This window comes from Aythya ferina (assembly GCF_964211825.1).
Source record: "Aythya ferina genome assembly, chromosome: 1".
Taxonomy (NCBI): Eukaryota; Metazoa; Chordata; class Aves; order Anseriformes; family Anatidae; genus Aythya; species Aythya ferina.
In genome coordinates this window covers 160111647-160254488 of record NC_140296.1, presented here as the reverse complement: position 1 = coordinate 160254488, position 142842 = coordinate 160111647, and the positions used below count along the sequence as shown (strand labels likewise).

The window sequence follows — 142842 nt, the reverse complement described above, 5'->3', positions numbered from 1 at the left end:
TTGCTATCTGCATATCAATTACCAAGAAAAGTAGGGAACAAGGAGGGGCAAAGGTTACGTGGGAGCTAAGTAAACAGCGGTGGCAATAATCCAGCAAGTGCAGGTTCCATTGCAGAAATTATGCTGACTGCCTACCAACAGTTTTCTTTCTTCAGCCAGTCCTTCCCACCTCTTTCTCTCCTGTGCTTTGCTTTTTTGCTTTTTTATTTTTTGCTTTTTTTTTTTTTTTTTGCTTTTTTTTTCTTTTTCTCCTGAATCCCCTGTAAAAGGAACATGTGCAGATTAGCTGGTTCCCCTTCATTCCTGCTTGTTCAAAATGTACAGTAAGAAGAGAGGGAGAGAGAGGGGAGAAAAAAACTCAAAATGCCTGGAGCCATAGCTTGTGGATAAAAAACAGCTGCACGTGAGAAATAATTGATGTGGTTTTCAAACTACTGCAGTTTGGAGAATAAAATGCCAACTCAGCCCTTGCTTCCAGAAAGATGACAGAGCCTAAAAGACACCTTCCTAAAGCAAAGCCCTATCAGAGGCGTTTTGGTGCTGTTAGTCAGAGGTGTAGCAGCTACTGGACCTTCAGGACACCAGGACAAGCCCAGGCCCTCTCTTCCATCCCATGAACCTGAAGAGAGGACAGCATGGCGAAGCGATGCCCTATTTTGTGACAAGGTGAGGAACCCTTGCTGGAGCACGGGATCACTTTGACTTGCACAGGGGGACCCTTCTCCTCACTAAGGATTTATGCTATAATCAGAAGGAAAAGGGTTCAAATCTTCAGCAGACCACACGGTAAGTAGATTTGCGTGTGTTCGATCAAGGGAGTTCCTGTGACAAGCAACATGCAGGAGTCTACCCAAGTGACTGTGGATGTCTCAGCTTTGCTCCCACCTAGACTGGGCTGCAGTGAGTACCTCCAGGATTTCTTCTTCCTCCCTTTTCCAGGTTCCCTACTGATCCTTTGAATTCTTCCCTGTGGTAGGGAAGAAATGGGGTGATTTCTATCCTTATTACAGGCTTCTGAAGAATGGTGCTATCACTGCCATGATGCTTCTGTGACTTGACTTCCAATTACACTAAATCCCGTGCAAGTGCTCTCATTCCTGCATGCACACTGGTGCAGCATGCAAAACACTTGGCTCAAAGAAGTCGATCCCTGGGTACAGTGAAAAGTAATGGCACTTTGGTTCCTTCATTCTCCTGTAAAGTGCTGCACTGTAGCAGAACTCAGATTTAACAGTAACTTAAGCAAGGGAATGTGAAGCTTTAATCAGTATTTATCACTCCAGATTATCCTTTGGTTTATTTTCATGCAGAAAATTTAGGAATCAAACTGCTTCAAAATATGAAGGGTCAGTAAAATGTTTTCCTTACTCATTAAAGAAAAAAAAAAAAGTGCAAGACTTATTAGTGGGTTTTAATAGAACAGATTAATGATGTAGTACCAAAACAGATGAGAGGAAGGTGGCTTCAGCCCCCATCCAAAATCTCCTGATCAGATGTCAGCTTCCATTGACTTCAGTGGACTTTGAATGAAGACCAATTTTTTTCTTGAAACAAATCAATTTTGATTCCTTTCACCGAACTCTTCTGACATGTTTAAATCATGTATGTGGTACAGGTACACCTCTTCTGGAAGGGAGGAGTGGATCATGTCCTGCAAACAGCAGCCACCAGGCCTGGATGAGCCACATTCTCTCTGGAGCCAAAAGGACACTTTGTGCTGATCCAGCGGGCCACTCATCGAGACAGACCATCACCATCTCACGTGGTGGAGCAAAGGGACAGAACCACATCACCTCTGCCACCCTGGTACCTTATGTTGAACACCATGAACACTGGTAAAAGACAAAACAGATCAGCAAAAAGCATATGGAGCAAGCTGCAGCTGCCGTGGGGAAGGACCCTGTACAGGTCTGTGGTGGCTCTGTGCACAGCACAGCACAACACACTTCACACCAGTGTGCGTGGGGATCCAGAGCTCTCTGACCACATTTCTTGGACCCAGTCCCTCATCTTCCTCGCTGCAGGGTGATGCTCTGTGGGGTAACCCCTCTGCTCCTGGCACACGGTGAAGGGGCCATGCCCGGCCCCTGGGGGAGCCGTGCGTGCAGGCAGACACATCTGGCACATGTGACACCACTTAAAATAGCCAGACATACCCGAAGGGCTGCATCGGCCCCGAGGGCCTCCTGTTAAACTGTAACAGGAGTCCTGCATACTTACACAGGTGCCAATATACAAAATGGTGATCTTTGAACAAGCCTCTAGTTAAAAGTAAATCTGATCTTTTGAATTTTTGACGTTTTTATGACAAAAGCATAGGCCAGCCTGGTCTGGCCAGGCAGGGGGTGAGGTATTCCATCCATGTTTTGCTTCTAAAATTAGCTTTGCATCTTCATTTTAAAATGCCAGTCCCAGCTCATCCCTACCCTGGGCAGGGGGCTTGGGGGAAGAAATTTTTTGGTGGCTTCTTTCACATCACCTGATTCAGGGCCCAGGATTTCGCCTTGATGGAAAAGGCTGAAGGGCTTCCTTTAGGGCTGGGACACTGAAGGACCTCTGAGGGAACCCCTGTCAGTTTTGAGCCATCACCCCTTCTTCCTGGGACATGTACATTCAGGGAAAATCATTCAAGCACCAAGCTTGAATGTTTCAAGCAGTTCAAGCAGTTGGTTAGTGCAGTCAGGAGACACAAACACCAAAGACAACTGATCTTCATATTTGCTTGTGTTTTTTTTGTTGTTGTTGTTTGTTTGTTTTTTTTTGTTGTTGTTGTTTGTTTGTTTCATCTGCCTGTCTACCTACAACCACCTTGCAGACGAAAGAGAGCTGGAAAAATCTCATTTTTACTGACCCAGCAGAACAGGATGGAAAACCTATACACCTCTGATCCTGAAGAAGTTTTGGAGAGAGGTGAATGCTCTGGTCCTCATGATTTTGTGATTTCCTCTTCTAGTACCTGAAGAGACAATGCTGATGGATAGAGAAAACAAAACCATGCTGAAACATCCGTGTGGGTTTCCTACCCTCTGCTGAACCCCCAACCAGATCTGTGAAGCCGCAGTCACCCACACCTGCCCTGGGGAGGTGCCAGCAGCTCGATGTCTTGCACAGCTCCGTGGTGGGCATTTACAGAGCCACCACCAGGGCTGTGTTTGTCCAGCTGCCATGGGACCTGCCCTGCTCCTGCGACAAAGGGCCAGGAGGACCAGAGCTGCCAAGGGGAAGCACAAACTCAGCCAGCATTTTCTCCCCCCCAGCATCTCCCACTCCCCCTGCCCAGACAGCTGCTCCCCCATGCTGGCAGCCCCCAGCTGCTGCTGGTGCCGAACGTGTGGGTGCAACAGCGATCGCTCGGGCTCCGAGCACCGCCAGGAGGCTGCGGGGTCCCAGCATGTGCCGGGGGCTGGAGGTCGCTGTCTGCATGCGCACGGGGCAGATGCCAGCGAAATGCCTTTGTGGTGTGCAAGGAAGCGCTGAAACATCAGAAAGGTGACTGAGATCAGCCAACATGCACGGGATGGGATGGGATGGGATGGGATGGGATGGGATGGGATGGGATGGGATGGGATGGGATGGGATGGGATGGGATGGGATGGGATGGGATGGAGTGGGGTGGAGTGGAGTGGGGTGGAGTGGGATGGGACGGGACGGGACGGGACGGGATGGGACAGGACGGGATGGGACAGGACGGGATGGGATGGGATGGGATGGGATGGGATGGGATGGGATGGGATGGGATGGGATGGGGTGGGATGGGATGGGATGGAGTGGGATGGGATGGGATGGGATGGGATGGGATGGGATGGGATGGGATGGGATGGGATGGGATGGGATGGGATGGGATGGGGTGGGATGGGATGGAGTGGGGTGGAGTGGGATGGAATGGGATGGGATGGAGTGGGATGGGGTGGGATGGAGTGGGGTGGGATGTGGTGGGGTGGGGTGGGGCGGAGCGGCGCGGGGCGGAGCGGGGCGGTGGCGGCGGGGCGCGGGGCGGCGGCGGGCGGCGGAGCGCGGCGGGCGGCGGCGGGGCCGCGCGGGGCCCCCGCTGATGCCGCGCAGGGCCCGGAGCGCCGCGGGGCGGCGGGGCGGGCGGCGCCGCGGCCGGGGGCTCGGACATGGGGCTCGGGACGCGGCGGCTGCTGCTGCTGCTGGCCGTGCTGCCGGTGCCGGTGCTGGTCCTGCTGGCGCTGCTGGTGCCGGGCGCCGCTGCTGCAGGTGGGTCGCGACCCCCCGGGAAAGCCCCGTGGGAAAAGGGGGGAGTGGGGAGAGGGGAGAGGGACCCCGGGGGAAAGGGGTCTCCGCCTGACAGGATCCCCCGCTGCTCGGGGGGGTGATCGGGCTCAGGTTTGTGCTGCGATCCCCGGGGTGTCGGCGAGCCGAGCGCCAGGACTCCGTAGCCAGAAGGAGAAACCCGGCTGGGAAGCGGGAGCTTGGTCGGGCACGGGGTGCAAGTGGAACATCACAAGGCAAGGGTTGCTAAAATGCTTTAGGAGGAAGCATATGATTTTCCGTGGATGTTTTACAGGTGAGTCATGGTATTCGCTGCGTGCTCTTGCTCATTACGGAAGGTCCCAGTGCAGCAGCACGCGCGGGACGGAGAACGGGGTATTTAGCTGGGCAGATGCTTTTAGTGCAAGTAAGGAAAAGCACCGCTCCGGGGCTGTGGCAGAGCAGTCATGAGCTCGTGGCTCACGACGTGGAAACCTTTACGCTCTCATCTGTCTTTCTGCCGAATTCCTCTTGCATGCGGCACTAAACTGGAAAGCTGTCACTTTGCATAGCATGCGGTGCTGTGCGTCCGTCACGCGACTCTAACTCAAGTGAAAACAAACACCCTTTAGAGGGGGTTTCCTTTCCCCCCTTCCTGCCCCGGTGATGAGCAGCAGGGTCTGCATGCTGGCAGCTTTCCCCAAATCCTGCTGAAGCCGAGGTCCCTGGCCCCAAGTCTGGCCGCAGGTTAGGAAGGGACCATCCCTCCGTGGCGGCTGCGGTCAGTGACCGGGGCCGGAGGGTACGAGGAGCTGAATGCTGCTGGGGGCAGTCGAGTACCTTCAGCTCCCAGTGTCTTGCATGGGAATTCAGTAGCCAGCCCCCCTGGCACAGCATTGCCCCTGCCCCAGGGACAGCCGCCCCAGGGACAGCCACCCCTGGGACAGCCACCCCGAGCCCTGGCACCACTGGGGACCCCAGGGACCCTCCCACCAGCCAGGTCCTCCCTACTGCCTCCCTGGGACAGCAATTGTTGCTGTGCAAAGAAACCAAAAGGTTTGAAACACAAAAAATAACCTGGTCCCGGCTCAGGGTGCTGGCTGAGCCCCGCTGTGTTTGCCTCTTCCCGAGCCCACCTTACGGTCCCGCTGCTCGGGGAACTGCAGCAAAAGCTCACCTAGTTGTTTAGCGGCTAGCTGCGCTGTGCTACGTGTAGCCAAAGAATCTAGGAAAGCAGCCAAACACATAAATTAGGCCAACTTGCGGCAAGCCTGATAACATGATAATAGCACACACTTGCCTCTCCCTCCGGAGAGCCGTGTAGGTTAGTTAGTGTTTACACGAGGCTTTGAAAAGTGTCTTCAGGAGATGTAAGGGACATTGTGTGAATTTTACAGTTAGGTTTGTGTACTTTTCTAGAGTAGATGTGTGCTGCACAGTTAATACAGATCATCTCGGATACACTTCTACACGTAGTGCTTCTGTCTCTGTAGGAAGCTAACTTCACTGAACCTGTTCAGCTCACTAAAAACTTCCCAAAACTTTTTACCTGCGGAAGTCCAGAGACTGGAATGAGAAGTGCTTTGTGATGGGTGCATAACAAGCAGCGGTCCACATCTGTTCTGAATAACCAGCACAGAAAACCTGTATAGATTGATGGTGGTAAAAATGTGTTGTTTCCAGGGCGTTTCTCCTTAAAGAGCAGGAGTGGGGAAATTTGTCAGGCTCTGAAGGCTTAGTCTCTGCTAGTGGATAATATAGCTTAATTGCAACTATGACACTGTAGACAAAGGCTGAATAAAGCCCAAATAAAGGATTTATTGGATGCTAAACTGAAATGACCTTTGGACATAACAAAAATGCCAAGAAGAAGCCATAGTAATTGGTGCACAAAGCTGATTATGTACGATTGGCCCAGTGATAAAGAAGACATTATGCACTTCAGATGTTTTGGCCTGCCTGCATCCAAGTCATCAGAGCTTCTTCTTTTTTATTATGATATTAAATAGTTGTGGTTCATAAAATACAGCCTTGGCCTCCTGCTACATTTATTAATGAAGAGGAGAGAGCCCCTCATCACGTGTTCCCGAACCAGGAGGGTTGCTGTGCGGAGGGTTTCACTCCGAACCCCACAGTGATTTTGTTTTCCTTCAACACTCTGACTGTGATCTTTAAACCGACAAGAGAAACCTGAACACAGCCCGCAGAGACTCAGCTGCGAGGCAGCTTGCCAGCGTCATTTCAGCCAAGGATTTATTCCTCCCCCCCCCCCCAGCCCTGCTTTACACACATTGGTGACAGGCTTCCCAAACTTCAGCAGCGTGTCGATTCAACCTGTGCAGCAGATTGGGACTGTGGGGAGATCTGGGGTTGGAAAGGAGGGGAGGGAAATGGGGGTGAGGGTTTGGGGTCACTGTTTGAAGGAGATGCTCGCAGCAGCTCCCGTGCCCCCACACCCGATGTGCCATGGCGAGATGGGGGCAGAAGCATGTCACCTTTCTTCTGCCTTGCTCCCATCCCCATCAATGCCTGGGTCCCCTCCAGGGCCTTGGGGACGGGTGGCCGCAGTCCCTGGGTGCCTCCTCCCTGCCCTGCCCAGCTGCCTGAGACAGGAGGGCGAGGTGCAGGCGTCCCTCCTCCCGCCCTCTCTCCCTTCTCATCCCTTTACAACTTTTGCTTGGGATTTTCCCAAGCACAGGGAAGCCCTGAGGGTGGGGTTGCATTTTTTTATTTTTTTATTTTTTTGCTTTGTTTTTCTGTTTTAGACGTGCTAAGCTGCAAGGAGAGTGCCATGTGGCGGTGCACCTCCTTGATGGGTTGATGGACACCAGGGACGTAGCTGTGCCCGGGTGGCGGGTGGTTGAGTGCGGCACAGCCTCGGGGTGTGTGGCAGGGCCCCAAAACACATCCCGCAGTCACTTCATTTTCCTTCCAGGCCTGGGCAGTGCAGCCGGGACGGGCAGCCCATGCGAGAAGGCCTGCAACCCCCGGATGGGCAACCTGGCCCACGGGCGAGCGCTGCGGACGGAGACGGCCTGCGGGCGCCACGCCGCCGAGTCCTTCTGCGCCTACGCCGAGGATGCCGCGCGCCGCTGCCAGCCCCCCGCCTGCGGCCGCTGCAGTGGGGCCCACGCAGGGCTGGCGCATCCCCCCGCCGCCATGGCCGACTCCCCCTTCCGCCGGCCCCGCACGTGGTGGCAGGCGGCCGGGGACGCCCCGCAGGAGACCATCCGGCTGGACCTGGAGGCCGCCTTCTACTTCACGCACCTGATCCTGGTCTTCAAGTCGCCCCGGCCAGCGGCCATGGTGCTGGAGCGCTCGCAGGACTTCGGCAAGACCTGGAAGCCCTACAAGTATTTTGCTGCCAACTGCTCCGCAGCCTTTGGGCTGGAGGACGACGTGGCAAGGAAGGGAGCCCTGTGCACCTCCAGATACTCCAGCCCCTTCCCCTGCACCGGAGGAGAGGTGAGTCTGCCGGGACAGCCCTCTGCTCTGCTTGGGGCTTGTGTTGCTCGTTTTGCTGCACTGGGCTCCCCTTTAACCCCATTTATTTCACAAGGTGTGTTCCAGGTAATGTAGGCATCCTCCTGCCCCTTGCCTCTCTGGGCTCCTAGTCCCACTGTTTTTCCCCCAAAGCTGCTCATCCCTCACCTGGTGAATGAGCATGGACACGGTGGGGGCTTGGGGACTGAGAAGGTCCAAAGACGTGGGAATTTACCAGCTTCACGCTTACTCCCAAGTGGAAATAATGTGGGAAAAAAATATAAGAGAAAAAATACACATGAAAAACAAGATATTTTCAGTAGCAGAGACTACAGGTAGTAAATGGTGCATCTGGAGGTGCTACAAGCAGAACCCTTCCCCATCCTGCCAGGAATTACTGGCAATGTCACACTGGACACCCAGCCTGGCCACTGCTCCATGGGGTCCCCACCTGGGCAGGGGTCCCCTGGGACCATCGCTGGCCGCCAGGCTGCTCCCTCTAGTGGCCTCATCCCACGGGCTGGGCTGAACGGCGAAGGAAAACCTCGCTCTGATGCATGCAGAGAGGAGCAAACCTAATTCATGAATCAGGGTGCCGGTTTTCCACTGATAAATGCTGTCATTGCATTTTTCCACTGATAACATGTTTTGAGGCGAAGGTCCTGTCCTTGCAGACCAGCATCCACATCTCAGAAGAATCCCCCATTCATGGCTTCCCACCCTACCCCCATCTTTTAGGGTCACCTTCGCCATGCTCAGAGCCCCTCTCTGCAGAAACACAGGGAGCTGCTCACCAAGTTGCATCTCAGCTGCATCTCAGGATGCAGCCGACATCCTGCTCTAGGAGAAGCTCAGTAATGCCCTTGTCAGCTCAGAAAAAAAAGATCTCTGGACATGCCAGACTGGCCCACTGTTGTTCCATTCGACTAGCAAAGGGCAGTAGCACACACTCATTTGGTGTGCAAGAGAAACATAAAATCGTAGAATATGCTGAGTTGGAAGGGATCCACAAGAGAAAGTGATCTCTTCTCTTCTCCCTCCATCTTCCCATAGAAGTAATGTGTCAGCACCCAGAATGAGGGCTGTGTCTGGCAACAACCTGTGCAAATCCTGGCCTTGCAAATCCCTCTGCAGGTCGGTGCAGTGTGAGGGTACAGCAGGATTGGGGCTCTTGTATGTCGAAACCAGTGCCTATTTCAAGAAAGACAGAAATCTGGTATTGTTTGATGCGTCTGCGGTAGCCTGCTGCAAAACAGGCTGTGTACCGAGCTTGCTTCTGCAGGATCCCTTCTTCTGGCATTGCCTTAGTTTGTGTTATTGCAGAGAAGCTGTAAAAGTCAAGATCATTTAATTATTCCAGGGCTTAAACAAAAGTTGAGTCCAAGAGGCTGGAGCTTATAAGATTTTATTTACATGGCACACTTCAGTTCCCTGCACTTAAAAACCACTTCTGTTTACCTGCAAAGTAATAACAGCAACTTTCTGGTGACCAGATGGCAAGCGTGCATGCTTAGCAAATATCGCATTTAATTTATTACAGTGTGCTACATTCCAGCAATTACTCCTAACTGCCAATAGCAACATGTATCTCACCTAAAGAAACATCGGAGTTTTGTGTTCTGTTCGGAGTTATGCAGTGCTTTACTCCCACTTCTGGCTGTACCTAATTCCAGACATATGGAAACAGTAATTTCACTTGAAACAGTGGTTTTAAAGATGCAGTCATCTGAAATGTCCAAGGGTATTATTTAATTGCAGCTCAGTTTCCACAGTTTTCTTTAAAGCACAAACATAAATTCCATAAGTGCTACTGGATTTCTTTTTAAACTTTCGATAGCTTTTTAGTGCCATGTAACAGCTACAACCCATGATCCAGACTGCGTATCACACCATCTATATACCACTTTCTCCCACTTCAAACATATCAACACCACATGTGCATTTCCAGGCACGGAGTCAGGGCCTGCAGGATCTGGCAGCGTTTTGCGGGACGGAGGGGTTTCTGCTTGCTGCTGGCAGCTCAGGAACTGCTGCCCATCCCTTGGGATGAGTAATTTGCAAAGCTCGGGGTGGTCTCAGGAGGTGGCTGCTCACCCCTAAAGATCATCAGAGTTCAGCAGACCTGGGCTGGTGGTCCCTGCTTTTCACTGTCTGCAAGGTGCAGGCAGCCCAGGGAGGTGGCGGTGTCACTGTCCCTGGGGGAGTCCAAGGAAAGGTTGGACGTGGTGCTTAGGGACATGGTTTGGTGGGTGACACTGGTGGTAGGGTGACCAGATGATCTTGGAGGTCTCTTCCAACCTTTATGGTTCTATGATCCACATTTCTGATGCCTGCAAGCCCCATTTCAGGGCAGCAGAGGCAGAAGCTCATTGTACTCAGTGGGTCGTGGCTGCTTTTTAGCAAGTCCTATGTGTTAATTTGGAGCAAAGGTGTGTCTGCTTTATTTTTTACTGTGTGCTTCTTTAAGAAAAGAAAACTCAGACCTTTTGCATTTCTTCTGCCCTCCAAGGACTTGGCAGTTCCTCTCAGGAACCCGATGCCCTGGTTTTGGGTCTTAAAGGTTTTGTCAGTGGAATTAAGCACGTGCTTCCAGGTAAGCGTGTACTCAGAGCTCCTGTGGTTCCGCACGTACGGCCAGGCTGTCCCCTTCCCGCGTGGGCAGGAAGGAGGAGGAAACTCCACCACAGCCAGCCTGGCTTTCCAGCAAGCCTCAGGCACCTGCCAGGCAGAGGGGCCAGGCTTGCACAACTGTGAAAGGGAAAACAAACCCCTTCCCTGTCAGGGAATAATTTTGGATCAGCTGCATGCAAAGAGGTCACTGAAGACTCTCCCCATGCTCAATTTAGTGAATTGTTTCACAGCAGGGGTTCGTTTAACCTAGGCAGGAACCTCTGAGTGCCAGCCTTACATTATCAGTGTTTTAAGAGAAAGGCTAAGACCAAGTTTTAGCCTGAATCTTACAAATGTGCCACAAACCCAGGGTATTTTTGTGGTTTTCCAGGGTGTAACTCTTCAGCCACATTACTGCAAGGGAAATCAAAACTGATTCACTAGCCAAATATAATCTGATCTAAGTAAACAAGATGCAGAAATAAACTCTTTCAGTGTTGTGCTCAGACAGGAATGCCATTTTTATTAGCACGTGTAAAAGGCCATCTTCCCTCCCGTATTTTGGCTCATATTAATGTTTCTTCCTGTACAGGCTAATCTTAAAACTCTCCTGGACTAGGGATCCATGTTAAAGGCTCATCTAGAAGGGGCTCTTAGCAGATGTTGGTTCTGTAACTGTGCATGAGGGTGACTGTCCACTCTGCAATGCAATTATCTCATTCACTTTAAATTCCCATCTGTGGTCAATTCAGATTAGCTCGCCTGAGTGTCCCCATTTAGACAAGCTCTGGGATAAAAGGACCTACTGAAGCAGAGTCTCCTTGACAAGATTTTAGTAAATTAGTAACTTATTTGAGTGTTCATCTATTCAGAATACTGCTAATAAATCACTTTGAGACTTCAGCCATTGTTGCTATTTGCTATTAATAGGAGAGGCGTATTTGCAGTTTGACTGTTTTCCAGCAACAAACTCTAACACGCTGCTGACGTTTGAAACATCTCATACCACTCTTTTACTGTGGGGCGTGCATGTGTGTGTCTTACTGAGCATTTTATTGATCTCATGTGCTTTCTGTAGCAGAGAAACCTTGCAGTGCCTCGCCTTGCACTGTTACTGCATGCAGCCTGCCTCTGTTCCCTAACGATTTGCACACCAGCCCTACTGGTTCTACCTGAAATTAACTCTGCACAGCAAAACTTAAGTTTTGTCCCGCTCCTCACAAGTTTGGCCCTGACAGACAGCAAGCAGTGTTAACACTTGGTGACACAAACAGGAGTTAAAGGTACTCGGTGGCTTGTATTTTGGTACCCTGATTTTGGGGTTGTAGGAACAATCTGCTGCAACCCAGGAGCTTTTGCCCATTTTTTGCCTTTTAGGCCTAAATAAGCTTGTTTTCAAACTTATGATTGGCATTATTAACTGAAGGTAAATATACATTGCTCTGGTCCTGGCTGGTCCTGTTCAGTAGTGCATGGGACAGGTGAGGGCATAGTTGCAGAATTACATTTTCATACCTTGTCCCATCTCTACAAGTTGTAGAAGTACATTTTGAAGAAAAAGAAAAAAAAAAAAAAAAAAGAAGAAGAAGAAAAAACCTTTTTAACAGCATCTTCCTGATCATTTTGTCCTTTGGAAAATGCTCCTTACTGGGCTTTGTACAGAAGTGCTGCATGTGAAGGAGCGCCTGTTTACCCGGGGAGTGATGGGGGTGATGGCCAGATGCAGCACAGCTCTTTGCATTGTGTCCATGAATTTTGTGAAATACGGGGGTCCTTATTTCATAAGTACAAAAATGAGGATTTCTAGGGAAAATATAAATGACACAAAGTAAATGAAGTCAGGGCAGAGTCAATGATATGATGTGGGAACCTAAAAATCCCAGGCTTTGGTGGCTGATAGTTCAGTGCAGGGCGGATTCAGGTAAAAATGGGAAACCTGAGCTTCGTTTTCACTTGTGCCCGAGAGAACACAGTACAAGGACAGCTCCAAGCACATGCAGAGATGAACCTTTGTTACCCTTGGAATTTTACCATGAAAGGCACCTGCCCTCCAGGGTTTGGGCACCACCAGGAGTGAGTGACAGAACAGTTTTCTGGGCACCGACACCTACTTGTAAAGTTTTCCACATGTGGAGGACCAGGGATGATCCTGCCGGGTCTCTGGGCCAGGCTGGGACTATTGTGGACTGCAGCTGTCCCGAAGCAGAGATGTGTCCCCTTGCTGGGCCTCCTGGAGAGCTCAGCACTGCTGGTGGACCAGGGCAAGAAGCTTGTCCTACCTGCCCAGTGATCCTCCACTCGATTCCCCCTTTGCAGCCCACCCGCAGGAAGGCCTCATTGTCTCCTTTTCTCCCTGGCTGTCCCAGGGTTTTTGGCACTTGGAGTTTGGCCCTCGGCTTGGCCAGCTATTGAAATGCAGCCACCTCTGGGATGGAGCATAGCCAGTGTTTAATAGTGCGTGCCGGCAGTCCCCTGTTTAAAACAGCAAGTTTCTAACTACTGCAGATCCAGGCTTCAAGATCAGCCTGCAGTTATGGCAAAAACATATTCCTAGGAGGGAGCTTGACCAGTCTGTGAAAAGGGATATATATTATATATTGTCAGCTGCCAGCAAGAGGAGGAGTGGGCTCCAGGGCTCCAGGAGACCCTTTCCAAACTTAGGTTCTCATGTAGGAAGTAAAGAGCACCATACCCATGTGAAAACAGAGGAATTTGGGTAGGGAGAATTTAATTCTCTAAATTGGCATCTGGCCTTGTTAGCAGGGTTATTGCTTCCCTTGAGAAAAGGGCCGCAGGATTTTAGCCATGAAGCTGGAGCCTCTCTTCCAGCACTGCAGCCCACTGCTTCGCTTCACTGCTCCTTGCTGGCATGAAGGGAAGACTGGATCACTTGTTCAGCTCCCAGCTAGCTGGCTGTAAAGTGCGGCTGACATATTTCTCTTTGGGCTTCCTGGACACAAATGGCCACATGAGAGGTGTGTAACCTGAAGCAGTGAATCGCCACATCCCACAAGTCTTGGATCAAAACCTGATGGGGACTTAATCTGAGATGAATCGACGTGCACAACAGGTACTGGCATGAGGTTTCCAGCATTTACCGGCATTCAACATCTCACAGAAATGTCAAAGACCTCAAATTCTGCCTGGGCAACATTTCCAGGAAGAAAATAAGTTTACATCCAAAGCAAACTTACCAGAGACGCAAGCCATGGCTCTCCTCTCTATAACCAGTCTCTGCGCTGCATCCCCCATGTCCCATTGCCATTGTCCAAATCTGTAGTGTAGGTTGAAAGGGGGATGCTGTTTCTCACGGCCTTTCTGACTGTGCATATTTGCATACAATTCAGACAGATGTTCTTCTTCCCCAAATTAACTATAGCTCCTGGGTGCTGAATGGCTTCCACTGCAATAATAAGCAGCCAGCTCTGCAGACACAAAGCCTGTTCTTTATAGACAAAAGGAACTGAAAAATATTCATGAAATTGAGTTACACTTAGGCTGGAAGCAATCCTCTGGATCCCCAGCACTGTTGCAGGCATTCATTTCTCCAGGCTAACCTGCTGCCTTGCAGGCTTTTGCAGCAGAAGCTGTGAGGGGCTGTCCTGCGGCCCCGGGGAGCCAGTCAGCTGGACGAGCACATCCAGTTCTTTCTCTGCCTCCTCGGATGTAGCTCCAGGTTTTCTTGGTCTTCCATACCCAAACATTACCTCTGTGATCATCACTTGAAAGAAGACAGGCGTGACCTCACAGGGTTTGCTTTTCATCTGATAAAACTGTGCAGCAGGACGTTGAGCAGAAGCTGAGAAGATGGCCCTTGCCTGACTGATGGTTGCCAGAGATGTAAAGGATGCTGGAGGAACACTGGGGCTCTTGCCCGGTTCTCCCTGTGCATTTTTCAGCCCCTCACCGTGTAGGTTGCCACATAGGAGTAGGAGCTTTTCCCGCACAGCTTCTCACTTTTGAGAATGACAGAGCAATGCCTTCAGTTTCCCAAAAGACAAACATTGCACTGGTATAAAGTAACTTGTCAAGGCTCTCACAGGGGACAGTTATTTGAAATAGCTGGGTTTTCTTTTAGAAGTCTCTGTAAGACTGTGTAACTCTTGGATGGTGAGACAAGGGGTTATTTGCCTCGTTTTATGTGCTGTAAAAGATTGCAGAAGGGCTGTAGGCACAGGCCACATGTTCCTCTTTGTCAACATGTATGAAATGTCCATAACTGCAGGAGTGCTGTTTCTCCAGCATCTCTAGGAGCTCAGTGGACTGCTGTTGGTGGCACGTGGTAGGGTGGTGCGGCCATCTCTCGGGGATGTGGACAGAGTGCTTCTCGCTGTGGCAGGTCCCCCAGTTTCTCTGACTGTTTGGTCTCACCCAGGTGATGCTGTGCTTGTGCAGGGAGTGGCCAGACCTTTCCCCAAGGTACAGAGAGGCTCCTTCTCCCTGCAGTCCACATGCTCCCACAGGCAGAAAAGCAAAGCTGTATGCTGGAGGAGCTGGTGGGTGCCACCGGCCTGGTTTAGGCTGATGAACTTCCCACATCATGTGAATTATTTACAGCACCTGCAAAGAGTCTTTTTTTAGCCTCAGGTCATTGCAATGAGCACAGTACAGCACAGATATGTGTGGGTTTCTTTTCTACTAGCTCTTTTGCTTGTTGTGGGGGTAATACACCAAATAATTGAGGGTACCAGCATTGGGGTCGTAATGGCCTTCCCAGGGAGAGGAGTCCACCAGGTCTGATTCCGTGAAGGACCAAGACTGTTTCTGTAAACCTTTTAAGAACTTACTGCTTTTAAGATAGCTGTCAAATATGATTGAAGTTAGCTGGTAGTTTCAACATTTTTTAGAGGGCACTGATCAGCAGCTGCATAGCTACACACACAGAGTAACGGCACAAAGCCTATTTCAGTAGGAGGCTAACCTAAAAGATACGAGAAGGCTTCAACTGCTCTGCAGACACAGCCCTCGCCTCTGGGAACAGCCATGGAAGGAACGTGGCAGATGTCTCAGGTTGTGGCAAGGGAGGTTTAGACTGGACATTAAGGCAAATTTCTTCAGCCATGAAGGAAAAAGTTGGAAAGGAACCACAGACCACTTCAGGCGGTGTCACTGCTTTGGCTTTTACAACCAAATAACAGTGTGGTGATGTTTTTAATGTTTGTTAATTACTTTTATTTCTGCTGTTTTACTTGTTTGTTGGCTTGTTTCCATGCTCGTTGACTCCCCCATCCACTTACCCGTTCTGCGTTATTTGCTGCTGCTGTTTATTGCTGTTTGCAAACCATCTCCTGATGCCTTCCAGGCTCGGGGTGATGAGTTTGGGTCGAGGCCTTTGGGAAGCGCAGAGCACAGGGACAGGGCGTGCACACAGAGCTGTGTGTCCCTGCACCCTGCCTCCACAGGTGCCTGTTTCTCCTGTAGGTGTCTCTTAAACCTCAGGGGTGTTTCTGACCCGAAGAGCCCCCTTTATTGCTGCAGCCACGTGCATCTCAACAAAGGCCGGTGGCGGGTGGAGGCTCTGGTGGCCTGGGATGTGCCCGTGACTCATGTGGATGGCTTTGCCCTGGTTTTGTTGACTTCCTTGGGTCTCTGTGACTTCAGAGCCTATTTTGTTGTTCTCAGCATCATTCATTAGCATTTTCCTTCCCACTGTGGATATATATATAAAGATGCCCTTTCATTGCCTTTCGAGTGTAAACATAGTAGGGTACTTCTTGCAAAGGGACTTTTATGTATTTATAAATCAAGGTCATTGTGGTGCAAGCGGTTACTTGAGTGCAGCATGCTCGCAGCCACCGTTTTATTTATATTCAGGGCTACATTTTTGCATCTGGGGAATGGAAAGTAGCTAAGCCTTCTTGCGCCACTCGAGCAAAAAAACGTGAAATAATCAGCAGATCAAGAGCTGCTCATGACAGAGCTTCCCCGTGAGGAAATTGAAATGCTGTGAAAATTAATTAGGGGGAGTCAGTGTTTCTGTGTGCCCAAACCGCAGGCAGCCTGGCTGAAGAGCAGCACATTTCCATCCCACAGCATGCATGGGGTGCTCCCAGCCATCCCATACAGCCCTGGCCATCCCACTGGGAGCCAAGCACCGCTGTGGGGCTGGCTGGGGTGCGACCCCCAGGACGTGGGGAGAGGGGCAGCGCCTGGCCGGGGCTGGCAGCAGGCTCCAGGCACCACGCTGTGGTGGCTGGCATCGGGACACATCACAGGGTCATGGCCTAATGCAGGGATTTCAGTCTGCATTTCCATTTTTTATTGAAAGCATTGCCTTTTCCTTGGACATTTTTCCTGGGGATGAGGATTCCTCAGCACCCTATCTGGCTGTGCAGAGACACTTCTCCCCCCACACAGATATCCTTGTGCAAGTCTTAAATCACACCTCTATTGACATTGCTTCATGCAAACATCACATTTATGGACATGGGAGACAGCAGCACAATTCCACATGGCTTCAAAGGAACATTACCCTGAAAATCACTTGGTATTTTGTTTCGAAGACAGATATTCATTTTGTTTCCCTCCTAGCTAGTGACATTTGCTTCTCAGATACAAGCTATTGCTAGATACTTATTTTTAAATGGAAGCTGAGGCAAAGATTTGATTCCTGGGAATGTGCTTAAGAAGAATCCCAAACGTCAAAAGATTTACAGTGAGCTCACAGCAATGGGGATGAAAATGCCTTTCTGATAGGATGTATAATGGCATGTGCAGCATAGAAGTGCTGTGAGTTTTCGATTTATCACTTCCTACTTGTTCTACAAAATAGAAATTTGTCGTAATGCACACACCAAACAGCTGCTGATGTAGAGATCCAATCCTCCCACCTTTCACTATCATGTGCGGTGCTGACTGTCATGTGGGAGGAATCACACCATCTACCTAACATCATAACACTAATTTTTGGCATATTGTCAGTAAAGCACTTACATGGAGGCCAGCAAGCCAGAGCTCTGCTCACCGCGGGGTGCTTCCTGGTGAGGCTCATTGTGTGCAGAAAGCTAGATTTTGGTGCCATCGCTCCCTTTGCTGAGCAGGTGCATTTCCCTGTGCATGGTGGAGCACTCTCCATCCCTCCAAGGCAGGGGCCTTGCACTGTGAGAACAGAAATGGCTTCATTTATCAAAAAGGATGTTGTTCTGCACCTTGCTGAGCTATGCATCTTTGTGTAATCACGACAAAGCTCTCTTTGGCAGGAGCCTCGGGCATGACTCCTTACAGTGTTTTTGTGTTACAAAGAGTAGCAGGCATGGTGGCTTTGAAGGCAGAGACACCCCGGCCAGGCAGCAGCCAAACCCCATGTGCAGGTGTACGTGGGGTTGGGGTGCTGGGCAGCGCAGGGGTGCGGACCCTCCACAGCGGCATGAGGGTGGTGTCACCCCAGTGATGTGCTGGGATTGCTCCAGAGACGGGCTGGGGTGAATCCACAGGGTGAACAGCTGACCAGGGAAATCCTGCTGGGAAACACGTCCTTGACCTTATTGTGCAGCCTCTAGGGGCTGCAACTCAATCGGCTGGGACAGAGCAGAGAATCGCGATTTGTGTGGTGACTTACATGTTAGAATGACCGTTCTGTATCTTATTAAAACAGACCCACTGGCATTGGGTGGGGGAAGTGGGGGTGTTTACTGCGGTGGCAGGGCTGAGGCCAGGCGCCCCTTTTGCTCTGTGCTGCTCGCTGGAGCCCGGCTGGAGCGGTGCGGGGCAGCAGCTGGGAGACCGCTCTTTGCAGCCCCTGGGGACTGCAGATAGGGCTCATGTTTAGCATCACTGTTTTCAAGCAGCCATAAAAAGACATGTTTGTAACAATTTAGGGCCTGAGCTGAAATACTGGCTTCATGGAGATCAGTGGTGTGACTCCCCCTGAATTCCTCACCAGCATGATTTAACTTCCTCAGTGCGAAGGCACTCAGGATTATTGATTTCTATCCGCATTGCCTTTACTGGGGTTACAAGCATCAGTCACATGCATTAAAATGGGACTGATAAACAAGTCAAACTGAAAATAATCAGAAGAAAGTCTGTAGCTGCATATAGCATAAATTGTTCCCGTTTTTGTATTTCCTTCACCACTCCCATCTGAGTCAGGACAAACAAAGACTTCTCTGAGATGCATTTTATGCTAGGAACCCAAAATGCTAGATTTTACAGAAAATTCTCAGCCAGGCATTTTCCATCGTCTCCACTAAAAAGGCATCAATGTCTCCAGTGTGGATGTTTTCCAGGGAATTTTCTTTCCATGCCTGAAAACATCTTGTGTTCACAAAGCCACTAGTGAGTAAGTGCAATCAGAAAGACACTGATGTAGTTTGGGTAAATAACTTGCCCTGGGGAGAGGCACAGAGCCTGATCGCTTGGTTCATCTGGGTTTCTGTTCATACTGGCTCCATATATATTTTAGGAAAGCAGGAAAAATGCCTATGCTCCTGAAAGAGAGGAAAGAAGACAGCTTTTGAAATGTGTTGCTATTCAGTAATGCCCCTCATCAGACTCACTGCTGCCGCACAAGGGGCACCGCTACCCAGCCTTTCAGGTGGATTCAAGCCACTGCTGGAAGCAGAGCCTCAGCCCACGAGGCTGTGTCACACTCAAACCATTGCCAAGAGCCTCATTTAACTGGTGCTGGCAAATATTGTGATTCATCACGCCTTCAGGAGCTAGTTAGCGGAGGGGTATTTAACCATTTAAAAAGTGCAAGCCATAAATTAGAAGTTCTGGTGACTAATACATGTGTCATAAATGTGTCATTTCGTGTGAACGGCAGCTGCGCGGGTCCCACGCTGGTTCTGTGTCACACTGCAGGCAGCCGGCCCAACAAGTTTAAAATAAACCTCTTAACGAAAATTAGTTATTTTTATCTAGTGCTCTTGATTTTCAGTTTGAGACAATATTTACCTATTCAATCAGACCGAAGTTAAACTAAAGACTGACTGATAAGTATTTGTTTAAGCCTCTGGAGCTCCCAACTTTTCATTCTTTCTTATCTCGGTTTCCTCGACTATCAGCTCGCTGTCACTAATTGCCACACCGAGTCACTTCTCCACTAGGAAGTGGCCCGGGACTGACAGGAGCCAAATATTTGGAAATCCAAGCTTTGTTTGTTAAAAAATAAGCGTGGAGGGAAGGAGAGATGTCAGTGAGGACTCCCCCGCCCGATGACCACCCACAGGGCTGCCGGTCAGCCGCGGTGTGTTAATGGCCAAATTTAAGTTGGTGACACCACAGGGACCAGACTGGGTGCACCTAGAGACACGAGGGGGACAGGGACACGTGTCCCGGGGACGGTCCCACACCGCTGACACCTCCTTTCTGTGCAGGTGATATACCGAGCCCTCTCGCCGCCCCTCGCCGCCCAGGACCCCTACAGCGCGGAAGCCCAGGCGCAGCTGAAGGTGACCAACCTGCGCGTGCGGCTGCTGGAGCGGCAGAGCTGCCCCTGCCTCCTGCCGGCCCCACAGGCCCCACCGGCCCCACACTACGCCGTCTACGACTTCATCGTGAAGGGCAGCTGCTTCTGCAATGGCCACGCCGACCGCTGCGTCCCCGTCAGCGGGTTCCGGCCCGTCAAGGCAGCCGGCATTTTCCAAGTGGTACGTACACGCGCTCGGCAGTGGCTCCTTAAAATGTTAACGTTTCCGGCTCCCTTCTCAGCCTGGATGCTAACTAGTGATAGCACAATATCTGATACAATAAATGAAGGGCATTTTGACGACCGAGGGGGAGCAGAGCTTGCCGTTGCTTCTGGAGCATCCTCAGAGACAGGGTTGGGTCCTGAGCTGAGGGGCGGGAGGGCTGGCTCTCACTCCCAGGCTTTCCATTGCACTTTGCAATACCAGCTCTGAGTAAAAACCTTGTTTTCTGGTTTCCAGGGGACTCCCATCACAGGAGCTCAGAGCTGAAATCCCTTGGGACCAACCAAGACACAAAGCCCAGACGTGGCAGGCCAATGCCAGTGCCTCCCCGAGCAGCGGCATGCCTGCGTCCTGCCAGCCCGGGGACACCCCAATGCGCTGTGTCCTTTCTTCCCTTCTTGGCCAGCCCTAAAGGGACTGGCTGTGCTGGCAGAGGAGCTGTAGGGAAAGCCAGGGCCATTAAATATATTGCACTGAACAATGTGAAAAAGGGGAAGATCATAAAAATGTAAGCCAATTACTTGAGGTAAGGAGGTCTGGCATCTCTCCAGCTCTTCGGGGAACTCTCATTTGAGTTAAATTATGGTCTCAAACATGAAGCAGACATCATGTTTCCCTTCTAATAGAGCTGGTCTTGCAACATCTTGAAAATATACAAATTTGAAAGCATGCAGCGCTATGATTGATAAGCCTGTTTCAAGTAGCACTGCTCTGGTTTTCCCAGATGTTCCCTGAGTGAAAGCCTTTGAAAGGAGCTGTTTACTTGGGATTATTTCAGTGTGATACAATTGCACGGGAGTGTGCCCCTGAGCACCACTGAGAGTTACAGCAGAGACTGCAGCCAAATACGCTTCCAGTACAGCTACAGCCCATGGAAATCACAGTGCACAGGTAGCAGGCGGTGCTGTGGGAAGGAGCCGCTGCCAGAATCGCTCTGAAAAACAAAGCAAGAAATAGCAGCAAGCCCTTGCACCAGCCCCAGGGGACTGGGAAAGTAAACTCCAGTTATAAATGTGGCAAGAGTCCCAACAGTGACGTGTGTGCAGTCAGGCTGACTCATTCTGCGGTGCCTCAGAGCTTACTCTGCATGGCCCACGGGGCACGGGGCAGCCTAAGGGTGACCTAGCCCCATGCTTTGCAGCAGGGGCTCTGCTGGAGGGTCGGGGTGTGCAGAGGTGTCTCCTCGAGTGCTGAGGTGTTTCCTCTCCCGTTGCCCCTTTTTATACCATAAGACCAGGACGCCTGAGGCCAAGCCCCAGCCGTGCCAGGGGCTGGCCAGCACGTTGCTCTGAGGTGGGAGCAGGGAGTTGTGTCGTGTCCAAGATGGCAGCAAGACATGTTCACGCATGTGTGTGAGCAGAAAGACTGCAGGATCCGCAGCTGCTTAGCTAGAAGAAGTCAAATTTCTGAAAAGAGAGGAAGATTTCAGAGAGGAAGCATTTTTGTGCATTTCACCTGAAAAAGCCAGTCACATAAGTGACAGTTCTGAAGAATTATAGTCAGTCATTCAGGCATGAGATGTCTTCTGAATGTAACTGTATCTACGTGGGGTTTTAGCAGAACCTTCACTGTAAAACCAGGGACAGCAAAAGCTGGGAAACACATTACCGTTTCCTGATGTGAATACAAAATCTGGCTCAGTTCTTGTGCTTGTGCTTCAGAACACTCCTGAAGGACATCCCCTAAATTAGACAAACAGCATCACATTTCATGAGAGTTTATGATTCCTCTTCTTCTCCAAAAAAAAAAAAAAAAAAAAAAAGCTTTTCCCCAAAAAAGTATGCACAAGTTTTCTCAACCCCCCACTTGTTTTCAGCCTAGAGGCAAAATCCTATCTGCAGGCTTGTTTTCAGAGCCTGCTTGGCCAGCAGAAGAACCGGACGCGGTGTATTTGTGTTTCTGCTGGGCTGTAAGCCGCCGCATCCTGGTAGCACTAGGCATGGCTGCCAGGTCTCCTGAACCCTGAAGCATTTTGGCCACCTGCCCCGGCAGTGAGGGTGATAGAGTCTGACAAAGCCATGCAGGGATGCAGGGACGCTGCTGGCTGCTGCCTGGGTGAGTTTAGGGCCAGGGTGCCCCGCTCAGCTCGAGACCTCGTCCCGGCCCGCTGCTGCAGCATTCCTCCCATCATATGAATTTTTCCTCGGTGGCTGGGCCATCGTGTGCTGGGAATCTGACAGTTCTGAAGAAAAAATGTTCTGAATGGCTGAAGGGAGGCTAAAAGTCTGGCTTGGCCATGAGATAATACTGACCTAGGACATCCTTGGGTGCAGGGGCGGATGTGAATAGAGTGGCTCTGTGAATGAAGAACAGCTCGTTTCACCCCAGCAGAAGCAGGTCCAGCTCTGTCCACCGGGGTGGGATAGGCTCCTCTGGGATCCCTCTGAGTCAGGTCAGAGAAAAAGTGGGCATTACCGACTCCAGACAGTTGCTGTAAGAAAAAAAACTATTTCACGTCAAGGCTACTCTGCCTTTTCTTTCTCACTCCTCCCACATCATTTATTCAAAGGGTCACTACCCAAACCTTGCCAACATCTGCCCAATGAATACCAAGAAAAAAAAGTGCATGAACAAACACACCTCACACCGTACCACGCAATGTAGTTGGATTAGCGTGTGAGCACGATTGCATGGTGAAACAGCAGTGCGATTAGAGAAATGGATTCACAGACACAGGAGATCACCCCAGTGTTCAGCGGCCAATAAAAAACTGGGTTTGGGGCTGATCCATCCAGCTCAGGAGCTGTGCACTGAGTTATTTCAGTGCCTACTTGGCCCTTTACCGGCTAAAGCATCCCAATGGCTTGTTTGCAACTCCAGAAAGTGTCGCAAAAGAGATCAGCTTGGAGACAGGCAGGATCTTGCAGTGTAGCATTCTGTAGCGTGGAAACCAAGAGCAGAAGTCCCTCACCTTGGCTTCACAGTTCAGTCTCAAGGTGAGGGCAGGGCTTCATCTGCCTCAGAGACTCCCTGGCCCTCCCTGACTGCAAAGCCCTGCAGCACCCAGGTGGTTCTCATGGTTGGGCTGAGCTGTCGGTCTCAGAGGGCTGTGCCCTTGCTGGGGCCACCTGCTTTTACCCCTTTCACCTGCTTTTACACAATACTGTATGCATCTTTGATCTGAAGAGAGGAAATGGGAAATGACAACCTAGGGAAGAAGAAGCTTCAACATGCTTAAGGAGTGCCCAAAGAAGTTTGGTGTGGTGCTGCTACCGTACCAAGCTGGTACTGTTGCAAATGTGCTTAGACACTTCTTTAGTAGTCCAAGGCTGCAAGAGCCCTGCTGCATAGCTGGGCAGTGGGAATATCCCTCTCCCTTCCCACGTGGCCAGCCCAGTGGCTGCTGTAAATTGTTGTCATGTTACTGACATCAAAAGATGCTGAAGGTCTTCCCCAGAGCCTCTGACAGAAGCCTATTGTACAAGGAATAATAATAAAATTAAAAAAAAAAAAAAAAAAGACAGCCCCCACACCCTGAACAACAAACTTTGTATTCTTTCACAAGAGCGAGATGGGATATGAGAATTTTCTCATGCATAAATTTGGTTGTCTGGTGCTCAGGCAGACAATACCTTCCTGCGGGCGGGCAGCAGCCAGTAGGCAGTTTCTAAAACTGGCACAGTGGCTTGAGTGCAACACGGTTTAAAAGCCATTGTCAGGGACTTGGCGTGAATGGCACGGTTTTCCTCTAGGCTAATATCGTGACCGTTCTCCAAGAAAGTAAAAAATGATAATTACAATACATTTTTAACGGTTCCAAGAAAGCAAGTCTATTAAAAACTGTTGCCCCTCCCAGCTGTTTAGCCTATTTAGACAATCAGGCCTTTGGGACATTGATTTGCCTTTAGTGTGTGTCTACACACTGGGCTCTCTGTGCCAGGCGTGAGTTCCCGTGATACGAATGCATCCATAACAGGTGACTCGGTGCGTTTTATCCTCAGCACAGCATCTCTTTCGCCCTGTGCAACATTTTGGAAGGCGATAAATAGGGGGGGAGGCGTTTTATAAGATTCGACCAAAAAGCCCGTGTATTTGCAGTGTGAAAGGAAGCGCTGGAAGGTAATAATTCAGCAACAAAAGGCTATGGAAGGAAGCATGCCCTAGCAACTGTCTTTGTATATAGAAATCAGCCGCTCGTTTATCTTACAGAAGTCAACTTTTGTAACACTGTTTGCATTGTGCCCTCTAATGAGTGACGCTGCGACTGGGCTGTCAGGCTAAGAAGGGAAGCAGTGTGAAAGCCAACGGGGATGTAAAGACCCCATGACAAAATGAAAAATGGTATGAAAAGGATTTTCTGCTTAAATGAGTCAAGAGCCGTGTGAATGCTTAGAGCGGTGAGACGCACCGGGAATTGTGTTTGTGTACTTAGCAGTGCTCCGTAATGACCCCAAACGGGTACGCCCTACAGCTACATGTAAATCGAGGTGAGTGAAAAGGGGGAAAAATCTGCTCTTTCCACGTCAGCCCGTGTGGCTCACACCCTGCCTTTCCGAGAGATGATGAGATGCCAGAGAAGTGCCCCAGGCCAGCACCACTCTGCCAGGCTGCTTTCTCAGCCCTGGCTCAGGGATGCTCAGGGCACCTCACCTGGCATCAGGAGCTCACACACCTCTTACGAGTGTGAATTTTCACCCGGTGCAAACAGCCTCTTGGCCACTTTTCACCTGCTGCCATTTCTCTTTTCCTTCTGCTGCCTCTTTTCCTCCTTTCTTCTGTCCTTAGCCGTCACAGTATTGCTTGAAAACTCAAAAAATACCTGTCTGCCCATGGGTTACAAGAAAAGGCTTGCTAATATGCAGCTCTTTTGTTGTTTCCGATGCATAAAAACCTTTTCTGTCATGCTGGAATTATGTAGAAGAAAAAAGAGATATTTTTTTTAATGGGATAAAGCTAGGATGGAGAGGGTTTTAAAGCAGAGCTGTTTTGGGGGTAATCATTATAATGCTATTGAAAGAGAATAAATACATCAGCCCGAGGCAAGGTTTTTGAAGTACTTAGGTCTGACTTTCATTACATTTCTGGAAAAAAAGGAATAGGGAAAAAAGGTATTAACTAAACTGTGTCTGTGAGAAACAGGTTCTTAGAGAGCCCGCTTCCCTCCCATCCCCTCCGCACCTCTCGGGGTCCTTCACAGAGCCCCCAGCTCGCCCTGAGTGGCTCTCCGGTTACTTTTCAAGCTTTTCACCCATGCCACTCATTTCCCTCCCCCACGTGCATTACAAGCCATCGTTACAAGGTGCATCACGCCCTGCTCAGCCCTGCTGGCTCTCTCAGGGCCAGCTGCCTCGGCTTGCACCACCTCAGAGCCCATAAAACTGCCCTTGCAGCGGCAGGATGAAGCACCCCTCCACAGACTGTTGGTCTTTTTTGAATTATTATTTTTTACATTTGCACATCCTCTCCCATGCCTCTCTTGCTTTGGCCTCACGCTCACCAGAGCACCAAGGGACCACCTGAGTTTGACAGCAGCTACCTCTGGCAGCCTCAGGAGCCTTCCCCTCCTCATCACGCACGTCCCAGCTCCGGTAGGTGCCTCTGCCCAAGCAGCAGGGCACGCTGGTGAGGATTTGTCTGGCCACAGAAGTGCTTCAGGCTACCATGGTCGGGGTAGCACTAACCACAGGCAATACTGTTTTAGCAGATTTCTGTTTCCATGCAGCTAGATGCTTTTGAAGTGTGTGTGAAGTAGCTTGTAATGTTGGTTTGGGCTTTACCTGAAGCAGGTGTAAGAGCGAGAAGTTTTTTTGGGGGGGTGTAAATTCAGGGCATTGAGGGTTTGAAGAAGGATGTTCAGAAGTGGTAGAAAAAATGAAAATGTGAAAGCACGAGACACGCTTTGAGAGTTAAATATTCCATCGGCAAATAAGTTTTGTTTCCTTTCTCTATTTGCCTCTCATTCTTTTCACACGTTATCACACATTTAAGCATATAGGTGACCTCACTTGCGTAAGCCAGACAGACCAATGGATATCTGCAGTGAGGCCAAAATAGCACAGAAAGCAGTGTTATCTTAGCATTTGCCACTTTAGCTCAGACACTTTTGCATTCTGTCAAATTCTGTCTGTATCTGTGCGTTGCTTACACCGTCTGGTCGCTGTGCTGCATTTTACTTGTCCCCGCTTCAGTGATCCAGATATTTTAATAAGGCAGGAAAGGACCACTTGAAAGGTTTTCAGGAGGTTTCACTATTTGCCTTGCTGCTGAAAAGTCTTTCAAGGACTTTCAAGGCCAGTTTTGGAGTGTTATCTGCACTGGTTATTTCTGACCCCCCTGCAACGGGAGCTGAAATCTGTTCATGAAAATAAAGCAGCCACAAAGTCATCATTAGCCAAGAGCACGTGTGGTGTGCATGCATGTGCGCCTACGCAGCGAGCAGGGGTTGTTCACTGGGTGCTGCAGGTCCCCTGCTTTGCCCTTAGGGTTCTGCAGCAGCAGGAGAAGCGGAGCCCTTTGCTAAATCCCCCTGGCCGTGGCTTTCCCCGCATCTGGTGAAGGAAGGGGCAGCGGGTGGCGAGGCACCGGGCAGCAGAGGGGCTCTGAGTGAAACTGCACCGAGAAGCAAACCTCTGCTGGGGGCAGGTCGGGGTTCAGCAGGCTGGGAGCACTGACTGCCCCGGGCTCGGTGCCGTCACGTCTGGGGGCTGCCGGCTCCTGCCCTCTGGCTGCATCCTGTTTTCTTTGCCTTTGCCAGCAGCGTGATGAATGCCAGCGGCTGACCGGGCAGCTGGCACCCGGCTTGCTACGCTGGCTTTTTGTCTCTAATTACCCCCTTGCGCTGTGCTCTCTAGCTGGTCAGTTCCCTGTCTGTCGTGAAGGTATCTGAGTATAGTCCCTCACCATCTTTGTGCTGTCTCCAGTTTTTCCCTTGCAAGGCAAGGACAAGTTAGGTATCTATGTTCCTGGGGGGTTCATTTCTTTTCTCTTGTGCTCGCTGGTGTTGGCACTTGGCATTGAGATGGTGAGCACTGCTGCTGCAGCATGGCATAGATGTCTCACTGTCTGGGAGAGAGAAAAAGAGAAAGGTTTGACAGTATTTCCCAAGGACGCTTTGGACCTTGGCTTCTTTTAATCTCTCCTGGAAATTCATACTGCAGCTGGAAACTCTGCTGGTGATCCTTTTAGATCTCAACAAGGAAAAAGGATTACATGATAGTATGACATGCAAACCCACAAGTACCAGTCTAACTGAACGTGTAACTGCAGAACTGCCTCTGGGCGCCAGGACAGGCTCTGTGCTCGCCCCGTCCCGGTGCCCAGGGATGCGCCGGGCGCTGCCGCGGGTGATCTGACCTCGCTCTGTTTCCCCCCCAGGTCCACGGGAAGTGCATGTGCAAGCACAACACGGCGGGGCCGCACTGCCAGCTCTGTGCCCCGCTCTACAACGACCGCCCTTGGCAGGCTGCCGACGGCAAAACCGGAGCCCCCAGGGAGTGCCAGTGTAAGTGCCCGGCCGGGAGCAGCGTCCCTGAGCTTCTGCAGGAGGGAAGCTTATGCTTCCTCCTGTGCTTCCTTACATGTTTCCCAGAGAGCAGATGAGAAGGGGCAGGGGGAGAGCCCATGCCACCATGCATTTGTGGGGTGGGTGCCCACGGGGAGCCAGCGTTGTGTCAGGCATGTTTTGGGGAGGTACGGCCTCCTGGTGCTGGGCTGCAGTCACACCTCGCTGCGGTTCCCCAGGGCAGTGGTAGTGGGGGTTGCAATATGTCCCACCTGGACTCCAACAGGTTCCTAGGCCAGAGCTGCCAATCCAAAACCTGGTTCAGGTTTTTGCCTCTCTCTTCCACAAACCAACACCCCTCACTGCCTTAACAAGCCTTGCTGTTCCCTTTGGCTTCGTCCCAGCGTGCAAGTGTAACGGGCATGCCGACACCTGCCACTTTGACATGGATGCCTGGCTGGCATCGGGCAACCGCAGCGGCGGTGTCTGCGACAACTGTCAGCACAACACGGCAGGGCAGCACTGCCAGCGCTGCAAGCCGGGCTTCTACCGGGACCTGCGAAAGCCCTTCTCCGCCCCCGACGCCTGCAAACGTAAGTCAGCAACCTCTCGGCAGTGAATTGCTCCCGCTGAGTAGGGTGTCAGAGGAAAGGTGAGATCCTTCTGCTCCCGCTTGGAGCAGCCTTCTTGTTTTCATGAGGGATGGGGAGCTCTCAGGATCTGAATTCCTTTTTGATGATGTCCGCAAAAAGCAATGGAGAAGTTTGCAGGACAAAAGTCTGCAGATGCTATTGACAAATCTCTCCAGAGGATCCCTGTAGCTTGGGGGTGGAGGGAAGAAAGATGATTCATTGGCTCTCCTGCTAATTTTGGAGAGCAAGAGCTGCATCATGTTTGCATGCCTCCTTGTTCGGTGGTGCCACGACCCCAGATGTGGGGTGCAGCTGGCAAGTAGCATCGCCCACGCAGCAGCAGGTATGTATGGGGGGGACATGGGAACACAGGCAAAGGGGCGTTGCAGAAGGAATCACATCTTCATTACTTGTGTAAATAATTATTTCACTGCTGTATTATGTACACAAATTCGGTTTTTGGACAGTGAATGTCATCACTTTTTCAAGTCTCTTTACCTACTTGTGTACACTGAAGTCCCACGTCTCCTTATCTGAAACATCAGCAACTTTCCCTCAGCAATTATTGTCAGAACTTAATCAAAGTATTTCTATTTTGGAATCTCATTAGTAAAAAACACATTTAAATCTTACACTTACACTCAAAGCTTGAGGGATTTTGTCAAGTACATCTACCTTTTTTTTTTTTTTTGACAAATTACAGAGCATAAAGTACTCAAGCATTTCAGGGAGACAACTTTCCCCAGCACAAACTGCTTCCATGAAAATGCAGGGAATATCTGCATGCTGTCCCTTCAAAGATCATATTGCTACAAACACACAGATCATTTCTCCCTGGACTTCTGAACCCCTCACAGATGTTCTCCTCCCTAAGACCCTTTGCAGTTTCCCTCCTGGGCTCCCACTGGCTGATTTAGGGCTGCCAGAAGGGTCCTGCTGCAGCCACCCTGGTGCATGCCAGGTGCTGCCCGCGAGCCCTCTCACTCCTTGGGCTGCCCTGGCCAGGCTGTGGTGTTTTTTTCTCCCACCACGATGTTTTCCAAGCCCTACAGCAGGTTAGGGATATTTACCATAGCTCCAGCTGAACAGCGAATGACTAATGACTGTTAAATTAAATTATATGACTGATTACAGCCCTCAGCTGGAACATTTCCAAGGACCGTGCCGTGGTTTGCAATAACAAGGGACAAGGGAGATGCCCAGTTATGCTTTCAGGGAAGGCCACAGCGTTGCTTACTTGCTTCTGGCTCAAACCCCTGTTATTGCTCAACCGCGGAGCCGTGATGAAAATTTTAAAATACCAAGGTCAAAGTAAATAAAGGAGTTGTTAAGCCATAATCTCTAAGGATACTTTAAAGATTCTTGTAGGCGAAGAGCATATATAATATTTGCTCAGGAGTAGGTGTGTACCAGATAGAACAAGACGTTCTGCTGTTTAAAAGAGCAATCTGATGACTCTTTCCCCCCACCATACCTATCGGTCCTTTTCTTTATGTCCCCCATGAATTTTTAAGCCTCAGCTACAGTATGATTACAGACAATAAATCAGCCTTTATAACTGCCGAGTTTATTTTTGCTTTTAAACTGTAGGTTTTTGAGGGTAAATATTTGTCATTTCCAAAGGCAAGCTGTCAGCTCAAGAAACCACACCAGTATCAGCAGTCGGGGGGTGAAATCCACCCTTCAGGAATCCCTCTCACCGCCTCTCAGTCCCCGTTGGGGAGCAGGGATGGGCAGCTTTCCGTTTATATGGGCGTGGAGGTCTCGTGCCACATGCAACCATGTATTGCAGTGGGGAAAAGTGCCATCTTAATGCTGCTGCTGCTCCTTCTATGACAGAGTGACGCGCTGGGTGGATGAGGGAAAGGCTGTGGATGTGGTCTACCTTGACTTCAGCAAGGCTTTTGACACCGTCTCCCACAGCATTCTCCTCAAGAAACTGGCTGCTCTTGGCTTGGACTGGCGCACGCTTCGTTGGGTTAGAAACTGGCTGGATAGCCGGGCCCAAAGAGTCGTGGTGAATGGAGCCAAGTCCAGTTGGAGGCCAGTCACTAGTGGCGTCCCCCAGGGCTCGGTGCTGGGGCCGGTCCTCTTTAATATCTTCATCGATGATCTGGACGAGGGCATCGAGTGCACCCTCAGTAAGTTCGCAGATGACACCAAGTTAGGTGCGTGTGTCGATCTGCTTGAGGGTAGGAAAGCTCTGCAGGAGGATCTGGATAGGCTGGACCGATGGGCTGAGGTCAACTGCATGAAGTTTAACAAGGCCAAGTGCCGGGTCCTGCACCTGGGGCGCAATAACCCCAAGCAGAGCTACAGGCTGGGAGAGGAATGGTTGGAAAGCTGCCAGGCAGAGAAGGACCTGGGAGTGATGGTGGATAGTCGGCTGAATATGAGCCAGCAGTGTGCTCAGGTGGCCAAGAAGGCCAACGGCATCCTGGCTTGTATTAGGAACAGCGTGACCAGCAGGGCTAGGGAGGTGATCGTCCCCCTGTACTCAGCTCTGGTGAGGCCGCACCTCGAGTACTGTGTTCAGTTTTGGGCCCCTCGCTACAAGAAGGACATCGAGGTGCTTGAGCGGGTCCAGAGAAGGGCGACGAAGCTGGTGAGGGGCCTGGAGAACAAGTCCTACGAGGAGCGGCTGAGGGAGCTGGGCTTGTTCAGCCTGGAGAAGAGGAGGCTCAGGGGTGACCTTATCGCTCTTTTTAGGTACCTCAAGGGAGGCTGTAGCGAGGTGGGGGTTGGCCTGTTCTCCCACGTGCCTGGTGACAGGACGAGGGGGAATGGGCTTAAGTTGAGCCAGGGGAGTTTTAGGTTAGATGTTAGGAAGAACTTCTTTACAGAAAGGGTTGTGAGGCATTGGAACAGGCTGCCCAGGGAAGTGGTGGAGTCACCATCCCTGGAAGTCTTCAAAAGACGTTTAGATGTAGAGCTTAGGGATATGGTTTAGTGGAGGGCTGTTAGCATTAGGTTGGAGGTTGGACTCGATGACCTTGAGGTCTCTTCCAACCTAGAAAATTCTGTGATTCTGGAAGGCAACCAGGTGGAGCTTGTGGCAGGTTTTCCCTAGTCCCAGCCCAGCGGTGCCCAGCCCGGAGGGGTGCCAGCAGTGTGCATGTGGGCGCTGTCCCCAAGCCTCGTGCTGGCACCCGTGCTCTGTGCCCGTGCATCCTCTCAGTGTCTTCAGGACCAAAAAGCCATAGCTCCCAGCAGCCCACAAACAGCGGGTGCATTTTCCATAAGGACTGCATTTTTCATAAGGACTTTTGTAAATTTTATGTTCTTTCCTCGCCACAGTGTTGTCATTGCCATTAAATTTTCCATTAGGGAAGAAAAAGTATATGAAAAAGCATTGCCTAAAACATAAAAAGCCCCAACACTAATAGGGCGGGGAGTGAAACTCCGCTGAAACTCAGCTGAGACGGGACTGGGCTCCCTCTCTCCAAGCACTGGCTGCGTGGGGACAGGAGAGTGTCAAGGCTCAGTATTTCCCCCGGAGGGGATGAGGAATGCCATAAATACCCACTGCATCTAGGAGGAAAATAGAGCATTTGGATACATGTGTCAGGTGTAAGAAACTTCACAGACTTCAGGAGAAAGGTATGCGACTCGAGCTGAGTGCTGTTGAAAACTATGCTATTAAAGGTACCAGAGTTCACTGCCTGCAGCTAGTTATGCAGTTTGTAGAGAGGCTTTCTAATCTTTTAATTTTATATAATTATATTTGTTTGGGAATGGAAAGGGTGGGGAAAAGTTGGGGATTACTTTGGCAAAGATTTTGGAATCGCAGTCTCCTCTAAGTTGACTGCCAATATTAACTCATCCTTTAATATTTTGAAACTGCACTCCAGATATGTCAGAGCCCTGAAACCACAGACCTGTCATCAGATCAAAACTAGATAAATGTGCACAGCAGTAAGGATTTTAAAAGAAAGAGGGGTTGTGTCACACTCAGTGGCCTTTCTGTTTTATTGCCTTCACAGTTGCAAAATAAAAATATTTTTAGAATTTGGTGAAAATTTTCCCTCCAAATGAAATTTCCTCAGGAAATCCATTTTTTTATATATAAACAGAGATTTAGACAAAAATATTCTAGTATTCCACAGGGGATCTTTATTTTTATTTCATCTTTTGGGTTGCTAAAGTTGAATGATTTATGAACACAAAGCAATGCCATAGGTTTCATGGCCATGCTCTGAGCGGCTGCTCCCCTGCTCAGAGAGGGGTTTTTCCAGCTGGGCTCTTTGCCATCACACACGGGGCTGACCGGGGTGACACGGGGTGCTGTGGTCAGAGACCCAGCCCGGGTGCAGGGTAATGCCATGAGCCTCCCCGTGTTGGGCTTGAACTTTTGATAACCATATTTCTGATTTTTAAAAAGATTAATATCCTAGAAGGGAAAACAGTCCTAGTTTTGCAATGGGTATGAATTATGCTTCTGCTAAAAAAAAAAAAAAAAAAGAAAAAAACAAGAGAGAGAGAATCAGGCAAGGAAAATTTCAAACCACCTATCTTAGGGTATTATTTCTGACTGGTGAGTGTGGTCATTTCTTCCAGCACATCCCAGTGCACTCCCAGTTCATCTCCCTGTGTTCAGGGTGCCGGGGAGGACAGGAGAGCACTGGGCACTGTTCTGGAGGAGACACTGCTCACATGTGCTCTGTGGACCCATGCCCCATGCCTCAGAGCATGCAGAAAAGTGCCTCTCTGGGCTGCCAGCGTCCTCATCCTTCTTTCTTTAATATTTTGAAATGATGGCTTTTATAGAAAATCAGACTTTAATTAAAATGACAGTTGGGCATGGGTTTCCTAACCTCCTGGCAGCCAGAGAGCTGCCAGTACTCCACGACTGACTCCCCCCGCGGTGTCCCCACAGCCTGCTCCTGCCACCCACTGGGATCTGCCGCACTGCCCCTGGGTCCCCGCACCTTCTGCGACCCCAGCACCGGTGACTGCCCCTGCAAGCCCGGCGTGGCGGGGCCCCGCTGCGACCGCTGCCTGCCCGGGTACTGGGGCTTTGGTGCCGACGGCTGCCGGCCCTGCGACTGCGCCCGCAGCTGCCACCCGCACACTGGCGACTGCCGCAGCGGCAGGTGAGTGGGGGTCCCGGTTGCCCCCCGGCATAGGGCAGGCTCCTGCCTGGCTCTCATGTGTGAAATAACTGCGAAATAACCACATCTGGAGCTGTCTGGGGTTTTGGGTGGAAGGGGCATTGATGCCGTGGTTCTTCTGGGTGGTGGGCACTGCTGCGGTGGTGTTGCTGGCGCTTGGTGCTGGTGTGAATGTAGTGGGCGATCTCCATACCCTTCACAGTTTTTTCCTCTCCATGAGCTTCGGGGAGACCTGAGCATGCGGAGACCAAAGGCTCGATATAGTTGCTGTTGCAGCTCAGTTTGCATCGACTGTGCTGGGTGGTTGAGCTCTGATTTCTAGAAGGCGGCACATTTGGATGATAGCCCACTGTCTGGATCTCATAGCATGCTTTTCTACCATACCAGTGACATTTATAGCACAGAAGTTCCTGTAGCAGATTTTAAACCAAAACTGGGTTAATGGCCCAGGCTGAAAACCCTCGGTCACCTCTTTCACTTGTGTGCGTTTATCACCACCAAGGCGTGTGGCAGAGCGGCACGGGCTGTTAGTTACGCTGCTTTCTGCCGGCGGCAGGAGGATGGCTGGCTGACCCTCTGCTTTCCCCCAGCAGCGCAGACCCCAGCTGGCAGCAGGAAGCTCTTCCCTTCCCACCGATGTTCAACGAGAGTGAGCCCGCCTGGGGCTGGGAGGATGAGCAGGGCTTCTCGGCGCTGCGGCACTCCGGTAGGACCAGGGCCCCATGTGCCCCCACCACATCCCACGGCCAGCAGCCAGCTGTGCCCAGCACCCCGCTAGGCCCTGCTCTGGCACGGGTTGTGCTGAGGGGGCGAGTCGCCCTTGCCTGGTATTTGGCTGCAGATCCAGCTGGGGAGGCTCCTGCCCCCTGCCCCGCCGGGCTGGACGAGGCGGTGCCATGGCCTGGTGGCTGCTGACGGCCTCGGCCTCTCGCGAAACAACCAGGCAGGCAGGTGTAATTGCCTGCGTTTGCACAGAGCGGCACGATAAAATCTTACAGATACGATAATTGAGTTAATTGAGGAGAGAGCTCCATCATTTGTCCAGGCAACTTAATTTGGAGCATAAATAAGTATATCGTGTTATTCTTTGTTCTAAGAGCACGGAAGTCATTAATCTGCCTTAACCTCTGCGACGTTTCCTTCTAGAATCATGTCTGGTACATTACAGTGTGGAAAATACCAAAGGGAAAGACATGCATGTTATTTGCATCCTGAGGCCACATAATAAGGCCTTTGTTTCCCTTCTCTTCAAATTGTAAACAAGGAATGATTGCCCTTGGACTAAGGCTGTGTGTTCAGCCTGGATCTGAAAACAGGGCTTTTTGCAGGGGCTTGTGGACTGCAGGTCCTGGTGATGTGGCCAAGCCCCTTCTGTAGCATGGGGGCTGAGACCATGATCCTGCCCATCACAGCGGCCACCTCCGACACCTCCTTTTCTCCCCAGCCAGGCCCACATAACTCGCCATTGACCCCTGCAAAGCTCCCTGCTGGGAGGAATGATTCACAGACATTCACTTTGCTTTTTTCCCACAGGTAAATGTGAGTGTAAAGAGCAAGTTTTGGGCAATCCCAAGGTCTTCTGTGGGATGAAGTACACCTACGGTGAGTTGCGGTGAGGTGGTGGGGTCCTACAAGGAGGTCCTACAGAAGTATGGTATTGGACCAAACCTCTCTCTGAAGAGGGGAGCAGAATCCCCTGAGAGCAAACTCCAGCACACAGACACAGCCTGACATTCAATCACTGTGCAGGGGATAAGGGAGGCAGTGTCCCAAGCCCCTGTGTCCCCTAACACCTCTGCATGCACTCAGCAATGCAGTGGGTCAGCCCTGCAGACCCATGGGCTACTTAGTCTCAGGACAGATCTTTGCACTTCCCAAGGAATATAGATCCCATGGTGCCTAGTCAAGCTGGGTGAAGCATCTTGCTGTTAGGTGCCCCTCTTGCTACCAAAGTACCCTTGTGCCGAAATCACGGGAAGGCAAGAGCTGGAAGGGCCCTGAGAACTGTTACAAAAAATGAGTCACTGAAAATCTCTCTATAGACCAGGTGCCCCACATGTGGTCTAGAATCACTAAATCTGACTTACACTGAGTGCAAGGAGAGACAGAGATCACCACAGAAGACAACACACAGAGAAGACAGCTCTGGCAGCCACTTCACCCTGTCGGCAGAGCTCAGCTGATGCAGTGGGGTGATGTGGGCATTGCACATTGGATCTGAATGAACGAGAGGAGGCACTTTATTCCCCAAGACCTCTCTGGTCTGTGCCAGTGAACCACCTCCCTCATACTGCTGCAGAGCAAGGAATGCTTTGTGCAGCACTCCCTCCCGTCAAAGCCTTCCAGAGGTTTCTTGCACCTGTTTCGTCTTGCACTAAAGTTGAAAACGTGCAGGGAGATAATCCACACCTCTGCAGGCTGTGGAGCAGCCCACAAAGAGAAGTTCAAGGGGCCGCGAGTTGTTGAAATATAGCTCTGGCTTAGTGATATTAGAAAAAATCTGATTTTGCTTTGCTTTGCTTCCTGGCTGCGATAGTGACTGTGTTTAATCTTGCAAAAGATAAGAAATGAAAAAAAAGGCACGAAAAACCCAAGTTCATAAATCTTATCTAAAGTGCACTCAGGCTTCCCACCCTTTCATCACTCAACATGCAAAGGTGTCAGCTCAGCTGGAGAGACAGATGAGTTATGGGGCTCATCACGAGTTTCAGGAGGCCATACCGTCAGAGGAAAGGTTTCCCCGTGGTTCATAACATGCAGTGCTGAGTAAAGCACCGCTGGAGGCATCAGTGTGGTCCAGGGCTGGCTGATGTGTGGGACCTGGGCCCTGAGCCTCCACCACATGGGGACTGCTGGCAGTCATGGGGTATCCCGCTTCTAACCCCATCCCACAGGGGATACCAGGTGATTGGGGTGTGCCTGTGAGCAAAAACGCTCCATGATTTGCCTCAGTCCCCACCAACGTCTCAGTCTCTGCGTTTGGATGCGGTGGTTCTTCAAAGCAGGTCCCAGGCAGGATGGGGACAGCCCTTCACATCCCTGCCTGCTGCCTCGTCTGCTTGGCCAGAGCCCTGCAAGGCCTCAAGGCCCATCCCTAAAACCAAGGCTCTCTCTGGGGAAATCTTGACCCTCACAAGTTTTGAAAATGATGTCATGGGGCCTCTCCCACTGCCTGCGTGGCAAGTTCAGGGGCTGTGGCCAGACCATCTGGTGGTGTCCCTGCCCACAGGTGTGGGGACAAGGGCATTCCCCCTGCAGCTGTGCTCCCCAGCAAGGAGCATCTGGCTAACACCAGTGTAGCACAGTCATTTATCTCACCGTTTCACCCAGACGTGCACTAGACACAAAAAAGACCACTGTAAATTATTTTTATATTGCTGTATTTAACTCCTCTCTTCTCAGTGATAAAGACGAAGATCTTGTCAGCGCATGACAAGGGCTCCCATGCTGAAGTCAATGTGAAGGTCAAGAAAGTCTTGAAATCTACAAAGCTGAAGATCCTGCGGGGCAAGAGGACGCTCTACCCTGAGTCCTGGACTAACAGAGGCTGCACTTGTCCAATCCTCAATCCTGGTAGGTTTGAATCCCCAGGAAATACATCCCCACCGTATTCACACAGATTTCATCCTCTGTCCTCAGTCCCCTCATGCCAATGAGTTTAAAACTGCAACCCAGTGCTCATTAAAGTATTGGCTTCTAAATCATTTGGATTCCAACAGCAATCTCTGTCAAATTTGAATTTTGTAGAGAAAACCTTGGTTCATTCTGCAGACTTTTTCAAGTACAATTGCTCTTCCTGGAGTGTAGTAACAGCGTTACAGCTGTACCAGTCTCAGTGTGTTCCCACAGGGAGGTAGATGGATGTTGCACCATGACTATATGTCAGATCTTTCCAAAACTAATGCTAATTGGAATCCATAAAAGCACATTTAAATCTAATCTGTGTCATTATATTGTACTGAAGATAGAGCCTAATCTCAAGGGAAGATGTCTCTTTCAAACTAACATTAATTAGCATCTGCAAGGTTCAGAGCCTCTCTTATGGCTCTCATAAGAGCCTCTCTTATGCAGTGCAAGGGAAGCTTTGGCTTCATAGTTTTTTCTCATCTTTCACTGAAATGAAGTATAATCAGTTCTGGTTAAACTGTGCATGTAGTCCCCTTAGGAGGGGAAATGTATAGTCAGGGTTTTCTTCAACAGAGCAAAACCAAGATACGGTTGACACAGCTTTCTTTACAACTCCAAGATAAACCAAGAGTTACAAACTCAGATAAAGGACTTTCTTTCTCTAAGGTGCATACACTGCCTGGCAATCACTGATCAAAGCGTTGACTTCAGTACTGAGATTTCTTCTACATGTGCAGCATTAGGAGCTTCCTTAAGGGGACGGTGCTGTCTGCAAGGCTGTATCATACAGAAAGGTTACTCATTGATGAGGCATTTGCAGTCTTCTTTCATGTCCACCGGAGTATTTGGCTTTGAAGGCAGCCTGCCCTGATAGCACGGCTGCAGTTGGTCAGGTGCAAGGGTCAGACGGATCAGCAGCATGAGGCAGGACTTCACTGTTTAAGCACAGCAAGACTTTGGGTAGTGGTAAAACACCATAAATCTGTAATGAAATAGATACAGATGTTTTAATTTTCTGTATGCAATGCAAACACAAGCCAGAAAGCCCAGGTGCATAATCTGCCTTAATACAAACCTGGAGGAAAGCAACATAAGCTTTCAGACACCGACTGCACGGGGCAGCCCCGCACCTGACACCCAGCTTTGTGAGTCTGTAAGCTTCAGGGAGCTTCCCTGATTTCCCCCAGCAGAGAAGAGAGCAGCGAACACAGTCCATTAAGATTGCTGCTTCTTAGACATCAGCAGAGGAGTGTGGCTGTGACTGTCTTTAGGTGTCTGACACATCAGGAGTTATCCCTTTCCTGGCCACTCACAGCATCGCTGCCACGTCACACGACCATCACCTCCATGATATTTTAGGCTTCTGCAAAGTGTCTACTGAGCTCTCTCCACTGCAGGCCATTACATCTTAGCAGCCCAGCTTCTCCCCGTGGTGCTGCAGAGGAGCCTGTTTCTCCCAGCCAGCTGCAGAAGGAGTCGCAGCAGCTGGTTCAGGGCAGTGGTGCGTGCGCTTGGGTCCCATCCCATACAGGCAGCCCATTCCTGTGCCTGCAGTGTTGCCAGCTCTTATGACTTACCTCACAAAGCTTGATGTTTTCTTGAAATGCAGCTGCTGGAGTTCGGAATATCTCTTGGTCCTGGTGGGAAACTTGAAAACATCAGCTGAGTGCACCTTAAAGAACCAATCAATCAAACACTTCAAAATGAAGAAAAAAAGGGGGATCCCAAATATTTTTTACTGTCTCATTATTTCCTTCAGCTACCACATTCATTTCTGGGTGGTTGGCAATACCATATTAGCAGACTTAACCCTCTCTCGGAGTAGAGCTTGTGACCTCCAGATGAGTAAACCACCACCACCAGCAGGATAAAAATCCAAGCTGACATAAAGCAATTTCCTGACATCTAGCTGTAATGAAGATCACATCTCCTAAAAACATAGAGGAGATTTTAAAAACTATATAAAAGCAGAAGAAAGAAAAACAAATTTTTGTTGTGTTTCACAGTGCTGATGTGATACCAAATGGAGGGTAGGCTCTTAAATGTTCTGACACGAAATAAAACCTCCCTGCATTTATCAGATCTCCACAGGCTGTTTCCAGATGATAAATGTGCTGAGGTTCCTGAGAGAGGGTGTTCCCCACACTGGCACACCTTCCCTCGCACACAGGCTCACTGGGGCAGGCTGGATTTTGGGGAGAACAAAGAAAGATGCCAACATCTTGGCTGTCTGCGCAGAGCAGGAGCCCGTCCGAATCTCAGCTCTGCCACACACACATGCACAAGCAGAGCACTCCCTGCTAGCAACACAGGCAAAGCTCACAGCCTCTAGTGCTGGCTTGTGGCACCTCGGTAGTTCATTTTGTTTTGGTTTTACACTTCTGTAAAGTCAAACTGACGATCTAGGAGGCTGAATCTTCCTACAGAAAGAGAATCAGCAGCCAAAGCAATATTAGCTTTCTCTCAAAGAGCGTGTGCCACATTTTTCTCTCAAGGGAGTAGATTTAGGAGCCCTTGAAAAGTGATGTTTACAGCAGCAGGATTGACATGGCCAAAATGAAGGTCTCACAAAGGCTATTCCTGCCAGGCACATATCCTGTGTTTACTTGGCAGAAGAGAGGATGTGTGTGCCCAGAAGCTCAGATGGAGTAGATAACAAATTGTATTGAATTAAAGAAAACATGCTTGACCTTTAAATAGAGGACACTGTCCCCCTGCCACAGCGTTCCCTTATGAGCAGCAAAACAAAAACCCAAGAAAACACGAGCTGACTGCCTGCTGCGGCCGGGCTGGAGCTGGGTGACTGGAAGGGCCCTGGGCCCCCACCTGCCCCAGGGCAGCCTCACCCCGTCCTCCCCGCAGGCAACCTCTGCGTGGCTCCAAGTGCCCCATGAGCCATGCCCCAGAGCCAGGAGCACCTTTCGACCCTCCCACCAGCATCCAGCTGGAAAACTGGGCTGGTGCATGACATCCTGGCAGTGCCAGGGTACAGGGAGGATGCTCGCGTGCCACTCATATATACGCAGGCACATGAATGCTCCAAACAACCACTGTGGAAATCACCGGGAATGTCATTTCTGAGAAAATGTAATGCACTTTTACAAGGAGGTTGAAAGGAAAGTTTTTCTCCCCTCTATGTTTCATTTACCCCACAGCATCAGGAGGATTTTGAGCAGTACACAAGTACGGGGCCATCCTGCACGGTCACTGCTGGAATGAGCTCAGCTGACCAATTTCCAGGTATTAAGGGAGGCCTGAGGCAGGTGGCTGCCAAATGAGTGCAGCATCAGTTTGTAAACAAGGTACAGAAACTTGTCCTGCCAGCCCCAAGACCTCAAATTCAATTTATATTTAGAATTTCAGTTTATATTTAGAAGCCAGCACAATCAAAGCTTGCTTATAGCATCTCTGTGACAGCTGCACCTCTGGGATCATTTTTGCATAGATACAGATGGAGGTGTAGATATGCAGACATAGTTGAAAGTCATAAATGCCAATATTTCACTGTATAAGTGCTTTTTTACTCAGGACTAGATAGTTCAGGCTGTTTGCCACAATTAGAGCCCTCATGAGCACAGCGCTGTGCAGTCCCTGACCACTTTGCTGGTTTGCAGGCTTGGAGTACCTGGTGGCAGGACACGAGGATGTGCGGACGGGCAGGCTCATCGTCAACATGAAAAGCTTTGTCCACCAGTGGAAGTCAGCTCTTGGAAGAAAGGTCCTGGAGATTTTAAAGAGAGACTGCAACTAGATGTGCGCGACCCCTAGGGCATTTCTTCATGCACAAAATGCAAAAGCCTTCACAGAGGGAAGATCTCTAGGATGAAAACTGGAACGTAAGAAAATAGTGCCAAAACGTGTAGCGAGGCGTTATGATTTGTAGGCGCTGTCTAATTTAACAATTCCTGGTCAATGCCCATTTACTCGCCTGTAGCTTTCTTGCCAGGCGCTCCCTGAGCCTGGCTCTTTGAGGGGAACAGAAGGGAGGGGGGCCTCTGGTCTGGCTCCAGGGCAGCGCCAGAGCAACACCCACAAAGCCACCCATCACCCCGACCTATTTTTCCACCTGCCAGGGGGAAAGCCTGCCCATGATCTGCAGCTGGGAAGTGCTGCCAGTACCACTAGCATGGATCTGGAGTCACTCTCAGAGGCAGCTGCAGGGCGGGCAGGGCTGGCAGCAGGCGCCCGTGGCAGAGGGCTGGGTGCTGCCTGCTCCTCACCTCGCCATCCCACTGGAGGCTGCAGGGGCTCAACCCCCTGCTCGTGCTCGTGCAGGCAGACGTGCCAGGTGGCGTGAATTCCTCTGCCCTCGTGCACGTGTGAAGCAGGGCGGGTGCTGGCTCTCCGCCTTCGCTGCGGAGAAGAGCCGGCTCCGCAGGGCACGGCGTCTCTGAGCACTTGTCCTTGAAGTGTTAAAATATGAACCCAGCCCCTTGTAAATATTTCATTGTATAAAGCACTTTACTACCTGCCACTTCACGGTGTGGAAGGCCGGATTGTGTTGGGGAACGAAGAGGCTGAAGGTGGCACTTGAGAAAACCTTCTTGAAACAGAAGCACTCCTGAAGACGCCCCAGCTGGACAGCGTTGACGGCATAAAGGGAACAGCCAGCCTGGCACGGGCCGCTCACAGCATCCCAGGGTGCAGTCTGAAAGATAGTAAGCATTTGCACTGAAGTCCCAGCTTCAGACCAGCGCTCGGACTCCATGGGCAGGACTCCAGCAAGACTTGGCAAGCAGTACGAAAAGAAGAGACTTTGGAATAAAAATGCAATTGCCAGAGGAGGAAACTCTGCCTGCAGGAGAAGGAGTGGATCCGGAGAATGGAAAGGACTCCCATTCACATATCCCTACCCAGTGATTCACGATGGGCCTGGAGTTTATTTTATTTTTATGTTAGTATTTAAAACTGAATGTTTGAGTTGTTTTCTTCTGTGTTATTGTTTGCAATATATACGGCCATTATACTTCCTCATTAACACCAGTATGGAATATAGCACAGTTTACTGCAGTTTTCAGCACTAAAGTATATCTTTTCTGTAAAGCATCTTTAAACCACCTTGCATAAAGTGTATTTTGTTCAGGAGTATGAGAGGAAAGAAAAGGCAGACTTAAAACATCATAAAAGCTACAAGTCTACCAATCTGCTTTACGTATGTATTTTTCTTTCAAGGTCCTGTGGACTCACAAAAAAAAAATGATACTATTTTGGTAATTTGTTTTTATATCTCATCTATGTAATAAATATATTATGATTTCAACATCTTCGTCTCCTGCTCCTGCTTATACTGCTGGCATTGTGGTCTTCATGCTACTGAAGAGCACAGCTGAGTGTGAAGAGAAGCTGCTGTGGGGCATGTTTTCCTCCCTGGGGGGTAACATTTGCCATATGATAAAAAGCCAAGTCACTTGAATGGCTCACAGAAAGCTAGCTTCAGGTCCCTTTGAGGAGTCTTAGTCATAGGCTCTTCTCAGAAGATGGGGAATTGCTACCTAAATATTTTCAGTGCTGGCTGGATCCTTGCATCCATACAAACCTGGTGGCTGATCTGCAGAGCAGTAACGAATAAACACCAAGTCAAGGACAGCTGAAATCAGGCTCGCTGCCTACATTTGAAATATTTGAAACTGTAAAGGAAAAAAAAAAAAAAAAAAGGCTGTGGGAAGCAAACACTTTGGCAAAATGTGTTCAAGGGCACTGCAGAGTGAAATTAAGTACCAGAAATGAGCAGCGAGGAGGTAGAGGGTCTTGGTGGGGCTGTTAGGGACCTTGACTTCTGGATGTAGACTCTGAATCTGACTGAGCTGGGTGCAGTCTCAGCTCCCATGCCCTGTGGTGTGAAGTTTGTCATGCAGTCTGAAGTCACAACAGGGCTAAGCCAAGGGAACGGCTACTTCAGAACCGTAGAACGGTTCTACTGCAGAACGGCTGACTGTACCTGCAGTGAAGCACAGAGTTGAGCCATCAGCAAAGCAGGAAAGCAACCCGACATCAGTAGTCGTCTCCATTCATGTAAGATCACCTCACAGTAGTAAGGTGGCCAGGCAGCCAGAAAAGCATATTTGGACACAAATCTTCACAACTGAGTGAGTTTATCATAGAATAAATAGATTCATGGAGAAGCATAGGATGGCTTGGGTTGGAAAGAACCTCAAAGACCACCTGGTTCTAACCCCCCTGCCATGGGCAGGACACCTCCCACCATCCCACCCAGTGTGTCCAGATATGGACCTATATTCCAAACCTATATTCTCCCAAGATACACATGGGAGACCTCTTCGCTCTTTCTGGTGTGTTCACCCATAAGCTCTTCAGAGAAGGGGGACACCCAGTCCTGCCAGCACAAGTTTACGGGATTTCAGTCCCTCCTTCTACTGTGTATCTCCAAACCCAAATCCCGTGACATGAGGGTTGTCAGCACAACATACTAAACTAAATAATCTGCTGAGCACGTGCAGATTTCTCTGCTGTTGTCTGCCGTCACTGCTACCTGTGAAAAAAGAGCAGGACGAGCCACAAAGATTTGCCCAATAGTTTTCACTAACATGGCGCTTGGTGTTTGGAGAAGGCTGCACCCCACATGTTCTTGGGATACCCCACATCCTCCCTCAGGGACATATGTTACACACACAGTTTCTTGATAAGTAAAACCCTGCCGGCAGGGTGAGCTTTCCCCTGGCTCTGCAGGGCTCAGGGCTGGGCTGGTGGCACGTGCGCAGGGCCCGTCCTGGCCAGGTGTCGCTGTCACAGAGGAAGGCGCTCCTCCAGCTGCCGTGGAAAGTTACAGGCGTGTTTAATGTAGATGTGCTGTGGGGAGAAACCTTCTGGGATGCGACCGTGCTGCTGAACGTGACTGAACATCTGGTAGTACCAGACCGCCCAAACGGAGAGCAGGGCCAGTACGGGTAAACAGAACAACTCAGGAACAAATAGCTGCAGTGTTGTGTTGTTGGGTTTGCTTTTTTGTTTTTGTTTTGCTTTATTATTTTTTTAATCTCTATTTTTAGTTATTGTATTGACTTTCAGTATCAACAGCGGACAGAATAAACATCTCAGAAATGTCCAGTGGCTGCTGCCCCGGCGTCCAGAGGAGCACTGGCTGTGGTACGGCAGGAGGAGGCCGGCTGCCTGAGGCCCTCCTGGACGGATGTGTTGATTTTTCGATGACGGTGTTTCCAAAGCATGCCTGTACCCAGGGGTCACCGCTTCTTACCGCTCTTTTCCCACAGTTCAGCACGGAAACATTACAAATGCCTTTTATTGCTGCAAGGGAGGGCAGTGAGGCCTCAGCAAGACTCACGAGCTGGGAAATGTACTATATATGGAAAACTTGTTGGCTTATTGCAAATGTTAGCGTGGTCAAGAGGGTAACATGCAGTACCAGGCACTGGGGAGCTGCTCTGCATGCCCAGCCCAGCTCCAGGCCGTGCCCAGCCCCTCTCTGCTCTGTCACTGCAGTGGCTTGTTCAGAGCAAGAGCAATGCTGGGTGCTCACAGATGTGATGTGTGCACAGACGTGTTGTACTCATGGAGGTGATGTGCCCACAGAGGTGATGTGCTCACAGATATGTTGAAGCCCCACTGATGCACACAGGCCAAAGAAGATGTTGGCATGCCCAAGTCTTGTTCCCTGCAATGTGACCTGCAGTTCAAGGCATTTCCAAGCTCTATGGGGACACTTTCTGAGTGGTAGGAGAGGCGTACAAGAAGGCTGATTTGGATGCCATGCATCCCAATGGGATCCTTGCTGCTGCATTTCTCATTTATCTTTTCTCTGCTCACATTTCCGAGCTCGCTGGCCTGGGCAGGCTGCTCACACTGCCAACATTTCTTCCTTTGGTCTGTTCTCTCAGTGCTGTGCGTAGACTTCATGTGCACTCACTGAACACAGGACCTACATTCTAAGTCATCTGGAAAGCAGGGCTGGCAAAAGGCCCTTGGGTCTGTATGAAAATTAATTAGAAGAATAAAATTGCTTCCTAAAACATTAATGACGTTTCCCTGAACTGATTTGCTGTGGATGTGCACCCCTTTCAGCAGGTGCAAAATCCAGTCCAGCTTCAGGCATGGGACACATGCTGAGATACTGAAACAAAGGAAAAAGAGATTAAAATCAAGCATCCATCCATAAGGCTGGCATTAACCTCTAAGGACAGGAGTAAAGATCTTTCATCACTGTATTTCCCATGCCTGTATTTCCCATGCTGGATTCACATGTCTTCTCTATGTGGTTCAGTAGGCGATATCTTTAACATCATTACCTTAAAATTTATAGCTGTAGAAATGCAGTTGCTTTGTTTCTGCTCTTCATCAGAGCTGGTTCTCCTCTCCTTTGTTTGCATCAGGTGTAACTCGTGTTTGGACCTTGAGCGTTTGTATGGCCTCCATATGGTCACATCTGCTGCATAACCTTTATGTGGGCTTTCCTAACACCTGCAGAAGATAAGCAAATTCATTCCACATACAAAGACAGGGACCGGAGCTTTGCCCCCCTGACATGAGGTGGCAGTGGCAGGTGCCTGTCATGCAAGAATCCCCTGCACCCACCGCAGCCGTAGAGAGACCTAGAAGCATGCTGAGAGGGGCGTTACAGCTGCCCAGTTCCCCCTGCAGGGACAGGTCTGCAGGCCAGAAGACACAAATGTCCTTTGGTAGCTCAAAAAGTGCCACCAAGGGCACTCAGAAAGCAGAGCAGGGGGCTGAATCCACCCTCACAGGGGCAAGGATGTTAAACAGAGCTGAAGCACAAGCAGTGCCATCAGCAGCTGCCCGCACTGCTGCAGGCAGGCGCAGGGATGTAGGACCCCAGCCATGGCTGCCCTCACCCCTTGTGTTCCCAGGGCTGAGAGCTGCAGGAGGGCTTCCTGGCCAGCGAAGCGGGGAGGCCACAAGCTGGTGGCTGGTCACTGATGTGCATATGGCAGGCGGCCAGCCGCAGGCACTGAGCAGGCTCGGCCGGTCAGCACCCGGCGGCCCCCCTGCGCCGCCAAAGGCCCTCGGCCTCCGGAGCAGCCTGGCTGTGCTGGGGCATTTCGGGAGTGACCCCGCGGTGGCCGTGCTGACCATTTCGTGGTATGTTGGATCACGTGCCAGCCAGCGGAAAATTTCCTGAAAGCCGTGCAGCTGAGCCGCGTGTCCGTGCCTCCAGACAAGCAGCACATCCTGCCCCGCGCCTTGGCTCTGGCCGTGGCTAATAGCTCCACAGGCAGGAGGAAAAAAACAACAACAACAAGAAAACAGGAGCCAAGTTATGCGGCCAAGGGGACAAAAATATTTTCCTGGTCACGGCGGGTGACCGGCAGAAACCCTGAAACGTGGTGTAAATACCATTCAACGTGACGCGGAGGCGGCTGCCTGCAGCAGGCCGGTCTCAGCGCTGGCTTCCCCTTTTTGGGGGGCCCTGGGGCTGTCCCAGCTGGTACATGGGGTCTGGACCCCTCACCCTGCCAGCAAGGTGGGGTGGCCAGCACCGCCAGTCCTTCTCAGGAACGTAAACAGGACGCCCCACCCCGGCTGATACTGATCAGATGGACATTGCAGAGCGGGGAAAAGGTTGGGCCCCGCCGCCGCCACGTCGGGTTTTGTCGGCCCGGGTCTGTTCCCTTGCCCTCGCTCTGTGCTGGTGACTATTTAACTTTGACACATTAAAAGCAATAACTACCGAATGCTTCTGAGCAAAAAAAGCACTTATAATTGGATAATGGCCACAGAGCATCAGTTGCTCGGTTGCCTAACGCCTGAAGGAAAGCACGAGAATTTTTTTCCACCCACAACCCTATTATGAAGCTGACAAGGTCCTGCTCCCTGCAATTCCCATTAATTTTACTGCTGGGCTTAGAGATTTATGACAGCTTTGTCTGACATTCGTGAGCCAGACAGGTATTGTTACATGCCGATATAACCCCGGCAGCAGCCAGGAGTTCTCCACAAATGACTGCGTCCCAGGCAGGCTGCAGCAGCGCTGGAAAACTCCCGGCTTTTGTACAGGGAAATGCTAAATAAGTGAGAACCGCCCTGAACTGCAGTCTCCCTTTCCACCCCCAGGGAAGCCCTACGCATGCCGGAGAACAGGAATCGCTACTCATCCTGTGTTCAAACAGTAAGCAAGCTTAAATCCTTAGAAATCCTTGAAGAGCTGGCAGATGATGACATGCACCAAGGACATACCATACATGTCATTTAAACCCCCTGTGATCTGGAAAAAGTCAAGCACGCACCAGTTATACTACCCAGGAACACAGGAGGAACGAGCAGCTGGCACGCTCAACCTTCTCCTTCCAGCACTCAGTTCTCTATAGATTCAAGGATTCTTTCCTTCTTTATATAATGTCCAAAATAGAGAGAAAATAAACAGAACTAATATAGCAGCAGTAGAAGAGAAAATACCATTGGGGTTCCTGTTCACAAGGCTATCCTGGCATTTATCTGAAGCTGTTGACATATTTAAGAGCCACCCAGGCCCTGCCAGCTGGATGCCAGCATCAGGCTCGAACAGATGACCGACATAACTTGGTGCTTCATCCTGCAGGCTGTGTGAGGTAGCAGCCGAGCGTATTCTGGGGCACAGCTCTTCCAACCAGCAGCACTCTCATGGTGCGGGCACCGCCGCGCTCACTCGCTGCCAGCTTGACACAGGCTTTGTAGGATGCTTGAAAGTCAACTGGGGTTACCTATGGAAAATCAAGGGTGCTGTGTGGTCTTACTTGTGGCCAAGTGATTTTGTCCTAATGACTGCGTGCTGCTGAGCATGACCTCCAGGCCCGTTCTGTCCTTCCTGCTACCTGAAAGAGCACAATCCTAATAATAATGAGCCATAAAGGTTACTGGCTCATCCTTTCTTTTTTGGTTAAGGAAATGAATTAGTCAATCATCTTAAGCATTGAATAACAACAACAACAAAAAAATCCTGTCAAGGGATCTACTGCATTGCCCATTATAGGCCGAGAAACAAACCTCAGGTATTAGTTCCCAGACTTTTTTAATGTGAGGGGTACACAATAAAATCCATTTTGACTCCCTATCATGTTATGTGACAAACAGAAGAGAGAACAAACACAGATAGTTGCCCTTACAGTGCAAAAAGCCACAAAATAACACAGTTTGTACATTTTTCCCTCAGCTTTGCCTCCCTCACATTCCCAGCCTTGGAGCCCTCTGGTATCTTTACCCGCTGATACGGTTGCAGCTCTGAGCCCCGGGGAGGTGCCTCCTGGCACTGGCTGCTGGCATGTCCTTCACGCAGGACCACCAGCAGAGGTCCTTGGAGCCGTCCATCTGGGACATTCGCACGGCAGTGGTGGTGATGGGGACACCCTGACAGGCACCCGGGCCTTCATCATCCTGCTGCTGAGCAGGGGGACACACGGCTCTCGCTGGGCATCAGGGTGCTGCCACAGGGACACAAAAAAAACAGCTTGAAAAAAACAGCTGTCATCATCTCACAGGAGCAGTACCAAGGGCTGGGGCACCTGAACGAGATGAACACCGCACACAGGGCCAGGGGCTGGCTGGCTCCTGGCCGGCCCTGCTGCGGGCAGCCGAGGGCAGCGCAGGGCTCGCAGTGCTGGGTGCCAGCCAGGGCCTGCAGGGCACTGCCCACGCTCCCTGGGGGGTAGGGGATGTGCGGCCATCGGCCCGCAATTTGCATTTAAAGAATTCATAAAAATTCCAGCTTCTGCGGAGTTTATAACCTTGACATTTTTTTATCACCCCCTGGCTTGTTTCTTTTTCCCTTTGTGACCAAACAAACCCGTACAAATTAGTATTCAAAAGTATGCAATTAGCAAGCTGCTCCTGCAGCTATGTGGCTCTCCTGCCACCCGGTTTCCCAACAGTGGAAATCAACAATAAAGAACAAAGAAAAGAATTTGCTGCCTCATATTAATGACTGCTTTTGAGGACAGCATTTGTATTTTAAATGAATAGCTTGCTGAGGACAAAAAGGTCAGAACTGCAGTTTACAGTGGCGAGAGAGGAGCAGGAGGGCAGAAGAAAGGCAAAAGCTGCAAGCAGACAGGCAGAACAACATGCTTTGCTTCTGGAGAGGCTGAGACCAGCAGACAGCCACTCTGAGGCCACACGTTTAGGGATCAAAATATGGGCACGGTCCCATGAAGTGCTGGGGAGGGTGGTGGGAGTGGAGCACACTCACCTCCCAGTCAAATGAATAAGCCCTGTGGCACACAGCATGGTTTGGAAGCACTTGGCACAAAGGGTGCTGCTCAGATCCCCTCAAAATCCCTTCCCTCTACCAAGCCACAGAGATCCATCTACCTACATGTAGAAATTTTTCATCAGTGCTCAGCTCCAATGCTCTGAACACACTGTCCGCTGAGACATTGTCTGTGGTTGTGCCATAAAGACCCTGCCAAGATCCAGCAAGAAAGTCAGTGCTTACATGTTGAGTACAGCTACCTGGGAATGTGTCCTTTTCTACCTTAACTTCTTCATATTGTCTAAAGGTAATGTGAATTGAGAAACCCAAATGAACCGTGATTCTGGTTCAAGTTATACCATGAAACTCTAGGCCTCATCTGTGGGCATCTGTCAGGAGATGATCTCAACCTGCTGGCTCTTGAAATGTGCAAGCATGGATCCAAGCATGATCCAGCATGGGAATATTTTAACCTATAATATGCAATGAGACTGAAATAGCCACACCACATGTGGTGGCAAAGCCAGCTGGAGAGGAAAGCGGAGGTCTCTGAATGGGTCCTAGGATGCCCCAAGGTGGACACCTGTTGTGGTGGGTGCAGACTGTGCAGTTAAGGCTGGCTGATCGCCAGCTTCTGCAAAGGCCCGGAGAGGACCATGTGGCTTCTCCAAGTGCAAGGGGTTGTGCCACTCATCTTTCCACAGCACTCCAGGATAAAGCAGGCCCATGACCCCCCAGGCCATAGGAACTGGCTGGATGTCTGCAACAGGGCCATGAAGCTCTAGCGAGGGCTGGACCGTCAGCAAAAGCACCCTGATGCACTGCTGGGGAGGGCAAAATCCACCCATCTTGGGCCACCCTTGGAGGACGGAGGTCCCTTTTGTCGCCGGTTCACTACAGCACTGACTCCAGGGCAAAGCTTTTCAGGAAAAATTAGGATATGCTAAAGCTGACTGACTGCTGAGCTCTCTTATTTACTGTAATAAGAAGTAGAATAACATTTAATTAAGTGCATGTTTCTGCCAATGCAACAAGCCCCTACCTGTGATTGTGTGTGAAGCACAGATGGCCTAAAGGCATAGTACCTGAAGGAGAAATTCCAGTCCCTTGAATAACATATTAACATTTTTAGCATACATTCAAAGCATTTAATGCAGTAGGAGAAACATGTGTTCTGGTCTCGGTGTCCTTGATAAGAGACAAGAAGGAAGACTGTAGCTTTCAACCAGAGTCTTGGTACACATCCCTTTTGGAAATGTTAGAGCCAAGAAAGCAAGCAGAAAATCATCTGGAAAATGTGGCTGACCAAGCAAAGAAATGCACCTTTCAAACCAGACCAGTTCTGAACATACTCCTGGAAAGAGTGATTGCAAAACTACAAGCCAGATGAAACCAGTCCTCTGCCACCCTGACCCCCACCCCAGTGCTGCTGCTGCAGCTGAATCACCCAGTGGCTCAGAGCTGCTGGCACCAGGCTTGAGAGTCTGCCCTGGCCTCTTTCTAGGCAATTTGGCACTATGTGAAAAAAAAATCTTTGGCTAGGAAAAGGAGTAGCTAAAAAACTATCGCTTTAAATAGGTGTTCTCAAGGTACATATTAGTTCCTGCTTTGGCCCTGCTTTTTAAATTCAGGCAACCTTAAAATCATGACTCATTTCAGACATGCACAAATCAGTAGGAGCAAGGTGTGTTGGTACAGTTAAACCACCTGCAGAGTACAACTTGCAGAGATGACTTAGTTTTTGCCTTTTTTTCTGTGCTTGTGCCAAGGTTTTGCCAAGCTACAGCCCAGATGCCTGACCATAACACCCCTAAATACTCTGCATAAACTGTGTTGAAGTTCAGCAAAACAAATTTGCCTGGCACAAACAGGAGAAGGGAGGCAGGAATTCTTGAAAAGGCTAATCATGTCTCAGACTTGAACTATTTTTGCCCTTCTAGCTGGGAAATCATTCTGCTTTAAAAGTGCAGGCAGAAAGATGATGAAGATTTTTTATTATTATTTTTTTTATCAGCCTAGGAAACGGTGGATGTGCATAAATTTTGTTCTGCTTCGGTGGCTTAGAAAACCCATTTAACCCCTTTTTTGTGTGTGCGTAGGTGAGCTTCACACTTTGAGACTGGAAAATAAAAAGGTTGCTGGCCTCTGCTTGCACCATGAGACTCAGTAGAGAGATGGAGACACCTGGTCTGCACCCATTTTACTCCGTGTTGCAGTAATGTGAATGATACACATTTGCAGTGTATAAATAGTGGACTTAGTGCTCCCACTCCGCTTGCATGAATAAGTCTTTTAAGCTCCCCTGCCCTTTCTGCCCCACAGCTGCATAGAGGAATAAAGAAAAGGCCTGATTATATTTGTGGTGGCTAAAATTAAAGGCCCATGCTAAACCTGGTAAAATAAGCCTTCACGCTTGTTCCCTATCACTTTCTGCTCCTTAAATCCTTCAGCTGCGGCTCCGCAACCTAATGGGAGAAGACTTTTGGGAGAGTGTCAAACAGCAGCGGGGCGTTTGCCAGATGTGGTGCCAAAGCCATCCGAGCCTCCCCTCTCCTGCCCCCGCTGGAGGTGCCCCCTCCAACCCCAGAGCTCCCACCTCTCCTCCTCAACTCTCCCTTATTCCCCCTCCCTGGGTGTTTTGGGGAGAGCAGCCCATGTCCCCTTCCTCTCCCTTGCTTTGTCCCCAGCAGGGAATGCAAGGCCTGGGCACAGCCTGGCCCTGTGGAAGATGCGCTCAGCGGGGTACCGGCAGCCATCTTCAGGAAGGCCGTGCAGGGCAGCCCTGAGCTGAGGAAGGCATGCGACCTCCCTCAACTGTGGCCTTGCTGCCAAGACACACTCCTACATCTTCCCTGCAGCTTCCAAAAAGCACAGTCCTGGAGCTGGCCTGAGGGAGTGGGTCCATGGGGCAGCATCCGACCCAGAGCTGCACCTTACCTACAGATACCCCCCCCTGCGAGGCTGATGCCTCTGGGCTTCACAGCAAAGATTGAGGCTCACTGGGACCTGTGGTCCCAGAGCTGTGAAACCCCAGCTTATGGCAATGTGTGTCGTTCAGCAGCTCTGCAGCATCGTGATCACTACTAGGTGGAGCTTGAGCTTCCAGGGGACACAGAGCTGGAGCTGGGATGTCCAAAGTCCCATACTGTTAATGCCTGCCTATGTAGGTGTTAGCAATATGTAGGATCTTGCTTCTTGCTTGTCCTGTCCTCCCTGTAACTGCCTGGACTCCTTTGTGCTGTACCCATCCTCTCCCCAGGAGTTTGCTTTGATTTCTGTTGTGGAGCGGGAGAAACAGCAGGGGATGGACCTACAGCTTGGTGCCCTCAGTCACCCATAAAGTCAAGAGAGTCAAAAAAAGAGTCAAAGTTACCCATAAGAGTCAAAATTAGGGGCTGAAGGGCACAGCAGAGAAGGTGCTGGAGGGGAGTGGGATGGACACCCTCATCATCCCTCTGAAACCCTCAGAAACACACAGCTTCCACAGCTTGCTTCAAACTCCAGTGTTAAGAGATTTAGACACCTAATGGCTGATTGAGCTCTTTGCAGCTTTGACAGGTGCCCAGTGCTGTCATCTGCATCCTTCCCCCACAACTCCTCCAAATACTTCTCAGTTTAGTGCCTGATTCCGGCATATCCATCTGCCTCATAAACCTTTCCTTTTGCAAACTCACGGGAGTCAGAAGTTCCTGTAGACACCTGGCCAGTAGCACACTCCTGGCTACAAGCCTTAGCATGACTCTGAGGTGCTCAGCTCCCTGTCAGAGGAGCACAAAATAAGTTCAGCCCAATTTTTTATGTTATTCCATTAATTCCTTGGGAGATGAGACCATCTCAGTGGACAGACAAAGACCCAACACTAACACTATGCTGCTTCATCTTTCCTATGCTTACTGTCATTACAGCAGAAATTTTCCTGCTTTGCTAAAGGGATTAAGAATATCAGTATCCAGGCACTAAGAATTAAGAAAATATGGGTTAAAAAAGCCATGCAGTTGGGTCTTCTTTTGAAATGTCTGTACAAACATACAAATGATTAGCACACAGAGATCAAAACTTCAACAGTAGTAAATAAGAAAATGGACTTGGCACTTTTTCTTAGACTAAAATGTTATGAATGTAGTGAAGTTTATTTGTAGGCAAAGACATAATCATAAAAACAAATAGGTAAATAAATAGAACATAAACTTTTAAACCAGCCAGATATCTGGAATCATAATTTTGTCTTTCCTCATTAACAAACATCAGCAAATCTGTGATGTAGCCATCAATATTAGAAGTGTCGGGTACAGTGGCTTCTTTGTGAATGAATGTGCTTTCTCTGAGAACTGGACCGCTGGTAATTAATTATCTCAGTGTCTTTGATCTATTTACTCCGCACATATTTCATCTGTTTTGGTTTGTTACTTGCATTTCAATGATCTCACATTAAGGACTAATTCCTTCAGTTGGGAAAATTGCTTTTCCCTTTCCCATGGGAGCATGCCAGTGAACTAGCTGCTCCTCCGAGATGACAGATCCATTTTTTACTTCTGTGAGCATGACTGCACAGATTTAAGGAATCTGCCCGAATACAGCTGAGGAATGTTGTTTGCTCTTAGGAAGCCTCTGCGTGCATTTATAGCCAACTGCAGACTCCCATTTGACTGTGAAGCTATTGGCTCACTCTCTCACTTTGAGTCTCAATTTTAAAGGTAAAATGGCAGACAGAGATGACAAAGAACCACTGTCATTAAAGATTTTCTTTTGCTCATCAAAAGCAAGATCACCTCTATTTCTAACTATTGGCTAACCCTTAACTGTATTTAACAAGAGTAAAAATTACAGTAAGACTCAGTACATATTTGACTGACCTCAGATTCTCCCAAGAACAATTTTATTAAATATTTCATGTTGTGTCTTTGAGCTCAATATAAAAGATTTGCACCTTTTTTAAACTTTTTTTTTGGGGGGGGGTCATGTTAGACAAAAAACCAATGCTGATGGCATGGGGGTGAAATAGCATTTTCTCCTACCCTCCCAAAAATTTTGAAATCCATGTAGAGTATTTTTCAGAGTATTAGTGTCAGAAGAGGCTGTGACATTTTTGATTCCTTCCTCCCACAGGCAGCTATTTCTGCGTATCTGGTGTTTTATCTTTAATAATTTCTGTTATTACATTATATGTGATAGTAAAAGTAGACTTAAGGAGAGAATGTTGATTTTGTTTGTTTGTTTCTGTTCTTAAAAAAAAAAAAAAAAAAAAAAAAAAAGAAGAAGAAGGCACCAAAAAAAAAAAAAATCTTTAACTGGAACTACCAAAACCAAATCATAGCTAATTTTGTGTCAGAAAACTATGGCAGAGCCCAGCTCTATCTGTCTATAACCCTGCCTGTTTCTTACTAAAATCCTGCCTCAAAGTTAGCTCCAGGTTGAACTAGAGTGGAGAGGCTGAGTCCAAGACAAGGAAAATCTAAGGGCATGTTAACGGAAGAGAGGTTTTTCATCATGTCACTGCAAGAGAGGGACTGCTGGACTCTGCAGACGATGCTGATGTACAGGGTGAGCACAGGGAGCAGAGCACTCACCAGGCAGGCATACCCTGTGCAGGAAACACCATCAGGCTTCACATACTTCCATGCCTGAGCTGGGGGAACACATACCCAGAGGTTCATTGCCAAATATTTGTAAGACAGGACAAATCCAGAATCAGCAACTTAAACTTCCAGATTTCACTGTCCTGGCTAAAGGACATCATTAATTTATGCAGTAGCACTTATCTAGCAAACACACACCTAAGATTGCAGTGATTGTGTCAGATTCACCAGAGCTTTATTGTCTTAAAACCAAAATTGTATCCAAAGTGGTTCTATGGTGTTTTAGGTGCACGGGTATTGTTCTCCAACATCAGTGGTCAAACTCTCCCAGTGCGTGCTCAAACTCCCTTGCTCAGTAGGTTCAATAACATCACAAAGAGCTATTGCAGCTTTCCCAGCCTGATGGTCTTTTATAGCACAGCCCAGAGGGCACAGCTCTTTGATTTCTATGAGATCAATTCATATCCTGGAGCTGGAAGCCAAAGCTTTGGTTTCCTGCCCTTGGGTGCTACTGTGATTTGAACATTGAACCTGCTCCTGTGCTCCAGTATCAGTCACCAGCTGGCTCTAGAGTTGTCTCCCTCAGTTGTTCTTCTTTCAGAAGAGGCTGAGAAGGATTATTTTTACCCTTCAGGGTGATACTGGGACACAAACATTTGCTCTCTCTTCATTTTTTATTGAATGAACAGCTGCCCCTAAGCTGTGCTATGAAACAAATGTATTTGTTTGAGCTAACAAAAGCATGAAATGTACCCTGCATTTGATAAAGAGCATAGAGAAAGGATGTTTTTGCCTCTGAAAGTTTTGGGTTTGGGCTGAGCCACCAGAATGCTCAAGCAAAGGAGAGAGGAAGATGTGATATCACACCAGGACTCACAGCTCTGGAGCTGAAGCCAGCTTCAGGGTTGTGCTCTCTGCTGGCTGCCCCACCAGTCCCTCAGCAACACCTTGGGAGGCAGCAGCTTCCACAGCTCTAATCTTTTCTCTTGGATTTACCTACATTTTGTGCCAGGGAATTGGGCAAGAATGGCAACCAAGGGCTGAATTGTATTATGTATCTGACTGAAAGAGCGGCATCATCAATTTAAGGCACCCTGCAAGAGGTAGCCAGTGAACGACGCTGTGGGAAGTATCCAGCATCCATTTATCAGGGGCTTATGCTTAGGGGGGGCAAGTGCCTTGCCCAGCTCCACAGGAAAACAAGTCTGGACTTAAGGAGGATGAGATTTTCTCTTCCAGACCCCAGCAATCAGCCTAGCAGCAGGCAGCCTTTCAAAGTCCTGCACCAGGCTGAGTTTTTCTTTTCCGACATCAGAGATTATGTGCAGTGGGAAAAACTCAGCAGGGACTAGCAGGCTAGTGGTTGCCAGTCTGCTTTTGGCAGGACTCAGCCTCCTTGCCAGGGAGCAAGACCTAAGAGATCCTTACAAACGTTTCTCTGAAGATACCACAGTAGACCACATAGTTTTCCTGTGAAGAGACAATTCCAGCCCCATGTTCCTAGTATGAAAATACGACTGTACAAACTTGAGTCTCATCCCTCTGACTCCTGAGTTCAAGCCTCAGACATCACTTTATTTCTCTTCCAGGAAAGGAGGAACTCATTGTATTTACTGTAAATGCTCCCCTTTCACAATCATTCTATGCAACTAAATAAAAAAAAAAAAAAAAAAAAAAAAATCCCTCTAAAGTTAAAGTTAAGGGTTTGTTTTGAAATAAATCTTTTTTTTTAATAAGAAAAAATTGTCTGCACAAGATAACTTATTGTGCGGTTATCTCAGGCTGCCCTCTTATGGCAGAACGTTAAACTGTAGCTTTCTTTTATTATTATTATTTTCAAAGGTTTTACAAGCTTGGTTGTTGAAAACTCTTGTCTTAAAAATTACTGAATAATTACTGAACGTCAGAGAAGGTCTGACAACAAAAGTGCATCTCTCATTTACGAAGAAGGTGGCTGATGGTCTCCAAACTCTGCAGGACTTTCTCAAAGCCCAGGGACAGCTGCTGATGAAGCTTTGCTGAAGCTGTGGACAAACTCTCCCTACTGTACAAAGCCCCAGCAAACCAGGGCAGCAACATTGCTGGCCGCTGAGATGATCCTAGAGGCTGTCTCACCTGGCTGCAGATCAGCCTGTGGCTGTGAGAGAGCTCAGCACGTGTTAGCAACCCCAGGGCAGCCTGCAGCCTCCTGCCCAGCCCCACAAAGCGGCTCAGCCCACTTGGGTTCTGGCTGCTCCTCCCCAGGCACCCATTGCACCCCCACACGTGGGACTCGGATGGGGTTGCAAGTGAGGAGGGTGATGATACAAAGCAGTTTTTCACCATTTTAGTGCAGGGGGGAGGAATTGGTCGAATCTATGGCTGCTCAATGTCCATTCAATGTGCAAACACTGAAAAATAATAAAAAAGTGATCTCGTACTTGAAACACTCTCTGAACCATAAATGGTAGAGAAAAGACTGCAGACCATGCTTTTGCCATCACCTAAGCCCTCTTGGTCCATGCTGTGGTGTCTGCCTGGACACATGGAGCCTTGCAGTGGTGGCATCCTCACACCTCACGTTCTTCGGGTCTGAGGGCTGTTACTCTTGACTTTGAAGCATTCCCACCAGCGATGAAGTCTTGCAGCATCTCCCGGCTTTTCTGAACACACCCACTAGAGGACAGCAGGATCGCAACGTAGCCAGCTGTTTGTCACAGCCAGGCATCTATGGCTGGTGCACTCATGTGTGTATAAATACATCAAAAAGAGAAGAAAGTGGCCTGTATGTGTGACTGCAAGTAACTGGTGGCTTGAGTGACACTTTGGCAGTAAGGCCTGGCTCATGGCTGCCCCAGGAAAATGCAGTTCTTTTGTTCGTTTGGGGCTTACTTTGTAAAGAAGCCAAAAAAAAAATCTGCCCAAAGTGGTACCAGCTCAAGACACCACTTGTTTCTTTTAGGACAGTGCCCTAGGTCTTCTGTAGGTGTGTGACTATGAAATGGGCCAAGGACTTTGCCTGTAGTATACAGACCCAAGCAAAATGCTCAAACACCCAGGACCATAGGGGCAGTGTTGCTTGTGATACCAGTGACCTGGAGAAAACCCTGTCTTTCATTTCCAACACATCAGAGCCATGGTTATTTAATGCACAGATGTATTTACATCCTCCCAGAGACCAACAGACTCTGATGTAGAGCAACAACTTCTGCTCTGATGCAGGGACATCTATCGACCGCACAGCAGTACAACCTCTGGAAAGAGTTATTCCCTCTCACAGATGATTTATATATAGCGATAGGTGGAGCAGGTGAACACGTATTTTAGTCATTGACATATTTTGCAGTCCCCTTTGGCTCCTGGCTCTAAGTGTACATTGCCTTGCCTGAGTTATGAAGTCTTGACATGACCGCTTTTATTTAATTAGTCAGTCTGGAAAAGCAATACTTTAGGCTTTTGATTTCTAAACCAGGAGTAGCATCTGGTTCACGCATTTCAGTCCTGCAAGGAGCGAGGAAGGAGAGCATTTATAGCACCAAACAACAATTTAAAACTTTTCTAAGGATTTGGCATGAGAAACAGTTACATTGCATAAATGTCAGCAGAACATCTTCCTTTGAAATTAAAAGAGTATAAACAAGAAACCACTGAGTTGCCAGGAAGCCAAAATTCCAAGTATTAAACCACTAAGGAAGCAAAATAAATAGAGGTCTGGTTCCTTTGTAATGAGGGGGTGCCCTGCTGCGAGAGCTGTCCCCACCAGCAGATACCTGCTCCTGCTCTCCTGCTCATTCCTCAGCCGGGGAAATGGGTGTGTGCCCTGCTGCCGTGCAACCCACAGGGACCTGCAGTCGGTCGTTTCTCTTCCCCAGCCGTCTGTTTTCCTGTGCACAAGGTGGAGATGATAATCATCAGTTTTACTGCCTTTATCCATCTTGGATGATGGATTGAACGAGCGTGGGGGCTTTTATGGGCTTTGCTCTGCTTGCGCAGGGAATATAACATTTCAGCCTCTGCTTTCCAGGCCGCCAGCTTTGGGATGTGCAGTCCAGGCTCCAGCCCCACCAGGCACCCCAGAACCAGCAGCAGGTTTGAGCAGGACATTGCCCCTGGGAGCCTTTTGAAAACTCCAATGCCACCCTGGGGCTCCTGCAGGCACAGTGGCGGAGGTGCAGGCCGTGTCGTGACTTTCCCCAGCTGCTTTCCTCCCCCGTGGCAGCATGATGTGTGTCTCTCTCCCCTTCCCCTTGACAGAGAGGCTGGCAGCCCTTGGTACTGCCCACGCCTGCCTGCTTCTCCAGGGAAGGGGCTCCACGTAAAGATAGTCAAACAAGGCTTTTAAATCACTGAAAATGTGAAATACGTGACATTGTTCCTCGGTCTCCATTCTCTTCCCGGTGTCAGTGACCCACGTCTCGCACTTTTGACACTAACATCCCAGGCTGGAAGGAAACACGCAGCCAGCGAAGCAGCACGCAAGCACTTGCTTGAAAGGAAAGGTGTTACCTCACGTGTCAGAAACTGTTTCCAAATGGAGCCTTTCCAAACCTATCCCAAAGCACAGAGAGCACGGGGCAGGCAGCATAGCCCCACACATAAGCCCTAAATTCAAGACAGACCAACTCAGTGCAGTGCAGCTGCTGCTTGCAGCTTGCCCTTGTTCCAGGCTAACCTCTCCTCCGCTACGGGCCTGGTGCAGGCCTAGCCTCACCCCGACGCTCAGGGATGCGCAGCCTTCTCACTCACACCAACTGTTACATTAACCAAGATTAACCAGAAAGACAGTGTCGTTTCCCCATGAAATTAAAAGATTGAAAACCCTGCTCCGAAGGAAGCCTGCAAGACCTCACCGGGCACCAGGGAGCAGGAGCGGTAGCTGCAGCTGAGGGCCCATAGGGGTCAGTTCATACCAGAGAAAAAAAGGGCAAAGTCAGGGTTTCATAAAGAATGCTGGCTGGTGTTTAACAAAACTGCATGGGAAAAGAAAAGAAAAAAAAATAAGAAGATAATCACAAGTATTTTTAAATTTAAAAATAGTGCTGTTAACTGAGGACACCCTCTAAAAAAAAAGTGGATATGTTTGCAGCCACATTGACTCCTTTGTTTCCCATACAACAGCCTGGATGTCTTTGCAAATGCCCACAGACTCCTGCTGTTTTACCTTTCACTTTAAATGACTTCATTTTAAAGCTGTTCACTGTGGTTGCCTTCCTCCCACCACAAAAAAAAAAAAAAAAAAAAAAAAAACCTACAGTGGTCACCCCTGGAAAGCCCCAGCACTTATCAGCAGTTACCACAGTGTTTAAGGCCCCTGTACACTGCAATTCTGCAATTCACTGTGTGGGAGCAGATCAGCAAGTCTGTGTGATGTCGTGTCCCCCCCACACCCCGATCATGCCCAAGATACCACAGCATCTATAATTGGAGCAGGAAATGCCTGTGGCATTGCCCTGGTGAGCACCACAAACAATTTCCTTTCTACTGCTGCTTGCAGAAGCTGCTGCTGACATACCCAAGGAATTAGGTTTTCTTTTTGGGCCTAGCTGGGTTGCAAGAGCAGTGTTTTTTGCTCCACCTTTCTCCCTACTTTGCTGCTTGAACGGTGATTTTTTTTTTTCCTTGTTTTTTGAATGTCTCAGTGGAGGGACCGTCCTTTTGTCCTACAGGTGCAGTACCTATGGCTGTGGGGCACCAGTCCCTAGTGGACACAAAGGCAAGATAACTGCCCTGGGTTAGCGGTGTCCATCCTGCCATGAGACTGAAGAGCAAGCACTGACCACCCACCACAGCACTGCAAACCCGCTCACCATCAGGCTGGCTCTGCAAGTCACAAAGGTTAAAGCTGACTTGTGAGGAGGCCTCCAGTGCGTATCAGTGAGCCCCGAGCAGACAGCAACAGTGTAGAAGGCGTAGTTTATACAGGAGAACAACCTTGTAGTGTAGGAGTTATCCCTCTATTTCCTAGTTTAAGCTCTAGGAAAAGAGGTTTATTTGTTTGTTTAATATCCCCAAAGATGTCATTTTCATAAAGATTAAGCCCCTGAAATGTAAGATAAAAGTAACAGTCTTGTTCTCGCCCCAGATCGCACCATCAAGTTCACAGCATTGGCTTTCATGAGCCAGACTGCAGAGAAGACCATGCAATCACAGGCCCTGTGACCACTTTGGGGAGCAGGCAAGCCACAAGCAGAGGTGTGAGCAGAATCCCAGCTCCTGATTCCCAGGGCCCCAAGGGAGAAATGGAGAACAGCAGGACTAGATGGGCCCCCAGGAAACCCTGAACAAAGGCAGAAGTAAACCACTACCAGATCTGCTCTGATACAAATGAATCTTTTATTTATTTATTTATCTATTTATTTATTTATTTTAATTCAGTGGCAGCGAATCCATAACCAGTCACTACATTGCACCTCCTCAGCTAGCACTGTTTTGGCCAGCTTGGAGGGAGACACCAATCTCATCTGTCTCTGCCCTATGAGAAGAGCTTCAGGGACCTGGGATGGTGCCTACCAGGGTGTTATTGAGGAGAGGCAGCTGGGCTGCTCGCAGCCTGATGGGAGAACAAGAGGCAATGGGCAGAAGGTTGAAGCACAAGGGTTTCACATGTAGGATATAAGGAACATATTTTTCCCTGTGAGGACATGCAAACAGGGCTGCCCAGAATGGCCGTCCAGTCTCTGTCCTTGGAGGTTTTCAAGACTCAGCTGGATGAGATCCTGAGCAACCCGACCTCACAGCTGCTCCTGCTTTGAGCAAGAAGTTGGACTGGACGCTTTGAGCTCCAGGGAGGTTGGACTGGAGAGCTCCTCACATCCCTCCCAACATGAACTAAGCTGTGTTTCTGTGAGGCTCTGATCCTCCGTGTGACAGAAACAGATAGATATGCTGTATAAGCCAGTCTTCACAGAGAGTAAGCATCTCAAGTAGAAATATCTTTGAAAATAGGGCTCCTAAGGGTAGAGGAGGACCTAGTTCGGTGCTTTATTCCCAGATCTGCATACTCTTCAAAGAAAGGTCTAATAAAGTTGATACTGGTGAAAAGCCTGGCAAATTAGAAAGATACAATTACGTTTAAATCTAGTCAATTGAAAATAAAAAATCAAAGTGATTTCAAAGGTCTTGCATGTCAAATGCCCTTTGCCACCATAAGTGGTTTCACAATCCCATTTTATTGCATGACTTTCTCACTTTTATTGCACGGAAGTCTCACCCATTTGGTGGAGCACCGAAAAAAAAATGAACAACTAGAGAAAGGAGAGGAGCAGTGAACTTCCCTAAACCCAGCATGTCGTTGAGGGTTTCAAGTAAACAAGCGGGAAGGATGTTTCCTTCAATTGCTCAAGTTATAGTACACCAAGGAGGCGGCTGTTGCCGTATTAGGTGAAATATTTTCAGAACTGCGTTTCCAACTGGTATTTCTTAAAGTGACATCTCAAATCCCTCCCTGCTGCTGCCTCCAAACAGCACAGCAGCCTGTAATGAGCTCTGGTTCCTGAGCCACTTGGCAGCAGAACCACGACAATTGCAGCACCACCCCCTCCACGTAAACCACAGCGTCTCATCTGTTTTGTAATTGCAGCTTTCGTGAAACCTTGCAGCAACAGGACTGAGCGCCTCCGCAGCAAACTGTGCGAAATGTCATTGTTGTATAACCAGGAATGGTCAAAATCCTGGGTTAGGCTGAAAAGTCAAAACTTTGTTTTTTGCATTTTTCCCCGTGAGCAATAAACAGCGGAGGAAAGAGAAGCCTCCAAAAAGTTTCAAAATATGAGACAAATAAAAAGTATTCCAATGCTGACAGATTTTGAAATATTCTTAAAATAGCACAGAGACAGTTGTTAATAGGATCAGGCATTAATTAAAGCACATAGACAGTTGTTATGTGTAGGAAGGTGTGCGTTCACACATGTATATGACAGCGGGGGCAGGCATTATGTTCCCCTCCTCTGTGGACTGCCTCCTCCACACCTGGATCTGGCCAGGGAGGTACAATAGACACATGCACACACACACACACAGCCCCCAAGTCCTGCCAAAGCTAAATCCCGAAGGCCACAGAAAAGAGTTGCCAGACAAACAAGGGTGGAGAGCTGCTTTTCCTTGCCCCAGACAGGAAGGTCCCACAGCAAGGCCCAAGGTGATCCTCATTGCATTGCCTGCCCCAGGGCCATCGCAGCGGTGCCAGTGCCACCCTCTGCATTTCCAGGATTGGGCAAGCCAACTATGACCCTGTCCTCACCTCTTCCCCTCCTGTCAGCAACCAAGGCTGGGCTGAGCAAGGGGAGGGACCCCCCTGCCAAGGAACCCAGCTTTGCCCCAGCCCAGCCTGGTGGGCAGGCCCCCAAGTGTCCATGGTGGGGGACACCAAGCTCCTCTTGTGACGTGACTTGGCCCTTCCAACCTTACCTCCAGCGCTGTCCGGGGAGGGAAATTCCACCATATGGAGAAAACATAATTAGCTTTCCAGCATGTTTCCAGATGTCCATTATTTTCCTCTTTACATGAGGGCTTTCAGAGAGATACCTCAAGTTTTGGAAAGTCAGCTGTCACCCAGAACTTGCTTGTACTTAGCCCCATGCAGGTGAAGCTGCCCAAGAAGCATGACAACTATCATAAATTAAGGCCTTACACTTCCTCTCCTATCCCCTGTGTCTATGTAGTCAATTTAAAACGCAGGCTCCTCACTGTAGGAACTTCCTCTTGCTATGCATTTGTACCACGTCTAAGGGAGCAGGACGCTGCTGGCATCCTGTCACATCTTGCAAGAGGTGGACTTACGTGACTGCTTCCTCACACGTGGAGCAGCATCTTCTGCTTCCGCAGGGCTGTGCTGCAGCTCCCCGCCTACCCCCTGTCCACCCATGAGCCCCACTATCCAGACACAGCAGTGATATGCCAGCATTTTGGGATCCAAATGGAGGGAGGTAGTGCCCACAGCACATCCTGGATAAAGCACAAGCAGAGGGAGACCTGGTACCCCTCTTCCAGGATCTACTGTCAGCTGCCCACTGCTGGTATCTGGCTGGCTCACACATTCAGACATCATCTCGTGCAGAAAATCCACTGTCAGCATCTGAGGCTCTTTAGCCCTGTTCTGATACAGGTGAAAACTCATCTTGCATGAGACACCACCACCCTTCATGGGTATGTGAGCATGCACCCATTCAAATGCACAAATACAATGAAAAAAAAAAAATAAATATATATATATATATGAAGCATAAACCATCTTTCAAGATCATGTCTGTACTTCTTGTAAATCCTCAAACTCCCACCGGATTCAGCTGGAATTCAGCAAGCACAAAAAGTACACATTGTGTAGGAGATGTTTCTGTGCTTTTATTACTGCGTGATGGTCTCATGTGAGGCAGCTGTTGGCTCTCCACTGTCAGTGTTTAGGCGGTAACAGAAAGGAAGCAAAACAAAATGTGGCCTAAAACCCTGGAAACACACAAGTAGATATTAACAGCTGGGATGGAAGAGAACCATTTTTTCTAAGCTCACGCTGAGATTTTAAGGTCTTTGCTTCTTCCACAGAGGGAACGCTGGGTGAAAGGCACTGCAACCACCAGAGGATATATTTGAACTATTTGGAAGTCATGAGAAGTCGGTATGAAAAACTGTGTATCTAATTGCTGCAAGTTGGAGAGCTAAAACTTTCCAAAGGTGTTTTTTGTTGTTGGGTTTTCCATCTAATGCAGATTCTTTCTCCCTGACTCAAAATACTCATTTAGGCATGCATGAAGAGTATGCAAGTCGAGTGAACACTCTGCAAGCATAGCACCAAGTCTCCAGTGGTTCATTCTGGGGGATGACATCTACACCAACAGCAGATCTCACTGTCTGCTGTGGACTTTCTGCCTGACCCTGCTCTGGTGAGGGGCAAGGGGAGCTGGAGGCCCCCATCACACTGCGATCCACACCACACGACAAACGCGCTGTTGCATTGCCTCCCTCTTCTGTACCATTCTCTTACACACCTATCTTACATTCCAAAACTGGGCATCACGATCAGCAACCATGCAAACCAGTCTTCTGCAGCCAGGGAAATTACAGAAAAGTTCACTTTTACAGTTGGTTATCAGAAAGAAAGTGCTTTTACGACAACGCCGCTATTATTTTATGTGCTGCTTTCACATTCTGTTTTTTGTTTCCTTTCTCTGTAATTTACTCAGCAGGAGAGAAGCATATAAATTTCCTGTGCATGCTCTGAGCATTTTTGCCCTCAAGAGATCAGATCAGCATGCAGTGAGCGGGGGCTCTGCAGAATTGACACAGGAGCGGCAAAATCAGCACTGCAAACTGTAGGAAGCAAGGAAGCAATGAAATTGCATTAAGTTGTTACGGGTGTAATTTAGGAAATCTCTCGTTGTCACATACCTTGGAAAATAACAACCACAAGACCCACAATAAGTAAGAGTGATAGCAGCAGTATATAATGGCATGTTTACAATTCAAGTTCAAAAAAAAAAAAAAAAAAGGAAAAAAAAAAAAAGGAAAAAAAGTCTTTTATTGTTTCCCAGGGCTGGTTTCTTGCAACTTGAAATAAAGTACTGGAGCAATGTAGTGTTCTCTTGGGGTTAATGTTACATTAATCAGAACTGACAAGCATGAAAATCATTCTTTGTTGTCTTTAAATTGCTAATTTAAGATTGAAATCTAAAACGCTTGAGCACTGATCGTTAACACAGACAATCTTCTCTCCAATGGGGCGCTACACAATTGTTTTACAGTTGGTTGAGAAAACAAATGCAAAGTCTGTAACTAAATCCTAATGTATCATTTAAGTGTTTCCATTCAAAGACATTCTTTGACTAAACTTCACCGAATTGTACTACAGTTTAATTTAGAAGCGGCATTTGCACAGGCATTTACATCTGAAGGCAGAAATACTGTCATTGTGTCACGCAGTGTGGTGGCAGCAATAATTTCCCCAAATCCAGATTATTTTTTTTGTTTCCATTTACAGATATATTTTATTGAGCTCATTCTCTGCTGACTTACCAAGCAAAGGCTGAGATACTCAGGAACAAACGAAATATTTTAAATGCTTACTTAAATTAAAAAGAACAAAAATAAATAAATAAATAAATAAATAAATTAAATGATACAGACCAAATTCAGTGCAATAAGGACAGGCACAAAATAAAATATAGGGGAACAGAGCACTCTTAAATGTGTGGATAAAAACCATAGTACCTAGTAGCAAAACAAATGGGATACCTGGTTAATGGAATTACCGATTGTGTTGGGGGCCAGATAAAGCCCAGTTTGAGATGTGTGAATCTTTACAGGTTCAGGTCTCCTCTCAGCCCCCATGAAGGCCGTGGATGTATGCACTCAGAGATAAGCTGAAGTTCAATCTTCAGCTTGGCTAAAGCTAAAACAAACTCTGTGACCTAAAACCATTTTTTTCACCACAAAACCCACCAGCAGATCTCATCTGGTGTGGCCCCACGCAATAAGGAAGGAAGAGGGGCGCCATTTTGGCAGAGGGAAGGCTTGGGAGAAAGAAGGCCGGGGAGAAGAAGGCCAGGGAGAAGAAGCCTGGAGGGAAGGAAGGCTGTGGGGAAGAAGGCAAGCTGTGCCCTCATTCCTGCCCCCGAGGAGCAGGGGAGGCAGGAGCTGTGGCACCCAGCTGCCATTTATCACGGCTGAGCACTCTGCCTTTCTCAGCAATTCCAGTGAAGCGGGGCTGAAGTGCGCTTACTGCATCCATTGAGCTCGATGGGAGATCCGCAGCAAATCCCGGGGCAGGACTTGCCTCACAAAAGATGCGTTGAGACACAAGCACTGTCATGCAGAACAAGCTCTTAGAGCAGAAGAAAAGGGCTCAGCATTTGGCCAAGGAGTGGGGTCATGCACCAGGAGTGCTTTGTGCGCGGGGGAGGACCGGCTATGGCTCCCCAGGCTCACACCCAGCAGAGCCCTGGAGCACTGGGTTCAAAGGACAGGAAAATGCAGAGATTGTGCACAAGGACGCTTTGGGCACCCAGCTACCAAGTACAAAGGTGCTCATGGGCAGTGCCTGCACCAGGGGGCACTTCTCTTTCCTTCTTATCGACAGAGTAGGCGCACAAAACTGCCCTTGGATGTAGAGGCAATCTGAGAAGCATTCCTCTCTTCATTCAATCAAAAATCATTAAGAAAATTGTGCATGGCTAGCCTGAAGGCAAGTCCAACACAAGCATAACAAAATGTCCATCATGTCCCATGCTCCTTCACAGCCCCACTGTGTACAGCACTAGGGCAGACCCCAGAAGTGCAGATCAAGAAAATATTGACAAGTGTGTTGTCACACTGGATTCAGAGTTGTAGGGGGCTACTCCTGAGTTTGAAAACCAAACCAAACCAACCAAACAAACAAACAAAATCACCACACAGATGTCCTGACAAGGAGCAGTAGCAAGATTTGATTGGCACATTTTTGTTCCGTTAAATTCCATCTCTCAAGATTTCCTACATGTGTTTATTTTATGTGTATGGAAGAGCAACAGGAAGAGGATCTGTTTGAGCATCTTTAGTAACAGTATTTGCAGTGCAGCTGAGACTCAGAAGCTGACCACCTGCACAGAGACAGAAAACCAAATGTGTAATAATGAAAAGGAACCTCGGTCTCAGAGTCAAAAACTACAGCACTTGCCTGGACAACTGTTTGTTAAAGTTCTGCTTTTATTTCAAGCTATTTAAAAATGAGAAATTATAGGGGAAAAAGAATCTAAACTTCTATTAAGCATTTAGGTACATTTAACATTGTCAGTAGGCCTCAAGAGCCCTGTGCCCAAATAATTGCTAAATGTTAAACAATTTCAGGCGCGGGGATGAATTTGTTTTCATTCACCTGGACAAACCAATGTGAAGAAGCAAAGGGAAGTCAAAGGTGATGAGGAGAAGAATCAGCATACCGTTAACTTTGTCAATAAAATATTTTCCTGAAATTAGTTTTAGAATGAGTATTTTCTGTTTTCTTGATTCTTAAGCAGAAAACTGTAGAAATGATTGGAAAAGTATCCTAATGCCATGTTTACACATTTATTGACTGACTGGCAGAATTTTTGGTTTTGCTTTTAAACCTGGAGATCATTTAGAGACTCAGCAATCCTCCCAGACATTCATCCCATTTAAGAAAAATATGTATTTGCAAAATGCATCTTCTACTTTTGGACCTAACCCAAATTCAATGGGGTGAGTAGGGGTGGGAACCAGTGCACAAGGCAGACACACAAATTTAAGTAACCCCCCCCCCCCCCCAGACTATGAGCAGGACTCGGTTGCCTAAGCATAAAGCACCCATTCTTACTGAGGGAGCTGAGCTGGGGACACTGATTCATTTAAGTAACCATCAGCTGCCTGCTTAGAGTTTGCCTGAAGAGATCTCCAGTTCATCTGTCCCATCAGCCAGTGCCATCTGAGGAGCTTTCAGCCATCCCATCTTGTCCCCAGCCACTGCTCCAGAGGGGCACCACAGTCCTGCGGGCCCTGTGCCAGACTGGCCAGCCCTGGCTGAATGCCTCGTACATCAGAAGTACCTCAGATGTAGCTGGTTCAAGCCCCATTGACCCTGATGGGAATTAAAACACCCAGCTTGTATGGATGTGTGCATTGTCATCTCAAACTCAGCTGCAGCCCAAGTTTCACAGATGCTGGAGAAAATCCTGTGTTATCCTCAGGGTCTCACACACACAGAATTCCTCTCTGAGCCCTGAATCTGTTTATACACAACTTAAAGCATTTTGTTTGTATTGCGGAATATTGCAACACAACAAACGCCCAGTGATGAAGGTAAGTACGCAAGTATTCCCAAACTGTGTAAATATTGGTACATGTATGTATCAAGCTTTTAGATGAGCTCACCAAGATTCCCCTTTTCATGTACTGTTTTAAAATGTTCCCATCGTTTTAGAAAAAAAAAAAAATAAAAAATTCCTATTTATCATCTAGAGCTGAACTGGAAACCATCAGGCTGCTCATATCAGTCTATGTAGTTTCATGATTTATTATCCCTCCCCTTGTCCCATCTATTTTCTGTGCCTCAGATGTGCAATTAACTCCATACCATCAGTCCCATCTGTTTATGTCTGCACGGGACATGTCTGTACCGTCATAAAAGTGAAAGAACAAATTTCCTGATGACCAATATTCCTTAACTATTGCCTCACACTTCAGGGAAGCTGACAGGCTCTCCAGGAGCAGAAATGTCACAGAGGGGCTTCTAGAACTCAGAACAGTCCCAGGGCAAGTAGTGCTGGTCCCAGTGGCCTCCCTGAGGCTTGCACCGATACTGGTTTGCATTACTGTGCAAACCAGTATTGGTGTTCATATCAACAAGAGCAAAAGGTCGCTCCATATTTGTTTAAAGTTAACTTTTTGTTTAAAGCTCACTTTTCATTTCATTTAAAATTTCTGGGCATTTATAGAAGTTCAGATGCTTCATTCAGAATAGCATCTTATGATGTCTTTGTCTGTCAAGTGGACTAAGCAAATATTTTTCTTTAAGTGCACACAGTGTGTGTGTATATATGCATATATAAACATAATGTTAAGGGACATTTAAAAATGCATTAAAGTCTCTGCAGTATTAAAAAGGTTTAAACACACCCTGTGTGTGGAAGTGCTGTTCTCCCCTCCAGAGAATGTTTTTACATTTAAAAGGAAGACATGAGGTTACATTACTTTTAAGGATTTATTACATTTGTTTGCTTCTTGACAATATCACATATATCTGGCATCCATTTTCATAAATACCCAATGAATTTAAAATTAAATTACTTTTAGGAAATCAATTTCTGGCTGTCTCAATAAATCACAAGAAATCTAGCTATAATGTCTGGATGGTAAAAAGTCTTGTATACGTCCCTGAGGATCAGGCATTCTCTTATCAGCCTTGAATGTTTTTAATGTGGCCATTACCTTAGCAGAATAAATGCATGACTGTAAGAAAGGCTAAAGGAAGGTCAAAAAAATTAATTGGGATGTCACTAAAGGCATACATGAACCAGGACAGATCTGGTAAGAGCAGCATATAGCAATTCACTGATTTACCTGTTTGGCTGGAGCCAAATCCCAATCCCAAATCAATACCTTGCAGTGGATTAGCCAACATGCAGGAAGAAAGATTGAAGGCCTCCCTGCCCCAATAAGGGTATGAACTGTGCTTAATGAGAATCAGCTTAAGTGTTGTCAAATTAACATGGGGAACTGATGGGGAGAAAAAAAAAAAAAGAGAGAGAGAGAAAAGGAAAGAAAAAGAAAGGAGGAACTTTATTTTCTCTTCATCTGTTCTATGTAAAATCAGATACTGCAGAGATAACGGGCACAGCAAATCTCTGTTATCAGTAGAATGGAGTTTTGGAAGATATGCACTGTCTGGTGGAGGGGAAAGGGGTAACACTGTGCACTGGGGACAGTGATAGGTTGCCAGGATATAAAGACCAGCCTAAATGAAAATGAATTTCTGAGGGATTCTTTGAGGGACTTTGGGAATGGCCAGGCCTTGGGTTGTGTCTGACTGAGTTAACCCTTGGCCCTGTGGTGGGCTTAACATCCATGTTGTGGAGCCACCATGTTCTGCTCTCACTGCTGGCCTCCCTGTGAGCATATGAGGACCAAAGCCCCCATCAGACACCCATGGAAAATGGGGCTTGGGATGTCCCAAAGTGCCCCAGGCCTCACCTCGAGCTCACCACCTGAGCAGTGTGCTGGGGCGTGGGGCTGAGGGGCTTGGATGGAGGCAGCCTGGGGGTCACAGCGGGATGGCGATCGGGTCCGTGCCAACACCACTTAGCCGACAGACAGGCATGCAGGCAGGGCTGGACAGAGATACCGCGTGAGAGAGGCACTGGTGGTGCATCACTGTGGGAGAGCTAGTTTCCCAGCTAGGACTGAAGGAAGAAACACTACTGATAAAGATGTGGGTAGTGACTTGACAAAAATACACATGGTAGCTATTTGGAAATAGTGAAAGTTGTCTTAAAAACACCCAAGGATGTGCAAATACATCCACTGTGCAGTTGATTTTCGTGTTTTGAGTAGGCAGCATCATTCCTCACATTAGAGGCTAGAAACACATTGAAATCACGAGTGAGAAGCTCGGCGAGTTTACTTTTTCATCCCCTGTGGGCTTCTGAGAGCACCACAACAAAGCGACCCTGAAGGAAAACTGAGCTGTGCTGTTCAGCTGCATCCTGCTGCCTGCACCCCGCGGCTGCCCTGCAAGCAGCAAGGGCCGAGCCCCACAACTGGAGGGGAGCGGAGGCAGCCGGGGCCGAGATATTTCACCACAGGTTTTACACCAAAGCGCATTTTCCATGACGACACGAGCAGGAGCACGGAGGCAGATGCACGGAGCCTTGCTGCTGTGAAAAGACCCTGCTGGACGCGGGGGGCTCAGGAGAGGGCTTTTGGTGCTCGTGGCCATGCCTTAAAACCCCCTGGGGGCTCGTGGGACACCATGCTCACCCTGAGCCCGCCCTGAAGCCCCCTATAACATCTTTTTGGGGCACACTCACACAAAGCACGAGCAAACCCGTGCGTGTATAGGCACAGAGCAGCCCAGCGAGGTTTCGCCGAGAGTTTATTCAGCCCTCCCCACAGCACGGGGCTCGCTCCTGCGAGCTGCCACCCGCCCCACAGCCCCGAAACCCCGCGGGGCGGAGCGGAGCGGGGATCCCCGCGGGGAGGGAGGGGAGCGGGGGGCGGCCGCGGCCCGGCGCTGACGTCGCCGAGGGGCCGGGACCGGGGCCGGGGTTGGGGCCGGGGCCGGGCGGCTGCGGCTCGGGGCGCGCAAGATGGCGGCAGCGGCGGGTGACGGGTGCGTGAGGGGCGGCGGGCAGGGGGCGAGGAGCCGGGGGGCGAAGGGGGCGGGCGGCGCTGCCCCGGGGAGCGGGGGGGGACAGGCGGAGCTGTCAGCGGGGAGCGGCGGGGGGCGGCAGGAGCGCGGAGTTTATGCTAGGAGCGGAGCGGGGAGCGCGGCTGGTGCTGCCGGAGCGGGGCACGGGGCGCGGGGCTGCGCGGCGAGCTGCGGTGAGGGCTGGGGGCGAGCTGCAGGGATCGGGGGGCAACCGGGGGCGGTGTGTGGTGGGGCTGATTTGGGAAAAAGGGCTGTGCGCGGCGAGCAGGGCGGCTGGCTTCAGGCTCGTATCGTGCTCGGTGTCTACAGCTTTCGGTTCGGGGGCTGGCTGTTTGCTCGCCGTGCAGGTGGGAAGCAGGTATGAGCACGGCGAAAATCGGTGGTAACCTGCCCCCGAGTGAGGGACACACACACAGACACACAGAGACACACACACACAGACACCCGGGCATCCACCCATGCTTGTGCACACTTCAGTGAAACTGCCCACTGGAGTCTAGCGCTTGAGATCCTGCTCGATTTTTTCCTCATGAGCCAAGCAACTAATTACAAGAGTAGTGACTAAAAAAAAAAAGATAACCTTTTGTTTCTATCTGAGTTATAATTCTCAATTTAACAGCTGTGAGAGCGAATCTCTTGTTTATGAGTAACTCAAACGGAAGAAAAACATCTATAGTCCTGGCTTCTGATTTTATTACTATTTTTTTTTTTTCGAGTACTTTTTCAGCTAATAAGTTACCCCGCAGTGTAGTTTGCCAGCCATCGTGCAGTAAAACCAGCTAAAGAAATAACCGTGCCTCAGCCTTATCGGCGTGCTTCGGTGAAAATAAATACCATGCTCCGTACACATTCAGTGCTGGTGGGACTTTGGCGCAAGGAGACTTTTGTATATCCGTATTTTCCCAGGCAGCTCGCTCCTTTCAGCCCGCTGCTCTGTGTGTTGGTGCTTGTTATCTTGCTTACTGCCTCTGCTCGGGTCTGTGCTAAGAGCACAGGGGGGCTTGATCTCTGGAGTGCTGGTCAATTAATTCACAATTTCTTTGTGTGTGTGCAGAGAACTGAGCCTCGGGAGAGAAGAATGCACAAGCTGGTGCTGAATAACTTTCTTTAGAGAATTTTAATAGTGTAGCATTTGCTTGAACTGTTTTACCCCAGCTGCGGTTTTCTACTAGGTGTAGCAATCAAGATCCAGTATTTTTTATATTTCGACCATTATCTGTTACTTCAATTCTATTTTTTTTTCCTCAACCTATTCTATTTTGCAAATTATTTGTTGTAAGTTAGTAAATTTTCCCGCTTGATTTAGTGTTTTAGTGCTCCACATCTTAAAACGTTCATGCCGTCAGTGTGCTGCCCGACGTTGAGCTGAAGTTTTCCCGGTCTCGATTTGGCACTATTAGCTTTTTTGTGGTCTTTTTCAGATATTTGTGTCTCTGACCAAACTGTGCATTTTGCTTTCTTTCCATGTTCTTCAAAGAAACTGCCTTCTCCCATGCCAGGCTGGTTCCTCCCCCTCCTCCCGGCTCCTTTCTCCGTGCCTCGGCGGAGGTGGGAAGATGTGCTGGCTTGGCTGCTGGCGGGGGGCAAGGGCTTTGGGGCTTTTCTCTTCAAGGCGTCAGTCGGTCTTGCGCTTTCGTAGAATCCTGTTGCTTTCGCATTTAGAGCTTGGTTGCACAACCCTGGTTTACGCAGCGCTCATCCTGAAATCAGCAGGCTGCTTCTGTCCCCAGTCCAATACGTGCTGAAGTTCAGCCATGTGAGTAGTATCGCTCTCGATGCTGTTTTTTTTTTTTTTTTTTTCAAACAGAAAAAAATACAATATAATACTACAAAAAAAAAAAAAAAGAAAAGAAGGTATGGAGTGTCTTTAAATGTAAGAAAATTGGAAAGGGTTGGTCTGTCAGACTCGCGGAGTGACAGTATTGCTGTATCCGACAGCCCTGTGGGAATTTTGTTGGTTGCCTTCTGGGAAGCACTGCTACTAATATGTTTTGCAGGAGGGTCTGTCTTCGTCGGCCCGAAAACATATGGATGAATCTTGTCTCTCTGAGTTCTGTCAACCATTTTTAATCATTGCAGCAGACTTTATGTAAGAATTTCTCTAGTATTCCAGGAGGATTTAACATACGTGACAACTCTGAGATTTATGTAAGTTCCTCATATTACGGACATCAGTGTTAGAGAAGCTCAGCTTTGCTGGGGGAAAGCTGTGGGAGAAGACATGGGATAAAATTAGTGGCCTTATTTACAAAAACAGGATTAAGTAGAAACGTAGTATGGACATTTGTAAAAGAATCTCATTAGCAGCCTGTGAATAGACTGCCTTTTAGAAGGAATGAATGTTGTGGACGCTGGCAAGCTGAAAACCTTCAGCAGCTATTATTTTTGTGGTCTGTTGACCGTGGCACTCAAGAGATCTTGACCTCCCGTAGTACGCCCGGGTTGGTGCTTAGCCTGGGAAGTACTGGCTGGGTACCCAGAGGCCACAGCGCCTGAAATTCTTCCCTGCAGTTAGTACGGACTGGAAACAGCTCTGAAATAAATTGAATGGAAATGACGAACGAACGTGTAAAACCGTGTGCACTTCGCTAGTTTCACTGGAGCTGGCTCAACCTTTTCTGTATGACGAGTAATGGCACCAGGCGTGCAGGGCCGGGTGCTGGTTTTGTGCTCGGAGTTGTTGGAGCTCTTCGTTAACTGTATCAGAACATCTTAAAAGACGTTGGCCACAGGACAATTAACCAATCCAAGTCGTTTTTCGTTAAATCTTTTGATGACAAATTTCATCCAGTTACCAGAGGAAAAATGAAGCTACTTTCCTATCCAGCTGCAGCTTTTTCACCTGCTTGCCTTCCTTAGTAGGCATGTCGTCAGATGCTAGGATTCCCCCAGTATAGTGCCTTCTCTATCATGGACATTTTCCTAACTCAATAAACCTATTCTTGTGCATTTCAGGACTATAGCAGTGGGGAAATACTAACATAATGAAGGATGATAGCTGGATTAAGAGACCTTTGGATTCTCTCCAGAGCTGGCTAAATCACTTAATTTTTTTGTAGCTTGGCTTACTCATCTGTGAAGCCTCGAGTCCTGGATGTTGTACAGCCTAGGCAAGGTCCACAGTATGTATTTGTAATGGCAAAACTTAGGTCTTGCTTGGTGTAACCTGCGTGTTTCACAAGCACTTGGTCCTCCTCAGGTGAAGCAACTGTTTCATCTGGAAAGTACTGTGTATGATGTGATGGGTGCTGTGTGCTATGCAGCCTTCCTAGTCAGTGACATCGTGGGCACAAAGGCTCCAGATCAAACATAATTGCTTCCTGACACATCATCTGTCTCCAGATGATATCTCTCAAACCAGATTGTAAGGTCGAAAGAAAGATGGCAAAAACAAAGACTGAATCACTGTCTCTTTAAGTCTGTTAGTCAGAGCCTGCCTGTTTGGTTTGGGTAAATGCACCTTACGGGAGAGAGCAAATACAGCAGCTTTGAACAAATAAATGCTGCCAGATATACTTATAAAAGGATATAAGCCAGGGCAAGCCAAATTTAGTATTTTTTTTGAAGATGTGCATTAGAAAAATGTTCAAACTGCTATTTTTTAAGTAAGGTTTTCAGCAAATTGAGCTAGATATCTAACGGTATTTCTTTCTTATGAAGAAATCAAAGTCTGTTTTTCCCTGTCACCCTCATTTTTTTTTCTTTTTTTTCTTTTTTTTTTTTTCCCTCCAGTGCTGATAGGATAACATGTTAAAGTACACATATCTGGAAATATGTTATTGTAGAAAGCACTGGTACAATGGGCTTGCTTGAGCACAAAGGTGCAGTGATTTAATTAAAGGTGTGGCTTAATTAAGGGCTTGAGTTATACGAAGTCTCATTTGTCTAAACTGGTCATACTGTGTAAACATAATAAATTGAAGTGAACCTTGCACTCCTGCACCTGCGTGCTTAGGGATGTAATTAATAGGAACATTTTAAATTGTGTTTCTATCCAAATTCTAAAACAGTGTATTTTAACTTGATCAGTGCTTCTTTGGGGGGAAAAATCAAACAAACAAAAACCAAAAGAGGCCAGCATGCTTCAGTCCTGGGCCAGAAAGTACTGAAAATATGAACTAAATAGTCTGAATGTCAGGCTGATGATGGTAACGCTGAGTGTGGCTCCAGGGAACTGCCTGCCATTATGTGTTTGGTGGGACTTGGTTGGATGAAGATCGTGGTCCTGACCTCAGGTAGCAGTGAGGTATATTGACAGCCATCAAAGTGATACAGCTGGGTATTTGTGCACTGTAACTTAAAATGTTTTTTTTTTTTTTTTTTTTTAGTTGCAGGTTGAAGTATCATGGACAGAAGATAGCTTGGACGATGTGTTTTGCTAGCGTCTCTCTGCAATTTCAGTTTTAACGATGGATAAGTGTAAGCACATCGGACGTCTGCGACTGGCCCAGGATCACTCCATCCTGAATCCTCAGAAATGGCACTGCGTGGACTGCAATACCACCGAATCCGTGTGGGCGTGCCTCAGCTGCTCGCACGTGGCCTGCGGCAGATACATCGAAGAACATGCACTAAAGCACTTTCAGGAGAACGGTCACCCCGTGGCGTTGGAAGTAAACGAGCTGTATGTTTTCTGTTATCTCTGTGACGATTATGTTCTTAATGATAACGCAACGGGAGATTTAAAGCTGTTGCGGAGTACATTAAGTGCAATCAAGAGTCAGAACTATGAGTGCACTACTCGTAGCGGGAGGACTTTGCGTTCGATGGCGGCCAGCGACGACTCCTACCTGGCGCATGACGGTGCCCAGGCCGTGCTTCGGAATCAGGACCGCATGTTCACGGCGCTGTGGCACAGGCGGCGCGCGTTCATGGGCAAGGTGTTCAGGTCATGGTTTCAGCTGACGCCGAGCGGAAAAAAGATTCTGGAGGAAGAAAAGCGTTGGGAAGAGGAGGAGGAAAGAAGGGACAGAGCTAGAAAGAGGAGACAAGAACGAAAGCGCCAGTTGAAAGAAGAGATGGAAAAGATGCCCCCAAGGAAGAGTTCTCGTTTACAAAACCAGATTAGAATGTCCTCAAAATCAGCACCCTGCATGCAAAAAGCATCACAGAACGTGGAATCTGTGGCAGAGTTGAAAGAAACGTATACCTCAGATGAAGTAAGATTGAAAAAAATAAGTGACTCCCCGATTAAACGAAGGCCCACAGTGACTCCAGGAGTAACAGGACTGCGAAACCTGGGAAATACGTGCTATATGAACTCTATCCTGCAGGTATTAAGTCACTTACTTATTTTTCGAGAATGCTTTTTAAAGCTTGATCTCAACCAAACTCAGGAACTGCTGGCAACGGCAGCCAGTGGTAAAACCAGATCTTCATCTAAACACCCTTCAGTAACTGCCTCAACATTACAAGTGAGTGAGAACCAAGAGAAAGGAAAGGGATCATCTTCTGTGAGGCGGTCTAGTTTATCCTCTGGATTAAGTGGAGGAGCATCAAAAAGTAGAAATATGGAACTTATTCAGCCCAGGGAGCCCAGTTCAAAGCATATTTCTCTTTGTCACGAGCTGCATACTCTGTTTCAAGTGATGTGGTCTGGCAAATGGGCGCTTGTGTCTCCGTTTGCTATGCTGCATTCTGTGTGGAGACTAATTCCAGCCTTCAGAGGATATGCCCAACAAGATGCTCAGGAATTCCTTTGTGAACTTTTGGATAAAGTGCAGCAGGAACTGGAGACTACGGGGACCAGATACCCAGCTCTCATCCCTGCTTCTCAAAGAAAACTTATAAAACAGGTTTTGAATGTGGTTAACAACATTTTTCATGGACAGCTATTAAGTCAGGTATGTTTTTATGATGGTTTTAAGACTTGTAATGATTTGTAGTTATGAATTTATACTGGTTGATGATCAGCACACTTCAAAGGTTAATAAATTTGTAATTACCAAGGAATGATGGGGGGGATATAGTATATACTATTTTAGAAGAAAGGTCATCTCAGTACTCCTAAAGATTTCAGTAGAAGAGTCACCTGATTAACATAAAAGTTATAAATTTGGTATTACAAAGCACCTTCCTGAAGCTACTGATAAACATCTGACTGCCATTAAACATCAACTGATAAGCAGTAATAAAGAATTTACAGTTTCAAGCATCTAGTAGGCTGTGGTGATACCAGAGAAAAGGTGTTATTCTAGTATAAATGGCAGCTGTTTTTGTAATGGATGCCTTGCAAGGAATCATTTGTATTATTTCAGTAAATAGATTGAATTTGAGATTCATTACTACCAAGTAATTGTTTGCTGCGGTGCTATGTACAATGGTGCTAATCCTGTCCGTTACAACACAAAGATACAGAAGGCTCTGTCAACACAGGAATCAAATTCATAGGGTGGAGGCAATGGTTGTTTTCCTCTTTTTATGACTGTTCTTTTTTATTATTGTTTTTGCTTTCTTCTTAGCTTCCTGCTAAGTGCTTCAGTGTGTCCACATTCTCTTAGGCACATCCCAACTGTGTGTGCGTGTGTGTGTACAAACAACTGGGAACTGCTTGAACCAACAAATGCTGATTTCTGTTGAATGCATCAAAAAAACTAACCGCATTGCAACAGGAGCAGAGGGTAGAAAGGGGTAGAGGGTAGATCATCCTCTACCGTGTGTTTGGCCCAGTGTAAGAGCACTTCTCCTGGCATATTTAGTTTTCTCAGGGCAGTTAACATCTCCAGGGTAAGGATTGTGCTGGTAGAAGAGTCTTTTAAATCGTATCATCAAAGTTTTTTTTTGTTTTTTTTTAATTTGAAAATCACAATCCTCTCCAACATAGTAACTTTGATACCAAAAGGAAGAAATTGCCTAAGTATACTGTCACGGCTTGGTTTGCATTCCAAGCCTTCGTATAGGAGTGATTTTCTGGAAGAATTTTGAAGGCTCTGAAGACGTATTATTTTGCTAGCACCACTCCTTTCACTTGTTTTTAGCTCTACGTGAAGATGCTTGTGGCTAGAAACCCTCCCACCTTCCTGAAACTAGGGAGGGGAACAGTGAGAATTCACTCAAGTGTCATCAAGTGAGCCTGAAAAAGAACTGAACGCGCTCAGGCTGTGCTGTGACTGCAGCTCAGTGCTTCTACCCCAGCTGGTCAGGATCTGTATGCAAAATACAGCCCCGGCGAACTTCACAGCGCCTAGAACAGGAGGAAGGGCGTGAGGCTGCTGCCTGCCCTGATGTCTCCCCGGCTCCTGGGGCAGTTTCCACGGGTGGCATCCAGCACTTCACCTCCTGACGTTCCCTCTGTGGTCTCACTCCTCTGCTCCAGCCCAGTCTTCACCAGCCTTTTGAACAGAAGGGATTTTTGAACAGAAGTGGTACTTTGACAATCCGAACACTTTAAGGGATGTATGTACTCCTTGTCCCTAAGTGCTTAACCCTATCCACCTACAAGCTGCACGAGTATTACAATTTCTATATTAGATAGCTGGAACAGTAGCCCGCTGCCTTTATTCAGAAAATAGGGTGGGATTTTAATCTAGAATATTTTGGAATTACATCTTTGTTCAGTGAACTAGGGGAGCGGGGAAGCTGGTTTCTGTGCAGCAGTTGCCTTCCATTTTAGGATCACAGAGTTGTTACACTCGCTGCCCATTAGTACCACGAGTATTAGTTAAAGACATTTGATTCTGTGAGATACTCAAGTGCGCTGAAGTCAGTCTACTTGACCTTTAAACCTCGGGAGCTGCTGTTGATACAGTACACAGAGGATCGCTTGCAGTGCAGATAAGCTGTCTGTTTGCTCAGGTTCTGCGTTACTTCCACGTGTGCCATAAAACACAGCCCTTCTTGGGGGTGCTGTGCCATAACCTGCAGGGAAGCCCCAGTCCGGAGCTTGCCATCAGCCCGTTGCCAGAGGGACGCTGCCTGCTTCAGCGCTGCACCTCCGTGCAGAGTGCAGGGCTAAGAGGGGAGGAAATGGGACGTGTGAGAGTCTTGCTCAGGTTTCTTTCTGATAACCAGAAAAAGCTGTAGGTGTTGTCAAAATTACGCCTTTTAGATGAGTTTCTTTTTGTTTCTCTTTTAAAGTTCTGAGCTGATCCAAAGTAAGTCTTCCCCACCTACGACTTCTCTTTATGGAATACAAAACCAGGTAATGAGTAACTCCCAGAATAGCGTGTGTGTGTGTGTGGACAATTGGATTGCCTCTTGGCTTTTTTATCGACTTTATCGACTCCAATATCCTTTGTAGGATTAAAGATTTTTGCTTTGCAGTACTGATTGTGAAACCTTACTTCCCCTAGATACTGTGGCTACGTAAGATACAGCTGCAAAGCCTTTCCTCTCTCTTCTTTCCTTTTTTTACACGCTAGTCTTCCTCCAGTGGTTGCCTGGGGAAAATTGTGCCGTGGTACTTCTTGGGCAAAAGGAGCCTTCGTCTTGTAAGCCCATGCTTTCAGATGCAGATCTGCTGAAGCAGTGGCCCATTCCTCAGCCCCGCTAGGACTGCAAGGAGATGCCAGTATGCCTATTAAAATAGCAGTTATTTTCCATCCCTCCATGCTTGTACTCTAGTGGAAGAAAGGATACCCATTCTCTGCTGTGCTGGAGTGGAAAATGAGGAGAAGAGCTCACTGTGAAGTTATGTGCTGGGGTAAACTGACCTCGTGAACTGATCCACAGCTCCTTGATGTACACTGCAGGAACTGAAGTAGGTCAGCTACCATCTCTCTGGTTTTTATTGGCTTAGGTTTTTTGTAGTGGTCCCAGCTAATTAGCACGGTGTGCAGCAGTTTTTAAAGTATGCTTATTTCATTTTCTTCCCAACATTAAGTAAGCAAGGAGTGGCTTTCATGCTACAGGGTGAAAGCCTTGCTGTAGTCAAAATGAACAACATCACCTGTTCTCCACTGCCCGCTGGTGCCCTGCGCTAGCTGCCTGACTGCAGAAAGCTGTCGGGTTGGTCAGGTGTGATTTTCCCATCATAAATCCACGCTGGCAGCTCCTGATCATCTTATCCCTTGGTACACTGGGGCATGTTTTCCAGGAATACGTGCTCCCTCAGCCTTCCCACAGATGAAGGTGACGGTTCTCCTGGCTCTGGAGGCTCTCCTCCTCGAAGGCAGGAGTGACACTTGCTTTCTTCACATCCTCAGGGACCTCCTGCAGTTGCCAGGACCTTGCCAAGGCTGGAACAGCCTCGCAGAGCCAGCAGCCTTGAATAAATACAGGATTTGTGTCAGAGCTGCTTGGGACCCAACTCAGTGAAGAAAACTGATGCTGAGTTGTGTTTGCAGTGTTTCACTGAACTGCGTGTTGCAAAGCAGCCAACAGCTGTTGATTTCCGTGTGTTGTGCTGTTGAATAACCCCAGATTTAATGTAAATGACGAAAAGTAGCTAGCCAACGTAATTTCAAGATTTCTTTTTTCGATGAGGAGCCCTTTGGAAACCATGCTGTTCGGGGGTGGGTTTTGGAAGTCTGTTGTGAGGGTTTCGTTGCCTTTGAGTCTGGTGCCTCACGTAAAGCTCTGGGCCTGGTTTCTGTAACAGCAGCAGCAAACCCAGCAGGGAAAGCGCAGGGCACTGGCTCTGCTCCTGGAGGCCTGAGTTTTCCCCTGCAGCAAAGCTGTGAGCAGTTCCCATGTCCTCTTAGGACAAACCTGCCTTTGGTAAGGAGTCTCTTTCCCCAGTAATTACCCTTTAAATATCCAACACCTAGCTGGAACTGGCTTTTCCTATCTCCAGACACCCTGAAAGCAAACAGGATCCGCTCGATAACCCTGGGGAAGCGGCTGATTGTGTTTAAGGGGGAATGCAGCCAAGCAGTTTGCAGCGCCCTGGGAAATGGATATGCAGGGCCCGGAGAGTCCTAACAAATGTAAATGGTGTCGGGAGTTTCAAAAGGCACAGCCTCCCTGTGCATGGCCTGCTCCATTTACTTGCTCGACTGGGATGAATTTGCGGAGAAAAGGGGAAATGAGCGGTCTTTGGGCTGTTTGAAGCCCTGGGGTTTTGGGGGCTGTGCTGTGAATGCAGGTCTGGGGACAGCCCGAGGGGGCTGTGATGCAGAGCTGGGTATGCAGGCTCACACCGAATAACCTGGTAAAGGCTCTGAGGACTTCGGGTCGATAATGGGAGCATTTACACTCAGACCAATGCACGATCCGTGGGCTGGTTTTCCTATTCCGATCTCTCGAGCATGCTGACTCCTGTGCTTCCATATATTCTCCCTGCTGCCTGAGTCAGAAGGGGACGGGCAGTTGCTTGCCAGCTGGATGAAGGTGACTTTTTACCTTAATCTCTACGGGCCATTGAATCACAGACCGTGGTTTGCCGTAGTTTGCCCGTGTTGTTCTGTTAAGCACAGATCGTTTCGATGACGGGGTAGTCAGCACCACGAGGTCGGGTTATCTTTGTAAGGGAGGAAACGCCGAGTGGCCATGGTGTTGGAGGTCGTGTTATAGCAATCAACCCCCCTGGATTACTTTGCTGTGGAAAAACTGCGCTGCTTTTTGTGTGGATGTTTCCTATCTTGTGAAAACCTCGGTAGCAGTGGAAGCCCAGAAATGGGGCTGCCCATCTTACTGCGCTTAGAGCAGGGATGGTAACAGTTGCCTTTCTTCCATGCTGGTGTTGTAGGGACCATAAGCAAAGCAGAGCTGCTCCTGCTGCAGCAATATGTTAACCATTTCCTTCGGCTGCGTTTAGGCTGAATGCCACCCGGGGCAGTGCCTGTCCATCAAATTATTGCGGGCTCAGTGATGCTTGTCTGAGTGGCCTCCGTGCTTAGCTTGAATCAAGCAATCCGATCCAGCTCTTTTCAGGCTGGCCTTTGGCCCATGGTTGAATGCTGAGCTTTAACCAAACAATTGTACGTAGCGCCCGCCTTACAAGGCAGGAGAGGAGGAGGATGGTTGGGGCAGAGCATAAAGCAGGGATTTCAGCCGGCTAAAAGCAGTAGTTTACTTTCTTTGCTTTCTAAATGTAGGCTTCTCATGTAATTTTGTCATAATGGCAACATTAAGACTTCCTAAAAAAGCAGGTACTGAATGTAACAGCGAGGTGAAATTAAACTCTGAATTTGTAAAATATAGCAATGAAAAGTAAGCAAATTCACTTCCCTTTTACTCTCACGAATACTCACACCAAAAAAGATGTTGGACAGATGCAGAAAGATTTTACCGGCTCTCTGAGCTCATATTTGTCTTTGTTTCTTTTGTCTTTTTTTTTTTTTTAAACTCTCATCTGGTTCCACCTACCTTTCTGCAGTTCATACAGTTTTAACACTTCCAGTGCAAAAACAACGCGTGGGTTGTGCTGTGTGAGCGCTGGTGGAGTGTGAGATGAGGGGATCCCTCTGGAGCAGGAGCAGAAGTGGTGGGAGCCTCGCCAGAGGACTGGCGCAGGTGGCTTCCACGGGAGGGAAGGATCCTCCTCCTTGCTGCGCCAGGCCTGGCTCAGAAAAATAGTTTTGATCTTTGTTCCAGCCTCCATTTACATTTCATTTAGCACCCAGTGTGTGTGTGTGCAGGAGCAGTTGCTGCACAGTGGCTGGCAGGGCTGGGCGTATGGTTATTCGAATACTCCGGGGTACTTGGCTGTTTGGGAATTTGCAAATCCCGGGTAGCTCCCAGCAGCCCAGCTCTGCAGCACCCAGCCGGGGAGGCGTGTCGGGGAGGAGTGTCTTGCATTTGAGGAAATAACTGCAGCTCTGCATCGGCACAGAAGTCAGCCAGCACGAAGCAGCTTTGCTCACAGTTGCACAAGGGGATGAGAAGCAACACTTGCACCAGCTTCTCTTTTCTGAGGAGCAGAATTTGGAAGCTGAACCAATTACATGTCTTTTACTCTGGGATAGCGTTTATTAACTAGTTGGGAAAGAGGATCTTAAAATAACCTAGGTTATTAACGTGGCATGCTAAATTTAAAACCTCAGAGCTTGTTAAAATGATCCATTCTTTGTTCATGTGTGTACTTCATCCTAAGCCCATTAATCTTCGGTGTGCATTCAAGTTCAACAAAATCTTGCTTGAGTAACTTGTCAATCAAGCAAACTTTTGGCTCAACAAAATCACCCATTTGTACAGCAGAAATCTATTAGTCATTCTGTGTTTATGCAGGAGTTAGTTTGAACTGTGGCCAAACATATCATTTTGTCTCCAAGTCTAGATTCCAGCTCTGAATTACTAATAGTTTGTGGCTTTGAAACGTTGCCAGATGTTAGCGCTTACAAAAGGAGCTCCTGTCAGTGTAAATTAAAACGGAAGATTCTCCTCTTTTCTGCCATGTAAGTTCAAAGTTTTGTTTTCTAAGAACAAGACAGAGACGTTCTCTTCTTAGAAGTTAGAGCAGCTAACAGCTTTCCTAATGCTGGTGCTAAACACGTGTGCCTGTACACAGACGTCCATGTGCATTAGGAAGCTAATGCATAGATTGGATATAAGCTGCTGTGGCTAATAAATGTATTAAATAAAGAATTGCTCACAAGAATAGCTAGAAGGAAGGTACCATGAGGTGACAGATTTGCCTTTATGGCAATGGTCATGAAATAGCAAAGCAGGGTGAATAACTGTGTAACAGCAAATCTCCACAGGGAAATAAAGGAGCTCTCAAACCCAACAGTGCATCTTCACATTGGTGTAAGCTTGCTAACCTAACTGCAGACCCAGCAGCGTTGAGGCACGCCTGCGTGATGATGATACTTGAATCCCTCACGGATCTCCATTCCTTTTTTGCTACGTCTTTGCATTAGTTGTTCCAAGCAGCTTGTGGTGTTTCCTTAAATAGGAAGCGTGCTTATAGAGATGGTATTTGGCAATTGTTTGCCCTTGTGGTTGCAAACTTGCATATTCCATTGATATCCACTTAGTGTAGAGCAGGAGTGGTGGTGTTTCATTGCAGTTTTCTGAGCTGATAATTAACAGCTATCTTGACAGTAGGTCTGATATGAAAATTGTGAGTTCCTGTAGTCCTCCATGGGAAAGTTCAAATGTTGGGAAGAGTTGGGAGCGTGTTGGATGCTTATGGAAGTTTTGTGAAAGCTATTTACCTATCTGAGCTCAATTAAAATCCAGCTTGACACAGAGTTTTTCAGAAGGCATGTATACTAGAGCAGCGAGGTTAGAGCTGCTTGTGGTAGTGGTCAAGAACAGCTTTGAAGCCAATTAATACTTTCCTAACAATAGAAAACTTCTGTAATTACTCTTTAGGGTTGTATTGTAGTTTGACTATTGCACTGAACGTATGAAGGGGAAGTTTTTAGTCTCTCACACGCTTAAGATTTACTGACATTTCTTTATAACCTTTATGAGCTATGTTTGTTACAGTCTATATGGAGTTTCACTACCAAATAGTAGCAGCTTCAACTGCTGATAGAAATTGCTCATTCACATGGATCGCAGAAAGGTGGAGGTTCGCTGGAGGAAGAATAAAATGTGATGCTCTTCTATTAGCAGCTCAAGCTGGCGTTTAGAAGATTGTATTGCAAATCAAATCCTAATATGTTGCCATTCTAGCTTAGAAGAGCTACTGCTTTTAACTTACTTTCCTAAGTATTAAATATTTTCGTACATTGTCTGCATCTGTATTATCTGCATTTTGAGGTAGACTCACTTCACTTCTTGATATTTTATTTATGTTGTCTTACTGCTTGTCCTTTCCCTAGTGTGACGATGGATCCACTTACTGAAAGAAGAAATAATTTATTTTTACCTGTTAATTTTTCTTTGAAGAAGTGTGCTTCCTAATCCAGGCTTCCCTGGAAGACTTACAAAGTAAGAAGGATACGACTTTAAAATCCTGAGCTGTGTTTTTTTCTTTTTTAAATTAAGCTAAATTATAGTTTCTTTCTTTCATATAATTTTTTGTTTTGGAGTATTTCTTTTTAGAGAAAAGACTCGTGATTCTGCCAGCTGATTTCTCTTGGACAGTGCCAGACAGACCATTTTGACACTTCTTTGTTTTCTCAGTAAAACGTAGGAACACTTAGCCATTTGTGGTAACACTGTTGGAGACGCTGCTTCAGAGAAAAGAAATTAGGTGCACCATTTATTTTGTTAGATGACTCTGTTCTTTGTTTGTTTGCATCTATTGTCTCTAGGAAAAGAATATATATATATATACACTTATTGTTACGGTACATTTTTAGCAGAGTAAGCTTCTGAGTGTAAGCAATTTGTGAAATATTGTTTTACAGGTTACGTGTCTTGCCTGCGACAATAAATCTAATACCATAGAACCTTTCTGGGACCTGTCACTGGAGTTTCCTGAGAGGTATCACTGCAATGGCAAGGAGATGGCGTCTCAGTATCCCTGTCTGCTGACAGAAATGCTGGCCAAGTTTACAGAAACTGAAGCTTTGGAAGGGAAGATATATGCATGTGATCAGTGCAACAGTGAGTAAAGGCAGTATGTACTCATACATATGTTCTCTGTGTAAAATATGATGTAAATTGACAGTAAAAGCATAGAAGTAAAATACTATGAGTCTTAAAAGTATGTTGCATTAAAAGGAAAGTCTTTCCTATGTCCTGCTGTGGTCACTGTGGCAGCTATTACTGTCTAGAAGGGGGATTGTACAAAGAATGTTTTAACGTGTGATGCTTCTCTTAATGTAACTCAGATCACACACGTGGGGATCTGAAGAACCTATCCTTTTTTTTTTTTTTTTTTTTTTTTAGTTTTAAGAGATTAACCTAAGTGACCCAAGTATTTCATACTAAAATCACAAAATAAGCCTTGCAGAATGGATCTCTGAGTGTATTCTTTTTAAGGAGATGCATTCGGTAGCCATGTAGGTTCACGCAAATACAGTGGCTAAATCTTAGAATGAAATACAAGGCTATTAATTAGCAAGATTTGTATTATGTAACTGTGTGTTTGGCCTCAGCAAAACGCAGGAAGTTTTCTTCTAAACCAGTTATACTCACAGAAGCTCAGAAGCAGCTTATGGTGTGTCGACTACCTCAGGTTCTCCGATTACACCTGAAACGGTTTAGGTAAGTACTACCACAACAAACAGTGTTGCAAATTGACCCATTTTTAGTCCCGCTCTTCTGTTGTTTGGGATCAATCTTCTCTAACAGCAGATTAATTTTCATGTACTACTATCATGAGAAATATAAACTTATTTTCCTTATTTAATTTAAATATCAGTAAGATACAATGTAAGTAGAGAATTGACCTTTTGGATTCCAGCTATTTACTACTTTAATAGTAAAATTATTTCATCCTTCTTTTCAATCAGAACTTATTAATCCTGCTGTGGACTCTGTTGGTAAAAATAGCGTTATCTTCAACAAGAGTGAACACTCATATTCACTAATGTAGAAAATGAGATTGCATTCAGTCAGATGTTTCACGTAGCCATCATATAACCAAACACCTTTAATTTAATGCATTAGCCTGAGAATAAGGAAGTGAAGATTGCATCTCTGTGAGCTCTTGGTCCAGGCCTTGGCACAGAATAGGAAGAAAATTGAAAATGGCCTGGAGTATGTGGGAAATACCTCCCACTTACCATTACAGTCATATTTTAAGAGGTATCTTATCTTCAGAAGATGAGAACAGTAGGTATCATAGACATGTTCAAATGGTCTCAAAATAAAGGAGAAGTGAAAAAGGAAGCCTGGGGAAAAATATGCAAATTCACCTTTATTTTGTGCACTAAGACATTAGCAAAGATAACTTTTAAGAACACAGTATTATGCTTTGTTTTTGTTTTGTTTTGAAAAAATGTAAGTTTTCATGTGATTTAATTTTCCAGGTGGTCAGGACGCAATCATCGTGAAAAGATCGGTGTGCATGTGAATTTTGATCAGATGCTGAACATGGAGCCTTACTGCTGCAGAGAATCCCTCAAGACTCTCCTACCTGACTGCTTTATCTACGACTTATCCGCTGTAGTCATGCATCACGGGAAAGGATTTGGCTCAGGGCACTACACTGCCTACTGCTACAATTCAGAAGGAGGTAGGAACCAGTTGTGAATTAAGAAGTGTGGGAGAGAGGTGTTGGTAATTCTAATCTGGTAAATTTACAGTCTCTTGAAACCAGAAGGGGAGTTGCTTGTAGCTGAACTGCCTGGGATGAGAATTTCAGTTTTGTAGACCAACACAGTCCAGTTTTTGTATTGGCTAGTTCAGCTTGTTCTGGCTATAAACTCTCTTGTAAATCTGAGGAAGTTAAGGTGGGCTTTTAATACTTAAATATACTAGATCAACAGAAACTGTATACTATGTCAAAGCAACTCTTGTTTAAAAGGGACTAAGCACTAATTAATTAAGTACAATGCACTCGCCTCCAAACAGTGTCGTGATGTGTTTTTATTTGTCTGTTTCTGTGTTGTCTTCCTTCATTCTAGGATTTTGGGTACACTGCAATGATTCAAAACTCAACATGTGCACTATGGAAGAAGTATGCAAGGCTCAAGCCTACATTTTGTTTTACAGCCAACGACTTACTCAGGCAAACGGACATGGTAAAGTATGTCCTAGCACAGCTGAAAGGCAGCAGCACACAGAATTAGCTGACTGCTCTGTGGAGAACAGTAGCAGCTAATCCAAAGTCAATTAACTGTGTGTATGGTAAAGTTTGAATTGTCGTAACTATATATTTTTAAATGTAAGTACAGTATTGTACTTTCTGACTTTGTGTACAATGTTTATATACTTTTGTATTAGGTAAAATACTCTTTACAATTGTTAGTAAAAGTTTTTATTGACAGTAAGTAACTTTCTAAGTAACTAGAATTTCAATACAGCTATTTTTTTAAGAAAAAGATTGCCATTTGCATTTAACTCTTACCTCAGGCTGGTTTTTTAAGCTGTTTTTGTATTTTGATAATCTTTTTGAATTGGTTTAGAAAAATGACTTTCAATGGATAACTGATGTTTCTCTGGTTAATTTTCTGTATATGCTTGTGTACATTTTATAGTGTAGTTTTAATGGTATCAAGACTCTTACTGTCTGCAGGAATTGTTACTAGGTCTTAGAATATTAACATTCATCTGCAAAGAATGTTCTACATGTCAAATAGAAACTGAACTTTTTGTAAGAAACTTTTTGTATGTTCTTCATGACTAAAATGAAATTTATGTGCAGGCTTCTCCACAGGCTTTCAAGTGAGCTACACTAAAGCTACACTGATGGATTTCCTTAAAATCTGAAATTAAGGAAATAAGCACATACTTATTTTCATATAAGTATTTCAGGAGGAGTGTTCAATAGCACAAGAATGCATGTTTACTAAGACTTGCATGTTTTAGCCTTAATGAGTCTGATGATTTAAAATTCAAGTGCCAAATCCAAAGTACTGATTTTGACAACCAGGGCCTTTTTATTCCAGTAACTTAAGAAAGCTTATTAAGAAAGACATCTCCACCCTGCCCAGTCAGTATGACAAGACTGTTAGCATCTCCTTTCTTAAATTGGACAAGCTTATTTAAAATTGTAGCATTTTCTGTTTCACAAGCCATTAAAAAGAAGCTGTAAGAGTTGTAGTTGATGAAACCAGTCAGGTGCAAAGTGCTTTCGTACAACTGCTGTACCTTTTCCATGGTCCTACCACTAGCATTAACAGAAGTGTGCATCGAGGAGAACCTAACAAGCGGGAATCAGTCTTTCTCCACATGCAGTAGTTAATGCCAAGTAAATTTTAATTGTGAAGTTATTTTGCATAAGTCCTATGCAAATTGTTACCTCATCTTCTGCAAAGTTTATACCTCAATAAAATGCCTTGATGTGGACATAAAGACAGGTGTCTACTGAAATTATTTAAAAAATTTTGCCTAATGGGGTTTGAGGCATTAACTACATGACTGCTTTGGATATCTGTCACTGATTTAACACTGGTTTTGTTCATAACTTTAAGTTAAATAACAACGGCACTGAAGGATTTATGTTACTGAATGGTGCTATATTTTAGCGAACACATATTCACCATAGATCTTAAGCTTTCTTTGCCTTCTGCTATCCTAATTAAGTGCACAACAGCAGCTTGGTTCTTTTCTTTAAGCCAAGGACTACTGTTACCTAGAGCAAAGCTTAAGCACGATCTAAATCTACCTGCTTACGTTCTGCCTTCCTCCATGCAAGTATTTTATGGAGAGCTCTGATGAGTCAAAGTCCAGTTCACTTTGCTTTTGCAAACTGCAGTCAAAAGCTTCCGCCTCACCCCACTCCTTTCGCACAGGCCGAGGGGACAGGCTTCAACATCAAAAACTGGTAAAGGCTGCCTCAGGCTGGCAGCACCCACTGCCCACACCCAGTACACTGCAGTGCTGTTAAGGCAGCTGAACGCAAGGCAAAGCAGCTTGGTTATTGTACAGTCAGAAAACTAGCACAAGACTGCATAAAGGTAACAGGAAACTTATTTGGCTGAAAGTATTCAAACACGATCAAAAAGCAGGAAGGAAAAAAACAACCAGCCACCCCCCCACCAAGAAGAGATGCATATGTGTTGAGTCTAAAATCAATCTCTGGTTGGAAAAATGCTTTCATCAAAACAGAACAGACCACGTGAGGTTAAACTGTATTCCTTAATGACATCTCTGTCTCACAAGACCTGCATGAAAAGCAACACACCCACTGCTTCAACACTTGTAATAAATGTGCTCTGCACACAAACCATTACCATTTCTGGTGCTGCACAGACTCGAGAAGCTTTGTGATGATGCCAGTCTTCTGGATACTTCAGTATCTGACTGAAAAGTCTTTGATAAACTTTGGTTTCATCAAGTGACAAAGACAGTGGTGTCCAGTTATCAGACAGCATGGCCAGGACTTTGTGAGGACTTTGTGATTACTTCCAGCAATAGGAAAAGGCAGCCTGAGGATCATGAAAGCACAGAGGAATATTTTTTGTATGTGGTGCAAGGACATGAAAATAGAGCTTGCTTTCACCTCTGGCATGTAAATGCAGAATGGGGAGCAGCACAGGAAGCGTGCATCCAGACAAACTCAATTAAAGTTAATAGAAACAAATAATCCTCATGTATTCTTCTGAGGCAGGGTGCAACAGATGCAAGCCATTTCCGCCAGGATTGGTTACACATGATATTCCACTTCCATGTGTGGATTAGCAAACAGTAAGTACATCAAAAAGTTACAAGACTAGGCCCATCATTCCAAGTAATTGTGCTAGTCTGGATCTTCCTGTTTGGTTCTGGGGAAAGAAGAGACAAAAGGAGGAAAACACATCTCTGAGCTGCGGTACCAAGTGTTCCTCATGAAAATGAAAAAAAGCTTTAAGCTGTAGGAACAAATGCCAATGAGCTGCTAACAGCCTAGCGAGAAGTCTGCAAGCAGTGGCTGAGACCTGAGATGGGCTTGGTGGCCTTGTTTTCAGCAGTATCTGCAGCAGCCACGCTTGTTACAAAAATAGGGTGAGCGAGCTGGAAACTGAATTCTCGCAGAAGCTGTTTGGATTGAGTCAAAAAGCGCATCAGCAATACGGCCCTGTTAGCATAAATAAAAATAGCGTCAGCCACCGCATCCAGCAGCCCTGCTCATCACAGATCCTCTCTAATGCCAGATTTTACTCTGCGACGTACGAGCACAGGCACTTGCTGCTGTGTGCTGGGAAGCTGAGAGACGTGCCCACACAGCTGCTCAGATTACTTTGAACTCATTGCTGAGATGCCAATACTCCCACATGGCAACAACAAATACAAATTTCAGTATCCTATTACATGTTTCTACAAGCACTACAGTTTAAGCGATACACAGATAAAAACAAAACGCTTATATCTACTATGCTTAAACATCATACAGTACATGACACCGAACTTCAGCTCCCATACTGCGGCTTTAAAAGCTAAATGCAGCTCTTACCAAATGCAAAGAGGGAAAGAAAAGCTGTTTCTAAAATAATACAAACTTTACAACTAAACACAGGCTGTCACCACAAAGGAGCAGGTGAAGTCTCCCTATTTCCTAAGCAGCTACACTTAAGGCAGTACTACTGACCTAGTAAAGCAGCTCTCATTTTTGTTACCAGTAACTATGGAAAATTTTAAATACGAGAGCCCTAAGGTGAACATACAGCATTGGAAGGCAGACTGCGATCTAGGCCTGGAGAGCCATGGGATTTAATTCAGGTTTGCAAATGAGATTCGCCAGCAGACAATGACCTCACGTCAAGGAAACACCAAATATTCCGATCAATTTGCTGTATGAAATATCTTCCAACAGTCAGGGGAAAAAAAAAAAAGGAACATCTCCATTTTCCCCACAACTGGTCCAATCTAATGTGTGCTTTAAGGAGACAGGGAACCACATCAAAGGAGATTTCACTCCATGCAAAAGGGCACACCCATGGCAAAGGATATAACGGGATAGAAACATACTCACAGGTAGACTTCAGCAAGAAGTTGCACATTGCTGGTAACAGCAGCGGAGACCACAGAACGCAGGCACCTTCCAACACAGAGAATGTCAAAACTGAAGCCTGCCATACTCAAAACCAAATTGTATCACACATCTCTACTGTAGTTGTCATGTTCTGTCCTGGAACGAGGGGATAACTTACTGCCCTGACCCCCAGCACAGACAACACCACTCAAACAATTGTGCTGGGCTGACCTTGGGCAGCCACCAGGTACCCACCAAGCCACTCTCCCTTCCCTCAGCAAGGCAGAGGAAGAAAACACCATGAAGCAACTCGTAGGTTGAGATAAAGACAGGGAGCTCGCTCTCTAGTTACACTCACAAGCAAAACAGACTTATCTTAGGGAAGATTAAATTAATTTATTGCCCAGTAACAGAGTAGGAGAATAAAAACTACAAGCAAACTAAAGACACCTCATCTCCAGGCTCAATTTCAGTCCCAATTCTTTTGCCTCCTCCCTCCCTGAGCAGCACAGAGGAATGAAGAATGGATGTTGCAGTCAGCTCGTAACACCTCATCCCTGCCATTCCTTCTTCTCCTGCTCCATGCGGGTTACCTCCTGTGGGGTGCAGCCCTTCACAAACTGCTCCAGCGTGAACTTCTCACAGGCTGTAGCCCTTCACAGCTGCTCCAGCATGAGTCCCCCAAGGCTGTAGTTCCCGCCATGAAACCCAGTCCCACGTGGGCTTTCTGTGGGCTACAGTTTCTGCCAGAAGTGCTCCTGTGTGGGCTCTCCACAGGCCAGATGCACCTGCTCCAACATGGGGTCCTCCATGGGCTGCAGCGTGGTTATCTGATGCACTGTGCTCCTCCACGCGCTGCTCGGGGACAGCCTGCACCAGCACCTGGAGCATCTCCTCTCCTTCTTCACTGACCTTGGCGTCTGCAGGGCTGTCTCTTCTCTGCCAGCTGCTGCAGAGTGGCACAGCAGTGTTTTGGTTTGATTTTTTAAAGCCTTTAAACATCACGGAGGCACAAGCAGAATCACCCATTAGCTCATCTTTGGCCACTGGGGGGTTCCCTTTCCATGCAGGTTGGAACCAGCTCTAATCACGATGGGGCAGCTCCTGAACTCTTCTCAAAGATACCACCCCAGCAGCCCCCCGCTACCAAAACCTTGCCACAAACTGAATACAACATTAAAATGCAAAACCTTAAGTTAAGGCTAAGAGTTTCAGTTTAAAGACGAGAGAGTTCCAGTTTCGAGAGAAGAAACGGCAAATCAAGTTTGTAAAATATTTAATAGAGCAGTTTCCCAGCAGACTCCTGACCAGAATCATAACCAGACTTCTAAAAAGTATATATATTTTTAGATCTGAAAATTTGTCTTTATTTTTTATTTTTTTTACAAAATGGATTCCAGGAAGTTTAAAAGGCAATATCATAGAGGACTTAGGCGCAGAAATCAGGTGTAGTCATTCAAAGCATTCAAGTAGGAATATGGTAATATAAATATTTGAAAAGCATCTTTTATCATAAATGTTCAAAACAAAATGTATAACTCATTCCAAACTAAAAATTGAGCTTTATAGCACATATTTCCCTGAACAGAAAAAATAAGTAACTTTTGAAATATTTCTAAAGGCCTGAAAGCTTTTTCCTTGGTTAGTTACATTAGAAGACTTGCCTTTAATTAAATTACTTCCTTTCCAAATATGGAAAGTATTACATCAGTCCACTGTTAAAACAGACAATATGTTGCAAATTAATTCTGGTATAATATGTTCCAACAAAGCCTAGTGTATAAAGGTGCTGAGGTGGCTTTGAGTTTAGTAGTCATCTCCTCGGCTGACAACCTCTTTGCACGTTGGGCGCAGCAGTATAGTGTGCTCAAACTGCGCTGTGTACGAGCCTTTGATGTCGCACAGGGGAGGATATGGATCCACTATACCCAAGTCGCACAGGTTCTTCAGTGCCATTAGGTATTTGCTCTCTCCCAGGCGATCTAGCCATCTGCGGCAGAAGGCAAGAGTACCAAAGTTTTCATTGATAACATTTAGCAAGTGTTTCGCCCTTGGGAGCCTAGGGGAAAACAAAGAAGAACATGGTTGAGAAAAAAGGGGCATCACCAACAAGCATTCACCACAGAAATAAATAAAACACTGATTAAAAAATAGTTCAGGTTCCAAAGTGTGTTAGGACTGCGCAGTCCTGGGATGTTTTTCCACACCAACCAGACATTCTGTTCACAAACGAAAGTGCGTTTTCCTACTGAGAAAAGACATCCTTCAAAACAAGCCTGAAAGCTGCCAAGCACACTGGCCAACCATACCAAACAGAGGAAGTTCCATTGTGAACATATCGCCATCTCACTACCCAGGCAAGATGAAACGCAATGGCAGGAATTCATCTCTTAAATATTTAAGGATGTCTTTGTTGTTTTGTTTTTTAAAGAGAAAAGCAGAACTCCTCCCCATCCAAGCTGGTTAATATTCTGAACTGATTTGGTAGTAAGCTCAGTGGTTTAAAATTCCCAAGTTTTCTTTTTGAAGTCAAATACTTGGTAAGTTTTTCACTCCTATTTCTTACAATATATGAATGTCAACATTAGACATTTATAGATAGACTAAGAAATAAACTCATGTCCAAACATCACTGTTTTTTTTTTCCAACCACTGTGTTAAGTGTATTCCCACCCCTCTTTTTTCATATTATTAGATTGTTCTATGGAGACAGAAGTATCTGGAATAGCATCTCAGCCTGCTATGTTTCGAACCGTAACAGTCTTCAGTTCAGAAAATGTCACAGTCCTAGAAATGCTAAAACACTTACGTTTTTAGTGAAAACTGGAAAACCATGTGCCATTTAATTTTATAGCAATACACCAAGCCTGAAATTTAAAAACCACAAGATACCTACCCAAACAAAACAAGTGACCTGAATAGCTCAGTATATTCTGGGGACAACACTAAGACAAAGATTATGGCACAAAACCACAATAAAGATTTTTTTTTTTGTCTATACATCTTATATAGACCGATACACCACCGAGGTCTATATATCATTATAAGGACCAAAATTCCTGAAGATCATGTCTTCTCCATTTTCAGGTATGTTAGAATAGTTCAGTGCTTTTCCAGATTTACAATCTGAGCTCAGGTGCTCGTTTCAGAGCACATTTCATAACAAGAACATTCCCAACAATACCCTTTGAATCCTTTGAAAGCATTATTAACTAGTGAAGGAACTCTATCTTATCAAATCTGAACCCAAAGAGGGTGGCAGGTATAGCACAATATACTGAACAGCAACAACAAAAAAAATTCCAACCTTATTGGCACGTGCCCAACATCAAAGTTCTTCATATAATGAGAACACTCCATGTCATCGTGAACAACACCCTTCCCTGTGCTACCAAAGGTTTCTATAGCATATACTTCACCTTCCTAAGAAAGAAGGAAAAAAAGGAACATGTTAATATAAATGAAATAAGCAACACCAGGCCATTCTGATACAACCATATCAGTGTTACAAGCTATGATTACAAGTAATTAAATGCAAATAGATTCAATCACCAAACCAATTTAGAGGAAAAAAAAAAATCAGTAAGGACACTTAACATGATAAATTTACAGAACTCCAAATAATCATCTGTTTTTATTAATACCATCTTATTTGTTTCAAGCCATAGATATCAGCATGTTTCTAGTCACAATTTGTCAAGTCATTGCAGCTGGAACGTTGTTGAAGCATGTACCATAGCTATGAAACTATACTGCTGCACTATATTTGTTGAGTGGGAGCAATTCTCCTTTGCTACTCAGATAGCAGTCCTAAGAAATGTGTAGTTTAGACATAGCAAATAGAAGGTGATTACAAAGAATTGCTGCATTGAGGAACTTTCTGCTCAATTTCTGCAAGAATTTTCTGGTAGCAGCTGCTAGTATAAACCCTTAACCTGCTCAATTCCATTCCACAAGATGGATTTCTTCAACAAATGAAGGTGATTTACATCTGCAAGGGCATTACCAAAATTCTAGCCAAGAACATGCTGAAATGCCATTACATAAACTCCCTTCTGCCAAATGCATTCACATATCCTTATTTGCAGGACTGTGAAAGGCACACAAACAGGATAGTGCATCAAACAACTGTTGTTTTTTTTTTTTCCCCAATTTATTAGACCACTTTGAAAATAAGAAGCCATATGAGAAAGAATAACAAGAGGCTTCAAATTAAATACAAACTCCTAAAGATATCACTGAACACTCAACTGATCTAATAAAAACAAAGACAACCTACTCCAAGTGTCACCAAAAAAAATTCACACCCACTTTTTCAGAATAAAGACTGTCAGAGGCTGTATTCCTCTCTGTCACAAAAAACCTCCCTGGGTTGCAGCTGATACTATACTTAGCACAGTACAGTAAGAGCCTGGCTATGCTCCACATCCTTCACTGGCAAAACTCACCGTCTTTAGTGGTGTCAGACTGTGTCCTAAGTAACCTCCAGAAGCTGAAGAAATTAAAAAATATCTTCTCCCCAGTGTCTGGATATGCAATTAAAGCAGCCTTAAAGCTCTGAAATCTTTAAGTAAGATTTTCTTAAAGAACACAAGTTTTATACTACTGATACACTGATGATGGATGATATGCAAGACCTAGCCATTCATAAAGCTAAAACAAGAAGGGCATGATACAAACAAGGGCTGTTTCCTCCTTGTCTTCCCAGTATTCTTTGCCCTTTCTGCACACTCTTAGAAGCAAGACAACAGATGAAAATACATTTTTCTGCTCACAACATTAAACTAAAATTATGTAACTTTTGGGCAATGAGAGCAAGCCTATCTCAAAAAAAACCAATGCTGTCCAGCCCATACTTGCTCCCATTAAGCTTATACAAGTCTTGTTTACTCTGACAGGCTTACTACTGATCATTGCTTATCGGTGGTAAGGCTTAGAATTAAATTAAAAGCTTCTTATTGCATTACCAATCTTTTAAATCAGCTTTCTCATCTTGTTAGAACAGAAGCTTACATCAAAACAGTGGATAAATCTGAAATTATGCATCTTTCTACTGTCTTTTTAATTTCTATGGCTTGCTGCATCGTGTACAACAATCCCTCTTCCTCGATCCAAAACCCTATTCAAACAGCACCTTTCACCTAACCTCTCACATTAACTAAAATATGCTCAACTATTTCACATCTGCAAAGGAAAATACACCGGAAGCTTTTCAAGACAGATATTGTATTTAGCTGTATTTGAAAAGTCATCCATAGCTACAACACTGCAGAAATATTTCCCAAGAATTACCTAGCAAGTGAAAATTGTTAATTTTGTCTTTTTTACAGAGCAGACTAGGAAAAAGTGAGTGACCAGCACATCCAAATAGTTTCCGTGCAGCCTCTGGTCTCTCAGGTTCACCCCAGTCCGAGTTCCTGTCCTTATCCCTGCTCCTAAGTGCAACATTCCAACTAACACACACACAGAAATAAACACGCAAAAGTTTCCGTAAGTTTCAAGTTTTCCTCTACAGTTATCAGCCACCAGGATCACGAATATGACCCATTAGGGCCACGCAGGAAATACTTGTTCTTGAAATGACAGTTGGGAAACTTCACCAAAAAATTTACAAACTACTTACCTCCATTCTCGTGGCTTCTCCTCCTTTCACAATGGGCACGGTTTTTCCAGCATGTATCCTGTACGGCCCAATTGAGTGTCCATTCAAATTACGAATTGGTTTCACTTTTGAAGGAAAACATTAGTATTACAGGCAGCTCCTTAACTAAATGCTAAACCCTTCAATGCAATTTGATTTATTAGCCCGTATTAAAACTACAGCAGTGCCCCAGCGTATTGCATAGGAACTAAATGCAAAACTATCCATACATCTTGTACAGATTCCAGCCACGTAAGACTGATTACAGCACACAAAGCTATTATTAAAGACTAGCAACTTCAACAACAATAAGGAAAGCTATTAATAAGCCAGACAGCAGGTATCACATTATTTGTATATTTTGAAAGTTTCTTATCCCTCATCTTATCTATTAAAGACACACTACTTGGAAGGACAAGCGAAGAACATTCCTTTAAAGTCCAACAAACCAGAGAGAAACATGTATTTATGCAAGTTACGCATACCATGCTTCTAGTACAGAGGTCTTTTCACTATGATACAAACAAATCAGTATTTATACAAACATATATACATAGTAAAGAAAAGAACCTGCCTTGGTATGTTTTGCCATCAATTTCAACTTCATAGGACTCCATAACTTCTTGTATGGCCTCCCCCACATCACAGAGACGTACATCTATTCCTGCACACTGAAAATGAAGTGCAAATGTAAGTGGAAAAATACCTGCAAAGCTCACTGTAAAAGACTCTGTAGACAATTTGCATAACGATCATACCTTTATTCCAGTATTAGTGGCATCCTTTACAGCTTGTAATAGTCTGTCATATTTTGGATTGAATGTGACTGTAAAAGCACAGTCAATAATACGACCTGAAATCAGAAGTTAATTAGTTTCACGGTTTCTGCACTGAAAAATATTTTCAAAAAATATAATTCAAATGAAGAACTAACCACTAATATGTGTCCCAAAATCTATTTTGCAAATATCATCATACTGCAGCACTGTTGGATCTCCTGCGTTGGGAGTGTAGTGGGCAGCACAATTGTTCAGAGAGCACCCAGTAGGAAATGCAAGGCCTGCGTTTAAGCCATTTTCCTTTATCAGCTTACGTGAGCAGTCTTCAAGTTTTTCACTAAAGAGCACAGGGGAAGGAGAAGAAAAAAAAAAAAAGAGATAACGGTGTCATTATTTCTTTTGATGACTTTAAATAAAATACAGCAAGAACACCACCTCAGAAAAATAGTCTTCATTTGAAATCTTTAAGTACTTCTATGCTAATTAGAAAGAGACCCTAGACTGGAAAACAAGCACAGTCATTATCTTCAATTCTGTGTTGTTTTTTCTACTTTTTCGTGGGCAACATCAAGCACTTCACTACTGTTTTTAATCTAAATTGAAAAGATGCATCTTTTATAAGCTACATTTACCCTGTTCTTCCAGAGTAAGTTATTAAATTAAAGTTTGCCCAAACTGAATGCCCTACTTTTTTTCCTTAAAGTTATATCCTGGTAACTGTTACAGGAGCAGTAATATAGTCTTCTCATTCATTAAAAAAATCTGATTAAAGAAGGGCTGTATGTTAGTTTAACTTAAGGAATAACTGCAATAAAAATACAACCTTACAAGACTAGCACTTGTCCTTGGTTTTTGGCTACTCTCAAGTTTTTGGCCACTGGAAGGCTACAGATGGCTGTCCATCAGTGCATGCCCCTACAGTCACTGTGAATGATGCAAACTGCAACTCGCATCAGTGCAGCATGTTCTGATTTCATTTAAGAGAGCTATTCACTCAGTGCAGTCTGGAAAAAGAAAAGAGCTTATTTTAATAGGCAAGTCCCCACAGCCTTAAGTATTCTAGGAAGAAAAGTCATGTTTTGAGAAAATTATTGCTTATAACTAAAATAGTCAAGCTACGTACTCAACATGACAGATTTGTTTCAGCCAGAGAACTGATTACTAAGGCAGCTGTCTGTCTTTTGCTTTCCCTGACGGCATATTATTTCCTTCCACTTCCCCTCACAGAGTTATCTTGGGGCTCAGCTCTGATAAGCTTTCTTACTATCTTTCTTGTCAACACAGTCCTCTGCTGTATCAGGCTGGAAGCACCTGTATTTGGAAGCTAAACCCTCCTGGATTTGTGCAATACTCAGCAGACATTCACTCCAGATAAACCAAAAGATAGAGAAAGCAATAGTTGTAAGAGTCAGGAGAATCTGTCCAGGCATATTAGTTCTTTAAGCTTTACCTTAACCAAACTCATGTTTATTTTAACCAATTTGTTCAGTTATTTCTTAGAAACTGAGAATAACACAAGCAGTGTTGTTGCGTTCCTTCAGAAACATTAGTCAGGGAAGATGAAATACAGACGAAATCCTACTGCCCTGGACTGCATCTATGCCTGTGCAGTTTCTGTACCTCCCAGCCACAGACTGCACCTGCTGTGCTTGTCCACGTAACATTTCTCTTACAATTTTGACAAAGCGAGAAAAGCTACCGCTATTGCTGCTTCTCTGCACTGCTGCAGAACTTGCATGCACGAGTAGCAAGGGCAGAGAATAGTAAAATCAAGCTCAAAGTAACTGAGCTGTTTGGCATTCAGTATGATCTCAGGCCCTGTAAAGCTATGAATCTGCTGTAAGAGGAAACTTGAAGTTAACTAGGGATACTGTTTGCATGCTTCAAACCGAAACCTCCAAAACACTCATGACACAGTCAATCAGGCACACAAAATTGAAACTAAATCCCCCCCCCCCATGCTGGAGAAAGAAGAAAAATCAGTAGCAGAAGTCTTTGAGAAGATCTATGTCCTCACCAGATTTCTATCATCGTCATTCCAGGTTTTATCCAGCTCATAACATATTTCCTCACTTGTCTGTGTGCCTCTGCAGCCTCCCGAAAATCATTCCAGATTTCCTCACTGGCTTGGTCTAGTGCTTTCTTTTCTTCACTGGTTATTCTCCAAGCTGCAGTTCGCCTTCAAAATAAAGCATGTCATCAAAAGTTATTGCAACTATAACCACAGTAGAAGTTATAATTTCTGTCTAAACTGCAAAGCATTTATTAACCAGTCAGGCCTACATTCTAAGTCAACAGAAGACATCATTTATACATTTTTCAGAATAAAGGAAGCCTATAAAAATTAATCAGCACCGCATCCTGGCACCGGTGAAAGGTGTTAACCCTGCAGCCAAAAAAATTCATTATGCATACATGTAAGGTTAACTCAGTTATACTGCAAACCAAATTATTCTCTTTACATTTTTGAAAGCCTTACCATCCAACCTTCCAACCTTCCCCAAAGCCCAAAGTAATATTCTTGAACGATGCATGCTGCTCTCTAAAGAGACAGGACAGGCCTATAAAGTTCGTACCAACGTGCTCAATTGTACCTTGAGCTTAGCAGAACAACTCACTGCAACACGCTCTGCTCAGGCAAGAGGTTTCTTACTTGTGTGATTTTACTTCCATTCTAGCAGTGCTCAGAGAAGAATCCTGGCACAGAAGCTGCTTGCCCAGAAACCGTCACGAATGCAGACAACAAGCTCCTTCAAAATTTAAAAGCCTGCATTTTCAGCAGTGTTTTTGCCCAGCCTCAGAATACTTATGTAACTATACTTCATGCAGTGCATGGTAACTGTGATACCTGCCAGGAAGCTACTTTCAGGATTTGCTGGACTGTGAATTAATGTTTGTTACAGGAAAATACCGTTATCCTGGAACTTGGTCTCTTTGATAGGTTCACAGAACAAATACAAGAATAATTTTGAATACTACACTAAATATAAAATACGTTTTGAGTATTTTTTTGTTCTGCAAGAGACCTTACAACCACAGTTCCAAGAGGAAAAAATAAAGTAATTTAAGCACTCTATCAACTGTCAGAACCTAATTAAAGGACTACTTCACTGCCTATGAAAGAGATAACCTTCAAATAGCGAAGCTGAAGCCCTGTAATGACAAAGAAAATCCCAACAACGACCCAAAGACCTTTGTACACCTTGTGCAGGAGGAGTACTACTAAAACCAGTAAGCATCTGCACATCCTCGTGGCCAAGTCATAAAGGAAAAACAATGGAGGATAAGACAGGCCAAAGATGCTGAACTATGCCAAAGCTTCTGAAATGTGAAATCAACTTTTACCTTTGTAGGAGTTACAGTAAATGGGGTTATATCAGCCTGGCAGCCAGTCACTAGTGGGGTTCCTCCACAGAGCTCCATTTCAGGGCCAGCTCTCTTCTGTGTTCCCATCAATGACTTACAGACAAGACTAAGCAAGTTTGTGAATAACGCTAAATTGGGAGGAGCTGCTGACTCCTTTCAGGGCAGAGGCCACAGAGAGATCTCAACAAATTCAAGGGCTGGGTGATCACCAGCTACATGAAGTTTAACCAGAGCAAGTGCTGGATTGTGTACCTGGGAAGGGGCAACCCTGGATATACATACATGAGGGGGGATTGGAAGCTGGGGAGCAGCCCCATGGAAATGGGTCTGGGGGCTTTGGTTGACAAGAAGTTGACTGTAAAGCAAGAGCAGTGCAAGGGGAGAAATTCCACGCTCACTGTTCTGAGCAGTCTTCTTGCTCAAATGAGCACTGTACACAATGCCCTTAACTCACAGGACTTGCCTTAAAACTCATAAATTCCACCGAAACAAGGCAACAGGCTGCAACACCTGAGTCTGCAAGCTGCACTTCGAAACTGGGCTACAGCCAGCACCGCAGTCATGTCACACGAGATAGAAAAGGCACACTGCAGAAAAACGATAGGGAAGCGGACCCAAGGGCCCTTCCCAGCTGCCCCGGATTCCAGCAGGGAACACCCTCCGGTAGCAAGAGCTGCTGCCAGCCCGGGCAGCTGCCCTGCCAACAGCCGTGGCCTTCAGTGCAAACTCCAGCACACTGGCAGGAAACTGTTCTCACTCTATCAGACTCTATTTCAGCAGACAGTCACTTTGTGCATGACAACTCGGGGACAAAGCAACCTTTGCAGTTAAAGGCATTTTATCAGACCCAAAGTATTTTGCTGCCAAATGGCCATCTGGGAGCTTAGGAAAGGAGGCTACTAGAAATACTGCTCGGGCCGAAGCACTTCAGGACACATGAAGGTGAGAGGCAAAAACAAAACAAGAAAAGATCAATTGAACAGACAAAGGTCTCACCTCAAATATCCCAACAGTTAACAGGCACAGGAGTAGGTAACAAGCTTTTCTGAGGAGTTTCCTTCTTAATGTGCTGGCTACCACATAAACCAGCTTAAGAAGTTCACCTCCTGCTCCAAGCTGTTCCTGCCTTTCACTCCAGTTCACAGCCCCCAGTTTTCACTAGTACAACTTTTTCTAGGATTGTGCTGTAAAGCAGATTTTAGTGATCAAAGATCCGAATCCTACAAAAGGATTCCCCCAAATTATTTTAACCCAGATAATAGCATAGAGATAGAAACAAACAAGTAGGGACAAGAATTTCTTACACCAGCTTTACCAAATCATGAAAAACTGCTCATAGCTTTCCTGCCCTTCATGTAGCCATTTCAATTCAGGCATCTTTAACAAAAATGCAAGCCTTCAAATAGAACTCGATATCCGAGATATAAAAACATCAAAGCTCTTAGACTGTTGCCTATAAAAAAAAATTGATTCTCTGCTATTGTTTCCCCTGAAAATTGAACAATACCCATTTTTAGTTCAGCTTCCTGCACAAAATCCAGAATTCTAGGTTGATGAGAACGTATGTGATATGAAGAGTTAAGAGTAGAAGCACAGACCTTTTCTGAAATCAAAGACAAAACCTGACTGACCTCAGCATGAACAGTAGAAGCGGCACTAAGATGCCACACCAATATAAAATAAATATTATTCAGAGTAGGAAATAAATTAGTGTTTATGTCAGCCGCTAATTTAAGTAACTGCTTATGCTAGGAAATGCTGAAGTAGCACCATTAAGATTTTAATATTTACATTAGGAATGAAACTAAGCAAATTTAAGCGAATTATATAAAAAAAAAAAACAATTCAGGTTCCTTAGAAGAATATATTCTTTCACTCTCAGAAGAACATTTTGAGTACAGAAAAGATGCTCCACTTACATCCTGCTAGAAAAGCTTCTTTCAAATGAATAGTAGCAAACCCAAAGCTAAACGTTTAATCTTCAACAGCTGGCTAAGGAACTGAGGTGTAAAAATCGTATGTCATTTGTTACAAAGCTATGAACATGCTTGCAGTGTTTATAATCTAATTTCCTGAAGTACTTAAACGATGCCCTTCTGAATGTGACATATGCATACACAGACAAACACTAAACTCTTAGGCATGAAAAGAGTCATTCCTGGATCAGCCCTTCAGAACTACCCTGTGAAAGCCCTACCATTAGCACGTGAGCACAAGTGCATACAAAGAAGGCAGTCATTTATAAATAAATACGAATATACCTTGTGATCAAACTGCAGTCATTAGAGAGAAGAAAGGCTTCCTCAAAAAGATGTTTTAATTTCTTGGAAGTGAAACCGTATTATCTGTCAGTACCTGAACACAATTTATAGGATGTACTGGACTCTGAACTACACTGCATACTCTATAAAAAATGGGCAATGGCTTTAAACAACTAGTAAGTGTTTCAAATTACTTTTTGAAAAAACACTCACTGAAAAATAACATTTACATTTTGGAAAGCATTGTTTAACTACTGCCCTCCCATTTGTACTTGTGTTTCCAGAGTTTTGATCCAAAGTTTCCTGGGAAGTTTGTAAAATCTTATTTGTTCTTTTCATTCAGACTTTCATGCATTTCAAGCTGATCTCCTTCCCCCACCCTCCATACAGATAAAAAGTGACCTTCCTCAACACTTTCCATAGGAAAAGTCAGGAAGCTCGCTAAGGCTGGTTGGTATATTCTATTTCCTAACAAAGCATAAGGCAACGGTAGCACCCTCTTAAATTGTAAGGATGCAGATACCTGTTCTCGTACACCACTACAAGGTTTGGCTCATTTAGTGAAATTGCACATTGTTCCCATGCCACTATGAAATGTAAAAGACAGGGCAGGTTATAACACCTACATATTCATACAAAGACAAGCAAAGTGCAGAATATGCCACTTAGGCTTTTAAATTCAGCTCTCACTAAACTCTCTCCTACTCTGTGACTGACGTGTCCCTACAAAGAAAAAAAAACAAACAGTGGACGAACTTATTAGGCTGCCTTTTCCTCTTTAGTTTAACCACAGATGCAGTTGGGGACTACAATTATTAGTTTCCATTATCTCAAACAGCCACATGAAAACTTACAAGAAACTATTTGTTATAAATGAGTCTTCTCCTTTACTCATTCCAATAATTTCAAGGAAAAATATTGTTACATTTTAAGAATATTTTTCCCCCCTCCCATTTTTGAAAATAAAGTATAGAGGTCTATGCATAGAGGAAACAATTATAAGGAATAAATTATATTAACGACAAAATGCTAATCAGTGACATAAGAATAGAAGTCCGGGGAACAGTGAGCTGGTATCATGCAAATTCACTGCTGCTTATCTGTCACCACCTTTCTTTAAGAGCTTAAAAATGGAAGGTACAGAGGCCAATGAAATGACTACAGGGCAACACATGCAGATCTTCCCTCTTTGTAGTGCACAGCAAAGACAAGAGAGTTCCACACAAGTGGGATGAATGTAGGAACTAGTTTCAGGTGCCTGTTTGTGCAAACCAGAGCTGGAAATGCATATGAAAAACAGCCCTGTTTAAAAAGTGTTTTCACTAATCATCCGACAACCACTGAAACTCCCTTCTACACCAAACCTACAGTTAGCAATTTGATGCGTGGAAAGCAAGACTAATAATAATAAAAAAAAATAATTAAAAAAAATCAGTAAAAGTTCACAAGTAGGAAGAAAACTATTAAGTGTTGGAGTACTTAGACATCTATACAGATGATCTGGTGGTTTTATAAAAAGGAGTATTTTGTTATGTTTCTTTTATTCCTTTAACATGATCTGGGACATTTCATTTTTATCTATTTCAAATAGCCACAAAACATGTCCCATAAATTCATTTAATCAGGGAAACAAAAAGGAAAACTGGTAGGAAGAATCCTGTAAATGAGGGACTTGACTTTGAGTTGGATCAAATCACTGAAACAAGATTTCCCTTTTAAGCACTGACTTATAAAGCAAAAAAGACCCATGAAGTTTTTTTTTGTTTTGTTTATGGCTATTAATATAAATTAATTTCATTAATTCTAACAATAAAAGAATATTTTCCTGGCAGTTTTTCACCTGGCACATCACTTAGTACCTGCCAAGAGTCCATCTTTATTATTCACTTCTCCTGAATCCCCCAGGATTGGGAGCATTATTTAGCTAAAAAAGAAATAAAATAAAAAAAAGCACCAGAAGTTTAGCCATTCTCCTAGTCAGTTAACAACAGATTTATTCACACTCCACAACTGCCACCTAAGAGTCTCTATACAGTTTCTTCTTCCTCTGGAGTTCTCCTTTTTATTTCTTCAGTAACAGGGGAGAGAGGGAAAAAAGAAATGAAGAAAAAAAACCAAGCTCATCTGTCATACTAGGGATACGCTAGAAAGATGCAGTTATTTTATGATCAAAATCTCTCTCCAACCTCTACCCTTAGAAAAGTCTCTTGCAAAACTATTTGTGTTCAGAAACTTTCACCTCAAGTCTTTGCTACTGGTGAAGAGTCACTACGAAGAAAAGCAGTTAAAATCATGCTCTACACTTCAGTTAGTTCTTTCGACTCTACAAGAAAGCAAACTACAGAAGTTACTAAAATATGAACTTCCTTCTGGCACACAATGTAAGAAATTCTCCCCTAAAACTGCTGCATAACTATCTCACATCTCACTAAATTTCAAACCTTCTCACAACTCTAATTTATACTACATTTTTCTTTCAAGCGGTCTACTGATATCCTGTTGGTCCCTTGGTCTTAGGGTTCCCTGCTTCATGGTGATTCTGCTCATAAAGGCCATACTTCAATTAAAAGAGCAGGGATGGAAGAACAGTTCTGGCCAGCAGACCTCCATTCAATAAGTTGTTGGATGATCCAATTAAAAAAAAAAAAAAAAAAGGCACATTCCAACTCAATTTTAAATTTGTTCATTTAGTTCCACATTAAACCTTTGCAATTCAACACATCTAGATGACGGTATTTACTTTTTACACTTAAAGCACTCACCCATCTTGCGTTGGTGGATATTCACATTCTTCTCCCTTTGGGTAGATGTTGCTGGGAAATAGCTCACATATTGGAATAGAAGGTGGATCCGTCTGGACCTTAGCTGTTGAGTACAATTTTTAGAAGTTTTACACACAGTACAGTGGAAAGTCTCTTATTTCAACCTTGAAAGTTAGACAACACAAGTTATTTAAGATCTCCCTTCTAGAATTTGAGCTTCTACCCAGAAGACATCCCATCACGATGCCCTCATATGACTTCATTTAGCCAGTGCTCAAGGTGGCATTCAGGAATATCAGAAAGAAAACTCAGCCAAACAGTCTACAGACCCAAACCACATCCCAAAATTTGTTCCAATTCTCTAGCACAGCACTTACACAGACTTAACCAAAAATTTATGCAAAGTCTATATTTATTTTTGTGCTTGATACCTACGTCCTTTCTTCTTTTTCTTCTTCTTCTTCTTTTTCCCTGTTGCTCCATCTCCTTCACCCTCTCCATCTACAGAAAACAACGTGATGAACATCAAACAACTTTAAAGAAACAAACAATTTTGAATGGCATGCAAAAGCATCTCAACAATCTGGAAACATCTCTTTCACAGCAAAACTTAATGGATTTAAAATATCCAGAAGCTGCCGCCAAACCATTAGCATTTTCAGTCCCTGCACTAAGCACAAATGTAAGAAAATACTTCCAGGAGTTGACAACTTGAGCACACCGCCAATCATGGGAAGAGTTCTCAGAGAGTCCTACTTCAAACACCACTATTCTCAATTCACCCAAAATGATGCCTGGGGTGGGGGATGGCATCAGAGAGAACTATTTTAGACACCACAGCTAACAAAGAGTTAGGGACCAATACTTCAAACACATCTTCCAGTGCTTTAGCTACAGGAACTTACTGTACAGCACAACAAAAAGCAGTAGCAAGTACAGATGACAACTCTTGAGTCAGAAAGAATTCAGTCTGGAGATAACAGGAAAAGTCACAACCAGCACCGAGTTGAAAGCACCGATTGTGCATGCAAGCACCAAGAATCAGTCAAACCATATTACATTCACATTTGGGAGTTAACAACAACCCCGTGGACCTCACGTTTGCTACATCTGATGCTTAGTTACTTCATACACAAAGAAGTACTTATCGAACGTGACGGTATCTGACTAAACATTCTGGACCTACCCACAAGTTTATTTCAAAATGGTTAAGTGGTAGTCACCTACACTGAGAACATTTATTTAAGGGGAAAAGTAAAATTGAAAGTCCTTCTGGAGTCAATCAACTCAAAACGTTACTATTTTTAATGCATTTATACAGAAACTCACATTTTCTCATTTATTAAAAAACAAAACTGACCAGCTTTCCCCGTCACTAGATGTCAAGCCTCTCGTGATAGTCAGCGTCACCGAAATATTTACGTGGTAGTGACTGCTGTAATCCTGCAGATGGGGAAAATCTCAAAAAACGTGTCTACGCTCAGCCTTTTTTTTTTTTTTTTTTAAAGTTAAAAAAAAAAAATGAAGGCATAAATACTTTATGACTACAATGCAGTCCAGCCTAACAGATTCTCCATTAGGCAGTATTTCATATGCAGCTGACAATACTTAACAGTGCATATGTTCTTTGTTTATAATGTGGTACATTTGCCACATTTCTTTCGACCTTGAGCTCTGCTCAAACCAAGAAATGAATTAGACGTAACTCTAGTTTAATCAGTGATTTTTTTTTTTTTGATCCTTAGGCCTAAACTGCACAAACAAAATAAAACATTTCTTTCTTAAATGTTATCACTGTTGCTATTTGCTTATCATGGCTTTTTCATACACCACTGCACACGAATCTGTCATTTGCAAGCAAAATCTACTGGGCCTATGCTTTCACGTCCTTGAAGATTGCTGCAGAATAACTGTGCTGCCAGAAACATAACTACCGCATCTGACTAATACCCTGTTTGTCGTCAGGTTGTTTAGCTGGTATCGAAAAAAAACCTTCACCAGAAAAGCAATTTAAGATCGTTGTGAAACTGAAGCCCATCCTTATGCTATTGTGGTATAGATATTTAATAACTTACCCCACCACTATGCATAAATGTTATCTATTCACTACAACGGAAATCTGAAAAGCACTTCCTAATTGCTCACAGATTTCAAAAAGCACGTAGGCTAATTTCTGAGGCCACTCTGTCATGGATTTTTTTTTTTTTTTTTTTAAAGAGGGTGGTTATTTTATTGGTTTTGGTCTAATGTCTTAAGGAACACCTCTACAACTACGCTATTACTACAACTACACTATTAAGATGTCAAGTTGTGATTACCAGTACAGGCAAGAACATGCAGTCGTCTTCAAAAAAAAAAAAAAAAGGGGGGAAGGGGGGAGCGGAGGGAGAATTTCCCCCCATCTTAAGAAATATTATTCTTTTTCTAAAAATATATCCAAGTCTAATGTGGAAAATAGGAAACTATTATTTCAGTGACAGCATCACTTCACGTTTGCAGTTTTAAAATGCTTTCTAATACTGTAATACGAATTGATAATACTGTAGAAAGCATAAAGAAAATAATATTTGTTGAAAGAACATTGTATTTAATCTACTAATAACAATATTTCCCCAAGATGTAGCCATAACAATATTAATCTAAGAATTCTTTCCACTGTATGAAATTTTCACTATCTTCCTCAATACTGCCTACTTGAGTATTAAAGCACAAATCGTATTATCTTTCAATGTTGTAACCTGAAATACAGCATGGAAGAAATAATCCATCAGAATATACTTCTCAGCAAAATTAGTTATATAAAACTGAAGGCTATATATAGTTTAATATGTTTGGTATAGTCACAATTTTATAAATGCCAACACTTTTCTCTCAGAAGAAGTTTCTGCACCTGCTTTATTCAATTAAATTCTGGAATGCGGAATCCCACCAACAATCTACTAATTAGATTTCTGAGCATGATACAGAACATTTTAGGGTGCTGAGACAACTTTTAATGCCGATTCAAAAGAAGGAAACTAAAAAAATAACTAGAGAAATGTATTTTCTTAAAAGTCCATTTCTATTTAACACTGCCCATCGAAATGAAGAAAACACAGCGTTTTTTATTATCCGATATTCCCGCAGAAAGGTGCATACAGCCTGGATTTCAATACCATACACTTCAAAGTTATTTGTCTTTAACATCACCGGTGTAGCATTGGCTACACACAAAGTGCACGCCTTGCCTGTGCATTAATCTCTCCCCAGTTCAGTTCTAATGAAAAAAATCAGGATTTCGGACAATGTGTCAAGTCACCAGTAAAGATTCTGAGACATTAAAGTGCTCTCTTGCAATTTTCTATTTTTTGTTCTAAACCAAGAAAGATAATTTTGGAACATAACTTTACGTTGCCCATGGTAATGCAAATAAGAGCAATTTATAGTTTGCCTTATCTTAACGTTTCTCTGTGGTAATAAGATCCTTAAAAACAAGATGCTTTAACAACACTTGTGATCACTTAAACTTGTATATGCATGCAAGACAGCTAAATTGCTGCAAGAAATTAAGAAGTGTATATATAGCTGCACCTCATTTTTCCCAAACACAACACAGAGCTCTGTAGATGTGTTAAAATGGAAGTCCAGGTAAAGGCTGAACCTGGAAGCGTCACGTGAAAAAGAAGTTACACTTGCCTTCATCATCATCATCCTTGTCTTTGTCCTCCAGTGTTTGCTTATCCAATTGTTTTGCTACATCATCGAGGGCACCTTCCACTTCTTTATCCGTTTCTTGTCCTGTTTGTGAAATTAAAATACAGCTTACGGTACAATCACAGCTCTAAGTCAGAAGGTATTTTCTAAATATTTTTAGAAATATCCCAAATATTTTCTAAAATAGCGTGCTGTACTCACCCTACGGATACCAGAACACAGGGATTCATTTTTTTAGAGCAGACCCAGCGTGTAAGAAGACCGTAGGGCCCGACAGGGGCTGTTCCTGAGACCCGTGCACGAAGGGCACCTCACCCCCACAACCCCCACGCTCCTTACCGTCCCCTGCCAGCACTCCACGCCTGCTGGCGCAGCCCCAGCCCGAGCCCCGGCCTGCCTTGGCGAGATAAAGCGGGCGGGAGGCTCCCAAACGCCCGAGCATGGCGAGCCGCCGGCCTGCGGGCACAGCCCCGGGGCCCCCCCAAGCCCCGCGGCTCCCCCCGGGCCGGTTCTCCCCGGTCCCCCCGGCCCCTGCCCGGTGCGAGGCCGCCGGCCGGGGCTCGGCTCGTCGCGCCGCCCGTACCCGCGGGCCCGGCCCTGCCCTTCTTCTTCTTCTTGCGCTTCTTCCTGGCGCCATCGTCCGCGCCGAGCCCCGCCGCGCCGCCCTCGGCGCCCTCCTTGTCGCCGTGCTCCGGCGGCAGCTCGCCGTTCAGGTGCTGCTCCGCCTCGGCCGCCCGCCCCGCGGCCGCCATCTCGCCGCGGCCGCACCGCCTCCCGCACACGCCGCGAGCGCCCAGCGGCGGGGCCGGGCCTCCGCTCTATGGCGGCCGCGGCGCACGCCGGGAAGGCTGCAGGCCGCCGCCGGGAGGCGAGGAGGAAGAGGAGGAGGAAGAGTGCGGGGAGGCCCCTTCCCCTTCCTCTTCCTCCTCCTCCTCCTCTTCCTCCTCCTCTTCCTCCTCCCCGCGCACCGCCCTCGGCTCCTTCGGCGTGAGGCAGCCGCCGGCGGCCCCGTGGGTCCGGGGGAGCGCGGCCCCGCCGGGCCCCCCTTGGCCTCCCGCCCGCCCTCCTCAGCACGTACCTCCTCGGGAAATGCAATAAAAAAGGAAAAGCAAAGCGCTGAAAGCATAGCTTCAATAGGAACAACTCCACGGAGGGGTTTCACAGCGTTCGTAGAGTAAAAGGCCAAACGTACTAAGTATGCCACGTGAGAGGGAACTCGTACAGAAAATGTATAAATAAATAAACTTGTTCCAAATCCCACACATCAAAACAAGGAAAATTCTAATACGCAGTAAAGGGCACTGCCCTGACCCATAGCCAGCAGGACCTAAGATGCTAAAAAAAAAAAAAAAAAAAAAAAAAAAAAAAACAAGGAAAAATACCCATATTACCAGCATTCACTAATGGCTCATTAAATCAGCATAATTCTCCTGACAGGTTTTCAACTGATAGAACCAAGCTCGCCAAAAATACATTTATTTATTTTTTCTTTCTTCTATTGCTTTAGCTGTATTTATAGTGGGTAGTATAACATAGTGTCACGATAATTTATAACACATAAAGGTCATAAATGGGCCATATCCTGCACAGATGTGGTTTAAAAGGCTTTTGCATCCAGATCTGTGCTTGGGAATAGCAGAAGCCCCTTGCTGAGGCACAAATTCTCCCCCCTCGGCCTTGCTGTGACCGTCTGTTTGCCTCCACTTTTCCCTCACTGCTTCCAAAGATGAAGCTAAAGCTCTAGTGCTGACCAGATGAACACCATCCTGGGCTGTGCAGGGGTCACAGCAGCATGTTCTCTGCTGCTTTTGCTTGTGAGAGCACTCAAACGTGGACGCCTGCAGCTGGGCACAAGGAGTTATTGAAAAGTTATTTAACATTTTGCTGCTGCTTTGCTGTTCTGTTGTCCCCACTTCAGTCAGATTTAATGTGGTCTGAGGCTGATGAAGAGAGCCATCGAGGTTTGGATTGGGTGTTAGGAAAAGGCTCTTCACCGAGAGGGTGGTTGAAACTGGAACAGGCTCCCCAGGGAAGTGGTCACAGCACTGAACCAGTCTCATAAATACCGGGCTGTTCCTCTTACCCCTTGCTATATCCCCTTTGGTGCTTCTGTCAGCTGGAGAGAATACTAGTCTGTGTTCATGGTCTGTTTGCTTTGGTACTTGCCAAAATAGAAGAGTCATCAGGACATGGATTTTGTTGATTATAGAACCAAAGTCACAGATAAAGGTGGTCACGAAGTCTACAGAATCCCAGGGAATTCATTAGACAAGCTGACCAGAGATAGATAAAGGTAAAATAGAGCAGGTGAGAGCACATCTCATGCAGAGACTACAGATGTGACATCCAGAAGTAAGGACATCAGAGGAAAAATGTTCATTAAAGCTTTGGGGCAACAAGCACAACATTTTTATTTTTTAGTGTGATCAGCTGAATTAATGGAGCCAGGTTTCCGGGGCATTGTTTCACTCCTCCCCAGAATGACTCCAGCACCATTCATAATCACTGCGATACCCCAGCGGAGCGAGGGATGGATTGTGCTGTAGTGGTGCAGGTGCTGTGGGCTGCTGGCTGCTGCCAGAGTTTGTCTGAGCGGCAGGATTCAAGGTGTCTCTCTGCAGCTTGACTGCATACACTGGGTGCTGTGGCTGGACCCAGAAGCACTCCACTGTGTGCATTAGGCCTGGAGAGAAGAGGGTGTGTTGGACAGAGTAAAACACCTTCCAGGCTATGCAGTGTCCAGTCCCAGAGTTAGCGCGGTGCTCTCTGTACCAGAGAGTACAGATAGCCAGCAGGATAATTGCATGACAACCAATATGCAAAAACGGGAATGCTGTATGAAAAAAAAAAATGGCAACTTGCAGTTGGACTGGCTGCATCAACAACTGTGTGCATTAGCAAGAACAGACTGACAGCTGGACAACACGTTCCCCACCTGGCTGCTTCTGAGAGAACCTGGTCTCTTAGAAGCCAGGAGAGAGCACCGTATCTTGTCGTGCCCTTACCAGTTCAGAAATTTTTCGCCTTCCATTACTGCCAGTCAGCTGATCCTAACATTTAATATGCTTTATATCAATGAATGCTACATTTTCCAGTTTCATTCTATACCAGCCAGCATGATAGGAAGACAATATCAGACAGGTTGTAGGCCAGAGGAGGTGCATGAAAAGTAGTTTTAGCTGGAGAAATATACTGATTTTTTCGTTTGTTTGTTTTGTTTTCTCACAGTAGCTATTCATTTTTATTTTTTAGCCAGGCAGGCAGGCAGTGGGTGGGGAATCAAGGGAAGGGCTGAGTGCAGTCCAAAACCTGTGGTAACTAAGCAGCAGGAGTTGAAACGTGGTCCTGAAAGGTAACACAGAGGCTCAACTCCTATTCCTTTTCTCCCAGAGAAGCACCCATTGCACCATTTTCCTAGCAAAAGAAGTTACAATCTTCAGGAAAAGGCTTCTTTTGGAGTACGTTATATTTTCCTTTGTTGTTTATTTGTTGTTGTTGTTTTCCAAGCTGTAGTATGTGTATGTCAAGAAATGGCATGGAATAGAGTGGGGGAGTTGGTTGTCTCTGACAGCTGCAGGTTAATCCTGGAAGGAGGGGGAGGCAGGAGGATTTAGGCACTAAGTGGCCTGCATCAGTCCCAAGAAGAGTTGAAACGTGTGTGATGATTGTTTTTCTGTTCATATTTCTGGGGCCAAAGCCATTATTTATGTGTTTACAACACTTTAATACTCTTCTTCCCAGCTTAGGGCAAAAACTCATAGTCCTTACTCAACTCTAAAAATGCACTGAAGTCAATGGGACAATCTTTCTGACTCAGGGTTTAATATCAGGCTTAAAGGCTGGATGGAAGGAAAGAAAAATGTTTCTTGAATGAGAGCAAAAAAACTTGTAAACTCTAGAAGGCAAACTACTGCCTCCTCACCAGTTGCTGAAGGCAGTTGTACTTCCTCTGCCATCATTCCTAGCATTTACTGTGGGAATGACAGCTGTCACCAATGTTTTCCTTAGCATGAGCAGGATAAAGAAACTCCTTAATTCTGAAACCACTCCTCTCAAAACCTAGATGAAGTATCTCAGTCACAGTTAAATGTGGCAAAAGCAGATGAATAATTCCCATTTAACACTGCTCATTGTGGAGTTCTTTTACATCCCATGGCGATTTCAATTTTTTCCATCAGTTTGATTACCGCCTTTTTTTCCATCAGTTTGATTACAGTCTGTCAGCCATAATCCAAACATCCTGGCATGCAACAGATAGTGTCACAACATCAATGTCCTTCAGAGGACAGCTTTTCAAAGGATGCAATGAGTGCTTCTGAAGAGAAGCAAATTTCATCTGCCTTACTCCTTAAAGCTACCTTGAGAATCCCAGACTTGTTTGTGCACTCAGACTCAGACCATGACTTAGCACATGCTCTTCAGTTTGCATGAATAGATGGAAGTATGCTGTGAAATACAAAAATAAGTCAGTTTATTGTCTCCTCTGAAGCTCATTTTTTAAAAAAATGCTTATAAATGACAGGTTTCACATGAACAGAACAATCTGTTGCCTGGACCTGTGCTTCCAAAAGATTTATTAAATTTCTGTAATAAGGAGCTATTGCCTTAGGTATGTAGACAGATATGTGTGCTAGGTTGTGCTACAGTGAGGTGTGCCCTGGCAGCAGATCTCTGTGCCTTTGTACAATTTTGGTAGAGGATGGAAAGTTGCACAGAGAAAGAGGTCACTACAGTGGCATCTTTGAAATCCATTTTTATATTTATGATAGAGTCATAAAAAAACTTTTTTGAATAAAAGCATATTTGATGACAGTCACTGGGTCATACCTCCAGACAAAAGCAGTCTTCTTTTTCAGATAACAAATTAACTGAGACCTATGAAGTAACAGTAGGCCATAGCTCGTGAAGACACCGGTTTGGAGTGGTGTGAATCTAAATAACCAAAAACTGATACTTGGTTCTTCAGTTTTGTAATCAACTTCTTATGATTTAATCCCCTGACCTATGACTGTATTCCCATTCATACAGTGTTTTTTCCAATAATATTGGAAGCAGATTTTCAAGGCCTCACATAGAAAATAATGGCTTAGCTTCACTGTTAGTGTAAAAAAAACATAAGCACTTTATTTCTCACAGCCTGCTGACATAACTATCTTCCTGTGGGGTGCTCCACCCCTACCTCACCTAGGAAGTAATGGAACCAATACTTAGAGCAGCAGCACTGGAGGCAGGACCTGTATATTTCTTTGACTAGGTATTTTCTATCATTTCTAGGATATTCTTCTACTTCCCTCCTCCCCTTCATACATCCTCCAAAGTTAAAATGGAAACACTCATTTTATTGTGGATGAAAGATAGAACGAAAGAGAGGGGCAAGCAGATACCAGAACTGTCCTCATATTTCAGTGTGCTCACTATACATCCTCACCCTGTAAGCTTTACTCCCAGGTGTTGTGCCAGTAGTGGTGGGAAGTTTCTGCCCACTAGTTTTTCGGGGAAGACACGGACAGGAGTCCTGAGGTAGATGTGGTCAGGGCAGACTGGGATGGATGAGGAAGGTGTGTTACTAGAGGTAACTGCTATGCAGTGAGAGCAAAGGGGGGCAAGTAGGAAGGTAACAGTGTCCTATAAGTACCCCTAATTCCCTGAGATTTGATATCTAATGTTCATTTCTGCTGCCAACAATTCACAAGTTTAATATATTTAACATACACATATGGAACAATTAGCTAAGAATACCACATAATGGCCTTGTTCTATTGTTTTGCAATGGCCTGGACAACACATTGCTGGGTGCAGAGTTCTGCAGATTTCATTAAGTTCATATGTCCTGACTAAAGTAGTATGAGCCCTTGTCCACAGCATTCCTCAGGGTTGTGGCTCCCTTGGATAACTGGGTTTTAAATTCATGTTTCATCACACTTACTCTAAAGTGCTCTTTTTGTTCCAACAAGGATGTAAAGAAACAGGGATGACAGAGGTGGAATCCTCTTAAGTTGACATAAAAAATACTGTTAGGTAATCACCACTGCTGGTTTGCTAGCAAGTACATTACTACCTACATTTTCAAGTTGTATTATGTCTTACCAGCTTTTTAGCCTTTTTATTATTGATACTTCATGACTTCTCAGAAACCACTTCAGAACATTAGTTTTTTGTCTGTCTGTGTGCAATTGCTGGCTAAAGCATAGCAAGGTGACGAGAGTTAGAGAAGGATTAGAAGGAACTGATGGTGTTTATAACCTATTTCATACACAGGCTTCTAAAAGTCTGTAAGGAGAAAATAATGAAAAAAAAAAAAAGGCATGGAAAAAATGTATTAAAAATTATCTTCTTTTTCCTGTACGGTGTGAGCTTAGAAATTTTAAAGATCCAATGAAACCCTGGTATTTAAGAGAAGAGAATAGAAGTTGAGCAGCTAGCAAGAAAATTTTACTTGGAGAGTGATATTCCCAGAAATAGCAAAAGAACAAAGATACTGGACTTTGTTTTCATTGAGCTCTGTGCCCTTGAATGGCCATGTCACTTTTTTGACAGCCCTTTGCTAAAGCCATGAGCATCTAAGACTGTAGACAACACTGGTTTTGTAAGAAGCAATATGTTTTATTAGCTATCTTCCAAAAAGTTTTTTTTTTTTTTTTTTTTTTTTCCAGTTATGAAAACTGAACTGAGAAAAAACACAGCCTCTGCCTTCATACCTTGCTTTGCCTAGCTTGCTTTTGAAATTCAGATTTCAAAAATGTACTTCAGGCTGTTTTATTCCATGAACACATTTGTATGCAGTCCACCACAATAGTGAAAGAAGCTACTATTGAAACTGGAGGGGGTAACCATGTGGCTATAGCTAAGTCTGTGTGTGTTTAGAGGCCTGAGGACTAAGACATTTTGTAAACTTCCTTTGTGTTTCACATTTTAAAACTGCTAAAGCTTGTTAATAGATTTTCCACATTGGCAATCCTTTAATTAGCTGCTACAGTTTCAAATAAAGGTGGTCCTCACATAACCATGGAAGATCTGAGTTACTAAATTGGACAACAAAATAAAATAGGGTACATAGAATCAGCAGTTACTGAAAAAGACTCCTTTAGACATTCAAAGTTTCATTACATCTAAAAGCTAAATGTCTACTCTGTGTCACATCTAAGCAAGCGAAGTCTTGTATTTATTTGATTTTCATCTTACTAGGGTAAGAAAAAAACATTTTACGTAGGAGAGAGGAAATCAATCACCGTGTTACATTACACTGCATTTCAGCAGGCACAGTCCTAAGCATACACTGTCAGTGCAGATGCTCCCTGGTGATGGCTGCACTAAATTACCTCGTGCTGCTGTGCAGGTATTTCTGAGCTTGATTAAGGAGTGCCTTCCTTGGGAGGAAATGTAGCTCGGTGTCAACTGCCAAAGGGACACTGGCAGCCTGTCCACATATGTTTGAGGCAGCAAAACTATCAGGTCTGTGTTTTCTGTGTTCTTTAGCTGTTACTGCTCTCACTGGATGATACAGCTGTGTTTTCTCCTCAGCCTGACTAAAAGCAGGAATCCCATCTGTACAAGGACATACAGAAAGGCAAGAAGATGGCTTCTTAAATGATGATACACGAAAAGAAAAATATCCAGTCTTGTGTCAAATATCTTGTCATTTTCTCTGTAAAACTTGTAAAGAGGACTCCAAGCCAAAGATCTCCCAAGCATCTCAGATCCCACGGACAGATAAGGACTCACCACTGAACATGTTAAATAAGTCTGTAGCTGCCAACATGTTACAGGAACTTGGTAGAAGTTGCAGCTCCTTGCTAGGTATGAGATTGGTTTCCCAAAGGGACTTGTGAAAGTGCTATCCTACAGCTGGAGAGAACTCACTGAGCGGGCTGATCACTGTGAATGGCACCAGAAGTCACTAGCATATCAAACGGTGAGATCCAGGAGAAGCCAAGCCTCAGAGGAGGGTGAAAGTGGTGCTCTGGTGTCCAAATGTAAGGAGTGTGAAATCACTGCCATAAGAAAAGAATGATAGAAGAAAAGTTTTGCTCTGCCAGCCTGCACTACAAAGGCAAAAAGAAATCCTGAGACAGCACTAAACATGCCTTTAGGAAGTGAAGGTAATACAGTGCTGCGTAAATGTGCTATGTTGTAATGTTTGGCCTCAAAAGGAGAAAAGTGCTTTCTGTTAAGACTACACTCTCTATTGGCTGGGTAGACCAATGTGCTTCAGTTTATAGGTTGATATACTGCAGTTCTCTGCAAAGCATTGTTTTAGGACATGATGAAATAGCTTTGCAGCTGAAGCAAGAGGTACAAACACTTAGAAGAACAAAGCTGGTGAAACTGGGCAACGTTTCAAATCATTTATCAAAGCATTTTTAGTCTCCTCTTTCAAGGTGAGTGATAGAGTCATAACGTATTGCACCAGCGAAGAACATTTGCATCCAGAGTATTTCATTCAGCAAGTGTCAGTGATTCTCAGTGCAGAATCTTAGGTCAGGGACAAGCCTGTTCCATCTCTCCAGGTGGTACTGCAGTCTTCCTCTTTAAAAATAAAAGAATTTTTGTCTTTAAAAGCTGATTTACCTTTGCATGTGTGCTTATAAGCTCACTCTGCTTTCCTCCTGTCTAGCTCTTGTTGTACAAAATGATGCTGTCCAGTTGCCCATTGCAATCAGCTTCTCACTCTCATCCAACATTTGTGAGGAAAGAGGTAAGAGTAGCAGGCAGCTCCTCTGAAAGCCTGGTGCTTAGCAGAGGTGGTTAGAATTATGCAGTACCTGGTCATGCTATTCTGGATGCCTGAATTAATTAAAGCATAGATTAGTATGAGAATGGAGTAATTATCAAGCAGTAATATGCTGCTTTTTCAGTACAAACTGATTTTAAATACTCAGTCCTTCTCTGATTATCTGTGATCATCTGCCACTAAGGTTCAGTATCTGTTTGTTGTATGTAGCCACTGCAGGTCCATTACTGTGCTAGCAGAATACATGATCAATCACTGCTTTGAGTTATTTTGAGACAAAAATAATCTTTCCCTGCTGGAAACTAACTGGCCACATGTATTTGAGTTAATAACTTTTGATCTGAATGGTAACATTAATGCATCAACTGAAATGTTCATCACAGGGCGTTATGTAAGTTTTGGCTAAAATGTGGACAAAATTAAAGAACTGAAGGGAAGGGCTGCTTACTTTGCAACTTTTGTTGGATTTATTTGAGAATATTGGCATGTGAAAAGAAAAAAAAAAAAAAAAAAAAAAAGGTACATTGTTGAAAGTGCTGCAGAGACATCCAGCATCTTAGCATAGAACAATAGCTTTATAAACCAATATACAGGGAGATAAGGGACTGATTCCCTCTTCAGTTGTTTCCTGAAAATGTGAAAATGGGACATCCAATTTCTTCTTGTAACAAAGCAACAGCACTCCCGGACCATCAGAAAATGTTTTGTTGTAGAGTTGCATGCCCTTGGTGTCACTGTGCTCTTAAGTCTGCAATATTATTGATTCCACCTTTAGCTCTTGGGTTCACAGGCAGCTTTCTTCTGCTCAATGATCTCAAGATCACTGTTCATCTTGATCGTGCATACTTCCCTTCAGCACTCCACCAGAGGATCTGTCAGTGCGCTGTACAGTTAGGCAGCAGTTGGAGATTTCTTAATCACAAATGAATACCTAAGGGGTGGAGATAATCAGCTTCCACTAACCCATCTCTACCCTGTGCTATCATGGGAGCATTACACTACATCCTTTTTCAGCAGCAATCTTGCACTTAACTGGCTAACCAACTAAAAACTGGCTGGAACTCAGATGGGAAGTTGGACATAGCTAATGTCTATGTCTCACTTGGAATATATCAGAATAATGCAGTTTTCTGGATACCCACCCTCCTCATAGGCATCGATCTACATTTTTCAATTAAAGGCACCCAGAATACACATTCCTTCTTTCTCCCATTGTTTTCTTCAAGGCAAAGAATCTGTTTAGAAGACAATTCCCAAAGTTCCATATATGTTCACATGAATGAACCTTACTTTCCCAAGACACATACCATAGAACAGGGCTGACATTACCATCAGTTGTATTCATTTATTACTAATCTCTTATTCTGTTTGTCTAGGTTTGATTGTCCAGCTTTCTGACTCAAATCTGAAGATACTCATCAGAAGCTGCCTTATGTGTGGACACAGGAGAGGCTACAGCAAATTCAAAACCAAATGTAAGTGATACTTTTACTTCCATAAACAGAGTTAGAATGTATGGCAATGCTTTTTTGAAGTAGGGCATAAATTATGGGAAACCATTTAACCAAAACAACAAGCTAGTCTGGAGGGTGTTATTGCTCTGAAAACTCTCAGAGTTCATCTTAACATTTCACTATTCATGAAAGGGAAACATATTGTTATCTTTGTTACTGGTAATGGAAGATAAGAGTTATCTCAACAGAGACATTTTCAGGGATTAGTGGTGAGACAATATTTTCTGATTATGATTAACCTGCAGATAAACTTCCTGGTAGTTGTGAAAACCTATTTGAATATCTTTTGCAACAGAAACCATGGCCCATTAAAACCATTTTGCATTTTGATAATATGCTGTGATCGGTAATCTGTTGTCTTGTCAGGGCCTGAGAGAAGACTGCCATAAGATACAGAGGCCAGAATCAGGCCTTGGGCCTTCTTCATTCTGCTTACATTAAACCTATTTTTGTTCAGCACAAGATGGCCTTACCATCCTGGAGGCTCCCCACAGAGAACTTGCCATATGTTTAAAGGTGTAGTAGCCTCCAAATTCATCAATCATTCTCTGAGTGCCATCTCTAGTGCTAACATAATATCAAGTGACAAGACGGAGACATCTGAAATAGCTAGGATCTACCCTGTCTGGATCAATTCTCAGAAGAAGTGCTGGAATTTATAAACCAGGGTAAGTTTAAATGGAAAAGTCTTCACTGATAACTAATTATAAACATTAATTACTTACAAGGGCAGTTATTAAAGTTAACCTGTATAATTTTGTATCTATGGCACAGTTTCTGAATTTCAGCTATTACGTGTCCTGCTGTTTAACTGATAGTTCCTGTACACTAACAAAAATTAAAAACAAATTCAAATTGAATGAAATCAGCATTGTATCTTAGGAGAAAATTAATGAGAATAGGTTTAGCAGCTAGTGGCTGTGCAAAATCTAACAGTTATCAGTGTGTAAGAACGTATATGATACAATGCAGAGTACATTGTAAAACAGAGTACACTAGGACATTTTTCATCATGGTATGGGTTATTGTCACTGATTTAGTCCTTGGGGAACCAGTAACACAAAGTCCAAGAGAATTGATACTGGAGAAAAAACTGGAATTGGGTTTAACTGACCAACCTCTGCCTCCAATAGCTATATACTGTGCTTGCAAAGCAAAGCAAAAGAAAAGCAACAAACAAGCTTAATATTTGAAGCTTAAACTGGAAACATATTTTCTGATCATTTAAATGAACACTGTTGTCTTCCTACCTGTGAGACATACCCTGTCCTATAATTACCTGTTTTAGAGAACACTCTAAAATGTATGTTACTTATTCTTCCAAACTCAGGACTTTGATATACCCCAGCCTGTAATTGTTAGGAACTAGACAGAACTCATCCAAACACTGAGAATACCTTTGTGTATCTGTGGCACAACTGTCCCAGGGTCTACCATATTACTGTTCTCAAAAGCTCTGCAGTCAGCAGACTTAGTCATCTAATTAAAGACAACATTTATGCCACAAATAGGGTCATAGGGTCTCCCAACAAGCAAAGTGTTCCCTTTCAAAGGATCTGAGCCTGTTTTCTTTGCAGCATTTGCAGACCCCGTTGGCCCATCTGTTTGGAAGTAAAGTGATGCTCCTCATCTTGCAGTACCCTGATGCTATCACTAGATTCCTGTGTCAGTGCCATGGGAGTTGGCTTAGTGTTCTTGAATATTTGTGCCTAGCCTGGTCAGCAAAAATTTTATACCGAGCAATATTTAATGGCAAATTTGAAACAGCAAAAAATATTGGCTTGAAGACAAAAATGTTCTTTTGATTTCTATCAGCTAATGTTTTACATAATTAGCTTTCTCAAAATTGACCGTCTCTTTTGCTCATTTTTTTCCTTTAGTGGTTTCCTTTGTCTAGTACTACTGTGTTGACCTGCATATTTTTATCACTGCTTAAAGAGTAGAAGTATGTATGCATTTACTCATATGTACGTGTAGAGGAGTACACAGAAAAAGTCTAATTGAAAAGAATGTCAGCCAAAGACTGTCAGGCATAATTAACTTTCTCCTAGGTTTGAGTCAATTCAGCCAGCCTCAAACTCTCTGTGAGGTACTGGCTCTCACAGTTGGTGTATCTCTGCTATGTATGTGTGGAGGGTTGGTGTAGTCAGTTCTAGTGCCAACTTAATCATGGGTAACTTGTGTGATCTTGGGCAACTGTTTGACTCCCTTCTATGTGAGAGTAATGCGTAATATTTATCATGAAAAGATTGATCCATTGACATTACAAAACTCCTCTGGATTTTCATGTGAAAGACAATTTAGAAGACTTCGAAATCATATTGTTAGCTGTAAAGAGGTTCCCACTGAAGAAAGAAAACAGAAATCTGCCACTTCAGTCTGACTGACTGGGGAAGGAATCGGGAGATGAGCAAGTTCTTTTGCATTAACTAGAAAGGAGAAGATCTAGAGGAGAACAAATATTTGGGCACATTTTATCCATGTTGTGGCTGAAAATACAAACCTAATGACTTGCTAAGGTAATTGTAAGTGTATGATAGCCGAGACTTTAAAACAGAAATTTTCACCTATCATTCACACTGGCCATGCTGGTCAGGTAAGAAGTCTGAACCTCCACACTTTACTGCATCTCATGAGCTAAATCCATTGACAAAGCACTGAAATATCTGTTAAAAAAATCAACAGCCAATGGATGGGCTGTTAACTGATGTTTTGGAGGCTGCTTGAATTCCTAGCTAAATTAGTAGCCTTGATCGTTTCTATCACAGCTGAAAAAGTAGTGTGTTAAAGTATGCTTTCTGCTTAGGTCAAACTTTATTCTAAATTAGCAGAAATCTTGCCCAAGGATTCTGCTTAGCAAGAACTAATCAGAGGTATATTTTTTCCTTCCTTGTGTAAACAGAAAAGAGCAAGCATCCAAGATGAAAGAAGTTGGGTTTGACAAACCAACCGTTCTATGGTGTTATGGTGATTACAGAGAAGAAACTTTCCCCAGGACATGGAAGGTTCAGGCTGGCATGACTGTCACACCAGAGCCGCCATATGACAAACAGCAAAACCCAGTGGTCAAGAAAGCAGACACAGCACGGTTTTGCATTTTAAACAATTTTCAATTAAAATTTAAAATCAAACCCACCAAATTTACCAATTCTGGCCAATCTTACATTACAGAAAACAAGAAAAAATACACAGAAAATGTAAAGTGCAGGCCTTAAATCTCAGGATGTTGTGATTCTTGCTTTGTCCTTTTAAATATCTATGCATTCATTTTCCAAAACCCAGTGAAATCTGAACATATCTTTTATTAAAGACTCAAATTTAGTGTTCTTCAATTAAGATGTGAGAGAACCCAGCAAACCCTGAACCACCTGTGGTACTTTAAGCCCCCAAATTCTCTAATCCTATGTGTGGAGGGAAGATCTGGCCACCAACACACAGATTCCACTTAAACTGTTTTGATGACATGAAAACCTTTTCTGTGCATTACAAAATTTGTATCTTCCCTGCAGCATGCCACGTGTTATTTACTTGTGGGTAGATAAAAGATAATAGCATCAGAATATGTATTATCCATAATAAATATTAAGGATAGAAACACAGAAATGTTCCTGAAATTTGTCAGCTGAAGGCTAATACATGAATACCATCTACATGACCTTTATGTTATTTGTTTCTTCCTTCTTTTGAATTTACAGTATAATCTGAAGTGTTTTAGAACTCCTAGGACTGTAGTAGCAAGTGGAAATGGCATTAAAATCACACCATTTGACACCAGCTTCTTTTCCATTTGAATTATTAAAACAAGAATTTAACTCTACTCTTTTGTCTGTAGCACAGGGATAATAATTTATACCTGCCTCACAAGCCTATAGCATGAGAAATGCTGGATGAAGGAGTGGATATGCAAAGTGGCTTTTTAATTAAAGACTCCTAGATCAAAGAGAGACTCTTGGATTGTTTAAGTTTTACTGAGATACACCAGGAAAAACAGGTTTTGCATTTCGGTCTGTTTACAGCACCACCGTAACAGTGATGTTTAATCAGGAAGGAGGTCTGGTGACTAATAAAGATGAAGAAATGGTCAGAGAATGGAAAGGGCCTCGGGATGGCAAGCTTGCCCAGCCAGTTATCGCACAGGTAATATTTATTGCTTTACCTTTATTAATATTGTTCTTACCTCTCCCCTCTGCCCCCCACTTTTAGTATCTCCGAGGTGTCTGAATTGCAAGGAACATGAAGCTTACATTTCTTCTTAACACATTTTACAAAGATTGGCTTTCCCAACAACCTCTACATGAGTTACCTCTTTTTTACTCATATTGCTCCTTTGGGAAGAAAGACAAGGAGATTGCCTAGGATTGTTCTAATTCAAGGTCTCAATAAACAAGAATTCCATCATCCCTGCTAGATGCATTTTGGAATAAACTTTTCTGAGCTGGAAATATGAACGATCTATTTCTCACTTTTCTTTTGGGTATGGTCGGTAACAGGCTATTGTTTGCCTTATTGTTTGCCTGCCTTTAGTCCCAATCCAATTACCCCTGAAGTTCATGAAAAGACTTCCACTGCTTTGTAGTTACCAAATCTGGGCCTAGCATGCCACAAAAATACCAGAAATTAAAGTAAAACATTTGCAACCCAAGTCAGTAAGCATGCCTTCAGGCACAGAGTTTATAAACACACCATTATTTACTGTGGTTGGGTCAGGTGATTTGCTCTTTCTTGCTACTAATACAGAGCTACTGGCGGGAGGCTTGGTATTGTATGCAGGGCATGCAGTAAGACCCAGACAGAATGACAGGTAGCCAAGTATATAACAGGTTTTCTTTTCTTGACTCATGCTACCCAGGCTGTCAGCTGATATGAAGGAGTAACTTCAAACAAACAAATGGCAATGAAGTTCTTACAGCTGACATTACTCTTTAGTATAGATAAATATTCAGGGTTGGATATTTTCTGTAAACTGACCTTTGTTTATTCTATAAGGTCTGCAAGAGTTGGAGACTTCTGAAATATCATGCTGTATCTGTGGTTTGGCTTTTACAAAGTCTGTAAAGGTTATATCAGATAATTATCGAACCACTTTGAATTATCAAGTACAGATTATAGAGTGTTACTGCAAACTATGTGCTGTAGTAAACTGATGTTCTTCAGGAGTCACATGAAAATGGATATGAGTTCAGTAAAACTGTGCAACATAATTCTGACTTTCTTTGAATGGGTAGGAGCATCAGAGACAGTGCAAACTGGCTTTTTGTTTAAATAGAAGATAGGAAAAATGGTTCCAAGTCTTCTGCTTGGTGTCACTAGGGCATTTTTCATGGTCTGTGTGCACAGACAATGCTAAAGGCTTTAGTGACCATGATTTTCATAAATTAAATTGTATGTGTCAAAACGCTGATTCTTTACTGGTGGCTAAACAGTCCAAACCTTGCCTACTCTCACCAACAGCAGTAGTTAAAGGGCAAGCACAGACTAGCTCTTCATGGATCTGTCCATGCCTGACTCCACAGCTTCTCTGCCTCAGAAGCAGATCCACTTTCCTGTTTCTTTCCTGTTTCAAATGTTTCTTGTACCTTCCTGCCATACAGCATCACCTTCCAAAACATGCACAATCTCAGGATGCTTTCTTTGGTCAGGAGTCATCCAGACAAAGTGCTGTCTGTCCACAGTTCATATGTTAGAAGGTAACTTTACAGGATTCAGATGAGACTGACCAAACTAAACTTGTTTGGAAGAGTAACTCTGATCATTTCCTCACCGATGACCAACTGTCTTGGATAATCAACTCATTGAGGCCTCTTCAGTCGGCCTCTTCCATCTACCATAAATGAGAAAACGTGGTGGAGTTAGCAAACCTTTTTTCTCTTTCAGATTAATGAATACATCGCAGTGAGGATTACAGGGTGCTTTGCAGTTAGCTTGGTCTACAAGTGGCAACATGAAAGTGCGTGCTTGCCTTTGTCACCGCTGCAGGGTGTGGCTCTTCCACAATTAGAGGAATCAGTATGTTGTAACTGCTACAGTATTGCATTTTACTAAGGACCTTGAAATTATTATTTGCTCTGCAAACTCTGGAATCAGTGAGCTTTCCTATAAAGTGCACTTCCCAACATAAGTGCTAAGTGCAGCGCTACAGAGTGATCAAGTAAGAGCTTCCAGAGACTTGGGTATTCATTTCCAGTGCATTTATGCTGAAGTCCACCTACTGGCCCAAAGTGAGGCATCTTTCCATGTGCTTAGGTTACTATTTCTGCCTTAGGTTACTATTTCTGCCTTTCTTTTTTTTTTTTTTTTTTTTTTTTTTTTTTTTTTCCTGGCTTAATTTTTTAATGTATTTCCTGCTAATACCTTTTGGTGATTAAGTCCTTGTCACCCTACATCCCGTGTTTAGTCTATAGGTGCAGCTTTAACACTTTCAAATGTTCATTTTTGCTCAGAAAGAATGGCTAAGTCATATCTATAATTTTCTAGAATTCTGTGGCCCACCAGATAAAATATTAAGTGCATTGACCCAGCCCATTTTGAAGTAGTTATATTGTGCTGCCAATGAGGGTATTGAACAAAGCCCTAAGAAATCCTGATCCAAATCTTCCTTGTCTTCACTTCTGTGCAGTGAGCTGGTTATTGAGCTAGGTTAATCATCTGGCCAATGCCCTACATCTTTGTGGCAAATACTCTATTGTAGTTCAAAGTTGGATTGAAATATACTGTTGGTAGAACAGACTTTTTTTTTTGTGGTTTGGAGGTCAGGAAAAAGATAGTTATGAAATAGTTGTTGGAAAAGCAGAAGAAATCTATCATCCAAGTAAAACAAAAACAAAACAGTCTATGCTTGTTCAGAGTTTATTTCCTTCTTCCTGCTATATATGAAAGTATTTAGTCTAGAAAATGTAAAAACATACATTGCAGGTCTATAAGAGGCGTGTATACACATATTGTTGGTTTTAAGAGAAATATTAAGTCCTAAACTTCTGAGAAATTAAATTTGTTGTTTTTAAGTGACATTTTGTAAAATCATTTCATTGTGTGTAACTTAGATGTTAGAATGCAACCAATGGAACAATTACAACTAGCATCACCATCTTAAGCAAAAAAAAAAAAAAAACAACCAAAAAACTCACACATATTTCTGCTTATGTGGGAAAGGAAACATTCTAAATGAGGGGACATAAAGGTAGTAAATGATCATATTTGAAATCTAACCTATTTCTGATTTGTTTGGAAACAAAAATGATTCAAGCTATGTTTCATGAACTGGATCTTAGTTTTTTTTACAGTTTGTCAGTTCTTTGTTAAAAGAAAACAGAAACTCTTAATACATCCTATAATACTGTACTCTAACACTGGGATGAGAAGCTATATTTTATTTCTTCTAATTCCAGGAGTGCCTGGGCTGTAACAGAGATAGAACTACCCTTGAGTCCTTGCAAGACTGCTATCTGAAATGCCACCAGAATAGGTCTTCTTGAGATTAATAACTCACTGGGTATCTTTCTCCCATGGAGTTGGAAGGGTTGCTGCTCTGTGGGATTACAAGGAAACAGGGATAATTGGTGTAGCGGGAGTCACAGTTTTGGCTCATTCACAGCCTTGTGTAGGTGTTTAGAATGTATACAATTCTCAGTTCTGACTTCTTTATACCCAGAGCATTCCTCAACACAATGCGGAGGTGGAGAATTTGACTTTAGGAGGATTTGACTTGAAATGGCTGACATAGCAAATTCCACCTGGATAAATTTTATAAAAAAGGTACAGCAGATGGCCAAGGTCTGAGTCAGAGACAGCCTATGTCTTCAGTTACCCTGCTGGCACAAGGGAGTGTCAGTAAAAACCTGTGAAGAAGGTGTGTCCCGGAGCTTTTACTGAGTCAATTTAATCTGTTATGGGTCTTCACTCTCTAAGGCTCTGCACTGACTCGTTTAGAGACACCTCTGTTACATACACCAGATGTACATGTATATGGTGTTCTGCAATTTCCCTCCTCCAAGCACATTTATTTCTCTTTAAACACTAGTGGGCCAAAAGAACTGATTATTTTGAAAGGTCAGACTTTTTTGAAAATGGATATGAGAAGGTGACATTTGCTTACATCAGAGTATCAGCCGTAGTTAGTGCCATTTTAAATACTTGTACTTGTTATTTCATTGTAGATTAACTGACAACACCAAACATGGTCAAAACTAAGAAATGAATGAGACCAAAATCTATCATAGAATGAAAAATATATTTTACTCTTTACTGGAAAGAATCCTACAGCTGTGGAGAAAAGTGGGTTATCTGGTGTCTACACCAATTTAAAGAACTAGGGAAACAAAAATAAAACCACAACAGTCTGACAGCTCCTGTCTGAAAAAGAAAATCACAATAAGGGGCACAATATTGCAAATTATTATTGTGGATGACTGGGTGAATTATTACCAAAGAGCCCTAAGTCAGGCATGGCCAGAAAACAGCTCAAGTACAGTTTTATGAGTTTGGTTCTGTCTCAGCAGGTACCACATTAGACTGAATATTTATCTGAAAGTCAGCCCCAGACTGACCATCAGAGAATCTAGAGACTGCTGGCTTGAACACCAAAGTAGACAGGAGGCCTACAGGCAGCTTGTTTCTCAAATTGGTGAGCAGGCACTTGCATATGTGGTTCCTATGAGGTCAGCAGATATTTCTGTGCTGAGTGTTTCCATACAGCACAGCACCAAAATTACCAGTCAAGTGCTAAAGAAGCCTCCTAGATAACTGGCAGAGTTCAAGCTGCATTGGTGTACCACTGCATTTGAACTGGTTAGTCCTGCAGGGACCGGGCAGCTTAATGAAGGCCCAGCAGCATGCTGATGCACCGAAATTTGCAGGGCCAGGCTAGTACCTCTGCACAGTACTGCCCTGAGCCAAGCAGAACAACCTGTTCAGGGATCTCTGAAGTGAGGTACAATGCACTGTACACATACCTTGATATTATTCAAGCTGACCACAGACAGTGGATTCCAGCCTGATGCTGAAGAAATCACTGTGGACGCTGGGGCAGGTAATGAATGCCCTGTTTGATTCCCTACTTCCCTGATACTGCAGCTTCTGTTAGACTGAGACTGTAGAGACAGAGGAATAAAGGCTGGGAAAAGAGGAGAAAAAAAAAAGTTAAAAGAAAAAAGTGTGTAGTAACCATAAACCTCTTTGAAAGGTTGTTCTCTGTATTCATTAGATTTAACATTTATATGAACTGTCTGGTAATGTAATCCACTGTAAGTACATTTAAATCCTGACAGCATGAAAGCCAGACCTGGGCAGAAGGTGAATATAAGCTTGTTTTCAGCCTTGAATGGAATGAAATTGATTTAGAGAGCTCATGCTGGTGTATTACATGCCATGAGAACCATTCTGTGAGTACTTGTTACATAAAAGCCTCTGTAATAATACAAACAAAAGCTATAAAAACATGTGGGTTTACTGAACGTGGGTCAGTAAAAATGGCACTGCCTGAATTCTGTATCTTTTCTGATTAATTTAGCAACAGATACATTCCATATATTGGAGCTCTTTTATGGGGAAGACAGATTGAGCATCACCATATTCCTTATACAGGATTGATTTTCCCTCTTTTACCTTATTGACATCAACACTCATAATATTTTTCCTTGTGATTTGTAATCTACCCATCAGATAAACCTGCCAACTAGTTATACCTAATCCAACAGTCAGGAACTTGTACAGGGCACGAAGAGGGAAGTGTAAAAGGCTGAGGATCAGTTTTGAGATCTACATTTGAGTTAAGACTTTGGCCTTTCTGTGATTCTGTAATTCTGTGATTGACTTTTATTGTTATTTCTCAAGTTTGTATCATGCAGCAGCTGAGTTACAATTATAAGCACACAAACACCATCAGTTACCAAATCAGGGCCTACTTTGTTACCAATTTCTGTAGTGGTGGTGTATTTCAGGAATTAACTGCACACACATTCAGAAAACCAAGCTCACAAGTCAGAAAGTCCTCTCCTCGTAGATCAAATGAAGCTGACTCCTCCATATGGTATGCAGCAGGAACCACTCTTATCCTCTCAGGTAATGAAGAGGGGAAAATGAAAGAACTGCTTTTCCCCCAAGTCACTAAATGGTTCTTTCATGATTGCTTATTTATGCCACACAGTAGGAATTTACATTCTTTTTCCAGTATTATCAGTACTTCAGAGTCTTTTTTACAAACTCAGCAATGTCTGAAAATGAGCAAAATTAAAGGAGAAAAGTACTTTTAATTTCATATGACTTGCCAGTACCTCAACTAATGAAGTAGAAATACCATAAAACTCAAGTATTATATTAGTGCTAACAGTATGCTGAAACTCTAATCTTGTTTTACAGACACGTGTAGCTGAAAACCAGAATTTTTGTTCTCACTGTGAAGTTATGTTCAGAGATAGCATCACTCAGAGCAGTGTGGCAGGTTTTTATTGAAGAAATTATATCTTCACCAGAAGTGTGAAGGTCTCTGGATCTTGGCCCTTCTGCTGAGTGCTTTGGTCTACAGGACCAATGACCTACAGAACCCAACTCCCCCAGATGTTGAAGGACTTCTCAAACAAATTAGCCTTCATCACACCTGTGAAAGGCAAATAAAGGCAGCACACATAGCACATATACCTGAATATGAAATGAGTACACTACAATCAGCTGTTGGAGGTGCCTATGATACCTTCAGATAGTTAGGGATCATCCTTTGAAATCTGCTCTTGGCTGCTACCACAGCCTGTCTGTCCAGCCCATCTGGTCGAAGCACACCCCTCTTCCTCCTGGCTGCATGGTTTCAGAGGCTGTGCTTTTGCAGAAGCCAGCAGCTCTGCAGAGCCCACAGTTGCATCAGACCTTAAATACCTGAAACATTTAGATGACTGCACACCTCAGATAACAGAGGGTGACTGGGCCTAGGCCTGTCATTTATTGAGGTGATTTAAAATGATTCTTCAGTCTGTGCTTGATGTATTTGACAATCTAACTTGCTAACATTTTCCCCTAATTTTCTCTTTCTTGTGACAGGAACAAGCTGTGGGGCACACTGCAGGCTGCTTGTCCTGCTGTGCTTCAAAGAACTATGGTGGAAGGGGAGACATGCAGGTGTCATAGTCATCAGATTCCCTACGTGTCAGACCTGGAGTACCATCACCTCATTAGCAACCCAGTGTCCTTTAAGAAGCAGGTTACAGTGGTCACAGAAGTATGCCTTGTGCCCAGGTGGGTTTTATCAGACAGTGATAGTTTTTCCAACACATGGTTGAAAACTTTAAAGATTCTTTTGGTTATAATTTTCTATTTATCTGATTACTAAAATATATGAAAAGTGGTCTCAACAGAAACATCAAACTGGCACCAACTCCAAATATGTATTCTACAGGAAAAATTAATAATAAAAAATTAAACAAAAACTTCAAAAATGATAAAAAGTCAAAAAAAATAGATTTTCCTACAAAAAGGACATTTCAAAACAAATAGTTTCTGAAAATGGAATATTATTTGGATCCATGTCTTTGAGGACGGAGAAAATCACTATCCCTGTCTTAAAGGAATTCCTCACATCATTTGTGTTTGTAGGAGAACTGAAGGAGTAACCCTGAACAATCCCTTGATGTAGAGCAGGGACCTCAAACCTTAACTAATAAAGCCTAGAACTGAGTCTTGAGGGGCTACCAGGGAACCCTGAGGCAGTGTGTGTGTTAGGGCTACTGGGGCATTGCAAGCCCCAAGGATTACTTACCACAACAATCTATTGCACTGATTGACCAAAATCCTGTGATTTGGTAGCAATGTAACAAAGCTTTTTTTTGGTGTGTGTTATTGTTGAAACATTTGGGATACCAGGAATCAGCAATCTCTAACAAAAATGAATGAAAAAGATTCCACACAGAAACATGCTGATTAAAATTATAAACCAGCTCATTTTGATTGCTGTATAAACTTAATGAGAGATGATCTAATGCAAGACTCTGTCTTCACATTCACAAACCAAGGAAATATACAGCAAAAATATCTTTGTGTAAATCTGTATTTAGGAGGACTGGAAATAAGACTAAGATAAAGTTGGGAAGGGCAAAGAAGTAACCTGGAGGTAATACAATAAATTCTTTTATAGTAGAGAATATTTTTTTTGTTTTAGTCCTCAGGATATTGTTTATAATTACCTTTAAAATTTCCCAGTAAAGGTAACAGAGGAAGTGATAGTATAGACTCAATAGGCATTTTTACCATCTCATCATCTCAACTTCGTGGCCACAACAGTAAACATCAGTGACTGTTGTATTCAAAATCTTCCCCTCGTCACTAGACATTAGTTGACCTGCACTGAAATTAAAATATTAAGAAGATTTGAGTTGCAGATGCAGCCTCAATTCCAATTAAGGCATCAAAATGACTTTTTTCACTGTGTCTTATTTATCGATTCCTTCAGAAACTATTTACACAGCAGCTATCATTTCTGATTTGTATTTGAGAAGTTGGCATACAAGAGGTCATACTGTGGCTTTCATGAAGTCTTTGGGAAAAAGCTATGAATTTCAGCACTAGCAGGATTTTTAATTCAAGAAGCAGAAAATCTAAATCTGAATTAAATATCTATATTTTATGTAAAGAGAAAAAGGAAGAAAGTAAGGATGTTTTCAGATCTAAATTTTCATATTGTTCTTTCCTCCTGAAAGCCTGGCCTCAAAACCCATTTGGGAAACGGGTGGAAAAAAAAAAACACGTGGAAAAAAAAACACAAAACACTTGTGTATTGTCTCCTTGTCTCACCGTGTGGTGCCCTGTAGGTGGCCCCTGCTCACTAATGGCAGGGGCACAACACTTGTGAAAGTGAGGGTTCCAGAGGATTATGACAAAGTCATACAGAAGGTGCACAGCAACTAGCTACTACCCCTGTTATCTTAACTATGGATCTGATTTTACAAATCAGAGGAGCAGTTTCTTTTGAAAAAACAGACTCACAAATAGAAATTGAGAGATTTAGAAGCTCCTGTCACCAAATACATAGTGTGAAGAACCACAGCTACTTGGTCTGACAGAGAAAGGTAATTCAACTGAGTTCTTAAGGACTTGTTTGGAAGGAATGCACTGGTCAGGCAAAATTGACCACCTACTTAACTATATAATTGTGCTTCCCTTCTTGCTTTAGGGTTGTCTGGATTCCTTTCGCCTCCTCAAATACGACATCGCCTCTGCAGATGCATTTACAGATCATAGAGGTTCCCTGTTGGAACAGAGACATAATGTAGCTCCTGGCATGTTTTCGGTATGTTAAAAATATTGCAGTCAATTATTTAACTTCTAATGCTATTACTGTGATCTGGTTACAAATGAGTGACTCTGGGATTGCCACATGTCATGAATATTTGTGCCAGCAGGAGAGCAGATTGCTAGTCTGCCTCCTGCAGAAGTACAGGCTGTCACCCCAGCAGCCCTCACCCTTCTCTGTGTGTTAGTTCAGGATTTACGATGCATCAGGTCATTCTCCTTCAACTTGCAGAGGGCAGGAAGCACATGCTACTTGCCACAGCATTAGAAAACGAGTATTATTTCTTCCCGTTGACTCCAGTAATTAGATGTAGCCATCTATGCACTTAACCCCATTTCTGCTTCATCTGTGGCAAAAAGCCTTCAAGCACATCACACAACAGTGCGTTTCAGTATTTAAAACAACAACAACAATAAAAAGCTTCGATTTTCCATCATTCTCAGAAGTACCTTTTGAAAATCAGGAAAATGTCTAAGACGAAGCATGGACTAAAGTTAGTTTTACATACTTGTATATTTTTCATATGTGCTCCAAAAGCATTAAAATTCCTTGCAAGTGTTTAATTCATTTTTCATAGGTGGTTTGTTCCATTAAAGTTTTGCATGCAAAACATTGATTGCTTGTCTTGAAATACATTATTGTTGTAACACTGGGAGAAAAGGATTCTCCAGGTCTTGTTCACCTCTGTTGCAAGCTGTTATTAGGCTATCTTGTTTTGCATCTCACAGAATTGCGTTATAATTGGATTTTCATAATCTTCACATCTTTTCATAAACAACAGTACAAGTGCTGTTTTTCTGGGTTATTTTAATCACTTTTTCCCGGTAGGAGAGAGTCCCCACTCATTAATGTTTGATTATTCTTTGTCTACCTTCTTCATAATGGTAAGGAGCAAGTACTGCTTCCTGCATTTGCTTTATACCTTTGTAGCAGCGACCATAGCATTAGAAGATCTTTCAAATATGCTCTCATTTCAGCTACTTTAAAATTAAAGCTATTTCTGTTGGTTTGGAATGAGCTATTCCTGCACCGAGAAAAAATTCTCTAGAAGACACCCACCTGTGATGAACTTCTCTGTCCACTGGGTGACACCAGCAGTCCATCTGACATTGCTTAGCTGTGTATAAAACCACAGAATACGTATCTGGAGAAGATTAAATTCTTAACCACTCAGCTTCTGTTATCCTGATAATACTAATAATGTTTTCTTCCTCTCTGGTGGCAAAGTGATATAAATAATTAGAAAAAGCAAATGAATGAAAAACAAACAAACAAACAAACAAACAAAAAACCAACAACAACAAAAAAAACAATCCCACTGCTTGTACAAAGTGGGAAAATAGCCTGTAAAGTCACAATCAACTGAGGGTCCGTTACAGAAAAAGATAGAGATTATATAACAGATAGAGATTCCATGTTTTAGTATGAATAACCCACAGCTGAGAATGAGAATGATTGTTAGCAGCTCTGAGGAACTCATTTAACCTGTTACTGAGGTACACTTTGCTTCTGTTCTGTTACCTTTTTGCATTCCCATGTGGAAATGATTTATTATGTTTGAAAGAAAAATGAGAATAATAAGTAACATTTTAGGTTTCACGAACTGATTATCTTTAGGACAGCTCTTACCCTTCTTTAGTTTTAAAACCAGTTTAAAGACATCATATGGTATATATGCAGCTTTGATTTTTTTTTAACCATTAATTCATTGCTACAAAGATAAGACACCAGCATAAGCTCAATTTCTGTCAGTACTCAGATACAGACAGAGAAACAAAAGATATATGAGGAGTAAAACCTAAAACCTAATTAGCCTGTTATCATGGTCTTAATTACTGCTTTTAAAAACTGAATGATAAAGGCAAGGTGGCTAGTTCTTTTGCTTCAACAAGACACTAACCATTGTTTAAGGAAGAATGGAGTTTGTTTTTAGAAGGAATATGTTAATAGTTTTTTCTTCAGTACGACTAATGCCTCTCAGGTGACAAATAATCAGTTCAAGCAGACAAAGAACCCCAAGGGTGTGAGCCTGTTTCACCTTGGTACACCCCCTACAACATTTCAAATGATTACCAAACAGTGAGCATCCTGTAAGGCCTTGGCTGTTTCCAGGGAGGAGTCAACCCACCCTGAAGCAGTTCCCAGTCAGCCCCCCCAGCTGCCACCGTGCTCAGCCAGAACAGATTTACCCACCAGCGAGACCAGCAGCAATCCCCAACAGTTCCGTGGGGCTGGCTGTGAAGGGCAAGACTTGGCTAAAGAAAGCCACGCTGTCTGAGTACAAACATTCTCTATGGAGCACAGGATGCTAAAGAGAGCTGCCAGAGACAGCAGCTCCACCTCTCCTCTTGTTATCTGAATACTTCTTGATTTGTAAAGACCACGAGGAAGACAAGAAGCTTTAAGTTGCAACTCTGCCAGAAGTCACAAATTGGAAAGGGACACAGCATTTTACATAGTTACTTCCAGAGCACTTCGGAAGTAAAATGATAAATACTAAGAAGTTATGAAACCTATAATGGGCCATTGCTCTTTTCTTCTGGACAGCAGCTCTACCTCTGCTGAAGAACCGGGACCAGCCTGCTTGCAGGTTAGAAGTAATAACTGTTACAAATGAAGTCACTACATTTAGGATAGAATGCAACACTCTCTCTCTCTCTCTTATTTTTATTTATTTATTTATTTATTGTAGTGCTGAAAAATCAGTTGTGTCATAGAGAACAAAATTGCAGGTCATACTTGCCTGTCTGGAATGTTCAAATCTGATCGCAGAAGGCTCCAGAGGGATCGTGCAAGGCCCAGTAATTGATAATCAGTTGTATGAAAGCAGTTCTTAATAAATTTACATGGGGGAAAAGAATTGTAATTACTTATTCAAAGATGGACATAGTAGCTGTTAACACTAAAGTAAAAGATCTAAGATTCATCAGTAGGCTTATCTCTGAAAACTTCTGATCAGTCCTCTGCAATGGTCACAGTACAAGCCAAATGTTTAGTGAAAGGGTGAAGGAAACATTCTTGAGATTGTGATACACGGCACGTGACTGTCTTCACCACGTCTCAAAAAAAGGATTTAACATGGAATGGCTGTTCATATAAGGAAGGACTAAATAGGGTAACTTACAAAAGTAACTGAGATGAGGTACAAGAAAGCTTTATGAAGAAAAAATGGTGTGACAAAGGAATAAGAAGAAATTGTTTATTGTTTCTTAAAACACAGGAATGGTCAAGCACCAATGAAGAGATAAGCAGCAGATTTAAACCAAAAGGAAATTCTTCTTCTCACAGCACATCATTAAACTGTGGAGCTATTTGCCACAGGATGTTGTGGAGGCCAAAAGTATAAGTGTGTTCAAAATGGAATTAGATACATTCCTGAAGGTTAGCTCCATTGGCAGCTATCAACACGGTGCCCCAGACACAGCTTTTGGTGAAGGAAATCCCTGAATTGTTAACTACTTATGGCTGGCGTGAGTCACAGGGTAAGACTTTCTTATAAATGCTCTTCCACTCCTCGCTCAGCTACCAGCCACTTGTAGGGACAGGATACAGGATGAGCTAGATGAGCCTTTGATGTAATCCTGCGCAGCTGTTTTCATACCAGTATGTGCAGTGTTGTTCCTTTAGTTTCAGTAAAACTTCAGTAAAAGTATTCGGGGGCAAAAATGCACAGAGTTCATGAGAAGAAGGTTCTTTGCCTTTGGAATCATATTCGGCTACATATATCAAACATTTTAATTTTGTATTATTTTAGGTAGCAAAGCTTCAATAAAGCAAAAGTAATGCCCCCAGGAGGGGAAGGTCTCTTTCAAATTGTGTAAAAGTAGGATAAAAATGTACTTAATTTTACATGTTTTCTTCTTGAGGCACATAAATAATTTCCTCTGGTATAACAACACCCATGGGAATTTCCTCAAACGATCAGGAAAAAAAAAGACTCAAAATGAAACACAATTGTCCTGGTGTTTAATGAATCAAAAGGCTACCCCTAGTACACTCAGAAGGACAGAGTCCATCCTTAATTTCCTACTAAAATAACTATTGGTCAACTAAATAAATAGGAGTTAGAGAGAAGGAATTCGTGGCTTCAAAGAAAAAGAATTAAGTTCAAGTTTTAATCTACATATTATGCAAGAAGGAAATGTTGTGTGACACCAACCGTTTGCTTCTAGTCAACTCTTATAGTCTTAGCTGCCTCGAGGAAGTCATTTTACAGAAGCATTACAATAACGCACTTGCTCCCAGGGGCAGTTACTTCTCTCTGATCATGGCATCGGCTTCCTGCCATATGGACAGCCCCCCTCGCTCCCCCTGCCCCCATCTAAAGATCTCTGAGCAGTTTCTGTGCCTTCAAAATGTTAGGAAGCTGTAGGTTTGAGGGGCAGGAGACAGAAGGGAACCAAAGTTTTGTTGCTTTTTTTTTTTTTTGTGTGTGTGTGTGTTTTATTTATTTATTTATTATTATTATTTTACAAAATATGGCTTTTCAACAGCATTGTTTGTGTGGAACAGCGGTTAAATATCATGAGAGCTAGCTGAGGAAAACTAGCACTGAATGATTAGTGCTAGCCCTTTTCCAGGTTTATAATTAGCTCTGGATGGGGCTGAGCCCCAGCAGCACAACTCCTGAAAGGTAACACTTCGCACCTCCCAGAGCTGGTGGGACTGACACTGTGATACAACGGAGAGGAGAAGGTAACCTGAGGTCCAGACCCTGGGGCTGGGGAATGTCTTCCTGTACTTGAAGAATGCCACGTGAGCTATGGAAATTGCTTATGCTCAGCTGTAGTTTTCACTTGCAGCATGGCCACGCAGCCACAGATTGAGGACAGACACTTTTGATCGCAGACTCTGCTTATCCCGGGCAACAACACATAACTGGCCCATCCAGCAAGGAGCAGTATACCCAGTTTGTGCCATCGGTAACTGTCTGCTAAGTGTGCAACACAGACAGAAGTCCTCTGAATATGCGAGGAAGCCAGAAGAGGGAAAATAAAAAGGAAACAAAGCAGGGAGGGGCAAAGGTTGCCCTCAGTAACACCTGTTGGATTTGCTATTAGTGGTAAAGCACGTGCACACCTAAAAGCAGACATCCACAGAGAAAGCAGCCACCCAAACATAGGTACAAGTCCCAGGATGAAGTGCAGGAGAATCATGATTTTTTTTCTTTCTTTTTTTCTTTCTTTTTTCTTTCCCAGAAGATGTAAATATGCACAAGACTCCAGAAAAGTCAAGTGAAACCACAGTCTGACCTCATCAACTCCTGAACTTCCCCATCCCCAGCCAGCATTGTGGCATGCATGTTTCAGATGAAACAAAGAATTACTGAAATTCACTGGTGACTTTGCTGTTGCCATTTCCAGACTGCTATAGGTTGAACATACTGAGGTAGCATAGTGATAAGGGGCACTGCACATTTCTAGTGGCTGTAAAAGGCAAATTAAACTAGCAGTATGAGAAATTTCACAGAAGAGGTTTTTATAATTCCTGTCCCTTGAAAAATGGAATAGTGTCCTGAAAAAGGTGAGGGAAAGTCACAGCAACCCATTTCATTCCAGCTGATCTCGAGTTCAAAACCTTTAAAGGAAAACCGGGTTCTATAATTGCATTTGCCTTGCAGCTGACTGAAGCCTTGCCAGCTTCTTAAGTGCACTCGTTACGATACAGGCTGAATGTTTTGAGTTGATTCTGCAGCTCATCAACAGCATGAAAGGAATTTGTACTATATCAGGCCATTCAGTGAATTTGGACTTCTCTGGATTCAGGAGTTGAATGGGAATCTTCTGGGAATACCATTCAAAATTCTTGCTGCCATTTTCTGTTGCAGATAATCAAGATGACAATGTTTTTAGTATTTTTTTTTTCTAGTAAAAATAGTACTTACAAAATGAGTTCAGGATGTGGAATCCTCTATTTATACACAGGACCAAACTTTATGCTCAGCAACTATTTGTCCTGTATTCTGTTTCACAAAAGCTATTTTGGAAAGACCATAATCAGAAAGTTAAAGGATAATCAGCCTCCATGCTCCTACTACTCTTGGCCTCTTTGACTAAGAATGCTGATTTGCTCATTGACTGGTGATGATTTACTTGCTTATTAACAATTAAGCTATTCAAGATCTAATTCCAAATTATTCATCCAAGCAGCCATCAAACAATAATCCATCAAACAATATATACATATATATATATATATATATATATGTATTTTTTACTTGTATTTTTTCAACAGGCAACTTGTGTGTTTAGATTTAGTTTGGCAGACCTGCAATGACAGTTGTTCATTTTCTTCATAGCCTAGAAACAACCTCAAGAGGTCACCACCTAGCCTGGCCATTTTCACCTGTACACAATCAACTGTGTCCGTGCTATTACTGACACGAGAGATGGTGCTGTTGGAATAGAAATTCAGAGATCTACAAAACAGACCTCCAGACCTGAATCAGTTTTCTAGAGTCTCTCATAGCCCCTGAAGAGAAACAGGCACTTCCACACTGTGCACCGTCTTCTTCCAGGGCATAATGGAAGTGGGTCGAATGAATCACACGCTGGAAATGCCAGTTTCTCTCCGTGGGATTCAGACATAGGTGAGGTGAATCCAACTCTTGCTGTTCAACCTGTTTGTAAAGCCTTAGTGATAGAGAAGCCACGATATCCTGACAAAATTATATCCAAATGCTTTGTACTCATATTGCTTGTCAGGTTTTTCCATTTCATTTTTCTTCCTGCAGTTAAAGCCCATTAGTTCTCTCTCTGTTTATCACAGACATGGAAAGCAGACTGCTGGCTGTCTTTCTGTAGCAAATCATATGTACCTTCTGTCTCCCATAACTATGCTCCCACAGTCTTCACTTCTGAATACTAAACAGGCTCAGTTTATGCAACTTTTCTTTATAGGTCATGTTTTCTGGAGCTCTGGTCATTCTCTGGGCTTTCCTGCAGATTCTTGCTGGGTGATACACCTTTGGCCACTCCAGCCCTGCTGAGCTTAGAAGTTATACTTTGTATTTTACAGGTTAGATACCTATTTACAATGCCACAATGATGTAAAAACCATATGTCATCAGCAGCACAGATAATCTGTAACATGAAAAGGACAGCTCAACCATCTTGTTTGTCATTACCAGACCAAGAAGGGCGGTACTACAAAGCCCAAACAGATAACAAAGCCTTCATTAAATTTATTTCAGCTCTGGCAATTACATTTAAATGAACTTTACTGTGATCAATCTTTTTTATTTATTTTTTTCTTGATCATCTAAATGCACATATACATAGTAGTTTGTCCAATGGCTTCTCTAAGGAGCAGTGTGAATCAATAGAATTCTTTCCATAGTACACATATGGGAAGATTGCTAATCTGCATGAAATATTCCTAGGCAAAAGGAAGAAGGAAATTAACCTTGAGAGTGACTGTCTCAGTCAAGAAAAGAAGGGCAAAGAGACCTTGTGGTAACTTGAAAGACAGCCCCATTTCACTCCTTCAGTCAGCTGGAAAGATGGAGAAAGGCACATAAAGGGAAAAGTATGGGCTGAGCTCTTCAAACCCTCTACTGTGGATTGCTTAATGTCTGTGTTTAACATTTAAAAGTTCCCCTTCTCCAAAAGGTTAAAAGGCATCAGAACTGATATATATATATACACATATATTTATGCTTACAAAACCAACCTACTGTTGCCAGTAACAAAACATTTTTTATTTTGACTTTTTTTTTTTTTTTAATGTTCTGACATATTGCTGCTCTGAAGTTCAGAATTTCATTAGTATTTAAGTTCATCTTTGACCTTTCACCTTCTTATGTGGAAGAATTAATCAGGGAGAAAAAAAAACATTCCTCTTTGCCCTGGCTTGCTTATTATGACTCCCTCAAGAATTTCAGTCTGAGGCCATTTGCGAGAACTATGTTTAGCCCTGAGAGGAGAAAGAACCTCCCCCCACTCCAACATGCAGCTCTCCAAATTTATCTCTTGGCCTTCACCAAAGGTTTGAGTTTTATAATACTCCGGATTAAATTTACCCCTGTACGGTTAAATGCCCCTTGCTACAGCAGTTTATACCTATGGAGAGACGCTGACCTTTGGAGATGCCTGCTCATGAACGTTATGATTCCACAAACTCTGTCTGTTTTAGGCATGAACCAAGCCAGAAAGATACCCCATTGAAGATTAAATTCTTACTAATGCCATAAAATGCCAACCTTGGAAAGTGACGTGCTACAGAGGCCATAAGAAGAGCACCAAGAACTGGAAAAGCACTGGAAAACTTTGAGTGGTAACATTTACACATTATTCAAGCAAAGCAAAGTTGCAAGCACACTTGAATTTTATGCTTGGAGGCACAAACTGATTGCTTGTGGTGGCAGGAATAACGAAATTCCTCCGTGTCCTAGCCCCACAGAATCAGCCAGGTGAATTGCAGTGGAGGGGCTACATTCCTCTGAGAGGGATGGTGACTGCCAGGGGCAGCCTTCTCATCTGTATTCTCTTAGAAAGGTTTCAGTACATTCTGAATTAATGCATCAGATCATCTTTGCAGTAGGTTTATCCACCACTCCTGTCAGCCTCTTTGGTACAATTGCAGAACAAATATAGAAAACAGCAACATTATTTTCAGGCTTTCAAAGCCTCTATGGACAATCCTGCAGTGGAAAAAGGTTCCTTCCCTACCTACTTGTTACAGCTTTCATTATTGGCCACGCTGGAAGAGAGTCAGTGCTCTGAACCAAATAACAAAACCGGTACCTACCCACCGCGTTTGGGCAGCAGGACAGTGCCAGTGGCTAAACAAAGCCAGGAGGAGAGGAGTGTTGTTTGTTGCTTCCTTATCAGGCTGGCAGCTGGGAGCACTGAGATAGGACAACACAATGCGTAAGGGCTTGCAGCAGCAAGAGGAAACCAATTCAGGTTATTGGGATGGGGACACAACGGGTAGAACAGAGCAGGGAGCAGTATTAAGCAGAGTTGCTTAAGAATTGTAAGTTCCAGCACAAAATTTGACTTTTATTTTGTTGAGGATACCTTGGTAAGGTAGTCTTCTGCAAATGCCAGCTGCATAAAACATGCAAATGAATGAGACGTTATGAAATACACCTCATAATCAAAACCAAGTTAAAAACTGGAAATACAGTTGAAAAATAGTTTTGGATTTTTCTGAAAAGCTCTGAATTAGCTTTAGT

At 44.8% G+C, this 142842-nt stretch overlaps 4 protein-coding genes and 1 long non-coding RNA gene across 10 annotated transcripts; 3 read left to right on the top strand and 2 right to left on the bottom strand.

Moving 5' to 3' along the window:
• Positions 1-4014: 4014 nt before the first annotated feature.
• On the top strand, positions 4015-42013 carry NTN4 (netrin 4). Of its 2 annotated transcripts, none has more exons than XM_084506307.1 (10): positions 4015-4218; positions 7148-7677; positions 19626-19898; positions 27255-27381; positions 27786-27974; positions 32890-33106; positions 33715-33830; positions 34658-34726; positions 36527-36697; positions 40366-42013. In XM_084506307.1, exons 1-10 carry the CDS (start codon positions 4119-4121, stop codon positions 40500-40502), a joined length of 1929 nt encoding a protein of 642 aa, XP_084362433.1. In that variant the 5' UTR covers positions 4015-4118; the 3' UTR covers positions 40503-42013. The 2 variants fall into 2 exon arrangements, with proteins under 2 accessions (XP_084362433.1, XP_084362434.1); XM_084506308.1 differs by having other exon boundaries at positions 4016-4218; positions 33718-33830.
• On the bottom strand, positions 36488-40097 carry LOC311429980. Its single transcript, XR_014688487.1, has 2 exons — positions 38329-40097; positions 36488-37733 (listed from the first exon to the last, which is right to left on the bottom strand). It is a non-coding gene; the product is annotated as an uncharacterized lncRNA (long non-coding RNA).
• A 29182-nt stretch (positions 42014-71195) lies between the features above and the next one.
• Positions 71196-89048, top strand: USP44 (ubiquitin specific peptidase 44). Of its 5 annotated transcripts, none has more exons than XM_084535843.1 (6): positions 71196-71270; positions 75638-77152; positions 85493-85691; positions 86216-86294; positions 87062-87267; positions 87659-89048. In XM_084535843.1, exons 2-6 carry the CDS (start codon positions 75719-75721, stop codon positions 87853-87855), a joined length of 2115 nt encoding a protein of 704 aa, XP_084391969.1. In that variant the 5' UTR covers positions 71196-71270; positions 75638-75718; the 3' UTR covers positions 87856-89048. The 5 variants fall into 5 exon arrangements, with proteins under 5 accessions (XP_084391969.1, XP_084391965.1, XP_084391968.1 ...); XM_084535839.1 differs by having other exon boundaries at positions 86186-86294; XM_084535842.1 differs by lacking the exon at positions 71196-71270 and adding an exon at positions 71580-73065 and having other exon boundaries at positions 86186-86294.
• A 3858-nt stretch (positions 89049-92906) lies between these two features.
• Positions 92907-111020, bottom strand: METAP2 (methionyl aminopeptidase 2). The gene is made up of 11 exons (XM_084532410.1): positions 110733-111020; positions 110132-110233; positions 106892-106957; positions 106457-106559; positions 100085-100246; positions 98223-98404; positions 98047-98141; positions 97863-97959; positions 97271-97374; positions 94955-95070; positions 92907-93706 (listed from the first exon to the last, which is right to left on the bottom strand). The coding sequence occupies exons 1-11, from the start codon at positions 110899-110901 to the stop codon at positions 93454-93456; spliced, it is 1449 nt and encodes a 482-aa protein (XP_084388536.1). The 5' UTR covers positions 110902-111020; the 3' UTR covers positions 92907-93453.
• A 10001-nt stretch (positions 111021-121021) lies between these two features.
• LOC311422993 (uncharacterized protein) lies at positions 121022-134266 on the top strand. The gene is made up of 4 exons (XM_084496570.1): positions 121022-121062; positions 124411-124531; positions 131420-131614; positions 133545-134266. The coding sequence occupies exons 2-4, from the start codon at positions 124464-124466 to the stop codon at positions 133642-133644; spliced, it is 363 nt and encodes a 120-aa protein (XP_084352696.1). The 5' UTR covers positions 121022-121062; positions 124411-124463; the 3' UTR covers positions 133645-134266.
• The last annotated feature ends 8576 nt before the right edge of the window (positions 134267-142842 follow it).

Coding starts and splice junctions, on each gene's coding strand:
- USP44 (XM_084535839.1), top strand. CDS start 75,719: ATGGATAAGTGTAAGCACATCGGACGTCTGCGACTGGCCCAGGATCAC. Junction 86,295..87,061: donor TTACACCTGAAACGGTTTAG/GTAAGTACTACC, acceptor TTAATTTTCCAG/GTGGTCAGGACGCAATCATC. Junction 87,268..87,658: donor CTGCTACAATTCAGAAGGAG/GTAGGAACCAGT, acceptor CCTTCATTCTAG/GATTTTGGGTACACTGCAAT.
- METAP2 (XM_084532410.1), bottom strand. CDS start 110,901: ATGGCGGCCGCGGGGCGGGCGGCCGAGGCGGAGCAGCACCTGAACGGC. Junction 110,234..110,732: donor GGGCAGGGCCGGGCCCGCGG/GTACGGGCGGCG, acceptor TTTCACAAACAG/GACAAGAAACGGATAAAGAA. Junction 106,958..110,131: donor CAAGGATGATGATGATGAAG/GCAAGTGTAACT, acceptor TGTTTTCTGTAG/ATGGAGAGGGTGAAGGAGAT.
- NTN4 (XM_084506307.1), top strand. CDS start 4,119: ATGGGGCTCGGGACGCGGCGGCTGCTGCTGCTGCTGGCCGTGCTGCCG. Junction 34,727..36,526: donor TGGGATGAAGTACACCTACG/GTGAGTTGCGGT, acceptor CTCTCTTCTCAG/TGATAAAGACGAAGATCTTG. Junction 36,698..40,365: donor TTGTCCAATCCTCAATCCTG/GTAGGTTTGAAT, acceptor GCTGGTTTGCAG/GCTTGGAGTACCTGGTGGCA.
- LOC311422993 (XM_084496570.1), top strand. CDS start 124,464: ATGAAGAAATGGTCAGAGAATGGAAAGGGCCTCGGGATGGCAAGCTTG. Junction 124,532..131,419: donor CCCAGCCAGTTATCGCACAG/GTAATATTTATT, acceptor TTCTTGTGACAG/GAACAAGCTGTGGGGCACAC. Junction 131,615..133,544: donor GAAGTATGCCTTGTGCCCAG/GTGGGTTTTATC, acceptor TTCTTGCTTTAG/GGTTGTCTGGATTCCTTTCG.